The 121,896-nt window shown below is 37.8% G+C and overlaps 3 protein-coding genes and 1 non-coding gene across 9 annotated transcripts; 1 reads left to right on the top strand and 3 right to left on the bottom strand.

Annotated features, from left to right (window-relative positions):
• Positions 1-56,793: 56,793 nt before the first annotated feature.
• trnaa-agc (transfer RNA alanine (anticodon AGC)) lies at positions 56,794-56,866 on the bottom strand. Its single transcript has one exon. It is a non-coding gene; the product is annotated as a tRNA-Ala (tRNA).
• A 69-nt stretch (positions 56,867-56,935) lies between these two features.
• On the top strand, positions 56,936-85,397 carry brd8b (bromodomain containing 8b). 6 transcript variants are annotated; one of them, XM_067390660.1, is made up of 20 exons: positions 56,936-57,014; positions 57,444-57,540; positions 58,951-59,020; positions 59,104-59,153; positions 59,497-59,619; positions 59,697-59,777; positions 61,520-61,584; positions 61,846-61,988; positions 62,061-62,252; positions 69,779-69,881; positions 70,178-70,303; positions 72,363-72,547; positions 73,382-73,873; positions 76,172-76,374; positions 76,459-76,551; positions 76,656-76,724; positions 78,133-78,415; positions 80,371-80,463; positions 82,371-82,415; positions 84,564-85,396. In XM_067390660.1, exons 1-20 carry the CDS (start codon positions 56,996-56,998, stop codon positions 84,621-84,623), a joined length of 2,592 nt encoding a protein of 863 aa, XP_067246761.1. In that variant the 5' UTR covers positions 56,936-56,995; the 3' UTR covers positions 84,624-85,396. The 6 variants fall into 6 exon arrangements, 4 of the variants coding, with proteins under 4 accessions (XP_067246761.1, XP_067246730.1, XP_067246752.1 ...); XR_010895543.1 differs by lacking the exons at positions 80,371-80,463; positions 82,371-82,415 and adding an exon at positions 79,216-79,689 and having other exon boundaries at positions 84,564-85,395; XR_010895542.1 differs by lacking the exons at positions 82,371-82,415; positions 84,564-85,396 and adding an exon at positions 79,216-79,689 and having other exon boundaries at positions 80,371-80,464.
• Positions 85,398-85,434: 37 nt separating this feature from the next.
• On the bottom strand, positions 85,435-87,980 carry si:ch211-39i2.2 (DNA damage-inducible transcript 4-like protein-like). Its single transcript, XM_067390667.1, has 2 exons — positions 87,744-87,980; positions 85,435-86,574 (listed from the first exon to the last, which is right to left on the bottom strand). The coding sequence occupies exons 1-2, from the start codon at positions 87,898-87,900 to the stop codon at positions 86,123-86,125; spliced, it is 609 nt and encodes a 202-aa protein (XP_067246768.1). The 5' UTR covers positions 87,901-87,980; the 3' UTR covers positions 85,435-86,122.
• Positions 87,981-100,973: 12,993 nt separating this feature from the next.
• Positions 100,974-120,108, bottom strand: sting1 (stimulator of interferon response cGAMP interactor 1). The gene is made up of 7 exons (XM_067382234.1): positions 120,020-120,108; positions 112,819-113,045; positions 112,553-112,730; positions 104,852-104,960; positions 104,122-104,345; positions 101,695-101,881; positions 100,974-101,328 (listed from the first exon to the last, which is right to left on the bottom strand). The coding sequence occupies exons 2-7, from the start codon at positions 113,043-113,045 to the stop codon at positions 101,069-101,071; spliced, it is 1,185 nt and encodes a 394-aa protein (XP_067238335.1). The 5' UTR covers positions 120,020-120,108; the 3' UTR covers positions 100,974-101,068.
• Positions 120,109-121,896: the final 1,788 nt, after the last annotated feature.

Consider the following 121,896-nt stretch of genomic DNA (forward strand, 5'->3'; position numbering starts at 1 on the left):
AATGTTGAGTCTCTTTTTATTACTCACCGAGCATCATAACTCCTCCCTTCTTCATGCTCTCTCTTTCTCCAGCTCCTGAGGACAGACATCTTCATATCATTTCTCTGTGGGGCAAAATATTTAGACAGACCATAATCAGATTGAACTTGAACCAAAAGAGACGTATGTGTATGTGTGTGAAATGATGGGAGAGGGTATTTCATTACACTGGGGGAGAGATTGATACCACTCATTGGCTGGATGGAACGAGCGAGAGAGGGAAGGATGAAGCACTTTATTTATTCAACACATCAATCTGAAATAACAATTCTACTAAGAGCATCTCTCTATCAGCACATCTGCTCCTCCCTCCTCAACGTGTGATACACATCCTCTCTCTCTCTCTCTCTCTCTCTCTCTCAGGTCAGCAGTGTTCGTGTGTAAAGGTGTGTGTAACATGACGCTTTCATCCACCTATTACACACCTGTCTGAGCACAAAACACCTCCCTACTGCACACACCACACACACAAATAAAAACACCCTCCAACCTCTCACACACACTTACACACTATATCACAGGAACAAAACATCTCCCAATATCATAAAACAAATACACAGGCAAACGCACATTTACTTAGATTTCTTTATTTTTATATAAAGCTTTTGAACACTACCTCAAAACGAAAACAGAATAAAATTAAATTCTTTTATATAAACACTATACCATTTAAATGTTTGGGGTCAGTCTTTCATGCTCACAAGACATTACTCCGTTAATATTACAGAACCGTTTTATATTTTAATATATTTTAAAATGTAATTTATTCCTGTAACACAAATCTGAATTTATCATCATTACTCTGGTCTTCAGTGTCACATGATCCTTCACAAATAAATCTAAAATGCTGATTTGCTGCTCAAGACACATTTCTTATTATTATCAGTGTAATTGTCAGTGATTAATTTTTGTTGACACCATAATAAATTTTTTTATTTATTTCAGGACTTCGATGAATAGAAAGTTCAAAAGAACAGCATTTATTTGAAATAGAAATCTTTTGTAACATTGTAAATGCCCTTTTACTTCACTTTTGATAAATTTTCACTTTTGATCAATCCTTTCTGAATATAAATATGCATTTCTTTAAAAAGAAAAAAACAAAAACAAATTTTGAACGGTAATGTATATAATTGAAATATATAAACTTCATTTGCTTTACTAAATAGTTTTTTGACATTAGGATGGCCCCAGGACTGTATAATCTTTAGAAAGAATCAAACCATAATAATATCTAATTCAGTACATTTTAAATAATGATCATTGATATTAATAATCATTAATATTAATGTTACAACCACGCCTGTCCCGGACTCCGTTTCCCAGTATCCTCCCTGTTCCTTACCTGAACTCACTTCCCTCATCAGCTTTCCCACTCTCCCTGGATTCCCTGCACCTGTCCATTGTCATTAGCACACCCTTTATGTTGGACTCACTCCTTGCGCTCCCTGTCCGTTCTTGTTGTTATGTTGCTTGTAGTTTGGTTAAACGTGTTCGCTGTTCTGTTCCCTTGTTGAATAAAGTTCCTATTTGCGTAGAAATCCATTTATGACTCATCCCTGCTTCATCAACACGGATTGTAACAATTAATGTCAATATTCATATTTTTTTTATTGTTTTACATTTTTCAAGTTTTTATTTATTATAATTATTATTATTGTTTTATTTTTATGGCTCCCAATTTGAAAAGCCCTGATCTATAAGACACATTTTCATTCATAACTCAATTTATGAGTAGCACATGAAATGTGCAGTTATTGCCTTTGTAGAAAAGTACTGCACAACACAAAACACTTCACAAACCTCCCTACCTGGAACACACACAAGCAAACACACTAAACTAACTCACTCTACCTAACATATACAAAACATCCCTATCACACACATACAAACACACACAAGTAAATATAAACATCCCAATCACGCACCAATACATATCTCTGAAACCAACAACCCTGCTCCACTCACAAACACACACAGATATCTCATACATACACACACAGAACGCCTCTACCCCACACCCACCTCTCAATGGGAGTAACACAACCGAATGCTAACATCGCTGATGACATCACCGGAGGTACACAAGTGCAAAAGAAAACTAGTCTGTGTGTTTGTGTGTGTGTTTGGGACACGACATTTTCACTGTTTCACCCTCTGAAATCCCTTCAATGGCTGCATTCTGCTGTCATCCAGCAGAGAAGAGCTGTTGCATTCTGGGTATGTCTGGAGACAGAATAAAAGATGAAGACTGAGAGGGAGAGAGAGAGAGAGAAAGAGATGCTGTGTGGTCGATAAGGATGAATAGAGAGGAGAAAGAAAGAATAGTTTGTGCATTTGTGTTTTGTTCTGCAAAAGCATATTTTGACCAACGTCCCACTGTGAAGGAGTTTGTGTGTGTAGTGTGTAGGGCTGTATGTAGTAAGATAAAAGGTTAACATGAGAATGGGTGTGTGTGTGTGACAGAGAGATAGAGTGTGATAAAGAGGGGTCACATGGGTAAATAGGGAGCACTAGGGGCTCTAGAGGACTATAGAGGAAGAACTGAGGTCTCACAGGTCATAAAACACAATAGCTGCTTCTGTGTCACATTTTCTATCTCCCTACACTACCCCTACCCCTAAACCTACCCATCACAGATGTGTGCACATTTTTACTCTCTCAAAATAAAACTCATTCTGTATGATTTATAAGCTTTTGAAAAATGGGGACATGGGGCAATGTCCTCATAAGTCACCCTCTCCTTGTTATACCTATGTTATACCCAAGTCATTAAATTTGTGTCACAAATTTGTGTCCTGATCTGCCACAAAAATGCGTGTGCACACATGTTAGGTTTTTGTGAATTGTGGGGACTTTCCATAGGCCGCAATGCATTTTATACTGTACAAACAGTACTTTCTATCCCCCTACCCTACCCCTAACCCTAAACCTAACCATCACAGGAAACTGTGCACACCTTTATTTTCTCACAAAAACATAATTTAGTATTTTTATTAATTAATTTACATTGTGGGGACTAGGGGTGTCCTCGACTACAGATTTACATAGTCGAATCCGATTCGAATCAGATTGCCTATATTCGACCGATAGTCGAATCATATTTGTTGGGGGGGGGGGGGGGGTGTTTGGGCAGTCCACTAGAGAGTGCGCACGGACTTTGAAAGGGTCGCGCGCTGAACTGCGCACGAGATGGAGCAGGACACGGAAAATGAAGTAAGGCCTATAGCCTACCTGCGGCCGCGGCTTATGACAACTTTTATTTTCTTTCACACACAGCACAGAGAAACATCTCTCTAATAAACCGAACAAACTGCCTGTCAAGTGACAGACGAAACTGACAATGACTTTATCTTTTTTAAACAAATGAAAGGCAATGTGGATAAACATTCACAGCCACGATGTACAGAACACTCTCAAAGATATAGAAGAAAATGAATAAAACATTTTGGATCAATAAACCTTAATATATATATATATATATATATATATATATATATATATCAATAACTGCAGAAAGGCCACACTACAGATATACATTACATGTTGGCAAATCCAATTACATCGGCTAAATTGTCTGTGCAAGCAAGATTTAACTAATCTACAGCGCAACATTGATGCACCAAAACAATTAATTAATTTAATAAAACAATTATAATTTTTATCAAACATTAATGTACAGAATTGACTTAGAAAAGAAATATGATCAAGTCAAACTGCAAAATGCCTGAAGTGCAGGGGAACATATATTCAAAACACAAGCCACAAATGGTTAAATTAGATAACCCAGAGTGATCAATAAATAAATTAAAATTAAAGAAATTATTAAAATAACGAAAGTAGGCTATAGCCAGAATTGTCAACTGTCTTTTTAACTGCAGAGACAATAAATGCTGAACTGGAGTGGCAGTCTTTTTAGCTAAACATTCACAGCATCCAAAAATCATATTACATCTGTCTAAAGTAGTTTGAAATCATTTGTAGCTACCCTACCTGATTGAGAGACAGTCTTTCACGCGGTGCATAAATACCGGTGGCTGGTCCCCACGATGTAGGTGAACTCAGGTTTATATTACATTGTGGGGACCACAATGTAATATAAATCTATAAATAGATACTTTGGTGGTACCTTGGTATAAGTGAACCCATTTCCACATTCATGCACCATGGTATTTATATGGTTATCCAAGGTACAGTATACTACCTGTAACGATCACCGTCTGTTCCTGTCACTCCCCGGACTACACTTCCCACAATTCTCCCTGTCAGTCACATGTTCACTTCACACCAATCACCCGTTGCCACATCCACCCTAGCACACCACACTGATTACCACACCCAGCTGCGGCTCATTAACAGGACTTTAAAGGACTTCCAAACACACCACCTCACCGCGAAGTATTGTTTAACTGTTGTTGCAATTCCGAGCGTTTTCCTGTATTCCCTGTCTGCCTGTTCCTTGTTGCCGTTACTGCCTGTTCCCTGTTTTTTGACCCATTGCTGCCTGTCCTGATCTTTGCCTGTCCCTTGACTACGTTTCTGCCTGTTCCTCACTGTTCCTGTTTGTTCCTGTTTTGATCCTGCCTGTACGACCACTCTACTTTAATAAACGCTGCACTTGGATCTCCTGCCTGAGCCTCCCATTCACAACAGAATACTTCGCCGTACAAAGATCCAGCAGCTTCTCAGAGCATTACCAGCTTCAACATGGACCCAGCATGGTGCCTCATCAACCTGCAGCAAGGTAGCAGTACCCTCGAGGCACATATTCAAAAGTTTCTGGAGTTTGCTCATTTATCTGATCTGCCAGACTATGCCCTCATAGACTTCTTTATTTATGGATTAAATGAACCATTAAAGGACTATTTACTTGCCAATGGTCCCCGAGGATCGTTTATGGAATTCCTGGACTTTGCCCTGCTCACAGTTGGTTCAACCTTTACTGTGGGGGTCGCGGAGGAACGCGACGCCACGCTGAACCACATAATGGCAGCCGCTACAGACTGCGCACCCAAAATGGCGGATGCTACAACGCCTCATCACGCCTTCGCTGATCGCCCAGAGCAACGTCACGCCTTCGCTGATCGCCCAGAGCAACGTCACGCCTTCGCTGATCGCCCAGAGCAACGTTACGCCTTCGCTGACCGCCCAGAGCAACGTCATGCCTTCGCTGATCGCCCAGAGCAACGTCACGCCCTCGCTGATAGCCCAGAGCAAAGTCACGTCGCCGCTGATCGCCCAGAGTCACGTCACGTCTCTAGATCAGTCTGGGAGCGGAGAGGGTTGCATTCCAGTGTGACCGATCCACCGTTGATTTCAGTCCGAGCAGCTGGCATCCCCAAGTCTCCGTCGGCCGTTTCGCTCTCAAGCCAGTCTGCCGCTTCGCTCTCAAGCCAGTCTGCCGCTTCGCTCTCAAGCCAGTCTGTCGCTTCCCTCTCAAGCCCGCCGGTTGCTACGCCCTCAAGCTCGCCGGTTGCTACGCCCTCAAGCTCGCCTGTTGCAACGCTCTCAAGCTCGCCTGTTGCAACGCTCTCAAGCTCGCCTGTTGCAACACTCTCAAGCTCGCCTGTTGCAACGCTCTCAAGCGCCCTGAACGCGATGGACAAGATGGCTGCTTTGCCAGTGCCCACGGGCAAGATGGCCGCCCCTGCGGTGCTCAAGGATGCAGGGGTTGTTCCAGCCATTGAGTCCGCTCCAGCCAGTGAGTCCGCTCCAGCACAGCCTGCTCTCCTGGTCTGTCCTGTCTTGGCCCAGAGGGCTGTGCTCACTTTTTATGTCTTGGCTGTCCTACGTGCGTTGAGGAACTCGAGCTCTATTGACGTCCCGGAGCAGCCCGAGCCCGTTGCCGTCTCGGAGCTGTCTGCTCTCCCTGATACGGCCATGGAGGCCGTCACCGAACTGCCCGCTCTCCTTGATAAGGCCATGGAGGCCGTCACCGAACTGCCCGCTCTCCTTGATAAGGCCACAGAGCAGCCTTGGTCGGCCCTGCCACCACCGCCTGGACCATTTGCTCTACCGCTGCCGCTCAGGCCATCTGCCCTGCTGGCGCCACCCGAGCTCCTTGCCCATGAACCCGCCAATGCCTCCCTTGATTTCCCCAAGAACTTTTTGGGGGGGGCAGTATACCTAGGGGGTGGGGAGCTTGTGGGTGGGGACCCTGCTCAACCATGGCCTTTAAGGGCCTCTGAACTACTATGGCCATTCATGGACTGTAGGCCACTAGGGCCATGTATGGACTCTGTCCTGCCGTGGCCGTCCAAGCCACCTGACCTGCCGTGGCTGTCCGAACCACCTGACCTGCCGTGGCCGCCCGAGCCACCTGACCTGCCGTGGCTGTCCGAACCACCTGACCTGCCGTGGTTGCCTGAACCACCCGACCTGCCGTGGCCGCCCGAGCCACCTGACCCACCGTGGCTGCCTGAGTCCCTGGGGCTGCATTGGAGATCCCGTTCCCAGCTGCTGTTAGATCTCCAATGCACCCACCCCCCCCTCCCTAGCTGTTCCTTTACGTCGCGAGGACGCGCCTTCCGGGAGGGGGGCGTTATGTAACGATCACCGTCTGTTCCTGTCACTCCCCGGACTACACTTCCCACAATTCTCCCTGTCAGTCACATGTTCACTTCACACCAATCACCTGTTGCCACATCCACCCTAGCACACCACACTGATTACCACATCCAGCTGCGGCTCATTAACAGGACTTTAAAGGACTTCCAAACACACCACCTCACCGCGAAGTATTGTTTAACTGTTGTTGCAATTCCGAGCGTTTTCCTGTATTCCCTGTCTGCCTGTTCCTTGTTGCCGTTACTGCCTGTTCCCTGTTTTTTGACCCATTGCTGCCTGTCCTGATCTTTGCCTGTCCCTTGACTACGTTTCTGCCTGTTCCTCACTGTTCCTGTTTGTTCCTGTTTTGTTCCTGCCTGTACGACCACTCTACTTTAATACTCCTGCCTGAGCCTCCCATTCACAACACTACCATTCAAATGTATAGGGTTGGTAGGATTTTTTAAAATATCTAGTCCAGTCATATAAGGCACAGGCTGATAGGTCCTGTACAGGCAATCTACAAGCAATCAGATCATTACTGCATGGCACAAGCTGATTGGCCTCTGCTGATCCTGCAGTCAATGAGATTGCTTGCTCAACATTTAAATAGTCTGGTACATCGTTTGCTGTAAGCTAGTCCTGCAGCATTCTATCAGAGTTTCTCTGAAACCCTCCACCTTCCCACCTGCCTAGATCTGCTATTGGATTTATGTATGTCTATTTATGCAGCAGCAGCATGCCTTACATGCTCACAGCAGCACGTCTGTGTATCTTTTAGCAGTAGCAAGTCCAAGGAACTCGACCTTGAGTGAGATGAAAAGCCAATGCGCGGCAGGCTGGATGAGCCAGTGCTCCGCGCCCTTCTTCCCTGAAGTGCATGATGAGCTGACAAAATCGTGGCATGACCCTGTAGGAACTGTGGACGAACCAGACAAATGAATCATTCAGATGATTCTTTCAAAACATATTTCTAATTCAGAATCAAGGTTCCGGCTCCAGCTCGTCTACAGAGAGAACCAATGCTGATTATTACGACACCCTATGCTTCCTGATAGCAGGAGAAGTGACAAACCAAAGGGTCACCCAAGAAGATAAAGATTCTTTGATCACCAGATCAAAGAAACAGAGAGACAATGCAGACCCTTTTGTTTCCTTACTTCACAGAAAAACCAAAGAGACTGTTCTACAAATAAAACTGCATCAAAATTGTTCCAACAGTTTTAATGGACTTTAAACTACATACGTTTTGCATTATGTGTCCACAAGTACTACCTGTAACCAGTTATGCTTTAGAACACTCACAATTCATGTAAATGTGTTAACTCTTGACTGAATGACTGAAAGTATGCCTTATTTGGACTTGATTTTTTTTTTCATCTTTCTTAAATTATGGCTTGAATGAAATCTGTTTAAAATGTATCATATTCCAGTTAATAGAAATTATGTTAAAATGGCACTCTGCTAAAGCAGAGACAGACCGGGATGTAACAACTATGTTTTATTGGGGGCAGAGAAAAGCCCTTTTGAAACAGGACAATATCTGATTGGCCAAAACTCCTCTGACGTGTGACAAACAACTAAGTTTAAATATTCAAACTTAGGGCTGGACGATATGGCCAAAATTTATATCACGATATAATTCTTAATTTCGGTCGATACGATATAATTCCGATATCGATATGAACTATATAATAGCCTCAGAAAAACTGCCAAGAACGGCCACAATGGATGTCTGTACCTACAAACGTCTGAAAAATTTATTTGCCAAATCTATGAACTCTCTTCCTATAAAACTATATAATATTTTAGAAATAAAAACAGTACAAATAAATTTATGTTCAGCTTTTATTTGTATTTAGCCTTCATACAAACATAAAAAATAAACATAAGACGCACTCACTTTAGTAATAATATCTTTAACATTAAACTATAATGTAGGTGTTATAGTTCCCTCGTCTCCAAGACTCCATTTCCCATGATCCTCCTGTTTCTACACCTGCACTCACTTCCCTCGTCAGCTCCTCATCATCACCCATCACCATCACCTGGACTTCCTCGTTTGCACTCCCTATATATATGGACTCACTCCCTTCACTCCTTGTCTGTTCTTAAATGTTATATTGTAGTGTTTGGTTGTGTGTTATGCTCCTGCTTTCATTAAATACCCATTAATTGTGGATGTCTGTATACGACTCGTCTATTGCAACCAGCCCCCGTAACAGAAGAACAGACCAAACCGTTGGACCTCCACATCATAAGATGGGTATCTACCTGGTACCGGTTTCCACTACTGCTCATCATATCGAGGCTCCCACTCCGTCACCACCTCTCTCTGCGGCGGAACGGCTCGTAGGACTCTTCCAGGTTGGCCGTTCACTGGAGAGGTATGTGGAGGAGTTTGTAGAGCTGGCTTTCCTGACTAACTGGTCAGATGCACTTTTGAACGCCCTGTTTCTGGATGGACTGGACGAGGAAACTATCCGTTTTGATGAACCTGAAAATTCTTTTTCCTTGAGCGAAACCATTAATCTAATTTTGTATTTAAATGGATCTAATTTCTTTGTCGATGAGGTTCGGGATGTGTGTCAATCCAGTCCAGTCCTTCCAGAAACAGAGGTGGCCAGGCCAGTCGGTCAGACTGCTTCTTCCTCCACATATCCCTCCAGTGAACGGATTTCCTGGTCAACGCTGGACCCACAATCCTCCGTTGGGTCCAGAAAGCGGAGGAGGAGGAAGAAATCAGCTCCAGCCGCCGCCGCCGAGCCCTCAGCTCCAACTCTATGCAAGCCGCCAGATGCGATCTGGCTTATAGACTTTTTCTCTGAGCCTGCATCTCCAGTCTCCGCCGCCGAGCCTGCATCTCCAGTCTCCGCCGCCGATCAAGCAGCGCCAGTCTCCGCCGCCGAGCAAGCAGCGCCAGTCTCCGCCGCCGAGCCCTCCGCGCCAGTCTCCGCCGCCGAGCCCTCCGCGCCAGTCTCCGCCGCCGAGCCCTCCGCGCCAGTCTCCGCCGCCGAGCCCTCCGCTCCAGTCTCCGCCGCCGAGCCCTCCGCTCCAGTCTCCGCCGCCGAGCCCTCCGCTCCATGCTCCTCCACCCACATTTCCATGATGTCTCTGGGTCTCCTTGTTGCTATCCTAAACCTCCCCAAGTATTTTTTGGGGGGGGGGCCAAGTACCCGTGGGTGGGGACATGTGGGGAATACACATGGGGGTGGGCTCCGAACACTGCCGTGGCTGCCCACGTCTCCTGTCCCGCCGTGGCTGCCCACGTCTCCTGACCCGCCGTGGCTGCCCACTGCACCTGACCCGCCGTGGCTGCCCACGTCTCCTGACCCGCCGTGGCTGCCCCCTGCACCTGACCCGCCGTGGCAGCCCGCTGCACCTGACCCGCCGTGGCAGCCCGCTGCACCTGACCCGCCGTGGCAGCCCGCTGCACCTGACCCGCCGTGGCAGCCCGCTGCACCTGACCCGCCGTGGCAGCCCGCTGCACCTGACCCGCCGTGGCAGCCCGCTGCACCTGACCCGCCGTGGCAGCCCGCTGCACCTGACCCGCCGTGGCAGCCCGCTGCACCTGACCCGCCGTGGCTGCCCGCTGCACCTGACCCACCATGGCTCATTGACCCGCCCTGGAGACCTCCACTCCTACCCATGCCTCTCCCTGCACCGGCATGAGGTCTCCAGGGCGCCCACCCAGGGGAGGTACTGTTACAGTTCCCTCGTCTCCAAGACTCCATTTCCCATGATCCTCCTGTTTCAACACCTGCACTCACTTTCCTCGTCAGCTCCTCATCATCACCCATCACCATCACCTGGACTTCCTCGTTTGCACTCCCTATATATATGGACTCACTCCCTTCACTCCTTGTCTGTTCTTAAATGTTATATTGTAGTGTTTGGTTGTGTGTTATGCTCCTGCTTTCATTAAATACCCATTAATTGTGGATGTCCGTATACGACTCGTCTATTGCAACCAGCACCCATAACAGTAGGCTGATTTTATTATCCTTAATATAGATTAAAACAAAAGTGCTTCAGCCAAGATAAAGATTGTGAACAGTAAAAACAGAAAAAAACAATGAGAAACAAAAAAAAAAAAACACATTGCTGGGGCAGGGACGTTGTTGAGTGTTGATGCTCACGGTTCGGTTCGTATCACGGTTTTAGGGTCACGGTTTCAGTACCTGCTATTAGCACATACCCAACCCGTGACCATAAAAATAGGACTACTGTCAAATAAAAATAGAGAAAATAAGAACAAAGAATCAAACTACAAGCAACATCACAAGTTAGTACAATAAAGCAAATATTCAAATAAAATAAACAGTGCTTTTCAGGTTTTCCAGGTATCTAACAGTAGCTTTCAGGTACAGAAAATGGATAAAGTAATCAAATATAAAATAACACTGCATATTATCTTAACTGTATAAAATAAATAAAGATGAATCATTATTGAAGTTACAAAAACTATTCAGTCAAGAGCAGTGAGTGATTTCTTTGTTATTTGTTGTTTGATTTAACATTAAAGTCCCTTTAAGACATGCACAATCCAGTACATATTACACATGCGATGTCTTTCTCGACTAATATACGTTCATTTAAGACATAACCAACTATGTTTGCTAGGATACTCAACAAGACGGGCATGTTGAAATAATTTTTGTATGAATTTGTCCGCCAAAGCGCAAGACTTGAAAGAGAATTCAGTATTTGCGCGCTGACTGACGCGAGCTCTCTTTCGCGTCTTGTTCTGTTTAAATCAGCAAGGCTTAAATTAGTTTAGTTTAAACACAGTGTGCTGTTCAGCTCTCACCTGCACTCGCGCGCTATCAACACCCGGGTGATGACGGCATAAATGACTGGACATTAGAGCATACGGCACAGACAGTGAACAGTTTACAAAGAGTGACTGTTTTGTCCACGCTTTTTGATTATTGTTGTTGTAACGTTTTGCGCATCCATCGACTGAAACATACATTATCTGAACTCTGTCTGTTTTCCACGTTGCTATTTTAAACAAACCATATTAACCAATAGATGCGCTGAGCGCTGGCTGATGGCTGCGTGTCTCTGTGGTGTACGTCATCACGCAAATAGCCAATCTTGTTCTGCTCTTTCTAACCGCTGCGCCTCAAGTCAGTGAGAAATGCTGTAATGTATATATCAAAATACCGGAAATGTGTTTAAAAATCATATCACCGTTATCGAAAAAAATTATATCGCAATATATATTGATATTGAATTATTGTCCAGCCCTAGTCAAACTGCAAGAGAAGACCAGTTAAAATTCAAGTTAAAATTTGAAATGCATTGATAGGAATTCTGTTAATCATATCACACTCTCTCTCTCTCTCTTAAAACTATTTCTCTCATTTCCTTCTTACTGCAACGCGTATGAATGTATGTGTGTGTGTATGTGCGTGTGTTTGTGTTAGAATAAATAAAATCTCTTGTAGATTTTTTAAAAGAAAGTGTCTTGCATTATGTGCTTCTATAATTTAATGTCTTAAACTGCGATCTTAAGTTACCGTGCTTTAATCAGTGTTTTCACGATTGTTGGATATTTATATCTGCTAGAAGAGCTTATTACGGCTCGAACAAATGAACGCTGGACGAATCAGTTGCTCGGTCGTAAACTTACAACTCTTTATAATTCCCTAATAAATTATTCATTTGAGCTAATTTTACTTCCTAGGGTGTACTCCCTACACCCCCTACTCGGCCCGTCTACGCACTTCTTTACCTGCAGCTCTCACTTCAGTGGACGGCTCTCAAGAGAAGGGCTATGAACGAATGTCACTGCTGGACGAGGCCGTGGCCGCTCACCTCTGTCCCCCTGTGGCTGTGGCTTGAAGAACAAGAGGGCCCTTCCTTCTAAGCCCTGCAGAACGACCTCTGCCATAGCCGGTAGAGCTTATTCGTCTGCGGGCCAAGCTGCATTGGCACTACACACCATGGCCATTCTCCAGGTGTTCCAGGCGAAACTCCTCCGCTCACTGGATGAGTCTGGTATCGATGTACCTACCTTTCACAACCTCCACAGCGCCACAGACCTGGCCCTGCGCGCCACGAAAGCCATGGCCCAAGCCATTGGATGATCCATGCCAACCTGGTTGTTTTAGAGCGGCATCTCTGGCTCAACCTCACAGAAATCAAGGAGATCGACAAAGTGGCTTTCTTGGATGCCCCAGTCTCTCCGTCCGGTCTCTTTGGGCCAGAAACGCCGAAACGCACGTGCTCTTCCACTGCTGCAATTCACCCCAGGACTGCGCCGACTCAGCACCAGAGCAAGCCTGCCCCCTCTACCTCACAGGCAGTGCCCCCCAAGGAGCAGCGATAGCGAGCCCGTCCCGCTAAACACACCATGCTCCCGAGATGCCAGGGCCCCCGGCCAAGAATAGTGCTGGACCCGACGCCTCTAAAGTCTGATCAGCCTCCTGATCTAAAGGGAAGAAAGAGGATGGGGCAAAGTCCCGCTGCGGCTGGACCACCCCAAAAGCTCTCTCGCACAGTTCACCTGTGTTGCGAATTAACTCAAAGGGGAAATATTAATAATTATACATAACTCAATATGATTATTAATTATGATTAATTATGAATATGTAAATCTGTTAATCAGATTAACTGGATATAGCTACATTAAGCTTAATATTACAATCAATTAACCTGTTGTCCAGTGAACACTCAGTGTTGATTGTTTATTAATTCTAAGAAATGCTCATTTCCAGGTCATGGAAAAATAACACTCACAAACACATAACTAAACTAACAAACACATAACATAACATACACAAAGGTCACACACATACGTAGATCAGAATGAGTAATAACAGAGTTGAACCAGAAGAGGTACTGTTACTAGAGCTATATGAAAAATTCAAAGACAATCTGGAAAGGAATCATCAGTTTCCTCAGTAATAAAACACCTTTGCTGACAAAGGTAAGTTTTACGAATCAATACCAAATCGCTGTTTAGTGTTCAAATGTACGATACTTGCAAGATGCCTTTATGCTGAGGAGCATCGGATCTACCATCTGAGGAGAGATCTTGAGGATTCAGTCCGAAGTTGTTGCCAGTATCTTCTATGTTGGATGTTGAGCACATGACTGGTTTGTAGGCCGAGAGCTGCAGGCTTAGGCCTACAGGCCTTGGTCTTAAGAGGCCTGCAGCAAGGAGACATCTGTTCAGTGGTCCAGAAAAAGGAAAGAGAGGGAGTGGCATTGTTCTCTAGCTTTTAACCTCTGGTCAAAGTCCAACCTCTTAAAGTTGATGTAGCCAGTGTTGTATTTCCATGCGACAACACACCTCCTTCCAGGGCTTTTATGACCAAGAAAGATTAACAAGCTGAGTTTTTGAACAAGAACTATTAAAGATCCTTCTAATACTGATGTGTTGCACAGGTATGGACATATAACATAAATTACCAAATAGAAATCGAAAGTTGGAGTCCGTAGATACCAAAACATGCTACCCGTGTGATTTCAGATAACTATACATTGCAGCTCTGGAATATTAATACCAAAATAGTTCAAAAGAGAAAATGAATACATAGAATAAAGCCTATAAAAGGAAAGTCATGAGATGGGAAACTTGGATTCATGTTTATACATTTCCCAAGTGGTTATACAGAGAATACATAGGATTAAGAGAGTTTATTTGTCACTACAACATTCTTTCTGATCGTAAAAGTGCCATGTATCTGTAACAGGACACCTAGTTCTGCCTGTGTGTTTTAGCTACATTTGGGAGGTTGGTTGCAGTTTTAGGGGGATGGGTTCCCAGAACTTTGATAGAGTGAGTTTATGGGTAATTCATAAAATATAATGAATAATTGTGTGCCTGATTGGTCCAGACGCTACACACGCCACCTCGTTTAGTTCCAAGTGTTGGGGACAAAATAGCTGTAATGTGTCTTGGGTCCACAATGATTGCGCCCACGCAAAACGGCATTTTCAAGGCGAGCACAATTAATATTTTACATTGTCAAAAAGAGACAGCGGTCTATCACCAGACGCTATCCAGTCCCTTATCACACGGGCCGAGGCCTGGCAAGCCATCCCCGTTGTGTCAAAGTGGGTCTTGGGGATCATAAATCACAGCTACTCACTGCATTTCGCCCGAAGACCTCCGCGCTTCTGCGGTGTGGGTCCCTCTTCAGTAAATCCGGACGATGTTCATGTCCTCTGCTCCAAAGTGATAACTTTGTTCAGGAAAGGAGCCATAGAAATTGTTCCCCTTTCAGAGAGCTAATCGGGTTTCTACAGCTGTTACTTCCTCGTCTCCAAGAAAGATAGCGGTCTCAGACCCATCTTAGACCTCAGACTTCTGAACCACTCCCTCATGAGACGGAAGTCCAGAATGTTAACGTTGAAGCAGATCCTCGCCCAGATTTGTAACGAGGACTGGTTCTTCGTGCTGGATCTGAAAGATGCTTTCACATCCAGATAGCCCCCCATCACAGGTGATTCTTGAGATTCGCCTTCGAGGGAGTGGCTTATCAATACACGGTCCGTCCCTTCAGGCTGTCCCTAGCTCCTTGCACATTTACGAAGTGCATGAACGCGGCGCTTTCCCCTCTGAGACAGATGGGAATCCGGGTTTTGAATTATCTCGACGACTGGCTCATATTGGCCCAATCTCGAACTGAGCTAGAACATCACAGGTCCATGCTCCTCAGCCACTTACAGTGCCTAGGACTCAGGGTCAATTTTGCCAAGAGCTCACTGCTCCCCAGCCAACGCATCACATTTCCCTCTGAAGTTCTTCCAGAGGATGCTAGGGCTGATGGCGTCCGCCTCCCCAGTTCTGCAGTTCGGCCTTCTACAGATGCGGCCTCTGCAATACTGGTTGAATCCAACCTAGGTTGGGGCGCTGTATGCGAGGACAGACCAGCCTTCAGCTCGTGATCTCACGAGGAAAGCCATCATCAACTGCCTCGAGATGCTGGAAGTGGAACGAGCCCTTCACTCTTTTCAGGCGTTCCTGAAGAGGCGCCACGTCTTAGTCCAGTCGGACAGCATGACGGTGGTGTCCTACATAAATCACCAAGGAGGCCTCTCGTCCAGCCGCTTGTGCGCTCTGACGAAGCGCCTCCTGGAGTGGGCAGCACCCAGGCTGCGGTCACTCAAGGAGACGCATATACCTGGCAGAACGAACCTGGGAGCAATTATGCTATCTCGGAGCAATGTCCCCTGGGACGAGTGGATGCTCCACCCCCAGACAATTCACAGGATTTGGGAGATCTTTGGGAAGGCAGAGGTCGACCTCTTCGCCTCAGAAGACAACTCTCACTGCCCAACTTATTTTTCAAAGGACATGGATGCACTGGCTCACGACTGGCCCAGCCTCCTCCTTTACACTTTTCCACCAATCGCACTGATCCCCCAGGTCATCAGGCGAATCAGGGAAGACAAACACAGAGTCCTCCTGGTGGCCCCACTTTGGAGGAGCCAAATCTGGTCCTCTAAGATCATTCTGAAACCCAAGCATGGCTATGTCCCTAAGGTGCTCTCGACTCCATTCAGAGCACAGGTCATTTCCCTCTCAGCGCTACCTCCTTCTTCGGATGAGCGAGAGGTGGAATTACTCTGCCCTGTCAGGACATTGAGGACCTACATTGAGCGGTCAAAGCCGTTCCGGCAATCTGACCAACTCTTTGTCTGCTTTGGCGGCCGCACCAAAGGGTCTCCGGTCTCAAAGCAATGTCTCTGGTGTTGGATAGTCGACGCAATAGCTCTATGTTACTCCTCTGTGGGGCCTTAACTGCCCCATAAGAGTAAGAGTAAGAGCGCATTCCACTAGAGGGATGGCCTCTTCGTGGGCCTGGTCTAGTGGTATCTCTCTCAAAGACATCTGTGAGGCGGCCGGCTGGTCCTCGCCGTCCACTTTTGTCAGATTCTATAATTTGGACATCCTGACCTTGCATGCTCGGGTCCTCTCGATATACGAAGGCCTCTGTCGAGCTCCGTCATCATTCCGCTGTTAGGGAGTGTCTCTCTCTACCAGTGTAACTAGGGTTCGACGGCCCTTGGCCCTCTCACTTATCCTCTGGACCCCTAGGCGCCCATGATAAGTACAGTCGTTCCCTGCCGTGGCACGGCACGGTTGAATTCGTTCCCCATAAGCATAACGAGTGAAGTATCGAAAGGGATCGTACTCGGTTACAATGTAACCTCGGTTCCCTGAGATACGGAACAAGTACTGCGTTCTATGCCGTGCCACAGGGCTGCGTGCCAGTGTCGTCGCTTCAGTCAAATGACCAGAAATCCTATGGCGAAGTGCCCACTTATATAGCCATAAGCCCCGCCCATTTTGGCAGGCTTTGTGGCACACTGCATCGCCATAGGCTCGCACAGCTTCACCGCGCCGTCATTGGTTCAAAAAGTTTTCATGATTTTACCAATGGCCGTGCAGTTACACTGTGCTATTGAAAAAGGCTTTAGCACAGAGGAAAAAATGAGCTTTTCCCCATACGCAGTACTCGTTCCATATCTCAGGGAACTGAGGTTATGTTCGTAACCGAGTATGTTATTACCAGAGTACACTGAAATATTCCATGGTCTATTTTTGGTACTTTTTCTACATACATCATGGAAATACATATTATTTGTTATTAAAAATATTGGAATAATCATGGTAGCATATCCAAAACATGATAATACCTTGGTGAATGTAATAAAAATACCATGAAATAACCATAGAACATCTCTAAAAAACAACTCCTGGTATTACTATGGCAACATATCTGAAAAACCATGGTAATACTATGGTACTATGTCCAAAACAACAACAAATTACAATGATACATGTTCAGAAAAACATGGCATTATCAAAAAAAAAAAAAAAAAAAAACAATAGGATTACAATTATTCTAAAAATCATAGCATTATCATGGTACTTTCTCAGAAAAACCATGGTAATACTATGGTACTAATTTGTACACATACATTAAACACAATCACAGCTCAGACTGACACATTTATTTACACACTCTCACACATTCTCCTCCCCAAGGCTCAAGACATACACACACAGTGTTGTTTATCATTGTCATTCCCATCCATTTAGCTTTCACTGTACAATAACACCATTTTAATAAGTGTCATTGTATCATTTTATTGTCCAACAACAACAAAAAAGATATGACAACAAGATTGTATGCACATACTCACTCAAAAATCTCTTTCTCTCTCAAACACACTCACACACAGTTCCATTTTGGACTCCCCCGTTGGCTGCTCTCTGCTCCCTGATCAATATTTTAATAAGCAGAAAGGATGAGAGTTTAATCTTAATCAATAAGGGCCATATGCAGCATGGAAGGATGAGAAGAGAGCAAATCATCTTCCCTGACACTTCATACATTATCCATCTGACATTATCAAATGCACTCTTCACAATGCAGAACACTGCATTAACAGCCATTACCTTAACACGCATTACCAGATGCTGAACTTCACAACATTTCCCAAAAAGCGAGTCACATATTATTTTTAACCAACATTACCATTAAGGATGGGACCATGAGGAATTTAATGATTCTGACTCTGAATCCACTGAATGGTTACGGTTCCTTAATGATTCTATTAATGATTCTTTTAGTACTTGAAGGATAAGTGGTCCTAACTATACACTTAAATACACTAAACAAGAGCAATACTTCATTTCAGTCAATTAATGCACTAATACTATATATAAGTCTGTGTAAGGAGTCCAACTGTAAGCGAGTTGAAGTGCAGTTTATTAGAACAAAGTAACAAAACAATCCAAAACAGGCTTGGAACAGCAAAGTTCCTTGATTATTACGCCTGAATGAGAGTATAGTTCCTAGCCATATCAGCCTAGAAAATCGCAACTTTTCATTTTCTGTCAGTCTTAGTACACAATTTAACTACAGAAGAGTCAAGTTTTAAATAAGAAAAATATCAAAACTCTTTGGTCATTTTTAAGCGCAATGCTAACGGTCTAATCAGATTCAATGAACTATGCTAAGCTATGATAAAAGTGGTACCGCCAGAACCGGAGATAGGCTGAATGGATTCGAAAACGGTAAAACTCAACTCTTTAACTCTAGGGGAGTTGGAAAATGAGCCTATTTTCAAAAAAAGTGGAGTGTTCCTTTAAAGCAGGCTTGGGAGCAGACTCTTGGGCTGAAGCAGACTCTTGGGCTGATGAACAGTATGCAGCCCAAACGCACTTAACGGCCATAGCAGTTATGTGGAGTTCAGTCATCAGTGGGACCACCTCTGAGACCCTTTGACTTGGGCCAACCACCAGGATACCAGCAGCATGCCCCGGCACAAGTGGTGCATCTTCCAGACTTGACACCAGTCTTGTGTGCCTAGGAACAGCCTTAGAGGCTTCATAAGCAACTTTCATGAAGACTGGAAACCCTGACATGACGTCCATGAAGACTCTAGCGGCCATCTTGGCTGAGGGCTCAGGTGTGGCGGTCATCTTGGTTGAGGGCTCAGGCATCTTGTCTGAAGTCTGTGTAAGGAGTCCAACTGAAGGAGAGTTGAAAAACCCAAGTGCAGTTTATTAGAATAAAGTAGCAAAACATAATCCAAAACAGGCTTGACTTGAACATAAACTCACCAACAACAGGTTACTTATCAAAGCTAAAGAGACATTGGTGACATGAAGGCTACTTATACACAAGACTAGTGACTAAACAAGACACAACCTGTGAACATAATCAAGACAATTAACCAAAGACAACATACCACATGAAACTAGGGAAGCACATGACATGATCACATGACAAACAGGATCCATGGCTGTGAAAATTAGTTCAAAATAAAAAATGCGAACACAACCAAACCCAACCGTGACATATCCTTTCCTCTATGGATTGCACCAGACGCCCAATTAAACACCCACACAAACCCACATACACTAAATGTCCAGGAGGTGGAGGTGTTCCAGGGGGCAGGAAGGTGGGCCAGGCCCGTGAAAGGGAATAGGACCTAGCAGCCATCTTGTCTGAAGACACAGGCGTAGTGTCCATTTTGTCTAAAGACACAGGCATGACGTGAACAGTCTGTGGCTTAGCAGGCATGATGTGAACAGGCCCTGGTTTGGCAGGCATGACGTGAAGAGGCTCAGGCTTGGCAGGCATGACGTGAACGGTCTCTGGCTTAGCAGACATGACGTGAACAGGCTCAGGCTTGGCAGGCACGAAGTGAAGAGACTCAGGCTTGGCAGGCACGACATGAACAATCTGTGGCTTAGCAGACATGACGTAAACAGTCTCTGGCTTGGCAGACATGACATGAACGGCTCAAAAAAAAAATAGTCCTCTGCCTCCCCCACCGTGAAACTTGAACCACATAGAAACAAAATAAAGTCAATATACTGACATAGTGTACAAGAGTGTTCTACCAAGGGCAAGAGTTCAGCAAGATCATGGTCCAATACATAACGAAAACATCATAGAGAACATCATAGTACTGCAAGAGAAAAACGAGTCCAGCCGCCTAAGTCAGGTGCTGCAGTTGCTCAAAATTTGCTGTGAAAGCCTTGATGATGACACACTTTATTCTTATTGGTCAGATTCTGGTCTTGGTCTCCTCCGCCACCTGCAACCGGCAGATCTCACCAGCCGGTGCAGGCTAGTGCAGTTTATCTCAAACAAGCCTATTGACAACTGTAGGGTCTGCACAGCCTCAAGGATGAGCAGGTCCCACCATAAACTGTGTTTAAGCCTCAATTCACGGAACTTTGGTTTATAAATCTTACATCGATTCCGGCCCGGCAGACACTAATGGATCACGAGACCTTTTTTTTTATGACTATTTCGATAAGTCCCAAACCTCTCCTCTGTGACTTCAAAGGAGATGCGAACGCCACGGATCGGGTTTCGAAAGACAGGCCCGAATTCCAAACGGTCATAAAAAGAGAAAATACACGCACGCACCCACAGACACACACACTCATACAAAGACTGTATACACAAATATTATACCTGCAAATATGAATGTACCTGCCATTGTAGTGCTCGCTGCATGTATGTGTTACTAGTGTAGAATCGTAGAATTGACTGTAGTAGGTTAGTTTTCATGTTAAACGATAGTAATAGAGTGTAAAGTGTATCTTCTTTATATGACGAGAGACACCTGTCGAGTTTGATCTCTCCGTAAAGCTGTGAATCCGAGCTATTCACTCATGTACGTTACATTTCTGCCAAATGCATCGTTCAATGTTTAATAATACTATGAAGAAAATGCACTGATTCAACATACCATAAATTTATTCGGGAGACAGGACAAAGGAATGTGGAAACCCGCCAAATCGCAACGCTAGCATTGGAGGACGTTATCAAGAAGGCGTTCTGGTCTGTTGTCTTTAAAACACCATGACACGCGTCTTTTGGTGGCACAAGTTTTCTGCACGAGTTCCTGCCGTCAAGACGGCCTCTCTTCTTTATTTTCCGGTCATATTACAACAGTTAAACCTTCGTTTGAAACTTCGCCGAAACAACCTCCGGAAGAAGAAGCAGCTATCAAACCGAGCGCTCCGAAACTCCAAGCACCCTGACTAACCTATGCAAGTATAACGTTTTTACGATTTTAAATACTGAGTTTCCTTGCTGGCTCTTAAAGGTGAACTGTTACAATTTGACCTGCTTTGATCATCTCTTTCGTTTCTGCCTTTCCCTCTACTTTGTATGTATTTGTATTTACTTGTGTCCATTTAGCCGTATAACCTGTGTATTACCCGTTCGTATATTAAACTCATTATATCCATGCTTTTTGTTCACTTGCTCATTTTAGCAACAACCGAGTCACTTTAACGTTCTGATTCTAATATCCTTGCTCTATATTTGAAGGCTATGATAGAAAGTTAGTCTCCCGGCCCGAGAATAACATTTCTGTCGTGATAATCTGTGGATAATTTTCCGTTTCGGTGGACGAACTGATAGTTTTCCACATAATTATTCAACCAGAACTAATCATATATGTGATTGATTATAATTCGTTGTAGTTAATTCACCATATATGTTTAATTCCCCGTTGGGTCGATATATGAACGTCATAAAGCTTTCTGAATTATGATATTCATATTTCATCCATAAATTGATTAATAACTGTACATCGCTACACAACATACTAGGGAAGCACATGACATGATCACATGAGGACAAGGGAATCATATGACAAACTGGAACCATGGCTGTGAGAATTATTACGAAATAAAAGACATGAACACAACCAAAACCCAAAACAAATTGTGACAGTGTGTAAAGTAAATAACTGTAAATAACTGACAGTCTGTTTTGTAAATAATACATAACACAGTAATACTAATATATATATATATATATATATATATACAGCTATGGAAAAAATTAAGAGACCACTCAAAGTTCAGAAATCAATGTTAAGTGGTCTCTTAATTTTTTCCATAGCTGTATATATATCGTCGCTGCCCGATGAAAATCACGTATGTCCAAAACGGTTACTTTTCAGGAAGTGAAAAAAACACCGTATTTCAAAAGCAGTTGAATGTAGCGTCGTCATACTTGGTACGGCATCTTTACATGTAACCATATTCTTAGTCAGCCAATTCAATAACAAATGCGTCTAAAGTTGTTGTCGTCGTCGTAGAATGTCTGTGTATATAATTTAAACCTTGTTTGTATAGTGTGTATCTAACGTACTTAGCAAACGTTATCACAGTATTTGTGTTTGTAGTTTCAAAAAATTGCGCGAACGTTATCACAGTGTGTGTGTGTGTGTGTGTGTTGCACATCCATAATTGCAAAGGGGACGCGATTAAAACTCTATAAGTACATAAATGTATCTAATAACCATTCAGAGACATCCTGCTCAATTCTCAATTGTGTTTCTTCTGCCGGAGTCTCTTCATCATCTGGGTCTGATTCCGTTTCAAACATGTACGGCTGAATGCCTTACAAAACAGCGGGTCTCTCATTCTCAGCCATTCTGCTTCTACCCAGAGCCGGCTCTGCTTCTACCATATGCAAGTCATGCCCTCATCCAAAGGCAGGGCGGGGATATGCAGCTCATTTATATTTAAGGTGGTACACACCAAAACAGCTCTTTTTAAAACAGGCCCCAAAAATGACATTTTCAAATGGTTATAATAAATGAACTGTGGGGTATTTTGTGCTGAAACGTCACAAATACATTCTGGGAACACCCAAGACCAATATTACATCTTGTAAAAAGGGGCATAATAGGTGCCCTTTAAATGGACATACGTGCATATTTTACAATAACGGTGGTCGATACGTGTTCTTCCGATCATTAATTAGAAAGGCCAAGTCGCGTTTCATATTGACAGCTAAATACGCTTAGTTTATTAAATAGCCTACGTATTAGTTTATTAAATACGCTTATGTGGCGACCAGGGTGGGCGAGAGCCGTGAGGGAACGGCGCGAGGCCGGTGACGCGAGTGATAGCCTAATGAGCATCACCTGGGAGGCGAACCGGCCTTCAGTCCCTCACGGAGGAGCTCCGGGAGCATAAAAGGAGGAGCGACTACAGTGAAGGACGAGAGAGGACCAGGCCTGGACTTTATTTTATGTTTTATTATGTTTGTGTGGCCGGCAGACGTCCGTGAGGGTCTGCCGGCATTACTTTCCTTTTTTCTTTGTTTATTTTGAATTAAAGTTTTGTTTGAATGTTCGCCGGTTCCCGCCTCTTTCTTCCCGTATACGAACTATGTTACAGCTTAGTTTATTTAATATTAATTATAAATTTAAATGTCTCTTGCAAACTATGAAGGGACAATGAATCAATACACTGACATGGTAATGCTAGACAGATACTTTGTTTGCACAGTCCTACCGTAATTTTGTCACTCCTAGACGTACATCTGGTGTCAGGGGGGAAACGTTTACCTCGATAAAGGAAAGTCATTGTCTCACCAGGCTATGTTTATTTGGCAATGTAACCTCACAGTGTTATTCGACTATCCAGTGCTGAGCTTCGATGAAAACTTCAGGAGACCGGCGAGATGCTTCCACAGGGCGGGAGATACGCGGCGTGATTGACAGCTTTGACACCAAATGGATATACGCAAAAATCAGATGACATGATTTCACAACTTTTCATTGGCCATTTAGATATGTGAAGCATACTGTATACGGAAATGAACCTGGACATTCAATCCGTCGAAAAATCTCGAAATCGGCAAAATGGACATACGTGGTTTACATCGGACAGCGACAATATATATATATATATATATATATATAAATATAAATATATATATATATATATATATATATAGCCGCTGTCCGATGTAAACCACGTATGTCCATTTTGCCGAATAACACTGTGAGGTTGCATTGCCAAATAAACATAGCCTGGTGAGACAATGACTTTCCTTTATCGAGGTAAACGTTTCCCCCCTGATGCCAGACGTACGTCTAGGAGTGACTTACGGTAGGACTGTGCAAACAAAGTATCTGTCTAGCATTACAATGTCAGTGTATTGATTCATTGTCACTTCATAGTTTGCAAGAGACATTTAATACATTTATAATTAATATTAAATAAACTAAGCGTATTTAATAAACTAAGACGTTGGCTATTTAATAAACTGAGCGTATTCATCTGTCAATATGAAACGCGACTTGGCCATTCTAATTAATGATCGGAAGAACGCGTATCGACCACCGTTATTGTAAAATATGCACGTATGTCCATTTAAACTCAATTTTGGTCAAATGTGGATTATATCATTACACTGGCAAGAATATGGTTACATGTAAAGATGCCGTACCAAGTATGACAACGCTACATTCAACTGCTTTTGAAATACAGTGTTTTTTTCACTTCCTGAAAAGTAATCGTTTTGGACATACGTGAGTTTCATCGGGCAGCAACGATATATTGAATATATATCCCTGTAAAACCCAAATATAGAAAAAGAGCAAACATTTTTTTGACCTCTCAGATATTGTTTTAGGAGGCCTCTGATGTAGAAATTAAAGATTTTTCAAATGTTTTACTTTTTAGTAAGTTTTTAGGGAAATGTTGTAATATTGCAACATTGGGCCTAGATAGGAGCAGAATTTCTGTATTTGTACTCACTTTGTATGAACAGATATACAGACCATTTAAGCATTCATTTGCAGGGTTGATTGCTTACATAGCCCCATAATAGTATATATCATGAGTAGTAATCACACAACAATCATATTTTTTATGAATAAGCACTTATTAATAAAAATATTGAGAAAATTTGTATTTATAAAACTTTTTCTTCTATCACTTTCAATGTGGTTTGAATGAAGTCTGTGTTTTACAGTGATAGTCCCTAAGACTGTCCCTAAGTTCTTTTCATCTGAGAAGCACAGGTGAACATTGCACTTGCTACAGTGTATTTGTGTATCCATTATTGCAGTGTCTACAGCGTCCTCTCTTCGTTTTTACTGGGAAATGTGCAATCATGTCATTGCGTACATCCAGTTGGGGGTATTCCGATGACATCTTGGCATTCTGAAATGGAAAAAGTAAAAAAATTAATAAGTGAATAATACAAATGGGTCTTATATTGTAGTACATAAACTGAAAGAATACAGGGTGGTAGACCATGTGTCTAGGGTAGAGATCTAAGTATATTATCCATCAAAGTATTATAATTCCAATGCAGATGCTAATCAAAATTCCACTACTACAATTCAAACAATACTGTCTGGCTGGCCTATTATGCTCTCTACTTATCATACTAAAGGAACACATGCATCCCCCCAGAGCACTTACAGGTTCATGTTCAAGACCATTCACACCTGTCCCTGAAGAATGCAAAAGGCATCCTCCCAAAATCATTCAGAGCTACTAATGCTATAAACTGCTACGTGGCCAACACTCAAAAAAATCTCAGGATCATTTAGAAGTTAAAAATCAAATAAACTACATAGATACAGGGAGTTTCACTGCTCTGGATGATGGAGTTTTAAATCCCACATACAGTTTATTCCTGTGTTTAATTATGGTCTAAACTAAACTAAGTACAAATTTAACAGAAAAGCACATTTAGAACTTAGTTACAATGAATCTAATCTTTAAATTTCAATTTGTGACCATGTGAGAAGTGCAGTGTCCTTATCTAACATGTAGGAGCACAGGCTATTTTGACTACCACTCTGGCCCAACGTTGTAGAATTAGAACATGGACTTAACAAGCTCTAAATCAAATTTGATTAATGTTTTCCAAAAATAACTAAATATAGCTGTGTTCTAGACATTGTATAAACACACAAAAAAAATATGTAAGGAAATTTACTTACTTGAATCTTGACAAATCCAGTCATGTAAAAAAAGGAGATAAGCTTGACGCGAAATCTGCAGGTAGAGTAACTTCATGGCCAAATAACCGGACCTATAAACACTTATTCTATCCAATAGCATTTTGAGCATGACAAACAGTAGAACCCATTAACTATGTTAATGTGGTCTTGAGAGAAAAAAACATTTGCAAGCCTTTTTTAAAAATTGTTGAAAGTGATGTTGTAATTCTGCAACAGTGGGCTTTACAGGGAGATTATATATATATATATATATATATATATATATATATATATATATATATATATATATATATATATATATATATATTATATTATATATATATATATATTACTCATATGTATATGAGCAATATCACACGAGTAGCCATGCAATATGGCTGTTTATCAGCACAGCTGTGATTCGGCCATAGTTAATCACAGCGTGCTGATATACAGGCATATCACACAGCTACGAGTGTGATATTGTCATTAACAACAATTCATTGTTAATGAATTCTAAAATGTCACTTTAGAACTAGTAATGAAGGAATGTTGAGTCCCTCCAGTGAAACTCATTGTGTTTTGTACAGTATTCGAGAGAGAGAGAGAGAGAGAGAGAGATCGCCTAAGTGAGCATTACCTATGTCTGATATTCATTCTTCAGGTCACTGTCCATAATATTATGTCCATCATAAAAATCTGTTTGAATGTCTGCTGAGGAAAGCGATCTTTGTATTCGTCCTTTTTACAGCTAATGGAATTTTATTCATACTGTGCTAAAACAACGTCCTTTGTTTGCAAAAGTCCCTTTGAATTTAAAAGTCTCTTGCAACTGATTCATTGAATGAGTCTCATTCACTCATAAAGTTTGCCGCCATCTAAAGGTGTATTAATGCTAATACTAGTACTAATGGACACTTTCTCAATACCAAATACAACATATTACTTATATAAAATATTATTTATTGAACAACAATATTTAAATTAACAACAACAGCCATTATAAATGACAATAGGAAATAAACACAATTGTACAATTCTGTCAAACATACAAAAGCAGTGGTCTACAGCAGTGTTTCCTAACCACTGTTCCGCGGCACACTATTGTTCACAAGTATGTCGTGGATAATTAACAAATGCAAAAAATGAAATAAATAAAATAAAATAAAATAAATGCTACAGAGTTAAGAATATATAGTCGCTGTCAGGCACTCTAACACTCTAGTAACTACTATTAACTAACAAGAAACTCTGATTAATGAATTAGTAAGTAATAGTGCTCAGTTGAATGTGTTAGTTCACTATTAGCTAATCAGTAACTACTTTTTCTTTTTTTTTTATGCCTCCCAGAGAACTACTAAGAACTACTATATACAGGTTCATAATTAACATGAATGATGCATAATGTATAATTAATTCTAAAGTAAAGGTCATGTCAATATGGGGTGCTGTGTGTACATTAATGAGGAAAAAAAATTAACCTTTTTAGCAAATGGCTGCAATATAACAAAGAGTGAAAAATTTAAGGGGGTCTGAATACTTTCCGTACCCACTGTATATATATCTCCTTAATCCCTAAAATCTGGAAGGGAGATTATTTAAACAAGAATATTGTTCAAGTCCCTAAGTCTGACCCTAGCCCTAAAATCATCCATGTTCATCTAGTTTGAAGTGTTAGTTAATAACGATAAACTCACTAGACATATCAATGTTATGTTACCACATTAACCTTGTCATTAACATTAAACCTAACTTGAGGTGTAGCAGCCTGCAGTTCAAATGCACATTGTTACCAATCAACATATTGCAGCATGACAATATTCCTGACATTTGCATGACAGATGGTACTATTATATTTTCCCGTTAATTAGGCCCTCGTTAGCTAATCGACAATTAAAACACTCTCAGCAACTGACGGCGTTGCCGTCGACATGCTCAAACTGCGATATCGGTGTACAGATAATTAATGCTATTGTTTCTGTCATGTTTGTAACAGCGGACAACGGCAGTAATTGGTGATGTGGCTGGGCGTGTGCGTGCACACACGAAGCAGAACAAGCGCACACGTTGAAAATTCCATCCCGGAATGCTGCATTGGCAAGACGGGCTGAAGCGGTGCCAAAGCCATAATGAGATCTGTCACAGCCATACAAATGAACAGGTGACAGAAAGAGACATGAATATGAGATATGGCAGGCGTATAGAGCTCGGAAATCTCTCTCTTTTTTTCTCTTTCTCTCTTATGCACACACATTCACACACTCCCAATCTGTGAGTGCCCCCTTCGACAGATGTGACCACAGAATGCTGACATATGGCTGGCGCTGTACAGCGGGCATAAACACACATAGGCAGCATATCACAGCTCCATCTCTGTTTATTTGCCGTTTGCACTGTAAAACATCATTATCTTAATCAGTATTTTGTCTGGTTTTCCAGTAACACATCTAAACACCCTTTAAACAAAACACATTTACTTAAGAAGCAAAACAGTCAGATTATTTGTCACATATTTTTGAATTCAGTCTCATATTTAATGTCTTCTTGTTCAATATAAAAAAGGCACACTGCTTTATCTGCTCCCATAAAACTTTAAAGGTGCCCTCGAATGAAAAATTTAATTTATCTTGGCATAGTTAAATAACAAGACTTCAGTACATGGAAATGACATACAGTGAGTCTCAAACTCCATTGTTTCCTCCTCCTTATGTAAATCTCATTTGTTTAAAAGAATCTCAACATAACACCGACTGTTACGTAACATTATCATGTAATATGTAAATGTACGCCCCCAATATTTGCATATGCCAGCCCAAGTTTCCAACATTATAAAAGGCATTAGACAAAGGGCAGCCAGTATTAACGTCTGGATGTGCACAACCAAATCATCAGACTAGGTATAAGCAAGCAAGAACAACAGCGAAAAATGGCAGATGGAGCAATAATAACTGACATGATCCATGATATCATGAGATTTTTTGTGATATTTATAAACTGTCTTTCTAAATGTTTTGTTAGCATGTTAATGTACTGTTAAATGTGGTTAAAGTTACCATCGTTTCTTACTGTATTCACGGAGACAAGAGAGCCGTCGCTATTTTCATTTTTAAACACATGCAGTCTGTATAATGCATAAACACGACTTCATTCTTTATAAATCTCTCCAACAGTGTAGCATTACCCATTAGCCACGGAGCACTATCAAACTAATTCAAAATCAGAAGTAAACAATATAACAGTATACAATACTCACATAATCCGACGCATGCATGACGAACACTTTCTAAAGATCCATTTTGAGGGTTATATTAGCTGTGTAAACTTTGTTAAGGCACTGTTCAAGGCAAGCGCGAGCTCTGTGGGCGTGGACCACGGGATTTAAAGGGGCCGCAGCATAAAATCGGCGCGTTTATAATGATGCCCCAAAATTGGCAGTTAAAAAAATTAATTAAAAAAAATCTATGGGGTATTTTGAGCTGAAACTTCACAGACACATTCAGGGGACACCTTAGACTTATATTACATCTTTTAAAAACATAATCTAGGTCACCTTTAATATATTGCAACGTTTTGTACAAACAAGGTCGTATTGCCTTTGTACGCCAGGCAATACGATCAACAAATATCAAAGGATTTTAAAAGGGTATCACATATACACTCACACCTAATAAAAGACATGGACAATCAACATACTAACCAATTTGAAAAAAAAATAAAAAAATAAAATAAAATACAGATCAAAATCCAAATTAAATCCACTTTAGGAGAAAAAGTTATTCAATGTGTATTTGTATAAAATGCTTCGCTCTGTAAAGGAGTTTGTTGATGTTGCCAGACTTACCACGCCTTCTAGGTATTTTTACCTGTTCAATTCCTGAATAACGAAGTGTAGACAAATTGTTATACGTATATGTATTGACTGAAGTAGAGGGTTTTTCTGGTTACTTACCATACATTACTTCTGTGTGTTTTTTAACCCTAAAACAGGCAACGTGTACAATGAGATACATACTATTTAAGAAAGCTTTTTTCATCAAATCCTATTATCATTTATCATAGCCTGATCTGTCTTGAGTATGCTGGTCACATGATTTGTTTCAAGTTTTCTGTGATCAATTAGTCAGTCTGACCTAAACCCAACATAGGTGCCATTGGTGCAGGACATTCAGATTTTGTGATTATATATTAGTTTTTCAGAAAAAACAACTGCTAATATTAATTGTAAACATTGTCTTAAGACGTTGAAAAAGAAAATTAAGTTAAATGTTGCTCATGCTGTTATTTACCGCATTTTGAAAAGTATGTATCTCCCAATACACGTTGCCTGTTTTAGGTAAAAAAAAAAAAAAAAAAAGGGATTATCCACAGTATTGATAATGAATGGTGTTTCAAGGTAAAATGGGCTCCCTGTACTGGTCATTGCGAATTCTGGGGTGATGAGTGAGGGGTCGGTTGTGGGTAGTGGGAGGGCCAGTAGAAATATTGTTCCAGGACCGGGGCCCTTAGGGAAGATTTTTATAGGCCCTTCAGGCCTCTGGGCCCACTATACACAGTCCCCCTTCTCAATCTATGTATTTTCAGTTGCAAGAAAGAGACATGAATATGAGATATGGCAGGCGTATAGGGCTCGGAAATCTCTCTTTTTTTCTCTTTCTCTCTTATGCACACACATTCACACACTCCCAATCTGTGAGTGCCCCCTTCGACAAAAATGTGCAAATGTTAATATTCACTTAACTGACATTACTTTTTGTTGACTACATCTTTCCATTTTTAACTAGATATTTTCTTGCAGTGTCACACAGCTCATTTTATGGTAGAACAGGTGTGTCCAACATTGCTCCTGGAGGGCTACCATCCTGCAGAGTTGCAAGAAAATGAAAATAAAAATAAAATAAAAAAAGTCTCTGCAAGTAGTTAAAATGCAAAGATATAGTCAACCAAACTTAATAATATCAGTTTTACATGTGAATATTAACATTTGGACAGTTTTTTTAAAACTCAAAATACATAGATGAGAAGGGGGACTGTGTACAGTGGGCCCAGAGGCCTGGAGGGCCTATAAGGGTCTTCCTTAAGGGCCTCTGGTCCTTGAACGAGATTCCTACTGGCCCTCCCACCACCCACAACTGACCCCTCACTCATCACCCCAGAATTTGCAATAATGCATTGACCTGTACAGGGAGCCCATTTTACTTTGAAATGCTATTGTAAAAACCTGTTAATTGGTTTATGGTAAAAACTATAATAGAGCTGATATTTAGAATGGATATTTATTTTAATTTTACTGTAAAATACTGTTAAATTATAGTTTTTGGAAGTGAAAAAGAGCAATTCATCTTTTAATTAACAGTTAAAAACCATAAATTGGCATTCCCAGATTTCCCTGTGACACTTCACATTTGATGTTTTTTATTATTATTTAAATAATTGTTTCTTTTTAGTTTTTTTCTTATTAGTTACAGTATGTGCATTAGCAGGGGTGCACATAATTTTTTTGGTCTGGTTCTCAATGGAGCACCTGGAGATGCCACTCTTAACCTACAAGTTGTTATCACTTTCCTCCCATCTGCTCTCCTCACTATTTTCTTTGCTCTCGAACATGGTAGATGATGATGATATTGTTTTTATTTTATTAAAACTAATGACAGACAACAGCAGGAATGCTTTAAGACAGAATGCACGGACCAAATATACTGACACACATTCAGTTTCTTTCTAAACCGCTCACTTATGACATAACCGAGAGATTACTTACGAGACAGGTATTTTGACAAAATTTTGTGTGTATGTGTCCGTTCAAGCACAAGTAAACGTGAAAGAAGAATTAATTATGTGTTCGAGCACTGACTGAAAGCCTCTCTCTCTCTCTCTCTGTCTCAGCATGCGCGCGCTTCAGGTGTGCGAGGCACGTGAGTCCCAATGTTTGACTCTTCTTTCGCATTTAAAATCATTTGAATGTGTTAATTGGCAAGACAAAACATGCCTGTGCATTAGGATTTTATATACATCTTATGTTGTTAAATGAATGTTTATTGCATTATTGCATATGTGCTACCATGATGATGTTTTGTATTTGTGTGTATGACACTGTGCAATTTATAATGTTATAAAAGATTTCTATTTCATAGAATCACATATTACGGTTTCCACCTAAATGTTAAGCAGCATAACTGTTTTCATCATTGATAATAATAATAATGTTTCTTGAGCAACAAATCAGCATATTAGAATAGTTTCTGAAGGACCATGTGACACTGAAGACTGGAGTAACAATGCTGAAAATTCAGCTTTGCATCACAGGAATAAATTGCATAAATATGATAATATATTAAAACAAGTTATTTTAAACTGTAATAGTATTACTGTTTTTACTGTATTTTTGATCATATAAATGCAGCCTTATGACTTATTTTACCAACTTTGAACGATAATGTAAACCTTTAACTAGTGTAAATATTTTACCTAGAAAACAAGACAAAAGTACTGATCCACAAAGTAATTTTTGGCAGCAAGTGATCTGATATCTCCTGTATCTGATCCTCTAATTAGTGTCTTGTCGCACAAAAACCCATGTCAAGCAGAACTACTGTTCCCCAGGGGCGATTCTAGGATTTTGATTTTAGGGGGGCTCTGCCCCCAATAAGGGTATGATTAAAAAAATATTATTTGACTGACTGTTGCTCATTTGCAGACCTACTCCCGCATGACAAGAAAAAATGTCGTATATCCATCTACAATGAAATATAAATTATTTTAGTTTTTTTAGCTTTTTAGCTTTTATAATCAACAATACGGTTGGATATTCATAAAGTCACCCCATGAAAATTTATGTCATTTTAAGTATTTTAACTAACCAGCTAATATTCATTAAGAATATAGACAAACCATGTATTAATGTAATTGTCTATTGGCAATATGATTAATCTGTTCTATATTTATTTCTATTTATTAAAAATAACAACATGAATTATCAATTTGCCACTTCTATAAATCAAGTACAAATCTAGTATAAATGGTATAAATCAAGAAAATCAAAAATCCCTTTACTCCATGCTTACTCTAATTTATCATGACACTCCTCCTGATTCATTATTACTTAATACAAAACTATATTTAATAATACAAAACAAAATAACTCCACATTCTCTCTCTGGGCCATCTAGTGCTTTCAGACAATGATGCGTGTCATCTCTGTGTATGGCTGCATAATGTAATGTCAAAATACATTATAATATGTCTGTAATTGTAAAAAGTAAATTAAAATAAATCATGATCGTTTTCTGAATCTAAAGTATGTTTTCATGGGTGTTAATCACAATTACATTATGTAAACTGCAATGCATTTATGACAAAGAACTGCACCGATGCAGATATAATATCATAGCATTAGCAATCTATCAATAAATGCACGCACACACGACACACACCTTGTGCTCTCTGATGTTCGCTCTGCTCGGCGCCCCTGCAGATTGAAAAATGCGCTAAATCCAAGCAGACTCAGATAAGGGGAGGAGCCCAAACTTGACGCAGCTTGCCGCCGTTTCAAATGAGTTTTTTAAAGGGGACTGAAGCGATCAAACATTTAGTATCAAATATTTTTTTAGGGGGGCTGGGCAGAAGTTTAGGGGGGCTGAAGCCCCACTAAAAAGGGCCTAGTGACGCCCCTGCTGTTCCCTGTTGTTTTTTTGATTGATAGCTGCTGGCTGATGTTTCCTCTGGAGTCCACATCCATCATGCCGTGAGGTTTTTACCCAATCATGAATTAGATCTCTTTCATATCTCAATTGTTTCTCCTAGACCACAATATATGCATGTGTCCACAAAATAGACTTTTGCTTTGATTGTTCTCCTCTAGAGTTTCAGAAGAGATCTCAAGAACATCTCAAACTGTTCACAGAATTGGTAGATCTCAATATGATCTCAAACATTAATTTTAAATATTTTTTTTTTTTTTTTTTTTTTTTTTTCGTTTTGAAGTACAAATATCTACAAATTCTTAAAGTACCCCTATTATGATATTTTAAAGGTTTCTAATTTTCTACATGTATCTCCTACAATAGGTTTACAAGGTCAAAAAACACTATGATTTTCTCATAATATACTGTACACTGGATCACTTCACATTGTCTGAAATGGTTCGGTAAAGGATCCGGTCTCTCTAAACCCCTCCTTTCTGAGAGCTTACACTCTGCTGATTGGTCATATGGACTGTTGTATGTCTGTTGTGATTGGTCTACCGCTTACAGCACATGAACCAAACAGCCATTACAATGTCTATACACATATATGTATACACAGATATACGAACAGTAACACTGGGGTCGGTTTCACCATCTCAATTCCAGCACGAGTCCTCATTCTTTTGAAGTGCATGTAAAGTGGATTTGCTTTTGCCGAGCTGAAAACAGTCTTCTCGATATGTCAACAACATTAACCAAACTCTTCCAGTCTCAGCTACAACTACAGTGTTTGAGGGTGGGTCAAAGTATACTGTTTGCAGGCAGCCAATGAAGATCATAGGCTGGCATTATGCAGATTTGTTACAAACCTACAGGTTTGAGTAGGAAACAAGACTGGAATTACTGACAACTTGTTTCAAGCTGTTCATAATCGATTGTTTCTTTTGGGAGACAATAACTTTAGTTGTCATGCACCTTGATCTTTGAAACTTTGCAGACCTTTTACATTCACAAACAGCTATATTACACTGTATAAAAGGTATAATCCAAATAAAGCATAAAAAGGGTACTTTAATATCTATAAATATATCTTGATTCAAGAATATTTAGATATTTGTCTGGGAAAACAAGACAAAAATAAGAATTTTGTTTTTGCATTTACCGGTACTATAATTTTCCTAAGGATAAACATCAACAAAGTTGATATTTCAATGAGAAACAACTTTGGTCTCCGGATTTATTAAAGAGCAACTTCTGAGCATCCAGTGGGCTCACAATAAGACATATTTACAAAAATGTCCTTTTAAGTAATTCCCATTGCACACACACACACATACAGGGTGGCATTTATGAAGGTAAGTTTGCGGTGAGTAAGTTGTGAGTCAGTCGGCATGTGGGAATGAGGCGTAGTAAATTACGTCTGCAAGCATCAGCAAATACACTCCTGCAGAGATGGAGGGATGCTATGACAGAATGATAGAGCACAGATGAAAAGAGATCAAGTGTGTGTGTGTGTGTGTGTGTGTGTGTGTGTGTGTGTGTGTGTGTGTGTGTGAATGCGTGAGAGAGCGTATTAGCTGTGCCAAGACAGCATGTTTTCAATTGTTTATGCCATCATTTTTTTTCTTAAGTGCGCATGTGGCATGTGAAAAGGTTTCCCACGTTAAAAGCCTTTCCCGGTCAGTTCGGTAAGATTGGGCTCAGTTTTTCCCCTGGGAAACAGTGGTTTGCAGTACAGCAGAAATGGTTGAGGTTGAAAAGGTCTTACAAAAATTGTTAAATCGGCATGAAACAGAAATTGCGAACACCGTTGGTTCTCTATTGTGACGTACATTACTGGTCAAAAGTTTGGAGTAATTAAGATTTGTTATTATTTTTAAAAGAAGTTGCTTATGCTCACTAAGGCTGCATTTATTTAAACAAAAAAGAAGAAGAAAAAAAAGACAAATACATTTATCTATCAGCAATGTGCTAAATCATGTTAGCAACATGCCAACAATATGCTAAATCATGCTAGAAACATCCTAAAACATGTTAGTAATGTGCTAAATCATGCTGGAAATATGCTAGCAAATATGCTAAATCATGCCAGCAACATCCTAAAACATTAACACTGTGCTAAATCATGCTAGAAATATATAGCAGCAATAACTAGCAATGTATTAAATCTGGTTATAAATAATGCTAGCAATGTGTTAAATCATGCTAGAAATATGTTAGCAATGAGCTAAATTATGCAACATGATAACACATTAGCAATGTGCTAAATCATAGTAGAAACATGCTATAACAACATGTTAAAACATACTGGCAATAGTTGCGTCTCAAATGACGCACTATACACTATATACACTATGTACTTATGCACTCTTATGTACACACCCATGTAGTGCGTGAATTGTATAAGGTTATTTTGTCATTTAAAGGTGCTAAAGAGGATGTTTTGTTTTATACATTTGTGCAATATTACTTGAAACTGTCTTTACTAACTGATAAAAGACTAATTATTAGGTGCACTGAAAGGAATAATATTAATATACATCATCTGTGCACGAGGTAGGGCCTTAAAAACATCAGCCAATCGTTTACATGATCATCTGGCTTGTCAATCACTGCCGTGACGTTCCTTGTGAGAGACGAGCACGTCTGCGCGCTCCAGTAACTTTCCACACTCCACAGACACCGCATGCAATGTTTTTGTCTGGAGACAGGAGTAACAACTGCAGATTATGAGTTACCTGCGGTGAGTCCGACATAATGAATCCACTAACACAACACAGTGAATGTCGGTGGTAAACACTTGTGTTCCAATACGAGTGTTTACGAGTTTTGGGAGGCGTTCCTTCGAAGGAGGGGGGTTGTTCTTACGCTTGCGCTCATTTCAAAAACTCAGTAACAGTCTTTGGATTCTCAGTCGACGAAAAAATCCTCTCTATCACCTTTAACAATGGAGTCTGATACCCCTCCCCCGCTGTGACAGTTGAGTGCATGAAGTGTCTAACATTCCACACTTCATTTTTTCCATTAATTTAGTGCATCATCCAGGTATTTAAAGTGTACTATTTCTTTTTGGAATTTTCAGTGTGAACACACTACTTGCAGTAGCTATTTATACTTAAAAACATCATAGAATAGTGCAAGTAGGCTATGTGAATTGGGACGCACCTAGTGTGTTAAATAATGCTAGAAACATGCTAGCACTGTTCTAAATAATGTCAGCAATGTGCTAAATCATGTTAGTAAGCATGTTAGCAATTTGTTAAATTATGGTAGAAACAAGCTAACAATATGCTAAATCAGGGGTTCCCAAACACATTCCTGGAGCCTCCCCAACATTGCATGTTTTCCATGTCTCCTTAATCAAACACACCTGATTCAGATCATCAGCTCATTAGTCGAGACTCCAAGACCTGAAATGGGCGTGTCAGAAAAAGGAGACATCAGCTGCATTCCATTCGACAGGGTCCCTACGCAGTGTTCACTGCTCCCTACTCCCTGAGCACGGTATATCAGTTGAAGTGGACTACGCTGACAATAATCGTTCATTTGGAACGCCCTGCAAACGTCATCAAAGAAAGTCGACAGTGTCGCGGAGATTGATGACATAAATAAATAGATATTTTAATTTACTTTCGAATTTAAAATCGACTCTTAATAGATTTGAAGCTGTAACTGTCATGCCATGCTCACTTAAGATGGTGAAATACCGTGTGAAGTCCACTTCGCAGTCCACTTACGGTCGAATGGGACGCACCTATCCAGTACTGGGGAGCCTCCAGGAATATGTTAATGTTAGCACCTTATTAAACCATGCTAACAACATGCTAAAACATGTTAGCAATGTGTTAAATCATGCTAGAAAAATGCAAGTAACATGTTAAATTGTGTTAATAATGTGTTAAATCATGTTAAAACATCCTAGCAATGTGCTAATCATGCTAGCAACATCTAAAACATGCTAGCAATGTGTTCAATCATGGTAGAAATATGTTAGCAACATGCTTAAACATTTTAGCAATGTGTTAAATCATGCTAGAGACATGCTAGCAATGTGCTACATCATGTTAGGAACATCTTAAATCATGCTAGCAATGTGCTGATTCATGCTAGAAACATGCCTGCAATATGTTAAATCATGCTAAATCATGTTAGAAAATTGCTAAAACATGTTAACAATGTGTTAAAATATGCTAGCAACTTGGTAATGTGCTAGAACATGTTAATAACATTTTATTAACTAATCTGTGTAATCTGCAAACTTAAGCTTTTAAAAAATATTTTAAACTTACAGACAAGGCTTTATCAAGCCAACATCAAAGTCATTAAACTCTACTTATCTAGTTTCTTATTTTATTCTTTCAGTATCTCTGTGAAATATGATCCAGACATTTCTTGTGAGATTCACCTGAAAAGTCTGTTGAGGTGAATGCTGAGGAACTTTTCTGCTCTCTGGAGCTGCTCCCAGAGAGAGAAAACATGAGAATGAGGTGAGAAAACCTGAGAAATCTGCGAAAGGGAGGCAGACAGAGTGAGGCAAACATGGGACACCCTCTTAAAATAGAGAAAACAGGAAGACAAGAGCAAACGAGGGAGAAATTGGGTGAAAGATTAGAGGAGAGGAGCATGAAATGAAAGTATTGAGTGGGGAAGATAGGAGTGGATAATCGAAGAAAGTAATAAAGTGGAAAAAAATAGAGGGAGGGGAGAGAGGAGAGAATTAGAGAGAGGAGGGAGGTGGAGAAGACAAATACAAATTGAAAGGGAAAAGAAGGTGGAAACGGAGGCGGGCCAAAATCGCAGACACACACAGAGAAAATTAGCAGGAAGATCTCGTGAAAACATGTCCAGATTATATTTCAGCCCAAAAGCAAAATATTTTTTTTAAAGAAAAAATATATATCTTGCATAACGGAAATGGAGCCTATTTTAAGGACCATTAAGATTTTTGTATTCTGACATTATTTTGATGACAATTAAGCATTTTCCCACCAAAAACAAACCATCAGGGATCCGCCTCTCATTTCTAAGACAGATTAAAGCTCTCTGGCTTTTAATTGTCTGTAAGAGCTGCACAATTTGAGGAAAAAAACAAGGATTTTTCAGACAAACATTGTGATTGGTTGCGATTAAAAAAGCTTCGCTGTGCTTGTTTGTTTGGCTGCATGTTTTGGCCCAAATATTTATATCTCAGTATGACTGAACATAATAATAAATATAATCATTTCTGAGGTTGCTATTGTTATTGCTATTATTATTAATAATAATAATAATAATAATAATAGTATTAAACAAAAAAAAAATGAAACCAAATAAGAAATGTTACTACTGTAATATTTCACTGTAACATTAAAAATAAAAAAATATAAAATAATAATAATAATAATAATAATAATTATTATTATTATTATTATTAAATAAAAACAAAATAGGAAATATTACTAATGTAATATTTCACTGTAAAATAATAAAAAACAAGTATTTAGGAAAAATATAATACAAATATTATTATTATTATTTGTATTATATTTTTCCAAAATATTTTTTTTATTTTACAGTCAAACATTAGAATAGTAATGTTTACTATCTTGTTTTATTTTTATTTAATAATAATAATAAAAAATATAACAAAATAAGAAATATTACTATTGTAATATTTCACTATAAAATAAAGCCTAAAGTATCGTTCACTTTTTACACGTACACGATGGTCAGCGTACAGTGTACATGAATTTCGTCAACAGAAGATTATGCGCGTACTGTACGTGCACCGCCAGATATTTGTAACCCATGCGCATTTAATTTTTTTGTAGTAATTAGTTTATCCACAAGGTGGCAACCTGCCCTGGGGGCGTAGATTAACAAGGTAGTCAAAGAAAAACTGCATAAACAGAACAGACCGGAAACGTATGCAAGCTACAGCAACAATGGAGGCCTACATAGACGACAGATTGTGCCAAGAGGTACAACTCTAGCATGAAAGAATACAAAGATGTGTATATGTGTTGTAACTCGTGGCGAGAGATTGCTCAAAACTGCGCATGCGTCAAACACCTGTGTATGTGTACGAGTCAAATAAAGTATACTTTCCAAGGCTGTGCGTTCAATTGTTCGCATACACTAGCATACGCGTAAAAAAACGAAGTATACCCAGGGCTTAAAAAAATTAAGTATTTAAGGAAAATAATAATAATTATAATTTGCAGTACAACTGTAAAATTACTATTCAATTTTTTAAGGTTGTTTTAATTCCTTCATTTTCAAGCATCAAGCAACTTTTTTTTTTTTTACACTTTTGTTAACAATCACCGGTTAACAGTATAAGGTTTTATTTTGATAAATCATGCAGCTCTATTTTCTATGGCCCTATATTGTCAATTAGCTGGGTGGTTTGGTTTTGGAGTTTTGGAGGCTGTGTGGTTGCAATTCAATGGCCAAGTCTAGCAGAAGTTAGCAAAATGGTTTTAATTGCTTTGGTTTTTGGGGTGCAATATGACTCAGACTTGTTCTTAACAGGTTTTATGATATTCTCTTAGATATTGCAGATAGAATAAAGGATAGTTGAGCAGAGTAGGAGAAAATGTGGTGGTAAATGTATGAACAACCGAGAGAGAGAGAGTGAAAAAAGAGGAAGAAAGAGAGTAAAAGATGAAGTGATAAGCCAAAGGAGAGAATGAAAGGTGGAGGGTGAATAATGAAGGCCAGAGGACCAGGACAGGATGCTGAGCAAGAGAACCAGACATGAATGAGGGATGAGCGAGAGCAGAAAGGAAGGATATAGGTGAAGGAAATAAGGAGAATGTTGCCGAACTGAACCAGGCTGCAAATTAGGAATGAGGGGAATGCGAGGGAGAGAGAGACGGAGACGGAGAGAGAGGAGAAGAAAGCCCTCAGCGATGAGACCATTACATTGGGGATAATGAAGAGGTTCCACTCTGTCACACTGAGCATTAGGCCTCTGTCAAACTGACCCCAAAGTGTCAACAAGTTAATAGCCTGAATATCAGCTGTATTATGACATGCCACCATACATAGACGCTGACACACTCATCATTTACACACACCGACAACCACATACACGACTCAAACACATGTACACAAACAAACACTGGCACACTCGCCAAAATGCACAGGGAAAAGCAAACATAAATGAAGGTGGAAAGACAAGTGAACATCTCACTGTGAAAGAGATGAAGAATATTAGCTTCTGATGCTCTGAAGGCGTACATTATTTAAGAGGTGTTGTAGCTCTTTTGCACATTGTTAGGGTATTGGCTTTGTGATCCGCAGAAAACGCCAGAGCTTTGTTGAATAAATAAAGGCCAAATCTACTGGGGAATATGAACTAAAGAAAGGCACACAGCATTGAATGAACATTATTTAATTTTTTAGGCTGGAACAAATAAAGCTTTAAAGAAAATGTCTTCTGAAAAGACTCTCTCACACTCTCATTAGTCGTTACCTTGTTTCTCTGTGCCTCTTCTTTACACAGAGTTACTGCTGATTGGCTCTGAGTTCAGAGTAAACAGTAGTGTAAGTCTCAGAGTTACAATAGAAGTCCAGACTTAAAAGGCAGAATAACAGACAGCTCTAATGTGAAACTTGAAAATGAAAATCCGGTCATTACATGAATAGTTCACCCAAAAATGAAAATTTGATGTTTATCTGCTTACCCCCAGGACATCCAAGATGTAGGTGACTTTGTTTCTTCAGTAGAACACAAATGATGATTTTTAAAACCGCTGCAGTCTGTCAGTTGTATAATGCATGTCAATGGGAACACAATCTATAAGAGTCAAAAAAACATGCACAGACAAATCCACATTGATGTCCTAAGACACGAAACGATTGGTTTGTGTGAGAAACCAAAGAGTATTTATACCATTTTTTACCTCTGATACACCACTATGTCCAACTGCTTTGCGCACGGCATCCAGTGCGTGGGTGTGTACGCACTCTGGCGTAGTTTAAAGCATTAGTCCACTTTCAAATAAAATTTTCCTGATAATTTACTCACCCCCATGTCATCCAAGATGTTCATGTCTTTCTTTCTTTGGTCGAAAAGAAATTAAGGTTTTTGATGAAAAAATTTCAGGATTATTCTCCTTATAGTGGACTTCAATGGTCTCTCCAAACGGTTAAAGGTCAAAATTAGAGTTTCAGTGCAGCTTCAAAGGGCTTTAAACTATACCAGACGAGGAATAAGGGTCTTATCTAGCGAAACGATCGGTCATTTTCTACAAAAATACAAATGTTTATGCTTTATAAACACAAATGATCGTTGCACGTGCTTCTGCTTTCCGTATTCTTCAAAAAGCTTATGCTGTATGTCCTATGCCTTCCCTATTCAACTTACAGAACGAATGCGGCACCAGTTCCGTTTTACAACGACGTAACTTGCTGCTTCACTACCATAGTACAATGCATAGTTGAACAAGTCAACTAGCTAGTCATGACTGTTTCCCAAAACCTTATTATTGTAAACCTGTTGCTCAGCCACATTGTTGAATAATGTCACGCAGGTGGTGGAGTAATAACTTCTTTAAATGAATCCATTTGAGATTGAATTAATGATTTTTGCTATAAATTATGGACATGGCATCTGAGGACTATTTCTCATTTTTCTCAGTTATTTTGCTTTATTTCCAGATTCAATCATAGGCTTGTTCTTATGTACCAGAGCACATAAGTACATGCGCACTCTTCAAAAACGGTGCTTCAAATCTCTTGACAAACTAAAATGTAAATGACATTTGTATATATTCGAAATGAAAGATATACATTGTACTTGATGTCAGCTTGCTTGTTTTGTTCAAGATAACAATTTATTAAGTCCACATGTCATAAAAACAAGAAACTAGGTATGCTTCTTACCACAGCTCGAAAGCTGTCGTTTCAACCACACAAGTTTGCGATGTAGTTTGCGAATGTTCATTTGAACTATGGTTTCGGGAAACACCAAATCGTTGACCTATGTTAATAATGACGGAACTTGTGATGTTAGTTGGCTAACGATGCTTTTGGGAAATGCACCCCTGAGCAATTTCTACCACTTTAACACTTCAAAAAGTTCATAAAGAGATCGTAAAACTAATCCATATGAATTGAACGGTTTAGTCCAAATTTTCTGAAGAGACATGATCACTTTATATGATACAGATTTATACAGATTTAATTTAGGCTTATATTCACATATAAACATTCATCAACTCACATCAGTTGTGGTAAATGGAAGCTCAAGCATGTTTGCTTGACGTGCGAGAACCAATGAGGTTCGTTCTCGTGTGTTACGCAGCACATCTGAGCTTCTGCAAGATATTTGTTCTCTCGAGGTTCAGTTGAGCTTCTGTAGCTATACGTTCACTTATCAATGTTTATATGTGAATAAAAGCCAAAATTTAATTTGTTCATCATATAAAGTGACCACGTCTCTTCAGAAAACCGCTCAATTCATATGGATTCGTTTTAGTGCTTAAGCATTGATTAGTTTAGTTTAAGTGTCAAAGTGGTAGTTGCAGACTGTCAATGGAGAGTAGAGAACTGGTCAGATTTTTTCTTCATTTGTGTTCCAAAGATGAAGGTGTTACAGGCATATGGTGTTGGAGAGATGAAGTGTAGTCAGATATCCACAAACAACGTTCTTTAATCACAATAAGGAGAGTACACACTATACACACAGTAAACACAACAGAGAACGGACAGGGAGTGAAGGGAGTGAGTCCATTATATGGGGAGTGCTGACGAGGAGGTCCAGGTGAAGATGATCTGTGATGATGGGGAGAAGAGGAGGGAAGTGAGTGCAGGTGAGGAGAACAAGAGGACTATTGGAAATGGAGTTCAGGAGACGAGGGAACTGTGACAGAAGGAAAGTCTTTCAGGTTTGGAATGATACAAGGGTGAGTAAATGATGAGTAAATTTTCATTTTTGGGTGAACTATCCCTTATGGACTCTTTTCACAAACTGTGATGACATGTTTCCACTGTTATCAACATCAAAAATCTAATAAAGTAAAGTGTTTGTTTAAGTAATATTTTAATGGTCTATCAAATATACGTTTTGCTCTTGTTTATATATATTTTATTATTATAACAGTTTTTATAATCTCATTCTTTTCTATTTGTTCGGGAAAGAGTTTACGAGTTCAGTGAACTCCCAGCACTATCATAAAATTTCTTTTAAAACACTCCTGATTTGCACCAGGGGGCCATAAGCATACCGAATGTCCAGTTGTCCCCGGACTAATATTTCTCTAGGCTTATGTTTCGGCTTGGTCGTCTTGTGTTGCCCTTTGCATTTAATGTGCTGCATTGTTTTTCAGTTACTGGTCATTAAAAATTTAGAAACGACATATCAAAACTCTTAATCGAATCTAAAACCCCTCCCTCAGCGGCAACGGGCTCCTATCTGGACCAATTAGAGGCAGGCGAGGCTGACAGTAATGGGTGCTATCTGCAGGTCCCCCGGGGGCGGATGGAGGGAGATAGATAGCAGGAGGGCAGGTACCGTGTACAGTACCCCCGCAGCAGTACCTCCCCCCTTCCACCCCATCCCAAGAGAGCTAATGCTCCCTAATGCACAAGACGGACAGAGATAATACCTCCCGATTACAAACGCATCCCTCTCTAATCCAATCAACTGTCAGCGCACACACAAACACACACATACACTTGTCCCTCTCTGCTGGTCCCTTATACCTGACTCAGAATAGAGAAGGACTGAGCAAGAGAGACACGGAGAGTGGCAGAAAAAGGAACAGCAGGGAAAAGAGAGGCATAGCAACAGGAATGAGGAAAAACCATTGACACCTGGGATGAATAGAAGATTTCCAAATGCATTCGAAAGTGGATGGCTTTTGTCATTATGACATCGTTTTGAATGTCATGATGTCATTAAAGAATTATGAGGGAAAACAACTGCAGCGCTTTAACAATGGCTCAGTCAGGCCAACAGTTTCCGGTCTTATTTCAGAACAAAACCCCATTCATTTCTGTCTGTTTCCATCCCTGCCACTTAGCCACAAAAACCCCTGCACTCTCGCTCCCTACCATGATTCAATCAGCAAAGAGATCAATGTGGCAGAGGGCACAGAGGTCAAAGGTAATGCCACTCACTCCGTGGCATTCTGAGGTCAGACTTCAATGCTTCGTTTTATGCAGTGGGAAGGCCCACATTGAATCTGTATATCCAGAGAACTCACCACTGATGGAATTGGAATGCTGACTATTCCCAGAGTTCCCCTTGAGGGTTTGTTTATTAAATATTTGGGATAATTTGATAATGCTTTCAGTTGCCAATAAGAAGACTCTTTGCTTTGTTTAAAGAGATTCACTGGAAATCTTCACTTTCAATGTAGCTCTCAAATTAATGCGTATATTCAAATTTGGTACATAATGATGAGTTACATGAACAATGGAAAAACTAATGATGTTTGGCAGCATTGATACATCAAATGCACCATATTTGAATATACACTACCCTTCAAAAGTTTGGGGTCTGTAAGATTTTCTTTTTTTATTAATGAAATTAATGCTTTTATTCAGCAAGCATGCATTAAACTGATTAAAAGCGACAGTAAAGATATTTATAATACAAAAGATTTTTATTCCAAATAAACACTGTTCAGTTGAATTTTATTCATCAAAGAATCCTGAAAAAAAATGTTTTATCAGTTTCCATGAATATATTAAGCAGCAAAGCTGTTTTCAGCATTGATAATAATAAATATTTCTTGAGCATTAAGTCAGAATGATTAGAATGATTTCTGAAGGATCATTTGACTGAAGACTGGAGTAACGATGCTGATATTTCAACTTTGCATCACAAGAAAAAATTACATTGAATACATATTAAAACAGAAGTTATATTATATTGTAATAGTATTTCACAATATTACTATTTACTGTATTTTTGATCTGAACTTTTTAATGGTAGTGTACACAATGATCTTTGAAAGCTGTGACAGAGGAATAACTTAATGAATAACCCTTTTGCTATTTTTACCCCCTGATTTACTTAAAAAAAAAAAAAAAAAAAAAAAATGCAGCGTGAACATTCTGCGAATCATTCATTTGTTTCCCTTAGATTTTCCCTCAAAATCCTCAAGGTAATTTTTTTTAAAATCCACAGATTCCGCCTGGGCCTGCCCATAGGTAAAACTCTCACATAAAAACCACAAAAACCCATGGTTTTTTGTTCTTGTTGTGATGTGCTTCTTTTTCTTGAGCACTTTGCCTATCCACTTACACCATACATAACCCTATATTTATGTTGGGGGATTTTTCAAATAATACAGTGCTCCTGCAGAGCAGTGCAATGTGGGTATTTTCAGGAAACACTCGGCTGTAGAAAAGAATTCGATCTGGCTCAGCTTAAAAAAAAACAGCTTTCAATTATGACATTCACAAGATTGCACACCTGTCCTTGGAAAGAGCTGATGGAATGTCTCTCTAGCTCTTTCTGTTTTCCCCCTCACCATCTTTCTACCTTTGGTCTCTTTCACAAAAAGGTGATGGACTGCCCAGTGACATCTCTCCTTTTTTCTAGTTCTAGTCTCTCTCTCTCTGGTGTGATGGAGTGTGGAAGAGTAGTATGATTTATCACCAGCTGAAGGCTGAGGATGGCGTCACTCTAAGAAGTCTGTGTATGTGTGTGCGCGTCACTCCGCCAGGTCCATCTGTACAGTAAGTTAATACAGACAGTTTCTGCTTGTGTTTGTGTGAGCGCACATGTGTAAAACCAGGCGCACAAAACAGCTTATCATCTGAGAACAATTCTCAGATGGCGCAGTCCCTGCTGACTAAGGTTAAATCCATTTTACACCCCACACACATATGTGCTAACATTAGTCAGACTCACACATACTGCTAGCGCACCCATGTTCCATATATCAGAATTTTACACACACACTAGAACAAGCCAACACATCCAAACCCACACAACTCCCCCTGTTTTTTTGTTCACACATGCACACACACACATTGAAGGGCTGCGTTGGTGATTTGTAGCTGTTATGAGCACGTGTGGGCCCATTGCCTAAGCGAGGTGTCACGCTGTGGTGTCACACTGCACTGATAATGGCGAGGTCAAAGGTCGAGTGTGAGCAAGAGGGTGTTGGGGGGGAGGGGCACTCAGGCACTTTGGCAAATTGGCTAATGTCCCAAGAGAGAGGGGCGAGGCAGAGGAGGGTGACACAGAGACATGACATCATAGAATCCCCCTGGGAGGAGGCGGGAGGGGAAGGTGAGGACAGAGACATGCCACCTGGAATGCAGTCCGGAATGGTCAGCATACTGCTTACTGTGCACTATACACTACCTACTAGTATTTTTGTGATGCATGCTAAGGTGAGCATCACTATTACTCATATGTAGCGTTAAGGCCCATTCACACCAAGAACAATAACTATAAAGATAACTATAACGATAACTATATTTGTGTCCACACCAACGAACAATAACTGTCTCAGCTCACGCGCTGCGGTTTTAAAGTGTGTACAACATGTTTTTGCTGTTCTTGTTGCATTTACACAGCTTTAACCAGCAGATGTCCTCAGCATGCTATGTGAATAGCTAGTGTAATCAATCTAATCTAACAGAGAATTTAGCTGACGAAGTCAATATGGTGGAATAAAAACAATGCCTAGATTTTTTCACTGCAACTTCAAAGGAAGCAAGACAATGTTGTCGAAACTACTGCTGGATACCTGAGGTAATTTCATGTTACACTGTTTGCTAGCCTGACATAATCATTAATACTTCTCACCAATTATTCTGTAGGTATGACCAATTATTTTCCATATATCCATTTTATTTAATGTATCCTTGAAAAGGGGGGTTGACTTGTCAAACAGTGGTGGACTTTTTTTGGACTTCGGCAATCAACTTCTCTGCAATGTCCTCTGTCAATTTAAATGCATGAGCCCTTAAAGGATTAGTTCACTTTCATATTAAAATTTCCTGTTAATTTACTTACCCCCATGTCATCCAAGATGTCCATGTACTTCTTTCTTCAGTCAAAAAGAAATTAAGGTTTTTGATGAAAACATTATAGTGGACTTCAATTGACCCCAAATTTCAGTGCAGCTTTTAGTGAAACGATCGGTCATTTTCTAAAAAAAAAAAAAAATGTATATGCTTTATAAACACAAATGATCACCTCGCAAGTGCTTCCGCCAGACCACCTTCCGTATTCTTCAAAAAGCTTACGCTGTATGTCCTACACCATCCCTATTCAACTTATGAAAAAAAACGAAACTGGCGCCGCGTTCGTAATTTGAATAAGGAAAATGTAGGACATACATCGTAAACTTTTTTATCATTTGTGTTTATAAAGCATATACATTTTTCTTTTTCTTTTTTTAGAATATGACCGATCATTTTGCTAGATAGACCCTTATTCCTCGTCTGGTTTAAAGCCCTTTGAAGCTGCACTGAAACTGTAATTTTGACCATTCGGGGTCAATTGAAGTCCACTATATTAGAAGAATAATCCTGGAATGTTTTCATCAAAAACCTTCATTTCTTTTCGACTGAAGAAAGAAGGACATGGACATCTTGGATGACATGGGGTTGAGTAAATTATCAGGCAATTTTAGTATGAAAGTGAACTAATCCTTTAAATTTTAAAGGATTCTGATCAGCTGTCAGTGTTTTATCGTTCAACGGCTGGAAAAAAATTTGTTCTTAAAGTGATCCCAACAATATTTTTTCTTTATATCATTATCGTTATAGCTGTGGTGTGGACAGTGCTATTCTTTTATATTTATAATGATTTTTAGAACTATATCTTTATCGTTATCTTTATAGTTATCATTCTTGGTGTGAACGTTCCTTTAAGGTTAAAAATCATAAGTTCAATCGGTAATAGGGAAGTAATAGAGTGCAACAGTGCACACCCACTTTTTCAGTGGCCTTGGTTCTGGAAGTATTTTTCCCATTCATTTTTACCACAGGGATTTTAAAAAGTCTTAGCCTTAGGCAGTGTAGGTGATTTGCTTCAAAAACATTTTTTGTTATGCTGTTTGAAAGTCTCTTCATATTCCGACAGCAATCAATAAGTGGTCTAAATGTATGTATATGTATTCATATCATCTGTGGAAGGCGTCGGACCAAGGGATATGTTTGGACGAATATTTTACGGTCCTAACATAGGATCATAAAATGTGGTCCTATGGTAGGATGTCCTTCCTGCCTGTTTACATACCCTCGCGCACCCTGTTTGCGCAGACATATAGGTCATCAGCGTGTTTCATGCTATGCAGACTTGAGACAGACGCCAGCCAATAGTAGACACGTTTTACAGTTCCTACTAAACCAAAACAACAAGCTTATGCTGTGTTCACACAACAACTACTGTAAATTGGAAGAGACGGAAAAATGTGACGTTATACTCGGTGCGGTTTGTGACTTGAATTTCAATGGCAACACTATCAACACCGAAATTAATCTGCAGCAATCAAGTGGTACAGGTCAGTGCTCTTTAAGTTGTTTACGTTCAATATTATTATAATGCTATGTGCTTTGAGATATGAGGTAGTTTCACGCCTTCTCTCGTGATGCTTTTCTTTGCTCCCTGCTGTATGGGTTCATGTGTTTTGAAGGAGGCGTGGCTTTGGAGATGCTCTGAAGGAAGGGTGGGATCTTATGCTTTCAAAGCTAGCTCACTATTGCTAGCCTCTCCGAAAATTACCTACCCTACCTTTGAGAGTTATAAGCCACGAACCAAACCAACCAGCAATGAGGTAAATCACAACATTACAAACTTTGATTTGAAGCATTAAAACATTTGAAAATCTGACAAAAAGACAAGACTGCAAGGTACAAGACTGTGTATTTCAACCTTGTAGCTCATAGAAGCCCTGTTTTTTGAATGTTTAAAAGTTAACATTCAAAATCAATTCCCCTTTGGAGAAAATTAATGGGATACTTCTGGAACCCGACTGCTGCATTCTATAAAATGCCTCTGCTCAACAAACCATGTGATTTGAGGTATTGTTCATGTCTGTAGCACAAAGATCAGTGGTAAGGGTCTGTTTGAATCTCTAAACTCCATCTAATAGTTGTACATGCTTTAGCAAGTGCCACTAATGAAGATATCTTGCTTTAGTTAACTCAGTTTGTGTGTGTAATTCTGGGGCTCAGGTGGGTTCTGCCCTAATGAGCCAATTGAGGCCATCATGATGCATGCCCTGATTTCAGCCAGGAATACCAACACAATTTGGCCCAGAGGACACATGAAGAACACACACACATACACACACACACACAGACTTGTGAGGTTCATAACCTCAGCTAGCACAAAAAGGGGTCGAGTTTATGAAAGCGAAGACGGAAAATGTAGAAATAGAGAAAGAGAGAGGGGAACAGATAAAAAGAGAAAGAGGTTGATGGAGTGGAGAGGGCCAGAGGCTGAGAGAGAAACTATCATCAGCCTGTACACCGTTTCAGCTTTCTGTGCTTAATGGACTCAGTGGGCAGAATAGACAGTGGAGATGAACAGAGAGAGAGAGAGAGTTACAGAAAGTATGATGCATTAATGGCTTGTATTAATAACACAGTAGGGCCAAACAAAATAATTTTGGCTCATCTCTAACTAACCACTCTCTTACCCCAGTGACCAGGCATTCCTGTTTCCCTGGGGCAGTCCTTGTTTTTGGTCCCCGTCTGGAACTGAAAAGTGAAATTATATTTAATGAGTTAGATATTGCAAACAAAACATTAGGCCTTTAACACTGCATGCATACAATGTGTTATTCAATTTCAACTTTTCAATTGCACAATTTTAGTAAAAAAGAAAACAAAACTCACTGAGAACAGAAGACAACTAAAAACAAAATATTCTGTATACCATATATAGTGTAAATAATGGTCCCATAGTTATAACAGTTTTAGTTTCATTAATTCACTGTCTATAACTTACCCGTTTCCGTTTCATTCGTTCCAAAACAGGTTTTTTATTTTTATTTAAATGTTTGATTTTATACATTTAAATCAGCATCAATTGCTATTTTCATGGCAAGTTCAAGATTTAAAACAAAAATACAAAGAAGAAACAGCAGCATTACAGTACAATCTTTGTTTTGGATGTGTGCTGATGTCAGTCAAACGAATGAGTTGCACAAGAATGTTGAACAACTTGAACAGTTCATGATTAGAGATAGACAATTTGTGAAAGAATCATTCCTTTGAGTTGGATCTTTTCAATGAATTGGTTGAACCAGATTACAAAACTGAGGCTATACATCCAAAATCGCATAATTTCGATTAGAGTATGTCCGAATTCACAGTACTCATAAAAGTTAAACCTAATATTTGTGTTAGTACTGGTAAAAAGTACCCGGATGGCCTACTACGTCTGGCAAGATTTTGAGTGAAGCGACGTAACTGATGCTAGTAGGTCACATGATGATGACAGCATAGCGAATGTAGTACGCCCAGATTACATTTTTAGCTGTTGTGAATTATGACTTATTCAAAATAAGCACCTACTCAAGAGAGTATGCGATTACAGTAGTCTCAGACATCATGCCCATGGACAGTTGGCTGAATGTCTAAGACATATGGCACACAAAATTGAAAGCACTTCAAGAGTTTTGAAATCGTCATCTGGTTGGTTGAATTGTACAGGATTTCCGGGAGATGTGTGAATCACGTTCTTTAACTGTCCACTTGGAAACAAAGATGCTGTGACGCCAAACCCCCTTATGGAAGAAGCAAGCCGTTGTGTTTACAACTGTGACAATAAGTGCTTATCAGGATCAACTAGGCCTAAACGCTTAATTTTCAAAAGCTGTTCTGACTGGTTATGGAGTCAACGACTTACTGAACCAACTCATTGAACAAAAACCTGCCTCTTTTTGGGCTTGTCACAATGAACTGGTGACCGATGAATGACCTGATTGTAAGAGCATTTGAAGTGTACAGATCATTTTAATTTTCAGTCAAATCAAGTATTCATAGCCAACGAGTAGATTGGTAGAATGTAAAATAGGCTATATATTGATTGGTGAACTAGAAATGTACCTGGTTTTCATTTCAGAAATCTGGTCACCTTAGTATGTGAGAGAGTTTTAAAGTCCAATTCAATTGTATTGCTGCACCTGAGGAAAATGGGTCAATTTTCACCCGTAGTTTCATTAGCTACTGAAAACAGGTCTTGTGTTTACGCCTCTGAGCTGTCTCCAATGTCCCATTTCTTTATCTGTCACTCCTCTCTTTTGGTCTCTCTCCCTCTCTCTCTCTAGCAACAGCTGTTGTTGTGTAGCTCTTCCTCAAAGCCCCTGCGGGCAAGAGAAGTGAATGCAACAAACTTAACCCACACCACAAGGCTAGGTGCCCTGGTCCGCTGTGCGGTCCTGTCTGACCAACACATCAATGTGATTACAGCATATACATCAGTGAGGTTCTCCCCAACAAAACCCAGCCACTTATCCTCACACATTCACCTCACATTCTTCTTTCGCCCCGGGCGTTTCTCAGCCCTTCGCTGAATAAGATGAGCCCATCAATTAAATGCAACAGAGATATTGATTCAAGTGAATGGTGTTATAACCGTAGAGACGCCCGAGGACATCGTATTATGCCAATGCGTTCATTAATATTTGCTGTAGAACACAGACAGAGCAGGTTCAATGGTGGAGTGCTCAGAAATTCAGCATGGATCTGTTGGTCTGATACTGCTGACGAATAAACTTATAGCTTAGTAGTGCAAACTGTGAAAATGCAGCTATTCAGGAATCATATTAATTAGTCATAATTTGGCTAAATCTGAAATTCAGGTTTGTTTTGGACAATTACTGTGTCTGATTGGCATAGTTAGCAGGTGTCATGAATAAAAGAACCTTGCAGGATGTCATCCATGCTCTTTGCGCATACGCATACGAATTTTCAAGCCTATACGGGTTTATAGGCTTGAAAATTAAACACACTCTTATTAGAACTCAAAACTATTTTATGTTTTAGGGATTTTGTGACTAGGTTAGGTTTGGGGTGGACCTTCATGCTTGTTTTTATTAAAAATCACAAGTTACCAAATTTCTACCAAATCACTTATGTTTTCTCATGAGATCGAGCTGCCACAATAATAGAAAATGTAAGAAAAACAATGTTGTTCATTGAAAATATGATTTTCATTTCTTAAACAGTTGTTGTTGCCACATTAAAATATAATTGCCACTGCTATCATTGCTCTGCAGTGCTTGCCAGTTTAGGCCTACTATTAAGGTTACAGGTAATTTCTGCCTGACAAAGGCGCATATACTACGGCACATCCTGATAAGTATATTCTGCTGACAAAATGCTGATATTGTAATGTTAACTGTAGCTCATCCTGACAAATAAGCCTGCTTAAACTATTGGTAGATCATCCTGTGTGGCTGGATCATTACAGAACGATTGCTTTTTGATAGCGTTGCAGATTTAAGTGTAAATATTGCTAATGTTCACAAACGCTTGAGAAGAGTAACAGCTCTGATGGCCTCCCCATATTGCTATAATAATGATTGCTACCTTGGGATCCTAAATATAAAATAGGTTCCGTTACAGGTGGGAGGCGTGCTATATTTAAGTAGGTATAAGGTATAAGTGACTGTGAAATACTTATATAAGTATAATTCAATAAAAGATCTTTATAATAAAGTGCATATGAGTATCTCATAAATAGGGATTTTGCGTCAGGCATCTTCAGGGCCCTTGATAAGTGTTAATTATAAATGATCTGCCCATTGTAGTGTGCTGTTGTCACCTGGTGGCTGCAAAGGAAAGTACACTCTCACAATTTGTATAGGCCTACTAATGTTCAAAATTGTAACGTTATAGGTCTCTATGCATCATATCCATATTCTTCAAGTCAAAGAACATTTCCGCCATTATCCCAAATTATTGTGTGTGCATCATGCATGCATATTATTTTTGAAAATTTGTGAAATAAAATTTTATAGGTAGTGATTTATGTAGGCATATCCTACACTCGATTAAATATTTTTTATGGTTTGTATATTTTTGACAAACCCACTTGGTTTAAATAAAACAATAAAAATATACAGTTCATGTTTTTTTTTTTTTTTTTTTTTTTTTTACCTTGATTTTCCTTTGTTTTCTTCCACCACCACATAACTACGGAAGCCCTACTAGGCTATGTTTCATTTGTTTCAATGTTGTTCAAGATCTCGACTTAAAAGTTTTCTCTCTTTTTTTCCTTGTCTAGAGGTAACAAAATCAATATGTAATACGTGAATTTAATATAATGAATACATGTGTGCATTCGTTTTTATTCAGAATTCATAATCGGTTCTTTAAAAAATCGGATAAAAAAAAAAAAATTATCGAATGACGTTCGGTTCAGTTGATCGCTACTGGATCAACACTCCTCCGATTACAGAACGCATGGCTCTTATGAGTCGGTTCTTTTAGTGAATCAAATTAATACAGGCCCCCGCGGAGGTCTGTGGCTGTGCACGCCACTTCTCTGATCTATATAAATTTATATAGATCAGTGAATACAATCAGGGTATTCCAGAATGAACGATTTTAATGGTTTGGTTCCTTTTAGTGAATCACATACAACCTACTACAAAAGTTATGGTAAAATATACAACAGTGTAGTTAAAAACGCACATAATTACTTTGCCAGATCCCTTTATCTAATGCATTATTGAAATATCTGAATGGAACTGTAAACCAGTGGTTCTCAAACTTTTTAGCGTGGAGTACCCCCTGAAGGGATTCCCATCCTTCCGTGTACCCCCTCTCTTCCACTTTGACTGCAGTCACACCTTTTCCATTAAGGGACAATATTTGCCCCCTAAATTGATTTTCCAGTGCATATTTTTACGTTTATGAATAACTTTATAAAATAAATAATGTTTTAAATAAAAAATGTTTAATAGAGAAATATGCAATGATGGTAAAACGAAGTGATACTTTTAAATATTAAACTAAAACCGCCAGTAGGTGGCAGCAAGTCACTGTTTTTATGAGTGAGTCATCGAGTTATTCATTCAGTAATGAAGCAAGTGGCTGTGAATGAATCATTGAATCATTGACTCACGATTCATTCAAAGCCGCATTCGTGTGTTGTAGTTCTGTTCTGGTTTTCGTTAGAAATATTTTTTCGTTGCAAAAGAGAGTAAATACTGACAGTACTGTGTTTAAAATGTACGTTTTGTTTTTTGACCTGTTTTAGGCTATAATAATGCACGTTTGCAGCCATGTGGATATTTGGGTACAATTGCATTCTCCCTCGTTATCAACATTAAATACAAGAACTCACACAAGGTATGTTTTTGAATCGAAGAAAGTTTGAGTCTTAAATTGATATTAATCCACTGTGTCTATATTTGTTCTTCATGCAAGTGCTAAATCCCATGCCCGTAGGCAGGGGGGGGGGGTTCGGGTGGTTCGAACGAACCCCCCCTCTCACTGCCAAAGGTCCAGAATTTAAGTCGGGGTTTTTTTTTGTGTCATCATTGTTTTAATCAATGCTTGTGACAAATATTCTGGGTTGCTGTTTCAAATTAATGTGATACATTTGTAGCTGGACGTGTGTGTGTGTGTGCCGCGCGTGCAGTTCAGAGAGAGTTCTCGCAATACACTTTTCAAAGCAACGGTGAAGAAGCATCGCCTCTGAATGATGGGGGCGAGGGGTTATTTGTGTTTCCCATACATTGACTAGTATCATGTGGCGGCCTGCCACAGTCTCAAAATGAAACGGAAATTAGGTCGCAATATTTAAATTACCGTCTGATAATTTCGCTCTTTTATATGGCAAAAGTGAAAATCATAGAGTGTAATAAGTAGACTAGCAACAATTAAGTTTTCGTGCACTCTATTCAAAGTCATCTGAAGCCAATCCATAGCTTCATGTGAGGGACAGAAGGATATGTACATCGATAAGTTCACGGTCAGAAACTCGTCTTCCCTCCTCTACAGCTGTCAATCATTCTCTGTTCAGCACTCAAGCGCGTTTGGTAACGACAGTCAGCACGGTAAAACTCTCCAGTATGATATATTCCCATTATAATACTTGATATGTAGATAAAGGGCTATGGATTTGCATAAAATGACTTTATCTTGCTGGAGTTTATTGCCGTTTCTGAACGATGTCATCATACTGGCTACATGATGTCTGTTAGATCGCACAACACAAGGACTATGAATTGGCGTCACATGCACAATAACTGGAATTTAAAATTGAGAAGAAACATATGATTAATAAACTGTTAGATACAGTCAGATGTACACAGGGATTCTCTTTGTACCGTGAATTTTTCAATGCGCAGCGCAGCGCAACTGCGCTCTCTGACTCGATATTGCTTCAAGCGCATCATTCTGAATCCGGGATGCGCATTAGCGTTTTTTGTTTTTTTTTGCTGCTGTTTTGAAGCGTTTCATATCATCATGGTTTTGCACACTGAAAGATTATTAATAGCCTATTTTGTTCTGGCGTATCTATCATATCTTGTTGCCCCTTTTAAAAGCTGCACAATACATTTAAAATAAGCGTCTTTTAATCTTACATTAATATAAACATATATATAATTATTTACATATAAATCTAATATAAATCGTTTTTTCCATTTCATAAGAATACAAATAGTAGCCTATTTTTAAACTTTTTAATAACATTTGGATTTATATTTATTATTCATTTGTTATTTTTCTCAATAATTAAGTAGTGTGTTTGCATTCTGGATTGGTTAACAAATCAAAGAGTGACCATTAGTTGCACAAATACAGATGTAGTATGGATACAGGCTCCCACTAATAAATTAATTCAACAAAGGTAACTTCTTTTGCTACATATTTTTAATGGCTTAAATATATACTCTATATGTTTGACCACTTATGAACTATCATTTTGCCTACTATATGTTGTGTACGTGTGATGTGCCCTACCATCACCAATAAATAAAGTACTTTTAGAGCACAAAATATTTTACAAGAGAACAAATTTCTTCATCGATCTAGTCCCTTAATTTTGCTCTCAGAATGCACCAGATTTATGCATTTAAATTTAAAATATACAAAATTTTGGTTTTAATATTATTTTTTTTAATATTATTTTAAGGTTTGGTAGAGTTAAATTAACTACTCCGCATTTTGTTCGCTTACCCCCTTTTGTCACCTCACGTACCCCAGTTTGAGAGACGCTGCTGTAAACTATAGGGAACAACAACTATTAAGCTATTTTAGTAGTTACATTAATCACAAATAGCATCTGCGTGACTTTCATGTTAACTAATAGAATTTATTTAAATGAATAAACAATTGGAGGATGCGGGCATCGATCCCGCTACCTCTCGCATGCTAAGCGAGCGCTCTACCATTTGAGCTAATCCCCCGTCTGGTAAAACTGTTGTCGGAAAGATATTTGTGCGACACCTGATAGCGTTTATATGGGTGTCACACTACAACAGTACCGGCGGAAGTGAGTAGAAACGAGCTGCGCGGCCTGCTTCGCATATGCGAAAATGTCGAGCGGGGTGGGAAGTAAGTGTTATTTTATTTCATAAACAGATTAACATTACTATCTGAAATCAAAGAACGTTGTAAACCGAATACTAAAGTATTTTATCCTATGTGAGTAGAGCATCTAAAGCTCTTAATAACGCTGGGGTGTGCGATATAGTTGTTGCGCTAGCTAGCTAACAAAGACGATCTATGTTTACATTGTCAACACACATTTCTCTCTACTCTTGAACAACATGCTATTTTTTACGTGCTCTATATGTAATTAAAATAATTTTCTTTGAATAAATGGTTCATGTTGTTTTAAATATGACACAAAGGTCACACTACATGAGTGATTAGCCTTTTTAATTTCAACATACATTTTTCCCAGACACTTTTGTTCTAAATTGAACTAACGTTACAGCTTTAAATGAAACTCATATTTTGAACACCTAACTGTCCCTGTAGAACACAAAATGCTGTCTCTGGGTCCGACTGAACCCTGGTCTATTCGGGAGAAACTCTGTCTCGCCTCCTCAGTGATGAGAAGCGGAGATCAGAACTGGTAAGAATAAATAATTAACACTCATGATCATAGAACTGTAAGAATGGAAGCATGTTAAATAATTCAGAGCTTTACCCCTTAACAGTGTCTGTATTGTGGCATTTCTTAATAAATTCCATTCGGCTTTCTTAATATATAGGACATTGTTGATTAACCTTAATAAAAAAAAAAAAAATTACAATTGTCTTATACTTTTAGAAATAATTGTGACAGTTATGTTAATTCTTACAATTAAGACGTAAAACAACAATTGGAGGATGCGGGCATCGATCCCGCTAACGTTACCTCTCGCATGCTAATCCCCCGTTAGGGGAAAATGAGTTGATAGCTGATGTCATTGGGGATTATATATATATATATATATATATATATATATATATATATATATATATATATATATATATATATATATATATATAATTATATATATATATATAATTAATTAAATATTTCTGAATTGGAATCACTTTAAAATAAATTACTGAAATTTTATCCTAGTAATTTCTAATAGTAAATTGTATACGACCATTTAGAAGTTAGTTTGTTTTATTATATAATTGTAATGCTAATTATATAATTGATAATATTTATGCTAATAAATTAACGGTGCAACATATTGCTGATATATATTTTTAACATATTAGTTTAAAATATGCAGTGTAGCTTATTGCATATTTTAATACTAGGAAATCAACTTTTTTATTACTTTGGGTTAAATAGTGTTTATTTTGCATAATGATTAGCTGATAAAATCTCAAACACATTTTTATTTTAAAGGGCCTTATTAATATAATTATTGCAATAGTAGCATTTCTAATAATTTAATGTATATGATCATTTCTAATTGAATTGATAATTTTTAATAATTAATAAATATCTAATTTCTAATGTTACTTTATCACAGATCATTTGTGGTTTCTGTGCAGTGAAATTTGCATGATGTATGTATAATGTATACATTAATTAATATAACCACAATAATAATATGTATACACACACAATGTGAACCACTTGTGAAAATGATTCTATTTTTGCTTTTATAATTTTCTTGATCTCCCCCCCCCCCCCCCCCCCCCCATTACTTATATATTATGATCATAATTTAAAGAGATTGAGATTTAAAAAATGTTCCAAATAGAATTTTCTGCTTGGAAAAAAAAAGTTCACATTGTCAGTGTCAAAGATTAGCTTATTTGATTATTAACCTGTACATTAATGAAAAATGTTAAATATTTCATTTTCACTTAACATTGATGTTGTTTTTGTTTTTCAAAATATTATAATGTTGTTTAGATTTTAAATCCCAGATTATTTTCAGTGTGGTGTTACACTTTGGGTACTTATTATGTTATTATTTAATATAATGTGTTACTGTTGAACATGTCTGATACACTGTTAAATTTTTGTCAGGGTGTCTGTAAGCAGAGCCATCAAGCCCTTCTCAGAGTCTGGACGACCCCCTGACTGGTTCTCCCAGAAGGTAATACTGACCGTGAGTGATTATATCAGTTTTAGTGATCTGCTGATTGAATTATGTTTAACATGTCAATATGACCTCTGCAGCATTGTGCCTCCCAATATTCTGAGCTGCTGGAAACCACAGAGGCCCCAAAGTAAGTGATTCTCTCTCTCTTTCTCAAAATATCTATGCTGAGCACCTTTATTAAATCTTGCCTTTGTTCTCGCAAAACACATGTTAAATTTTCTAGTCCCCAATTCATCTGCTCTGTGTATATAATGAAAAATATCAATCCGCAAAGAAGATGTACTTTATATTTGTTCATGGAAGGCAGTAAATATGTGGAGAAGCAGTTTGTCTTTTCATAGACTTCAGGATATTATTTTAGCCAGTTAGCCTGTTAGCCTGTTGTAGTATTATTATTAGCATAGCAACTGAAACATCTCATACACATCATTCACAAGTTCATTGGCAAATTTGACGTGCTCTCCTTGTAGACGTAAGAGGGGTGAGAAAGGGGAGGTGGTCGAGACCATTGAGGACGTGATTGTCCGTAGATTGACAGCAGAGAGAATCGAGGAGCTCAAGAGGCTGATCAAAGACACACAGGAGAAGTACAGGTTCGTCAGCACCGCCTTCTACCTCCCACTGTCTATATCTGCCACTCACATGTGATAAATGTTTTCTGTACCTTCAGGAAACTGAAGAAAGAGGTGGATTTAATCCAGGCAGGTCATATGGACACTAAACTAGAGGAGCTGTGGGCAGAGATAGAGCTGTAAGACAGTTCTGTACAGTTTTTTTTTTTTTTTTTGCTGTCATTTCTTGCTCTTTATTCTAAGAATTAGTCTTTAATTTTCCGAAATGTCTTCCAATATGATCTAGTTTCAACCACTCTTGTAGAGATTTAATTTAACAAATGTTGTCACATAGTTAACCCTCAGAGATATTAAAAATGACCAGAGCCCCATAATTGTATAAGAATTATTTTTATGAAATGAATGCACTCTATTTCATTTCAACAATATTTTGCAAAAATATTTGTTTATTTAATATTTTGTATTTAGAGAATGGTATAAAACAATATTCACCTCTAAATTTTGTACCACGTATATATATTAAGATATAAATATTTGTATTAGGTTTTGTATATTATGTATTTATACTAGAGAGATTGCACCGATGTATCGGCCGCTAATATTTATCTGCCGATTTTTGATCAATTTACAACCATCAACATATCGGCTATAGCAGGAAAAAGGCCGATATAACAAACCGATGGTTTATTAATTAACTGCGTGAAGGCACTGAGCTGTGTACTGTCTGTTGCATAATCCCAGTGCTGCTGTATGCGCTTTAATGTTAATCAAATAACAAAAGATCGCACACTATTCTTGACAAAATAACTTTTGTAACTTTCATAAGTGTAGCAGACCCCATCTGAATGATGGCACTAAACATCAATTAGTGCCGTTAAGTTTTTAACTGATGTTTAATTTCGTTTGCGTCACTCCCCCCCCCAAAAAAAATCAAAACTAAACAAAAATTAAACGCACTCTCTCTCCGTTGCATTATCATCAATATACAGCTAATTACACAGAACACGTATTACAACTAATGGTAAACAAAAATATACAGACCTTATGCCTTAATAAGCTGACTAAATGCACAGAATAACTCTGAAGAACTGCGTGCTCTCCAAACCCGTATCGCTCCGTAGACGAGAAAACCCATCATAAAAAGAATCCCGCCTTAGTAAAGGAGATAGTGCAGATCTTATACATATTTAAACTTAAACTTAATTTATACAAAAAATATTAATGTATACAAAAACAAATTAGAAGATTAATCATGAAAGTCTGTTACAATAAGGAAGGATTCATATACATGTATTTAATTTATACAGTGAAGAAAATGCAGTGTTATTTTACATTTGTTGATTTTGTTTCTGTATCTGAAAACTGCTAAACCTACCTAAAAAGCACTGTTTATTTCATGTTTCTTTGTTCTGTTGTATTTATGTAGGCCTGCTGAATGTTAAATGGATCTAAGCCATGTTCATTAGAAATTATTTGATGCAGCAATAATAAACTAGCTAGTATAATTAAATGCAGGTGTTTTTGAACTTTGCTGATTTAAAAAATTATCAAAATACTATTTTGATGACAAAATTTCAAATAAGAGAGCAAGTGACAAATCGATATCAGAATCGGCCAATAATTATTTTTTATAGGCCCCAAAAAATCCTATTGGTGCATCCCTAATTTATACATTATTATATTATAGATTATACATACATTAAATACATACATATTTATTTATTTATTTGGACGTTGTCAATGACTACCTTCTGTCAAAGTTTAGATTTTGTTTTTTTAAATGTTGATTTGAAGTTATGTTGATTTGCATTATGAATACAGTCAAACCTGAACACAGAGAAAGTAATTTGAAACCATATTCTAAATCAAACATCAAACTTCAATACAAATCTTCCATTGTGTGTGTTCTCATGCTTGTCAGAAAGAAGAAGCAGGACGAGGAGGAGGCGGAGCAGAAGAAGAGGGCAACTGAGGCAGCCTATCAGGGTGAGATTTGCGTTCACTCAGCACATTTAAAAGTTAATGCATCCACAAAAAAAGTTATTTTGAATTATATTAGTTTAGCAGTTCAACATATTGCTAATGTATTTTCAAATAATATTAGTTTTACATGCAGCTTATTGCAGATATATTACATTTTTAATACTTAGAAATTTCTGTTTTTATTACTTTGGGCTTATTGCTGCCAGTGAAATATTGTTTATTTTGTATAATGATTAACTTATTTTTATTTCTCTTTCTCTCCAGTTCGACAGGCAGCTAAAAACACACCAAAGAGAGTTCCCAGCGTGACGGTACGTTCTCCACCAGGTGCTAGCTCTCCCAGCATGGACGTCTCGCAGCCAGACACATCGCAGCCAATGACAGATGAATCCTGTGCAAGTCCCATGGTGAGTTCCTGCTTCTTTTTTATTAACTTAAAGCTGATTTTAAGAGATCAAAATTATGATTTCTCTGTCTAGGCTCAAGGAGTGACCATCTTCATGCCTGTGTCAGAGGTCATGGGTTCAGGGCCTAAAGAGTCAGGGTTGGGCACTCTGGTGGATGACTCCCCACAGAAAAAACACCTTGCCCCAAAAGCCACACCACCACCCTCCCCACTGCTGTCGGAATTGCTGAAGAAGGGCAGCCTCATCGCTGCCAGCTCTAGACTGGTGAGTGGGGGATACTGTAAAGCAGTCAAAGTTTAAACCTTTGGATTTTAGGGGCATGTCACAGCAACAGGATTTTGCTTGTGCCATGTCCCAGGCCCATTTTATATTTCTCAACCTTACTTGTGTCTAATTTATATGGTCTAATAAAGTCAAAAAAGACCCCCAGAAAGATTCCATGGTACTCAGCATACTTTAATGTTCAAAAAGAAAAGCTTCCTCCTCAGTCCAACCAGCCCATTTATACTAATAAACTTCAAACATTACCAGCTTTACATTGAGTATTTGGCATTTTGACAAGGGCATGGTTTTTTAACATTAGCCAGTAAATTTTTATAAAGTCTTTGGGGCCATTCACACAGAACATGCTATTTTAAAGTTTGGAACCACCAAGGCTACATTTATTTAATTAAAAATACAGTAAAAAACAGTAATATTGTGAAATATTATTACAATTTAAAATAACTGTGTACTATTTAAATATATTTGACAAAGTAATTTATTTCTGTGATCAAAGCTGAATTTTCAGCATCATTACTCCAGTCTTCAGTGTCACATGAACCTTCAGAAATCATTCTAATATGCTGATTTGCTGCTCAATAAACATTTATGATTATTTTCAATGTTGAAAACAGTTGTGTACTTTTTTTTTCAGGATTCCTTGATGAATAGAAAGTTCAAAAGAACAGCATTTATCTGAAATACAAAGCTTCTGTAGCATTATACACTACCGTTCAAAAGTTTGGAGTCAGTAAGAATTTTTATTTTTATTTTTTTGAAAAGAAATTAAAGAAATGAATACTTTTATTCAGCAAGGATGCATTAAATCAATCAAAAGTGGCAGTAAAGACATTTATAATGTTACAAAAGATTAGATTTCAGATAAACACTGTTCTTTTGAACTTTCTATTCATCACATAATCCTGAAAAAAAATATTGTACACAAATATTTTGTACAATTGTACACATTACATGTTTCTTGAGCAGCAGATCAGCATATTAGAATGATTTCTGAAGGATCATGTGACACTGAAGACAGGAGTAATGATGCTGAAAATTCAGCTTTGCCATCACAGGAATAAATTACTTTGTGAAATATATTCAAATAGATAGTTATTTTAAATTGTAATAATATTTAACAATATTACTGTTTTTACTGTATTTTTAATTAAATAAATGTAGCCTTGGTGAGCAGATGAAACTTCTTTTAAAAACATTAAAAATCTTAGTGGTTCCAAACTTATATATATATATATATTATATACACACACAATATACACATATATATGTATATATATGTGTGTGTGTGTGTGTGTTTGTATATATATGTGTGTATATATATGTATATGTACATACATACATACAGAGCTGGGGAGTAACGAAATGCATATAACGATGTTACGTATTTAAAATACACAATTTGAGTAACTGTACTTCGTTACAGTTACATTTTATATGGATGGTAATCAAATTACAGTTACTTTCAAAAAGTATTTTAGATTACCAAAGGGATTACTTCGAATTTTTATGTCATTTATTTAATTTAATAGGCTATTAACGTAAGCAAAAAATGGACGGGAAAACGGGGCATAATGCATTTCTCTAGTGGAAATTCAAAGACAGTTTTACTTATATAAACATGGAGGACGTACAGTAACATCACAGTGCAATGCAAGCTTTGTCTACCTGCAACAAAACTTCTATCGGCTTCAAAGGATTCAACGTCTAATCTGAAAAAGCATCTTGAGGTAGGCCTAAGCTGTTATTGGTCTTTGAAAATGTTATTTTCCTATTTACTCGTATGTTGAGCTTTATATGGTTATCATTAGCCTACGTTTAATATTTTTAAGAATTTATTAGGTCTTTGAAAAATAACACGAAATCCTCATAGAATTAACATCCACTTAAAGGTACAATTTGTGATATTTTTTTCCGCTAGAGGTCGCTAGAAGCCTATTCAAAACAAAGGCGTAGTTTGATGACGTAAAGTTTTAGAGTGGAAACTTGGGACATGTGGTCTCCATCTCAACGGACGGTGCAAAAGAATAGGGATTGGAGTCTGGAAGAACTCATGTTCGTGGATGCGATTATTAACGTTACTGTAGTATGAAGCAGAGCAGGACCGAGTGTTGTGGGAGCTGAACGAGGAGCTGGAGCGATTGATCAACACACGCCTCACGAGCAGCGGGACTTTTATTATGACACAGTCGCCGGCGCCGCTTCCGCTTTTCCGGTCATGAGTTTACGGGAGCTGTCCTTGTCGACAGAACCAGCGGCAGATGGTAAACAGTAATTATGTTCCATAAATAATTAACACAATCCACCATAAAACGTGCAAGAAGTAAATAAGGAACTGCTTGAAGCAAGCTAGTGGTTTGCTGGACGCTAGACTCTACTTCCGCATTTGTCCACGGCACTGTTGTCATGTGGTTTCTACGTCAGTAAAGGTGGTAACAAAGGTAACTGCGTCATTGACAGGCGACTGCACTGCCCCGTGTCACTGTTTAGAATGGGAATTTTCTCATGATTTACAAGTACCGGTAGTTGAAAACATTAGAGATATTGTTAGTAATCAGCTGGACAAAATATATAACACTAGCCTAGTGGTTTTTGGATATTTTACTGCAAAAATTTTACAAATTGTACCTTTAATCGCATGCGTTAAGTAATGTTTTATAAAGCCAATTTCTTTTTGTACTTTACAGACAAACTTTAAATCTTAATAATTCATTCCATATGTTTAGTTATATGGTGCGTACTCGAGTTCATGATCAAAAATAGAGATGCAGTAGGCTAGTCCACTCGTCAAAAATCCAAAGGTTTTATAGTTTTATTTTGATTTTATTCCGGGCTTGCAAACAAACAGCTTTGTAATAATTTCCTAAAATTTCAGGAAATATTTACTAAGCCTGTCAGCAGGACGTTAACACAGGCCCACGCTGAAAACGGACACAAAGAGGATAACGCACCATGCACAAGCTCACTGTTCGCGAACTATAGGAAGAATAATATAAATATTAAATAGTGGTTGGTATGAATGTATCTCTGAAGGGAACTGTAGTCAGAAAAGTCTTGATGGCTTTTCCGCGCAGCGCTGCTTTGTATTGGTAACCATGGAAACGCTATAACACTGCTGTTCCATAAGCTCCACCTACTGTCAAAGAGAGTCATTTCATGCAGGTGTCTTATGTAGCATAATTCAGACCAAGCTGTTTTTGCATTACACAATAATTTAAATGAAAAACAACTGATCATGCTCATGTTCATAATATCTTTGTTGGGATTGTGATAAATCCAGTGTTTGCCTCTAATATCAAAGAGCTACACATTTTTTTTTTAACAAATAAACAACAAATAAATTTGCTTTAAAGAAAATCTGCAACCAGTATCAGAATCGGCCAATGTGCTTCTATTGGCCATGAAAAATCAAAATAGGTGCATCACTAATAATGATTAAAAAATTTAAAGGATTATTTAAAAAAAAAAAAAAAATGAATATTTTTTTTCTCTGCTGTTTGTTGTTCATATGGTTAATATTAATGCAGCTATCAGTGCACTAAGGTTAAATATATAAACATATTTAAATATAAACATATTTATATTAGGGATAGTTCACACAAAATTATCATATTTTTTTCCAGACCTGTAAAATGTGGTGGTGGAGAGATGCAAAAAACTGTAGGTGAGTCAGCTTTGAATATAGGCCTTCTCTGGAGATTATTGGGTAGTTCATTTAATTTTCTTTATAAACATTCTAAATGTTACAAATAAACTTTGTTAATAAAACAATTTAAACCACTGTGTCATCTTGACTCTATACACCTATAAAACAACCTATATTATTAACAATATTTTATTATTTAATATTTTGTAATCCCTCTGATGCACATCTTTACAAATATAAAAATATAATTAAATAATGATATATCAATAGTAATTATATATGGATGTGATGTTAAAAGAAACAAATATTTTCTTAATTTAAGATTTTGAAATTCTTTACCAACACATAGTTTGTCTAATAAATTGCAGATATACAACTGATGTTAAAAATAGAATTTAGTGGAAAATTTTTAATTACAGGTTGTAAACTTAAAACAGAACATCAAGTTAATATGGTTCTTTGTGTTAAGTATTTCAAAGTATTCCAAAGTATTTAGATTAAGTTACTAAACTTGAGTAATGTAACGAAATACGTTACAGATTACTTTTTAAAGCATGTATTTTGTAATCTGTAGTGAAATACATTCTAAAAGTAACCTTCCCAACCCTGTGTGTAATATATATATATATATATATATATATAATATAGCTATGGAAAAAATTAAGAGACCACTTAACATTGATTTCTGAACTTGGAGTGGTCTCTTAATTTTTTCCATAGCTGTATGTATGTATGTATGTATGTATGTATGTATATATATATATATATATATATATATATATATATATATATATATATATATATAATGCAGTCTAACATATGCTAGACTGACTTATTTGACCATTGCATCTTGCGTCTTTTGTTGTGGCACATGAGCATCATGTTTTTTGCAATGCTGTGTAAAGTTAAAGGTACAATGTGTCAATTTTAGGAGGATCTATTGACAGAAATGCTATATAATATACATAACTATGTTTTCAGTGGTATATAAAGACCTTACATAATGAACCGTTATGTTTTTATTACCTTAGAATGAGCCATTTCTATCTACATACACCGCAGGTCCCCTTACATTTTAAGTCACCATTTTGCGCCAGCATGTTTCTACAGTAGCCCTAAACAGACAAACTGCTCTACTACTTTGCTTGACTAGCTACTCTCTGCTATCTCAGACGATGATATTTTTGTCCTGTGTTGGCCACCGTAGATTCTCTATATTGCAATTCGCAAACTCACCACTAGATGCTACTAAAATTTACCTGAATTACCCCTTTAATACAGTGAGGGGGTGGAAACTGTCACGTACAACCAGTTTTATTTTAGCATTATTCATATACTATTGTAGTTTTTATTTTGAATTAGATGTTTTTCTTTAATCTCAGTTTTCATTTTAGTTTAATTTTTAGTAATTGTTACGTGCTTTCATAATTTTTATTAGGTTTTTGGGAAAAAAAAGACTGTTCTATTTAGTAGTCTACTTAGTTTTATCTAGTACAGTGCTTCCCAAACTGTGGGCCGCGGCCCCCCGGTGGGCCGTAGCGGTATTGCAGGGGGGCCGTGGATAGGCTAAATCAAGATATTAAAATAATTTAAAAAATTAAAATATTCTAATTGTTCTGAAATGTGATTTCTTCCCTCCTTATTACACAAACATAAAACATATAAAAACATTATTTTTTCACATTGTAGCGAGGTGAGATACATTACTTATTTTCAAACTGACGTCAGTTGCTTAGCAGGAATTCACAGTTGGTCAATTCAATAATGCCACGGTGGAGCAGAGGATGACAATAACCCAATAACAGACCTAACTGCACTTCAAGTAAATGTAAAACTAGTAAGTAGCTACAGCGAGGAGTACATGTATCCTGTATGAACCTGAAAAGTTCATTTGCAAAAACCGATAAACGCCATTTTAAAATAAATAAATAACTGACTGCTGTGCGTGTGCATTATTCTCCACATAGACTTATAGCACGTTCTGAACTCAAAATCCGTTTTGTCAAAAAGCCGGTATTTTAGTCAAAGCTGACTAAAAGTGATCGAGGATTTATAATTTCGACTCCTGCAAGTCCTTGTACACCTTACACGACTTTTACATGCTGAACCCTTGTTTGTCCTTTTGCGTTTGTGTATGTGTGCGCGCGCGTGTATGCAGAAGTGCGTGGGTGCGTGTGTGTATCATAGACAGTAAAAGAAATGGACACAGCGACCCCATTGGAACTCAATTGAGTCAAGTGAAGCCCATTTTTAGCGATTTTTAGCACTTCCCTTTCTGACGCGCAGACTCACACTAAGCTTGATGACGTCAGCAACCTGTCTGACAGATGTAAATCTTCTAGTAGCTGTGCGTGCAAACTGCCATCGTTAATCTTGCAGAGGCGGCGAGCTTGAGCGGGGAGTTCTTTGGCGTGAGTGAGCAGGAGTAAGTATTCTGATTAATTATTTTGTATAGTTTTTTAAAATGTAACGCCAGTACGCCATATTAAGATAATCTCCCCGATTGCCTGCGAGCTTCTCCTCCTGTCTGTACGGTAATTTCTCTACTGTGTGACAGAGAGTCGAGTGGTTATGACGCAATCGTTAGCTTATTTTTACAAAAACTGTTTCTACGGGGCCATAATGTAACATAGTAGGTAATGGAGCCCTTTATACATTGTCGTGTATCTTTGGAAATAAATAATGGACAAATGGAGTCTTTAAACGCCTCAGATGTAAAGTTATTCACTGTCAAAGTGTTGCCAAAATGAATGGGAGTCAATGGGGATGCTAACGCAAGTGAAGTTCTGCTACAAGATGGCGGCACCCGGCCGACTTCAACTTCCGGTCGACTTCCTTGGGCACTGGTGTGTATGTGTGCCGATGTTAGCGTGTTTGTGTGCACGTGTGTTTGAGTGCGTTTTAAATTACTTGGTTTTGTTTAACTCTGAAACATGAAATGTGGAGTTGCTTTTGCCAAAAAAAGACTGTTGGAGTTATCTGCTTTTGCTAAAACTTTTAATTTTTTTTTATTTTTTATACATACTTTTAATTTTGTAAGTTACCTGTATTTTTTGGAGTTATTACTTAATCAAAACAACCCAACTGCAGTTTGATTGATAAAAAACATGATTTGTGAGAATTCATAAAAAACGGAGTTATCTGTTTTTGCAAATGAACTCTTCAAATATATTTGTAAAGAATGTTTAAGTCATCTTTCACAGGAATATAAAAATATTACATTTTATGGTAGTTTCTTACAAACTGAAAAAGAAATTCTTACAAACTGGTTAATAAATGTTGATAATTTTGTGCAAAGAGACTTTATGAAATATATCTAATATATATATATATATATATATATATATATATATATATATATATATACACATACACATACACATATATATATATATATATATATATATATATATATATATATATATATATATATATATATATATATACACATACACATATATATATACACTACTGATCTATATATTTGTTTATAATGGGCGGGGCGGGGGGTTGGGGGGGTGGGGGGTCATGGAGCTTTTGCTATGTTTTGGGGGGGGCCTTACCACTCTGAAGTTTGGGAAGCTCTGATCTAGTAGTTTTATTGCTTCAAGCTTATTTCAGTTATTTGCCAAGACATAATTTCTAGCTTTTCATTTTATTTCATTTTTATTCATTTTATAGCTTTTTTTGTTTTGGCTTTATTTCAAGTAACTTTTTTTTATAGTTTTAGTTAATGTTTTTAATAATTTCATATTAACCCTTATGACAAACTGTGAAACCCTGACTGACATTAAAAGTGGAGAATGTGTCTGTAAATTTTGTTAATGGTTTGTCATATTGTTCTGTGTGTTGGTCTGTCGGGCAGGTGGTTGAAGGCGATGTGGCCACAGGTTTGAGTAACGGATCTCATGGAGTTGAGCTTCACACCTCTGCAACTGCTCTGCCTGTTAATCAAGACATCACAGCAGGTAAACACAAACACATACTTCTATCTGCTTGCCTTAAATGTGCATTTTAAATGTCTATCCTCAACGTTAAACATTTTTTGTGTCAGTGAACAAACTGAATTTTAAGTTATGGTGTTTGTTGTGGTTTTTATTTATTTTAGTGCTATTCATTCACACTGATTATGCATCCTGCATGCAACGTTTAGAGTTCACACCCGCTGTACTGCATTATTACCATGTAGTTTAAAGTAATGTGAAATTAGCTTTGGCTTTAGTGTGTGTGTTTGTAGCACTATATGTGTGTGTCTCTGTGTCAGATGCTCCTACATTATCTCGTCTGTTGGAGAGCTCCACCCCAGCGCAGCAACCTGTCAGTGCTGATCCCCCTAAGCCCCCCACAGTGGTCCCCCCAGCCCTGGACCACCTTTCTGTGCCCAGAACAGGTCTCTGATCTCTCTGATTTCCTCTCTTCAACACTCTCTCTTTAGGATGATCAGTCTGTTTTTGCTCAGGCAGTCGGTTTCCTGTTTGTGTCATGTAATTTCATCCTATCATCCTCATCCAATCACAGATCTCTCAGACTGCATTGACAGTACTGGAGTTTTCTGATTTATATTCTAGAATAACAAGAAATAAAGCAAATTTGTTCTAGAACTGCAGGTCTAATATAGAACTTCAGAAGTATTTTTATATAGAAGATTTTCATACATTTATTTTTGAACTCCAGGTGTACACTACCATTCAAAAGTTCACAAAATGTTCACCATAGCCCTATTGAGACGGGACTAGTTTTCATGGAAGATGTTAGAGAAATAACATCTTCTATGATGTACAGGCATACTTTGTGATTGTAATCCTGTCTGAATCTGTCTCATCTGTGTTTTTCTCCCACATCAGTAAACATTTCAGGGCAAATTACTGACTGTTTTTTCGGCAAAACTCCAAAATGCGAATGTCTGTGATTGCCGATAATGTATTATACTAACACTTCTCTTCGTTTTTTTTCACCTACCTGAGATACCATTTTTTGCACACCATTTTTTGGGGGTTTTTCACATGCTTTCATTTAATTTTAATATGAATGGTAAAGAATAAAAATTATAAAATTAATAAATGGAGCCAAATCGCAGAAACTGTGAAGACTGCCCATTTTAAAATCAGTGGCAGGTAAGATGTGTGTCAAGATGTCTCTGCTCACTAATGTGGGTTTATTATAAACAGCCACTTCTAATGCTTATATCAACAAGTTATTCATTAAAAAACATATACAGTATGTCATATGTGATGCACTCAAGCACAGCAGATGATCTTCTGTAACGCGCACTTTAGAGCTGCATGATTAATCGTTAAAAGATTGCAATCTCGATTCGAACACTCATGGGATCTTATTCCTAAATGACAGTCATTGGGGAAAATTCAGATCTGTGTTGCTGCTGCCACTGACCCAGAGAGAGCAGTAGTCATGTTAAGGTATGAAACAGCTTCACAAACTCAACCACACAGAACCATTATTTCTGTCTTGCAGTAATTCAAATATCGAAGTACTGAAATAAAAGTTTTTTGTTCGGATGTAAACACAGATATCAATGGAAGCGATCAAAATAGAGCAAATCACTTTTTGAATAATGATTGTATCAATTACAACGTGACACCACTAGGTGGCGACAAGTAACTTGTAACTAAAAACTTACTGTCATTGAATTATTCATTCAAGAGACTCGTTCAAAAACGTTGATTCATCCAGTAATGAAAAGTTTTAATGAGTGAGTGAATCATTGAATCATTCATTCAAACCCATTTTTTTGCATAATTCATTCAAATTAATTAAACATAATTAAAACATAGACTGCAGCAATTAACATTTTGTCAGAACATCTACTAAAATAAATTAATTTATTCAATTGTCTGTTAATAACCATGGGAGAATCGTGATCTCAACAAAAAAAAAATGTGATTCTCTGTTCATCCAGAATCTAGAAAACACAATTTTCCACCTCTGTAGTAAACACGGAGATGTTAGTCCCTACCCAAATTGGTGAAAATTAAATCACAGATGTGGAGTGATAAGAATTGTTACTCAAACATTGATTAGAAAGCTAGTCCTGTCCGAACAGGCATTAAGGCTGCATTTATTTGATCAAAAATACATTAAACAGTGACATTGGTAAATATTATTACAATTTAAAATAGCCATTTTTCTTTCTTTCTTATGTGTGTGGATTCTTTGATGAATAAAAAGTTCAAAAGAACAGCATTTATTTGAAATAAAAATCTTTTGTGATATTATAAATGACTTTTGATCCATTTAATGTGTCCTTGCTGAATAAAAATATTAATTTCTTTCAAAACAAAAAAAAAGTTTTTTGTCCCCAAAGGCCAAATTCAGCCTTTAAAAACATTGCTGTGGTTTTTCACTGAAGAGTAGTAATCACTTCTTCAGAACACTCCATGAACGAGATGAACCATAGTAAAAGTAAGCATTGTGTTTGTTGGCATGTGTAGGAGCTGCAGCTGTTGCTGAAGGTTCTGGAGCAGAGGCGGTAATGGCAGGTTCGTCCACACCAGCAGAGGTGAAGGGGAAAGAGGCAGAGCTGGTGGAGGAGGACACAGTGGTGTCAGTGTCATACATGGCCCATGAACTGGACCTGGAGACTGTGGGAGACATCATTGCAATCATAGAGGAGAAGGTATGCACACACAAAAACATACAACCATTTTCAGCAAATATATTATGTAGTTCTACTGGGAGAGCAAGAGCATGAGACTAGCAGTCTTATTTCTTATTTATACACTATTATAGTATTTTTTTTTTTAAATTATTACTAGCTTTTTATATATATATATATATATATATATATATATTTTTTTTTTTTTCAGTTTTAATTTTAGTTTAAAAATTTAGTAATTTTGTTTTGTGCTTTTGTCATTTTTATTAGTTTTTGGTGTTTCTTTTTTATATTTCTATTTTCTTTGAGTTATATTTATTTCAGTTTAGTCATTAGTACTTCATCTTATTTTATTTCAGTTAAGTTTTTTTTAAGTTAAAATTTAATCTAAAATGTATATATTATTTCAACTTTATTTCAATTAAGGACAATGATTTTTAATAGTTTAGTTTTAATTAACAGTAACAGCAATGGACGTAATCAATGCTAAGGTCATGGGTTCAATTCCCAGGGAACACAAACCATCTCCTTTATGGTTAACAATGTCAAATGCAGAATGTGTAGAAACAAAATGTGACTACTAATACTTACTATGTTTCATTAAAAACATAGTAAATGAGTGTAAATGTATCAGTGTAATGAGTAAAACAACAAAAACAATGCAAAAGTGACATGCTGTGTTTTAGAATGTTATTTTTAGTTTTTAAATTTATAAATGTAACACAAATTACAAGAGGTCTCCAACCCACCGAATGCTTTCATGGTTCCCTTCATTTTATTTTAATAAACTCTTCAAAAAGCTCTTCCTTTCTATTGACAAATCTGAAACAAAGTAATCAAATACCTCTGTCTCAGGTGGACGACCCTGTGGAGGCTCTGGACGCAGCTGCAGTGGAGGCAGCTCTCTCTCTCTGTGAGGACCCTGCGGTCGGAGGCCACCCCCTCACCAGCCCCTGGGAGTCACAGACTTTTAAGGAAGCTGAACCAGAGCCCATAGCCCAGCAGAGTGCCTCCTCAGCAGTCACGCAGAGTGACCCTGACCCTGCGAGTGTTCAGGAAGAAATGGACATTCTGGTAGAGGAGGCTACAGAAACTGAAGCGGTTGACGAAGTGACAGGGGAAGCTGTGGCACCCGTCGCCCCTGACGCTGGGCAGAGCCAGGACTCTGAGGTTAAGACTGAGGGGGAGAGGGAAGCAGAGGGAGAAGGTGGGATGGAGGAAACACAGCAGGAGAACAGAACCCCAATTCCAGCTGTGAAGTGTGAGGGAGAGGACTGGGTTCAGCCAGAGACCGTGTCGCCCTGTCTGGACTCTGAGGACAGCTCAGCATCGGCGAAAGACACAAAGGTATCAGCAAAGCAGCAGCAAATTTAATATTTTGTTTTCATTTACAGTTCCTTTCAAAAGTTTGGGATCAGCAAGATTTCTTGTTACTTTTATTCAGGAAGTACGCATAGATTTTTTTTTTTTTTTCAAACCCATATTTTTTCTTTTGTGGAACACAAAATAAGATGTTTTGAAAATTTAACAGTACATTAGCAACATGCTAACAAAACATTTAGAAAGACAATTCACAAATATCACTAAAAATATCATGTTATCATGTCAGTTATTATTGCTCCATCTGCCATTTTTCGCTATTGTTCTTGCTTGCTTACCTAGTCTGATGATTCAGCTGTGCACATCCAGACGTTCTGCCCTTGTCTAATGCCTTGAACATGGGCTGGCATATGCAAATATTGGGGGTGTACACCCCGTCTGTTATGTAACAGTTGGTGTTATGTTGAGATTCGCCTGTTCTTCCGAGGTCTTTTAAACAAATTAGATTTATATTAGAAGGAGGAAACAATGGAGTTTGAAACTCAGTGTATGTCTTTTCCATGTACTGAACTCTTGTTATTCAACTATGCCAATATAAATTCAATATTTAATTCTAGGGCACCTTTAAGAAAATAATTCTGGGGCAGAAAAACAAGAGTAGCTATATGGACTAATGTGATTGATTGTTAAACTTTAAAAAGGCTATGATTTAATTAAATGTGTGCACTGCATGTTTCAAAGTAAATACTCAGTGCTGCTGTGCATTCTACAGGCTCATGGTTTCAAAGCAGTTTGCAATCAAATCAAATACCACAGATTTATGCCAAGCAATTGCTAATGATCTACTGTTGATGAATTATAACATTATTTACTTTGTGGTGTTTATATCACTTGCAAACTCATTGCTTTTCAGAGAAATTTGACATTCTAATAAGCACAGGTGCTTTCCATACGGGGTTACTAGGGTAGCCATTATATTTCTGCTGTTCCATAAGCACCACCTAAGTCTACTGTAAATTACTTCAGATTTTAGCATCAGCTTAAAGCATAAACAACAGGAAGCATCTTTTCCTAAAAAGTAAATGGGCACAGACACTGTTGACATCAAAAATGACAAAACACACCATAAAATTGGTTTATACAAAACATGCATTATATTTCAAGTCTTATGAAGTCATTTGATAGCTTTATTTTACCATATCAACCCGAGTGCGAGTCTGATGATGAATCATTGGAAGAACTAGTTATTCAATCCTCCATCGCAAGGATGACTTAGCAGGACATTTTTCAGTGATACACTACTTAGTTTGTCGTAACGGTAATTCCTCACCATCCGCATTAACAAGTGTATGTCCAACAATGTGTACATTTCTAATTTATTGCGGTGCACATGTGGGAACTTTATCATTAACAATATCAATAACAGCGCATACGTTAGCTGAGCACTAATGTGAATGACTGATGTAACATTAAAGTTTGTAAAACAAATCTTCCTCCATCCTTTATCACAATTCAAAGTAAATACAACAGACAATCTGCATTAATGGACACAATTTTAAGTAATAGCGGTGGCCCACAGCTGATTAGCAGAAGTATTTCAGCAAGCCATTTGTAACGTGAGTTAGCTGGAGACCTACACAATATAAAACAAAACTATGTATTTTGATTATTAATTATACTTGCAGGTTGTGATTCTGAGGAGTAAGTTGGTCCAAATAAACCAACTTCCAAATAAAGTACTCTCCCATCTTTAATGGATAAGCATTTTGTAAATACCATTTAGACCTCATAGAAATTTGAGAAGAAGTTGTTAAAAGGTTATACTCCTGTTGTATCACTGTGGTAATTTTAACCACTGACTCTTCACATCCTCATCCTTTGGAAGTGTTTACAAAGAGAATTTACTTTTGCAGAGCAGAAAACCGCATCTTCTTGACATGTACACAACACGGACCAGCTGCAGTGTTTGAGAGCGAAGTCAAAGTAGACATTGTTCATGGGCTACCAATGAAGACCATAGGTGGGCATTATGCAAATGTGTTACCGCATTACGTATGCAGGTCACAGAAGTGAGACTTTCAACGACTCATTTAGGCAGTTCAGAGTCGATTCTTTTCTTTTTTGGGGAGACAGTAACTTTTATTTATCGTGCACTTTCGGCTTTACAACTTTGCAGATCGTTTACATTCACAGACAGCTATATTACACACTGCAATGAAACGTAATATTCAAAAAAGTATAATGGGGACACTTTAAAAGAAATGGTGAATCGCATTGTGCTGATGATTATGTCTGCAGTTGATTTTTCTCTTTCACATGCTGTAGGAGGTTAAGGAAGAAGATGGAGGCAGTGAGGTGGATGTGGATGAAGGGATGGAGATGAAAGAGTGTGGCGACGGGGACGGAGAGGGGCCATATCTCTCAGAGGTTGATCCTCCTGCCAGTGAGAGTGAGGATGGATACGGCAGTCACTCTCAGCGCTATACTACTGCAGACTCCACCGCCAGCAGCCCTGCCTCATCACAGTTGTGAGTACATGCTTGTGTGATAGCATACATTACATTTTTTTTTTTTTTATCCTTCATCTGTCTTTAACAATTTCTGTCTCTCAGCTCAATGTGTAGTGAAGATCAAGAGGCCTTGCAGGCTCAGAAGATCTGGAAGAAAGCCATCATGCTGGTGTGGCGGGCAGCAGCTAATCACAGGTAAGCTTGCAATTCATACTTATCACAGCTGCTGTTTTATTATGAGAACTGATAGAAATGTGTTTGTGTAGTATGTGTGTATCATTTATTGTTTTGTATTTCAGGTATGCAAGTGTGTTTCTGCAGCCTGTGTCTGATGACATCGCCCCTGGTTATCACAGCATTGTACACAGGTACCAAGCTTAGACTCCTTTAAATATAAGAATATCTTATCCTTTTAATTATGTAGAATTTTCATGATGCAGGGAATCGTGGAATCCAGTCATAAAATTGGAATTTACAGCATAACATTGAATGTCACAGAATGTGGCAAAATGTATATGAATTAATCAAAAGTATGTCTGTACAATTAATTAATTTGCACTATGGATGAGTGTCTGTGAATATTAATACATACTATATGTATTAAATCATAAATCCAGAAAAATTAAAAACATTTCATAGAGCCCCATCATTGTAAAAATGTTAAGAAATTATTAAATTGTAATTTTTTTTATGAATTAACTTGATTAGACATGCTTTTGATTATTTAAATTTATTTAAACCATTAAAATGGAATCCAGAAAAAAATAAAATGGAAAACATGGAAATTGAGAAAAATAAAATGGAATTTGGGAAATAATTAAATAAAACAGATTTCATAATGGAATCCAGAATAATTAAAAATGCAGTCTGTAACTTTTTTTTGGGTTAAAAATGATCCAAAATCAGTTTTTGAGCAAGTACATAACCAGCCAGTGTTCAAAACTATCTCCTTACTAGGAGAGTCCCTAGAGTCCCAGCTAGTAAGGCATGTATATGGCATGCAAGGATGCTACAGGCGGCAGATCATTTATAGCCTTTTCTCACAGCAGCTGCAATAATTAAACTTTTTATTTTGATGGCAGATTGTAATCCAGAAAGGGCCAAAATGACAATCATGAGTGAAAACTGGAGATTCACCCGTAGTCTTCGGACTGCGGTCAGAGTGGCTACTGAAATTGAAATCTACAAGTAACGCTAATATACACTAAATACACATAGTCACGCAATGCTGATGTTGTTAACAATAATTTGCATGGTTTGACATAATCCGAGCTAAGCGATTGTTAGATTTAATCACCATTAGCAGTGCGATTTATTGTTATTCTTTTTTTTTTATGTTTGTCAGAACAAAAATGGCAGCTTGTTCAGATTTTTCAGATTCAGACATTTTCTGGTAAAAATTCTTATTTTGGTCATACTTCTAAGACGTAGAATCTGTGATTCTGAAGTACAGTATCCTCACCGATGTGGTGACTGACAGCAAACATTACATTTATCTGCACTGAGGAGCCGTGCCAAAGCACAACCCACATAAAGATGATAATTCCGCAAATAACTGCAATTGCAGGTTTTAAACAGAGATGGCGACAAAGAGGCAAAACTCGGACAGCAGCTTTAAAATGGATAAAAATGCAGTCAGGAAAAATAAAGCAGAAAATTTGGGAGAAATTGGGGAATTTGGGGGAAAAATAACATGCATTTCTTAGGGCCCTAAGTTAGGAGTTTCTCTAGTGGTTAATAATGTTTCTGTCTTTCCTGAAAACTCTGCCTCCTCAGACCAATGGACCTGTCAGCCATCAAGAAGAACATTGAGTCTGGGCAGATCCGTACAACAGCAGAGTTCCAGCGTGACATCATGCTGATGTTCCAGAACGCGGTGATGTATAACAGCTCAGATCATGATGTCTACCACATGGCCCTGGAGATGCAGAGGGATGTTCTGGAGCAGATCCAGCAGTTCTTGGCCACTCAGCTAATCATGCAAACGTCAGAATCGGGCATCAGCACCAAGAGTCTGCGTGGAAGGGAAGCCAACCGCAAACAAGACCCCAATGAGAAGGTTAGAGACACACATGGATAGTCATACACACACACACACACGCAAACACACACACACATGCAAACCATGAGTGGAAACAAGATGCTGTGGAGAAGGTTTGAAGAATATCAACACACAAACACACAGTGAGCACTATGTGGAGACGCATCAATCACACAATGCTTTCAGCACTAATTATTTGGCCAGTGACATTTAATCGTTTTTCAACAGCTTGACAAACTCTTATTGATGTATTTTCTATTTCGTTTGTCATTGGTTCGTTAGTACATGAAAGGAACAGGTCCGTGTCAGTATAGCTGGTCATTTCATGATATAAAAAATTAGAGCAGATCTCTCCAAAAGAGAGCTCAATGAAGCAGGAAGACCATTAGAGGATCTTTAAGACTGTTATTTCAGTATGATTTATATATACTATATACTTATTAATATTATAAATAGGCTTTTATTTTTATATTTTCAGTTTTTATTTTAATTTTAGTTTGTTTTAGTTATTTTGTTATGTGCTTTTGTCATTTTCATATGTTTTACTTTTATTAAACATTTTTATTTAGCTTTATTTTTATTTCACTTATTTTTTAAGTTGCCATGTTTATCTAATATTTATATTTATATTTTATTCAAGCTTTATTTCAATTCTTGAAAGTTATTTTTAATCATTTTTGTTTTAGTATCACTAGACTACTAAGTAAAAAGCATGTGCAGTTATGAAGTAAAATAGCATCTCTTGAACAAATCAAGATCCTTGATCCTTTTCCAGGATATAGACTGGGATTTTTTTTTTTTTTTTTTTTTTTTTTTAGAGAGCAAGGCTAGAAGCTTCAAACGTCTCAAGGACAGGACATCAAAGTACATCAAAGAGTCTGTGGACATCTGAAGTGAAGTGTTGTGGACAGTGAAACGGTTTAGGAAGAGCGACAGTCAAAGAAAGGAAAGGGAAAAACAGCTTCCTGTGCACCACAGCATGGAACTTTATCTGTGGGATTGGCTCTTATTTCTGTATCTGTTGAAGCAGCATGAATTCAACAGTTTCCTGAAAACATCATTTTGGATAAAACCATATGCCTCCAACTATCGGCTGACAATTGGCACTTAGCAGCCAGTTCCTGCAACTTGACCTGATTTCAGTCCAGCTGAGAAAGAATGAGGAAACACAAACTGAAGCATCATCAGGAAATATAACTCATAATGTCTTTAGGCTGCAGACTTAATGGCCGTCAGTACACTCAAAATGGATTTGCGACCACAAACTGCACATGACGTTGTAATACTCACAGGTAATCTGCACAAATTGATTTTCTGACTCTTGCGCTCAAATTGTCGTTTCAGCACTTCCCTGAGCTAAGTTTTAAAATCCCAAATGCTGAAATGCAGGAAAAAGTGTCACTGTCCAAATAGTTTCTGTGTAAACTTGAAACCTTGTATGGTGAATCTCACAAAACCTGTCAAAAACTTGTTCGGTTTATATTTTACCCCAAAATGAGAAGAATGAAATTAGAACCAGATGTTTAATTGTCATGAAAATGACTTTTTCCAGTTTCTTTGTCAAATATAGTTCAGAAAGACATTTTTTTTTACATTTTGTTTAATGGTTGACATTTTTGTTTGTTTTTTGTTTTTCACATTTACACTCCATACCACATAATGACAGTGTAAGAACCAGATCTGTGATAAGAAAAAAACTGAAAAGTTGTAAAATTAAGTCTGAATACTTTCTGAATGTGCTGTACCTTTGATTTTGGGCTGAAATGTAGCCGGATATGTTTTTGTGAGATTTATCCAGAAGCAATTTGGTTTCCACACACTCCACATAGATGAAACCCTTTTTGGTAGGACCCAAAAAACAGACTTTTTGTCCCTTACACTCACTCACACACTCACACACACGCACACGAACTGCTGAAGCCCCTGACAGTAAGGTTAGCGTTACTTGCACTAACACACAGTCTCGTATGTAGACCCTGAGTCCTGCACACAAAGACCCTCATTTAGAGCCAGAACCACCAGCCAGAAGAAAAAGGAACAACTCCAGACAAGACACTAATGAGAAGGTCAGTGATGTACACACACACAAGCACGCACTCACAGGTGAGAATTAAGGGCACTGCAGGTGAGATGACTACTGCACTACTAACCCATGCAAAAACACACAATGAGTCGATGACACATGAGTTTCTCTTCCAGGTTTTTCACACAGCACTGTATTTGTGGCTTTTCTGTTGTTCTGTAAAAGACTGAATCTATGGTTCTATTTGTCCGTCTGTCTGTCTATCTATCTGTATATACACTACCGGTCTAAAGTTTGTAATAATTAAACATGCTTTTGAAAGAACAAGGCTGCATTTATTTATCAAAAATACAGTAAAACAGTAATATTATTACAATTTAAAATAACTGCTTTCTATTGTAATAAATATTATTTTTTATCAATGCTGAAAACAGTTGTGCTGCTTTATATTTTTTTGGATCCTTTGGATTCTTTGATGAACATAAAGTTTGAAATAGAACATAAAGTTTGGAGCATTATTATAAATGTCTTTACTTTTGTTAATTTCTTTAAAAAAAAAAATCTTACTGACCCCAAACTTTTGAACGATAGTGTATATTATCATTTTGTGTGTGATTATTGTGAAAATGTAAACAATTTATTTGTGTATGTTGTGTAAGGGTTGGGTTAAACAGCCTTTTGGTGTCTTCTGTTGTTGAATCTTCTCCATTTTTATTTTTCAACACACACCAGACCAAAGTTAAGTGAAAGTTTTTTTTGTTTTGTTTTTTTGCATGGTTTTGTTCAGTGATGCTTTCACACTGAGCTGTGTGATTGAGATCATTCAAATGACTGGACACTCATTTCATCACCATCTTTTTGAGTTTATGTTGGAGAGCTGCAGTCGTCATGGAAACAGTTACAACACATACATGACTTCATCTGACTAACACACCTATATACACATCTCTGTTACTCATCAACCCCACAAATCCTCCCTTTAGTATCTACAGTCTTTGGATTCTCTTTTTTCCATTTTTATTCCATTTAATCCTTCTTTTCTTTCTCTTATGTGTGTTACTGTATGTAGAGAAGCTTTCTAGGGTGACCAGATGATTATGTTAGGAAACTGCTCCATTGTCTGACATGTTTTATAAGGGAGAGATTCAAGGTCAACCATCCCAGTGTGAAAGTCTGTGTTTTTGTTTGAATTCACAACCATCTGAAAACAAAATCCAACAGTAAGCAACTTTTTTTGTTGACCTGAATTCATCATAAGATGTTTTTAAGATGACTGGCAATGTAAAAGATTTGTCAGATTTCGTCAAATATGAGACAAATTCAAATTCTGCAGTAAAGCAGCTCTGGATGTCATTATTCCGCTCTATTCAGTTCAATGTTGATTCAGTTCTGTTCTGTAAAGTGTCTGTGTTGCAAAAATAATCAATTATGATCCAAAGTCAAAGCAGCTCTGCAGAAAACTGCGTAAATGAATAATTAATAGGAGTAGGTTTGTTTTTATAAGCAATCAGATGTAGATTAAATAATTTGTCAGATTGTATTGTTAGAACAATAAAATGAGAGTGTCTATTTCAACTTAAAACTTTTGTCATTTTGCACAAGCAGATGCACTGATTGATTTACTCAAAGATAGCTTATCTCTTCATATTATGAGCAATTTAATGTTACATTGAATCACTGCAATGTCAGTATAAACATGTTCATTTATCGCAATCAAACTAAAGGTAAAACTAATTATTGGGTCAAATGACATCCCAATTAGAAGTCCATCAAGACAATGCTTGTAAAACATCTGGTCATTCTGGTTCTGCACATGTCTTCCGTCTCATGATCAGTGTTTTAGATTAGTATACCTGCTGTATGCACCCATAACACCTGCTTTTGTCTCTGTCTTGGGTAGGTTTTAAATAGTGAACTCTTTTTCTCACTGTGCTGTTTGTCCTTCTACAGGACAGCCTCTCCATGGCCTCTCCTGCTTTCCTTCTCTCTCTCTTTGTAAGTATCCAGGCTGAAGATCACGAAGATATTTCCCATCCCCTTTTACCAAACACAAACACACACATACATTTATATACCCTGACTGGTATATAACTCTGATTGGTTAGAACTGATTTCTTCGCTCGCTCCATGATTGTTGAGCAGCATTTGGTCCCTGTTGTTATGAACACATCCAGGTCTGTATGCTGAAAGGTTGTGAGCTCCGTGATATATTTAGCCGAATAATCCATTAAAAATGAATATTGTCATTATATATTCACCCCAATGTCGTTTCCCGTAAGATTTTTTTTTAAAGAATTATATTAATAATAATATTATTAAAATATTAATATTTTATTAATCAAGGATGTATATATGAGTGTATTATATATTATATATATAAAATATACACACATCGATCAGGCATAACATTATGACCACCTTCCAGATATTGTGTTGGTTCCCCCTTTTGCTGCCAAAACAGCCCTGACCCATTGAGGCATGGACTTCAATACACCCCTGAGGGTGTGCTATGGTATCTGGCACCAAGATTTAGCTGAAGATCCTTTAAGTCCTGTACGTTGCGAGGTGGGCCCTCCATGGATCGGACTTGTTTGTTCAGCACATCCCACAGATGCTCGATTGGATGTCAACACCTCAAACTCGTTGTTGTGCTCCTCAAACCATTCCTGAACCATTTTTGCTTTGTGGCAGTGCGCATTATCCTACTGAAAGAGACCACAGCCACCAGGGAATACCGTTTTCATGAAAAGGGTGTATATGGTCTGCTACAATGCATAGGTAGGTGGTACGTGTCAAAGTAACATCCACATGGATGGCGGGACCCAAGGTTTCCCAGCAGAACATTACTCAAAGCATCATACTGCTTCTGCCAGCTTGCCTTCTTCCCATAGTGCATCCTGGTGCCATGTATTCCCCAGGTAAGAGACACACACGCACCCGACCATCAACATGATGTAAAAGAAAACGTGATTCATCAGACCAGGCCACCTTCTTCCATTGCTCCATTGCTTTCGGCGGTCAGCATGGGCACCCTGATTGGTCTGTGGCTATGCAGCCCTATACGCAACAAACTGCGATGCACTGTTTATTCTGACACCTTTCTATCAGAACCAGCATTAACTTCTTGAACAATTTGAGCTACAATAGCTTGTCTGTTGGATCGGACCACAAGGGACAGCCTTCGCTCCCCATGTGCATCGATGAACCTTGGCTGCCCATGACCCTGTAGCTGGTTCACCACTGTTTTCTTCCTTGGTCCACTTTTCATAGATACTGACCACTGCAGACCGGGAACACCCCACAAGAGCTGCAGTTTTGGAGATGCTCTGACCCAGTCGTCTAGCCATCACAATTTGGCCCTTGTCAAACTCACTCAAATCCTTACGCTCGCCCATTTTTCCTGCTTCTAACACATCAGCTTTGAGGACAAAATGTTCACTTGCTGTGTAATATATCCCACCCACTAACAGGTGCCGTGATGAAGAGATAATCAGTGTTATTCACTTCACCTGTCAGTGGTAATAATGTTATGCCTGATTTGTGTGTGTGCGTGTGCGTGCGTGCGCGCGTGTATTAGAATGATTTCTGAAGGATCATGTGACACTGAAGACTGAAAATTCAGCTATGCAATCACAGGAATAAATTAAATTTTAAAAAATATTACTGATTTTTTTTCTGTATTTTTGATCAAATAATTGCCTAGGTGAGCATAATGGCAAGACGGTAGATGGAACGGTAGTGTAATATATAAGTGTGTGTGTATCCGTATCCGTGTATTGATTTGGAATGATATGAGGGTGAATAAATAATGCAACATTTTTATTTTGGGTTGAACTTTCCCTTTAAATGTTTTGGATTGGTTTTTCCTTTTTTATTTCTCCAAGAAACATTCAAAGATGCTCTTCAACTCTTCAGTAAGCAACTGACTTTTACTATTAACACATTCACTCTTGAACAGCATTTCTTTTGCTGTTTCACTGTTGTTTCAGCTCGTACTCTCGTACTTTACTCTCTCGTGTTCTAGAAACACATACTTCCTGTTCTCAGGTAATAGCTAGTTAGTTTGGCTCTGATGGTCTGGTGTGTTAGGCCAGTGGATTAAAGGCATTGGCTCATGTCTTCTCTGCTTCTCTGCTCTTCCAGGACGGAGGCACCAGAGGGCGCCGCAGTGCTATCGAGGCTGACATGAAGATGAAAAAGTGAACTGAGATGTTTCACTGCAGCTGTCATGGAAGTTCAATAGGCTTTATTTCCCTGTTTCTTTAAGAAGTTCTGGCTAAGTTTAGTTACTCAATGCCTTGGTGGTTTGATTCAGCAGTTCTACACAGTCTGATTACAGTTGGACACAAAAAGAAGAGACTTTTTAAGGGCTCGACCCCCTTTCACAGAAACTCTTCAGTTCAAGGCCTGAAAAACTGGTCCAGCAGACCTCACCAGACAGTTCAAACTGACCTCATGTTTATTTGGGGTTAGAGGAGCTGGGTAAATATTTTTGACTTGATGTCACAAAGTTAGCCGTCAACAATGGCCTCTTAAATAAGCTGAATGTACCACCATCATGACCACTAGATGGTTAGAAAGCAGAATGTCACTTTCTAAAGACAAGTATGAAACCTTACAAGCCATTGTACAAGACAAAGATTACCATCGCCTTATCACTTTGGGATGATGTGAAACTCTGATCGACTGAGGAAAGAGCAATAAAAATAAGCTTTTTTTCTTCTATAGGAATGAATATGGATCCTCAGATTCTTTGAACTTGATTTTTCCCTAGTCAGGATCCTAGATGCTTTGGATTACAGTTTAAAGGCCTACTGTACTATGTTCAGTTTGTTTTTGTTCTTAAAATAAGTGAGACTTAATTTGACATCTGTATGTTTAGAAAGAACATATAGTTTTGTACAGAGCCTTTGTGTACAGTGTTTTTGTATAGTGTCGTGAAATGTTTTAATAAAACATGAGAGTCTGCAACTAAACAAGATTTTCATGGTTTTTTTTTTTTTTAAGAATAATTTATTCCACCTGTTCTTTCAAACAAAAATACTATTACAAATGCTTCACTGGGAGACAATACCAGCTTGTCCCATTCGTTTCAGTCACAAGACAAAAATACACTGATAACTTAATGGCGTCAAACATTTTTCAGCAGAGGGATTCATATACAATCTGAACCCTCCTATTTCCCTGAACCTCAGTAAACAGTAGTGAAGAATCAAAACTGAACATTCTGCAGTTGCAACACAAGTCATACAAACATGCCACTGTGATCTTATCACACATGCAGTGTCACCTGACTAACACAAATAGTAACGTGTTTATTCTTTGATGATCTTTTACATTATATAATCCCAGATTATACATAATTGGTCAGTAAGAAATTAATATCTTTAAAAATCTTACTGACTTAAAACTTTTGAACTGTGTTTATGCATCGGGTTCCATGTTATTATTTGTATGTATATTAATGATCTTTTAAGTATCATATAAAGCAATATTATAACAACATAGCTGCTCATATTGTGATAGAAATGTCACCTGCACAATATCAACTTATTTTAAGTTTTAAACATTATTCGAAGAACTCTGAAATATATTGATGTGACAGTGAAAAACAATGTGCAAAATGAACATTTCCTAAAGTTGCCCTCATCCTTCTGAGACCTCAGGCATTGTCTTCTTATTTTACTCTTAATGCCACAATTTTAATAAAACTCAAGTACAGTAGGTGTGGCGGATGAGTAGAGCTTCCGTTTGATCAGCCGGTATTCCCGTCGGAGACACAAGACCTTCCCGCTCCCGAACAGGATCTTCAGCGGAGGCCATCCACCCATGTCAGGCTGCAGGACCACCGAGACTTCGAAGGTCGGCGTGAGACTCTGATCGGGAATGACGGTGCCCAGCTTCAGTAGTGTGCCTTTGCTTTCCATGAACATGTGGATCAGCGCGCCCCGTATCCCACACGGCTCATCTGTGGATGAGCGCAGGATGCCTCCGGCCACACGTGTGGTCATGTGCCTGGGCAGACGCAGCTCCTGGCAGCGCAGACTCGCTCCTTTGGCATCATAGAGGCACTTCTCTATGCGTTTGGACAGGTCGAGCTGAAGACGCACGTCTTCTCCTTCTTCCTCTTCCAAACTGCACTCAGATCCCAGACCTGTGAATGAGTAAATGGGAAGAATGTGTCAGGCTCAGATGATCAGACAGAAACTTTACGCCTCAGCAGTTTGAGAGTGACCGATGGATCATTAGATTAGGATCAGGAAACTAACACCGTCAGCCTGTAATACAGTGTCATCAGCTGATCAAAGCTGTTGGACTTTAGTGAGCAGAATTAATATGTTGCAAGTTTTTTAAAACTGGAACAATGTACATCCCTGCTCATAGTGTTATCAATAAAATAATCACTTGTTCTTTAAAATTGACCTTAATGAAAAATATTAGGGCAGACTGGGGAAGTTGTCACAATTCGTAAAGTCTTGATACAGAAAAGCTTTTGAACATTAAAAGATAAAGTTTGATACATTTTGATGTACACTATATACAAGTTATCAATGTGAATATTCTATTAATTGTATATTAGTTAAAAATTATGAAACAACCAAAATGAAAAGGGTAACAAAAATGTCAACTAATAATTTATATGTTTAAAACTGAATGTCATGTTGGAGCAAATTGTCACATGTCTTATATGTTTTAATTTTATACAATAAAACATATGATTTAATATAATAAATATAGAATTTATTAATTGCAATAATTGTTGAAAAGTGTGAAAAATACATTCCATTATTTAAATATATAACAACTTAAAATGATTTTTAAAAGTTGATGTGAATTATAACTTTTAAAAAAATCACAATGATATACATTAGGGCAAAGGTCAACTAATAATGTATATATTTTTTTTATTATTATTAAATGTCAGATTGTAGCAAGATGTCACGTTTTTTGTAGTTTTATGCAATAAAATAATTATTATATTACGTAATAATGCAAATGTTTTAATATAATAAATATATAGCCTAATGTATTAATGGCAATAATTGTTGGTCAATATATTGTTATAACTTTAAAAATAGGATAAAATATATAAAAATAAATAAATTAAATATAAAAATGTACACGTGACAATTTGCCTCAACCGTTTTTCATTCAAAAGCATCCCAATTTAGCATTATTGAAATAGATTATTTAAAACCAACATACAAAACCAAAACTTTTGACATAGCCTAGTTACTGAGACAGAGCGCCTGTGACAACTTATCCCCTTTCCCCAACAATATATCGTTATGTATAATGTATCGTTAGGTATAAGATTCTTACTTGATAAGCTCTGTGCTTTCATGAGCCTGCCGCAGTCTTTTACTTTCTCTCTGTCTGATCTAAAGCACTGTAGAAAGCTCAGGTTCTCCGCTAGGTTTTCCTGCACGCTCCTGGCGGACATCCCGTTACCGAAAACGAGAGCTTGTGTATAGACCATTTTAACTTGATTTCCTCCGAGTGTTTCCCCGAGAGCTCGCCCAACTCTTCCGCTGAGTGTTTCTTTGTTCCTTCCATGTATGCGAGAGGTTGAAATGTGAGGCTCTGTCACGGCAGCCTGTATTTATACTGAGCTCTGTTGTTGCATCAGCTGAAGTTTGTGGGATGGGCGACCTTACGCAAACCAGTGAGAGGTTAAATCAGATCATGCAACCTCACCGGCTTCTTGCGTTTATATTATATTATATTATATTATATTATATTATATTATATTATATTATATTATATTATATTATATTATATTATATTATATTATATTATATTATATTATATTATATTATATTATATTATATTATATTATATTATATTATTTCTTTTAAGGATTTTGGATTTAAATGTTATATATTTATATTATGTAGTAACATAGCCTAATGTTTATATTTTTAGATGCTGTGACTGATCACTATTTCCTTTAACAAAATTTTGATTCACCTTTTAGCTTTTTTTAAATTATTCATGGGGTATTTTTTTCTATTTTATTAGTTTAATTAATTTAATTCACTTAAATTACATACTGCTTTATTTATTTATTTTACATGTCGTTTCTCAATTTGAATTCAGACAGTGATATTAGACATGTTTATTCACAGGTGAGACTCACATGACCAGAAAGACAAACACTGCATTCAGTAAAATCCAGTTGAGCAGCCTGTCAACAAAGCACTCTTAAATGGATAGTTCACCCAAAAAGAAAATTCTGTCATCATTTACTCACTTTCAAATTCCAAACCTGTATGAATTTCTTTCTTCTGCTGAACACAAAAGAAGATATTTTGAAGAATATCGGTAACCAAACAGTTGGCTGACTTCCACAGTATGGGGAAAAATAAATAAATAAATAAATACTATGAAAGTCAATGAGGTGAACTATCTTTCACTATCAAACTAACTTTTGTGAACTATCCCTTTAAGAGCAAAATGCTCCTCATGACCCAGAAAATATTTCCACACTCTTACAATCACTCTTTGAAATCTACATATTTATAAGGCTTAAATTTTGATTTAATAAATAAACTGTGATCTATTGTACCTGCTTTTTAAAACAGTATTCACTACATTTAAATCTCATTCTAGTTTCTTTTTCTGGCAATCAGTTTTACTCTAAAATGATGTGCTGAGTTTGATTCTATTTTTTAATGAAGGATAATATAAACCCGAAATGAGAACATATCTGTGACTAAAGTCTGTCTGATTTGCTGATCTGAAGAGCTTTTACAGTCTTACTGGCATTTCTTAGATCATCAACTGTCTGTTTGCTGTCTGTCAGTCTCTGAGTCATGATGAGGGACTTTTCCTCGTGACCTCACCTTTGTTCTCTGTCATTAACCAACCAGTTGCCGCTATGATGTCATATTGCACCACTGAATGGAGAACCATCTTACGATGAGGAAGTAGATGAGACTTCTTTAGAACCACCTTCGAGAAGTTGCAGGTTATGTAAATGAGGAAAGAACAAAAGTGAACCACAGATCTCTTATATGTATTCCTGAGTGGGTGAACAAGGAAGGAAGAATAAACTAATGTAAACCTTTGACCATGAAGTGTTTTAATAATGTGATTACATGTGCAGAATGTGATTGTGTGTCTTCACTGAATCAGCTGTTAAGAAAAAAACATTCATGTGACCTCAAACTAGACTTAAGTCGAGATATTTCTTTCCAGTTCACAGCTCCTCACCAAAGAGGAACGTCATATCAGTCTTCGTTGATTTTGATCACAAAACTTGTGATGGTTCATCCATTAATGTCAAAGTAAAACCAGATGAACATGTTGTCTCAATCAGCTGCTTAGATGGATGACTGAGATTATTGATTCATGGGAAGCCCCTCAGTCAACAGACTGAGATACACTGTAAATATCACAATAATAAATAACTACACCCTTAATAAAATCTAATAAAAGTGATTTTTGAGATGGATATCTCACAATAATTGCTTAAAAATCCATGGTTTCATTTTGTTTAAAATTTACATTTGTTATTTAAGTTTTTTTATTTATTATTTGTATTAATTATTACTCACTCCATAACAAAAACTTAAGAAACTGAATAAGTTACACATAATAAAGTATTGCAAGCAAATTGAGGAACATCTCAAGCAAAGAGAGTAAACAGTAAGATTAATACTTGTGTTTTTATACAAAATTAATATAGGAGGAAATCTGTTGGTGTTTAATGTTTTATTAGGTTTGAATTTATATGGTTTATGCTACTGTAGAAAGTAGAAAACCTTTTACTCAGTTAAATTAAAATATTTTGTTAATTAAAATGTATTTTGTAATAATAATACTTTATTAGTTTAGTATTTATTAATAATGTATTTTATATAAAATTTTAAATACATTTTCACACACAATTCATTGGAAATAGATAGCAGTCTGAGTGTGATAAAAATGAATCAGTTTGTCAATCCACCAATGAAATTACATCAGCTCAGCTGTAGAAACCTGATGGACTAGTTTGCTAAATTGCTCCGCTGCATTCACTTTAGTGTAATGGGCTTTATAGATTATAATTCAAAAATATTAAAATTAGCTATCAGCTGATCTGTGGATAAATGTTTGATTAAAATATATTAGTTATAGACAAGCAGTGATTCAGTTTGAATCTTCCCAGTGTTACGAATCACCTTCGTCATCACAACTTGTTTAACATGTTTCTCTCATTCAGTGTAATTGTGCCAAGGGACATGTAAAATAATACAACTAAGAGGAGAGCTGTTCACTGGAAGAAGGAGTCTTTCAAAAACATTTTTTGAGAGGAAGTTCTTCAGTAAGGAAACAGCCTCCAAGGTTACCATTTCTGCTACAGGCAAAAATGAATTTTATTTCTTGTCAAATATTTTAGAGCCGCAAGAAAAGCTTTGTTAAGAAGTAATTCCTTTCAGTCCTTTTGGAACATCTTTAAGTAAAAGTCCTATGCTTTGTAGGTGCTACCAATGCATTATCTTTCAAAATATTCAAAGCCTAGTAGTACTGTATTGCCTCTGAAGATAGCATTGACAGTAGCCTCAAGTATAATGTGGAGACTTAAGACACATGTATTAATGGCATTATATTTGACAAAATATCATGTAATATCAAACTTTATTTGCATTTGCAGATAAATTTAGCTAATTTGTACACTTTTATGTGCGGCATAGGTGTCCAAATTCATTTTGAGGCCACTGTTCTTCCGTATGTTACAAGTGTCACCTATGAATATCCTTATATCGGCCACCGGAGGTCACCCTCCACTGAGTTTTGAATCATGAACCCCAGAATCCTCACCTGGCCTGATTGCGCAACACCTTTTAGCCACTTCAAAGACTATTAGCTAGTGTATGGTTCAGCATCACCATCAAAAATGACCTTTTTTATTTCCAAGAAATGAATGTATTGATAATGTTTTTTTATTTAATATTTTGTATTGTATATTTTTGGATTGTATTTTTAGGGGATTTTTATGGTACTAAATTATATTTATAGAATAATTATGATCCATTTATTACCTGTTAACCACTTTTTGAGCATGATAATACAATTTCCAGCTTAAACTGACAAATCTCAAATGCTTTAGAACAGACTTAAAGCTGCAATATGTAGATTTTTGCCGCTGGGTTGCCTGTTCAAAACAAAGGCGTAGCTTGATAACACCGAGTTTGAGGGCGGAATTTTGGGAGACATCGTCTTCACCTCACAGCCAGGGGAAAAGAATCTGATGGTACTCGGGCAGAAATCATGTTCATGGATAATATTATTAACGTTACTGTAGTATGAAGCAGTGCAGGGCCGAGTGATGTTGGAGCTGAACAAGGCCGCTGGAGCGATTGATAATGAAAGACGAACATGACACATGCCTCGCGAGCAGCTGCACTTTTATTAAGCCGCAGTTGCCGTTTCCGATCACGCATACGAGGTAACAACAGAGATTGTATATTATAGGGAGATGAGAGGGTCTTTATTAGTGATGGGTCGTTCGCGAACGAGCCGACTCTAAGAGTCGGCTCTTTTATGTGAACGTCGGGAGCCGGCTCACATATCTGAAGAGCCGACTCTATTTTTCAAAATATAGCCTATAGAAATTAAATCATTATGTAATGAATGGTTTTAATTTTATTTAAAACAATAGACTAATAATTCAAAGAACAACACAAAAAATTATAATTAGGCTATATAAGCACACACACTCTTTCGTTTCGACTGTCTGATCAGCCTCACGGTCTGTAGTCGAAACTCGGAGGAGAGGAAAAACAGCATTTCTGAATGCAAACTCTCATAAAATAAAAAATATGGCCAGCAGTGTGTGTGTGTGTGTTCATTATGAATAATATATCCTAACTAGTGAGAGCTCATATGGCAATAAAAAAAGAGAAAAAGAGGGACCAGTTTAATCCTTTCAGTTATTTATTTTTCTTTAATATTTAATATGGGTTCTATTATGTTGTTCAGATTTTATTTGTTTTGAATGTTGGTTCTATACATTAAAAAGTTGTAATTTAAATACAAATGTTTAATAGTATTTTTTTTTTATAACAAATCAATGCATTTTTAAAGAAATTGTGAGTATGAGTTAATTTAATAATTTAATTAGAACTGTTTTCACACCTATCATAATCAAAGTCATAGTTAAAACATGTATTATTTAAAGAGCCGTTTGTGAGCCAAAAGAGCCGGCTCTTTTCAGGGAGCTGAGTCAAACGAGCCGGCTCACGAAAAAGAGCCGGAATGCCCATCACTAGTCTTTATCTCTTACCATTGGAGAAAGTGTAACGGCTAACTTAATCACGTGCGGCACCTCTCAGCCTATTGTGCAATGGCAGTGACATCAATGCCCGCCGTTCAAAACTGGTTCAGAACTATGGTTCAGAACTCCTTCCCTGCGGGTTGCAAACCAACTGGAGAGGTGCGTACCGCCATCTGCTGTGCTGGAGTGTGATGACGATGTAACACAAGGTAGATTCCCTGTTTTTCAGGCCACTATTTTTCAAGAATGTCATTAAAGCTGTAATTGTTCTCCCATATTTTATTCCTGTCTTTGAAATATTGTATATGGTTATTTCTGTAATACCCAAGGCTTGAATATCTCTTATAAGATCAATTCTTTCCTGTTCATATTTTTAGAGTTGTGTTTGCCCATGATATGGAGTGTTGCATTAAGATTAGTGTGACCTATTCTTAATCTTGTAAATATAATAAATTCCATTCTATTATGACTAATTTTACCTTCTTTTATGTTACTTTGTTTTCTATAGAAATGTCTTCCTTTCTTACATGAGTACTGGTATTTCTGCCATTTCCCCCCACAAGCTTGTTGAATCAAATTTCCTTCTGCCCTGCTTAAAGGTGCCCTAGATTCAAAAATTGAATTTTCCTCAGCATAGTTAAATAACAAGAGTTCAGTACATGGAAATGACATACAGTGAGTCTCAAACTCCATTGTTTCCTCCTTCTTATATAAATCTCATTTGTTTAAAAGACCTCAGAAGAACAGGCGAATCTCAGCATAACACCGACTGTTACGTAACAGTCGGGGTGTATGCCGCCAATTTTTGCATATGCCAGCCCATGTTCCCAACATTATGAAAGGCATTAGACAAGGGCAGCCAGTATTAACGTCTGGATCTGTGCAGAGCTGAATCAACAGACTAGGTAAGCAAGCAAGGACATTAGCAAAAAATGGAAGATGGAGCAATAATAACTGACATTATCCATGATAACATGATATTTTTTAGTGATATTTGTAAACTGTCTTTCTAAATGTTTTGTTAGCATTTTGCTAATGTACTGTTAAAAGTGGTTAAAGTTACCATCGTTTCTTACTGTATTCACGGAGACAAGAGCCATCGCTATTTTCATTTTTAAACACTTGCAGTCTGTATAATGTAGCATTAGCCGTTAGCCACGGAGCATAGCCTCAAACTCATTCAGAATCAATGTAAACTTCCAAATAAACACTGTACTTACGCGATTAGACATTCTGCATGACAAACACTTTGTAAAGATCCATTTTGAGGGTTATATTAGCTGTTTGAACTTAGTAATAGTTAATGTTGGACTGCAGTGCACATAATGGCCACAAGAGGGGACTATGTTTATGTATATGGCTGTTTTCCGTATGAGGTACTCTTCTGAGTGAGTGATAACGTTGTACATTTTCTGTCGCTGCTTGTGGAGATTAAAGAGTTCAGTCTCTCGGGAATTATTGTCTTTTGTGTTCATTCGGCACAACACCACAATAATCCACATGTAAAACTATGTGCAGCACACGTTATGGTAAGAGGCGTGACCTTTCCGGGCAAGGTGCGCTCTCTATGGCTCTGGGTGCGCTAAGCTGCTGTTGAATCACAACACAGGAACCGCTGGCACAATCAGAACTTGTAACGTATTTCTGAAGGAGGGACTTCATAGAACAAGGAAGTCATCAGCCCGTTTTTATGACAGTGGAAACAGCGGTATACAGACAAGTAAATTATGTGAAAAATACTGTGTTTTTTTACACGCGAAACATGAACACATGTTATATTGCACACTATAAACACAATCAAAGCTTCAAAAAAACACGAAAAACGGGACCTTTAATGCAGGTCCCCTTCGAGAGAATTGGCATGGACCTCATCGGGCCATTAGAGCGATCAGCACGAGGACATCGTTTTGCATTAGTCATTGTGGATTATGCAACACGATATCCAGAAGCAGTGCCGCTCCGCAACATTTCCACTAAGAGTGTTGCTGACGCACTGTTTTCTTTAATCTCCCGAGTGGGGATTCCCAAGGAAATCCTCACTGATCAGGGCACGGCGTTTATGTCACGGACGTAACGTGAACTTTACAAATTATTGGGCATTAAATCGATTCGGACCAGCATCTTTCACCCAAAAACGGATGGGCTGGTCGAACGGTTTAATCGCACGCTTAAAACAATGATTCATAAATTCGTTCAGGAAGACGCCAAAAATTGGGACAGATGGTTGGAACCCCTGTTGTTCGCTGTGCGAGAGGTCCCACAAGCCTCCACAGGGTTTTCCCCCTTCGAGTTGCTCTATGGTCGCCAGCCCAGGGGGGTGCTGGACGTCATAAGAGAGACTTGGGAGGACGGATCTTCTCAATCTAAAAATGAAATTCAGTTTGTGATGGACCTGAGAACAAAACTCCACACTTTGGGGCAGCTCTCTGTGGAGAATTTGTTACAGGCCCAGGACAAACAGAGCCGGCTGTATAATAGGGGAACCAATTTGTGTAAATTTGCACCGGGAGATAAAGTGCTTGTATTACTCCCAACGTCAAGTTCAAAATTACTTGCAAAGTGGCAAGGACCATTTGAGGTCACACGGCAAGTTGGAGAGCTCGATTATGAGGTAATACGCTCAGATAGGAGAGGAGCACATCAAATTTATCACCTCAGTCTCAAAAAATGTAATGAGGGAGAATCAGTGATGCTGGTGACGGTGATTAGCGGAGAGGATGATCTTGGACCAGAAGTAAATATAAAAAAACAATCTCTTGCTCTGGCCCCAGGGGGAGATCACCTCTCGCCCTCCCAACTCATTGATTCGTACAAACCTCATTCAGCACCATATCGAGACATCGCACCTAATTGTTCCTGAACTACTTTTTTCTTGTGTTCAGGCAAGCGATAAGGCCGGCTGCGAACCACCAGCCAGCCTTATCGTTTGCCTGAACACAAGAAAAAAGTAGCTCAGGAACAATTAGGTGCGATGCTTGAAATGGGGGTAATAGAAGAATCCAACAGTAACTGGGCAAGCCCGATAGTTTTGGTTCCTAAGACGGACAGCTCAGTGCGGTTCTGTGTGGATTTTCGCAAGGTGAATGCTGTGTCGAAATTCGACGCATATCCAATGCCACAGGTTCCCCTTGTCTCCATTATCCCGAGATAAAACAGCTTTCACAACGCCATTTGGATTACACCAATTTGTTACACTTCCTTTCGGGCTGTTCGGGGCACCGGCTAACTTTCAGTGGCTGATGGATAGGGTGTTGCGGCCCCATGGTGCATATGCGGCTGCCTACTTAGATGATGTCATTATATTTAGTAATGATTGGCAGCGGCATATGCAGCATGTGAGGGCGGTATTGAGGTCGCTGAGAGGAGCTGGGCTCACGGCCAACCCGAAGAAGTGTGCGATTGGGTGCGTGGAGGTAAAGTATCTGGCTTTTTTTATACTTGGGACATGGACAGGTGCGTCCCCAAATTGATAAGACTGCAGCAGTTGCGAACTGTCCACTTCCCAGGACCAAAAAGGAGGTGAGACAGTTCTTGGGGCTGGCGGGATATTATAGAAGGTTTGTGCCTAATTATTCGGACCTCACCAGCCCCTTGACTGATCTTACTAAAAAGGAAGCACCAGATACAGTCCAGTGGACGGAGCCATGCCAGCAGGCGTGTAAAGGCTGCTCTGTGTGGCGGGCCCTTGCTTTATTCTCCTGATTTCTCTCTCCCTTTTTTGTTGCAGACGGACACATCGGACAGGGGGCTGGGTCCTGTCCTGTCCCAGGAGATAGAGGGGGAGGAACGGCTGGTGCTGTACATTAGTCGTAAGCTCTCTAAAAGAGACTAAGTACAGCACCGTGGAGAAGGATTGTTTGGCCATCAGGTGGGCTGTCCTCACCCTCCGCTATTATCTCCTGGGATGGGAATTCACCCTCTGTTCGGACCACGCTCCCCTGCAGTGGCTCCACCGCATGAAGGATACCAACGCGCTAGGGCTGTAACGATATGCGATATGAAACCGAAATCGCGATACGCAGGTCCACGAACCTGTATCGCGATGTGAGAAGGCAGAATCGCGACACACCCCTTCCAACTCCCAGAGTTATCCTCCCTGTCCAGATCCAATGCTACCACATTTTTAAATTACTATAAGTATTAGGGGTGTAACGATTTATCGTAGATGGTGTGTCTCAATCAGCTCTCTAGTTCAGTAAGTGTTTCGGGCACACATTGAATCTTGCAAGCAGGTTTAAACGTTTCTCATGTCAGTCTCTTGCATGGTCGCGTGAGAAAAGTCGTGGCTTTCGCTTGCGATGTTTTGTGGGGCCGTTCACATATTGCGTCTTTTCTGCGTGCAAGTCAGTTATTATTTTCAAATGTAGCCGCGCGGCAGGCACACTCATAATGGGATCGACGCGCATGCAATTCTCAACTACATACATCTTTTAAAAAAAAGTTCTAGGGCACCTTTAAGGTGACTGCTACTTTGAGTGCTTCCTTAGCCATTTTATCTGCCATTATATTCCCATGTATCCCAATCAGAGTTTCCGCTAGAAAAAAATGGTGCCGGTCAAAGTGACAGAGGTTTCGTTTTCCAGACATTTTGATGATATGCCGGTCAAATATCGCCTCTTAATTAGTCAAGTTGAGGAAAACTGAAAGCAGTTTATGTAACTTAAAAAATGACATAATCAGGCCGTATATGCAACATGTTTATTAGCCTAACTTTCAAATAGACGAAAAAGAAAAATTCAAGTTTCGGGCTTCGATGAGCATAGATGCTCCCTGGTTTTCACGGTGCATTGTGGGACTTTTCAGGGAGCGAACGTTTCAGTGCCCTGGAAGGATTCTGCGATTGAGACAGCCCTTAAAATGGCCGACTCCCTGGTCAGTGCCCTGACTACTGAACTAGGGAGCTGATCATAGACAGTAAAAGAAATGGACACAGCGACCCCATTGGAACTCAATTGAGACAAGTGAAGCCCATTTTTAGCGATTTCTAGCACTTCCGTTTCTGACGCGCAGAGTCATACTCAAACTAAGCTTGATGACTTCAGCAACCTGTCTGACAGATGTAAATCTTCTAGTAGCTGTGCGTGCAAACTGCCATCGTTAATCTTGCAGAGACGGCGAGCTTGCTACAAGATGGCGGCACGCGGCCGACTTCAACTTCCGGTCGACTTCCTTGGGCACTGGAGCTGATGAGACTTGTGCTGCGTTCCAATTCGCCTACTTATACTACGCCCTAAAAGTATGTACTCTTTCTGTGAACAAAAAGTACTTACTTTTGAGTGTGTAGTAAAAGAGTAGACAAGCTTTGGGACATATTAACACGTCATACAATCGCGTCTTTTCTCTCTGTCGCATCCTGTCACCGTAAACTGGCCTGTCAATCATCTTACATCCTCCACATTTCATTTAGTTAATTTCCTACCGTATCGGAGAGAAATACAGCACGTTGATCTGCAGTCGCGGGTCTTTCATGTGGAGAACTCTCCTCATATTAATGCATAATGATGCATTTAAAAGTTAATGGCCATTCGGATCTTTATAAAAGTCCACATTGGTATTTGCAGATGAAAAATAACACGGGTAACATTAAATATATATTTTCTATCAAGTTAAACTGATTATTAGTCACTCAAATCTCTCAGCGTCGATCGCGTATATCCGCCATGTTTTGTAGTTTTTTTTAACACTTTTTACTCGTGTTTGTAGTTCTGAACTGAATCCTCGTCCAATGCGCAATGGGTTGTGGGCAATATTAGCCTCTATAGTGTGCACGGATCCACACTTCGAAAATCTAACGGAAATAGTAGACCAGGGCGCTAGCGATACTCTTTTCAACACACTATGCTTTGGGACGCACTTATTTTAATCTCACATATTATTTAGGATGGATAGTATGGACATTGGAACGCAGGGACAGGGATCGGTTTGTTGGCAAAAGCCTCTAGACGCCACTTCCCTTTGGCAGCAAAAGCCGCTATATTCCGAGAACCAATCAGAAGGCGCAAATCGAATCAATATAGCGGCGCGTTGAGGAGTTTTTTTTAGAGACAGATTAAGATTGTGATTTTTAAAATAAAAGATGGAGTACGATGAAATGGATCAGCCTGTCCTACTAATATTGAATGGCAGAAGAAAAGGTTATTTAGGGTAGACCAGGTACAGTTGGTACACTTTTTGCTTTCACCGTTACCACACCAAAATTATGGGACTGAAAAGAAGTGAAAAGTGTTTTTTTATATGACATTTCTTTTACTTGTCTACAAAAATATTATTAATTAACATCCATATGTAGGTCACATTTTTCACAATTAGCTAATAAACACAAGAAGCTTTTTTGTTCCAACTGTACCCATGTCGAAAACAGTCAGGTACAGTTGAAACAGTACCCTAGTACAGTTGAGACACCCATCCGGAATGCTGCAAAGCTGCCTGACCAATTCACTACAAATGTAAAATACATTTAAAAATGAGAATTTAACAGTTTTTATTTCCATTTAGTATTTTATTTTATTATTTTGTTTAGTTAAAAGTAGTCCATTTGTAAAACATTGTGCAGTAATGTCAAACAGTGATACAATATTTAATTTTAGTCCAGTTGAAAAGTTGAGTAACAGTAAAAAAAAAAACAGCAATAATAAAACAGATGAAATCTATTAATTTTAATAGATTAATAGATCTTAATAGAACTTACATCGTGCAACTAATTAGGTGTGTCCCCGGCTTAAACTGCATGGGCCGCAATAGGATTCTATGGTGCGGGTACATTTGATACACTGTGTCTCAACTGTACCCCGCTGACCACCTCGAACATTTCTCTAGATTTTACGATGACCTTGTATGACACAAAGTCATGCAATATGTCAGTGTTTAGAGCACAAAATAAGGTTTACGAAAATGTAAGTTAACTTTAACAGTCATGTAAGGATGAGATGCTATTCAATGTGGAAGCGACATGGTGAAGTGAAAAAATTACCTTAGAAAAAAAACTTTCGCCGATATCTTCGGACTGGAGAAGCGCATGTAGGCTTCTTCAAATTTCACACGATTGAAGAGGGCGCTAATATACATGTGCTAAGAAAATTTCGCAGATCAGACTTGTTGCGAACGCAAGTTATTTAAGGTGTTTCAACTGTACCCTATAACCAACTGTACCTGGTCTACCCTACCTCAAAACTCCGCCTGTCATATGGCAAAAATACAGCATGTGGACGCAATTGTATCATGCACTCATAACAGTTCTTCGTGCAGTGCCGTTACTTTGAAGGAATCGGATTTATTATACATCAAACAGCTCTATTTCGCCAAAGACAAAGTCAAACAAGATTCTATTTTTCTGTCTCATATGGAAGCTGTGCCATATAAACGGAGGAGGCAATAAGTGGAGGCTGAATAGAAGAGACGTGTTAGATCCCTGTGTAAAGAGGTTTGTCTGCTGTTTAGTTTTTAAGTGATAAGTGCTCTCATCTTTTTCAGGGTTTTTAGTTGCATCTTTAGTGATTTTTCAACTATTTACCATGTCTTGTCCCAAGATTTAGAGGTTTTTGCGAAAAAAAGCACAAGTGGATTTAGCTGGTTTTGACGCAAAAGAAAATCTAACTTGTTAAAAACCAATAAATTGTCTAGAGTGACATTAAAAAAATATATATTTTATTCACTAGCTATAACCTTATCATTACCTTTAAGATGAAACTCTTGAACGTGATCGCAAAAACCTGGTAAAAATGCTCATTTTAAAGAAAAGAAGTCTGATGGATTTAGAGGGTTTTGCATCTGAACTCTTCAAATAGACATTGCACCTCAGTCACCATTTGTCCCCTTCAATTGTTCTCAGCGTCTGCCAATGAAACTGATACTCCTGTAATCACTCCCTTAGCGCTTTCCATTTTTCCCGGTATATGAACTTTGATAGCTTCTCCACCCCATTCCTTCATTTTCAGTGCTTTATCTTGTTGTTTTATAACACACAATACAGCACATTATTTGACATATATTTTGCAGCTTTAATATTACCAAGAGCCTTTTTAAATAAACTAATACTAATAACAAATATGAATAAAAAGATATATTTAAATAAGCACTAAAACTTCAAACTAATTCAAAATATTAACAAAAACTATAATAGTATCAATGAAAATCAGATGTGTGATTCTAGAGCAATATATTAGCAATCCTTGACCTGTAAATGTGGCATGAGCACTTTTGGGTCTGTTGGCAGATATTCGTCGCATAAAATGTAAGAGTATTACAAGAACCGAGAGGAAATACACAGAGAAAATTATGAATAGCAGCTGGTTTAATGGATTCTTTATTATTACATCAAAATCTATAAAATAATGACTGAACAACCAAGAAATCATGCAGAGCACACATCTCCGGTTAATAGCTACTGCTAGTAATCAGTAGACTCCACTGGCTCAGATCTTAATGACTGGGGTGGGCTGAACATGAGGGTGGGTTCACTGCTCATTTGGTCTTCTGGGAAAGTGGCATACAGCGCACCCTTAAAATTCCTAATCTGACCCTCTTCTGGAACTGGATGGATTTTATTTGGTGTCTCTTGGATGGGATCCATGTGAATCTCTCCATCCTGCTGTTTCAGGTGCTGGATGATCACTCTGGAGAGGTAATGAGGGTCACCTGTGTGCTCATCTGAAAAACAGCTCTATCAAATCACTATTACGGACACTAAACTGAACTATTGTAGGAGAATGCTGCAAGAATAACATCCAAATAATCTTTTTCAATTCTAAAAGACTGTATTTTGATAATTTCCAGGACAAGACTCTTTGGCCTGGTTTCACAGATAGGGTTTAGATTAAGCCAGGATTAGGCCTTAGTACAATTAGGACATATAACCAGCTTTTACAAAAATGTGCCTTAGAAAAAAAACATTACTGGTGTGCAAGGTGCTTTCAATTAAGACAGCTCAAACATTTTAGTCTGGACCTAGCCTTGTCTGTGAAACTGGGCGTTAAAAGCCTTGCTCATTTTAGTAATCTGAATGGAATTTCTCACCGTTGAGCAGGACAAGCCTGTAACGGTTCCGGCACTCTAGAGAATTTTCCAGAATTTGGCTGAGGGTTCTGTAGAACACCAAGACCTGTTGTTTTCGTTCTCTTTCTCCAAACCCTGCGCTGCTCTCCTGGGACATCTGATACAGCGTCCGCAGAGGTGTGGCATATTCCAGAACACAGCTAAAAGTCTAGGATCAGACACACAAAGAGGAGGTAAGACCTTGCATTTATTTTCAGTGCCAGTATAGTTTTTAGCCAAAAGGAGATTTTTTTTGACAGCTAAATGTTGTGTTGTGCTGCATCCTAATTTGCATATTATCTATCAGACTATCATGCTATTTCATTGCAGTTCATTGAAAAGAGTGTGCCAGTAATGCATGGATATTTATGGTAGATCTTCTTAGTATAATTCTGTGCATACTACACTCTTGGAAGAAAATGGTCTAAATAGAACCTTAAACGGTTTTGTCAGGTGTTTCATATATAGACCGAGGTGGGAAAAAATGTACACCTCTATAATGTACTTAAAGCGTTAGTTCACCCAAAAATGAAAATTCTGTCATTTATTACTTACCCTCATGCCGTTCCACACCCGTAAGACCTTCGTTAATCACCAAAAAATAAAAATAAAAATAACGACTTATTTAGTGATGGCCGATTTCAAAACACTGCTTCAGGAAGCATTGGAGCATAAATTAATCAGTGTGTCTAATCATGATTCAGATCGCGTGTCAAACTGCCAACGGCTGAAATCACGTGACTTTGGTGCTCCGAACAGCAGATTCGATTCATTTGTGCTCTGATGCTTCATGAAGCAGAGTTTTGAAATCGTCCATCACTAAATAAGTCATATATTTTTGTTATATTATTATTATATTATTCTCGTCGCTTTATAATATTAATATTGAACCACTGTACTCACACGAACCAATTTAAATATGTTTTTAGTACCTTTATGGATCTCGAGAGAGGAAATGTCATTGCTCCCTATGTAGGCCTCACGGAGCCATCGGATTTCAACTAAAATATCTTAATTTGTGTTCCGAAGATTAACGAAGATCTAACGGGTGTGGAAAGGAATGAGGGTAAGAAATAAATGACACAATTTTCATTATTGGGTGAACTATCACTTTAAAGTGCTCTATCACACACTATTTTAAAATTCTTCTTTAACACTTCTTAAGATAATCTTAATGTATTTAGTTACCACTTATAGTGTACTACAAATGGTAACTAAAAATTTTTTTTTAATACAGAGAGAAAAGCACATTTTAGTTCATATTTCATGGTGTCTTAAAATAGCACAGTTGAGTACACTTAGATGTTCTTAAGATTATCTTAAGAAGTACTAAAGAAGAATTTTTTTGTATATTAAGTACAAAATTAGTGCATGAAAATAGAGCACTTTAAGTACATTATAGAAATGTTTTTTTTTTTGTTTTTTTTTTACTTGGGGAACCTTTTAGAGGTTCCAATTAAGAACATTTTAATTAAATTGTATGAATAAAGAAACTTGTAAACATACTTTATCTCTGAACAAAATTGAAATAACCCATGAAATATGCAGGTATAATGCAATTATTTAAGACTTTTCTCCTTATATACCTTTTTGGGATAGAACCCCACTAAACCTTTTTTCTTGCTTTAGATGTTTTCCACTAGTGAGGAATGCAAGATTAAAGTTGCTACTGCTGTCTTTAAATTTATGAAAAGGTAAGTAATAGTACTTTTTAAAGCAATTATTTTTTATTTTTAATGTAGGAAAAGTTCAACTTTAAAAGAAACTTCAAGCTTAAATGTTTAAAAGTTAATTCAAGTATTTAAGCATAAAACTTTACATTTAAAAAGTTTTCTTAAGAAGAAAATCAGAAACAAATTCAGTTAAGTGTGTGCAAACTTCTGTCTTAATGGTACAGTAGTCATTTCTCAGAAACACTGTTGATATTTGAAATGAACTCCAACAAACATCATTGCTCTGGCCCCAAAATGCACAAACAGGCAGTGTGGGCGTCTCTTTATCATATAAAGCAAAGAAAAATAATGCTTTGTGAAAAATATAGCAAAGGTGACAAAGAATAAGGAAGAGCAAAAAATTAACATACAGTACACAAGAGAATACACAAGTGAGAGTTTATTATCAATTGCCAGCAGCACACCAGCTCCAGTGACATGGTGCTCTGTCGGATCCACTTTCATCAATGTTTCTCAGAAATTACTTATTATATTGCAACTTTAATACTGGCATTCTACCTTACCACATCATTTAAAGAATGTAATTTCTCAACAACAGAGAAATATGGACAAAAAGCACATGCATTGGCATGCAACATAGTCATACTTGTATCATATTTTTGCTTTTTCTAAAAAAATGTTCATGATGAACTCCAGTATCAAAGAACTAAATTAACAGTAATAAGCATTTGCCCACCTTATTGTTCTGGGTAATCTTGTAGACGCAATTCTTGTAGCTACGATTCCGTACCCCTGCTATGTCCAACTCCAGTTCTGGAAGGTTCTCGTGGAAGACCACATTAGTGTCCTCCTCTTCAGGTTTGGTTGGGACCACAGCGTTGAGGGGCAGAAGGATATGTAGACATGGAGAGCTCAGTTTCACCCTCGTGGAGGAATATTGGCTAATCTTGTTCTGTAAATCTGCAGGTGAAAAAAAATTAAAAGAGAAAATGAAAAAGGAAAGTGAGCAGAATCTCTTAAAAGATCAGTGGTTTTATAGGTTGAAGCTCAGTGTCATCATTTATGCATTTTCAAGTCATTTCAAACTAGAAACAAGAAATTATGAAGAATATTCACACTGCCCATTTCAATGTGAAAGCATTAAGAGATCAGGGGCTGCCATGCTCCACAACACCAACAACCCAATAATTCTCTCACATTCACTAATATCACATCCATGTATGCACATACTAAACTTGCCTTATGACCAAACGCAACACACCATGTTTGAATATGTGGATGTGTGAAAAATATTTGAGAGCTAGCAATCTGAAAGATTTTCAATGTAAAAATGAGGTCCAGTAACATGAAGGCCTATATTTACATGACAACGTCCAGATATTTAGTTTAAGTAAGTGATGCATCATTACTGCCCTCTAGAGGCGTCAACAAGTAATGGCTCACATGTGGACTGCAAATGAATGTACCTGGAAGGACAAATTTGAGGTAGCCAATATAGAAAGACCAGGCCAAACCATGAGCCACATTCATCTTCTTCACTTCACAAATTTCTGAGATCTCCACCGGAGCAGGGCCCTGCAAACACAGACATATATAGATAAAGAGAAACGAAAGTTAAACAGAGAGATGTTACTTAATTTTTTAAATTACTTTAAATTACTTTTTATTATTTTAGTTGACTTGCACTACTTTTAACCATCCACAGCAAAGTTGCAGTACAACCACATAGTTGTTTGTAATGGCAATACATTATCATTGAAATTGAGTGAGATGTTTGTGGGACAGAACCTTCAGAGTGATTTTTCTGTGGAAGCTAAATTTCCCATATGGACTAAACAGACATTTAGACATTTATTCTAAGGTGCAAATTATTGTAGATCTGTAAAAACTTGAATTTTGTTGTAAGTGTGTGTCCCATGGTTCTACACACACTTGATGACTGTCTTCACTACAATTATAATCACGATTATTAATCATGTCTATTCTATCAAAAGAGTAATGAAACTATGGCTATTTTGCAAGTTCTTTACCAACCTACACTTCACCCAAAAGGCCTGTAGGTGGCACAAAGACTTAAATTTAACCAACTATGATAACTTCGTTAGATGGTAAATCAATACAAAACATGGTTTTGGTGAGCGCTTTGTAATATGTATTCACATTAGATTTTAAAGCAACACAATTCGTTTGCAATAAGACAAACCAGATTCAAATTGCCCGGTAAATTCGTAAAGCAAAGAAAAATCATTTCTAGCTGATCAACATTATGAAAACTGGTAAAACCTTTAGGAACTTCAAAAGATAAAACAGTGAAATTTGATATTCAACAGTATCCTTGACATTTATTCAACAGTGCTTTTGATCTGCTTGCATTGACACTAAGGAAAAATTCTATACCAATTATCAATGTAAAGCTGCTTTGATACAATCTGCATTGTAAAAAGCGCTATATAAATAAGGGTGACACCCACTTGAGCACTTGGGCAAAATACCAGCCAAATACAGGAAATGAAAGTGCAAATGCAAAGACTGTGAGCCTGGGTATTGAGACATGTGAGATTTGGTGATAGGATGGATAGTGTCTTTATATGACAAATGGCAGTGAGTGTAGAACGCTGGTATGCTATTTGCAATTCAGTCATAGCTGTGTTCGAAATCACCCCTATACCCTCATTCACTATTCCCTATATTAGTCCACTAACACAGTCCACTTGAAGGAGTGAATGAATGAACGAGTGAGTGAATTTGGACACTGCATGCACTGGAAGGGCTGCCGCTTTGCATAGTTTGTGCTTGCCGTTTAATAATCGTTTGAAACTGGCAGCTCCAGTACCAATATAATGAAAGGATGTATCTTGAATTCTGTCATGGAAACTAGCATGCATAAACCTTAATTAAACAATTTAATAATCACTTAAAAAGGAATATATACCTGTATGATATTACACTGTACCCACATTGGACCAGCGGTTAGGAAAATGGATGGATGATTCATCTGCAGGCGCCATATTCTTGTGAGACGTGGATTCGTTCGGCACAACCCTCACAGTTCATTATGGGTATTCTCTAGGCATTGAGTGTACATCAGTTGTACACTCGTTATTGCGGTGCATTGTGGGATTGAATGAGTGCACTCGATAATGTCCATTATGATCAAACGACTCAAATAGTGCCCTATTTAAGGGTAGGATATAGGGGGCAATTTCGGACACAGCCCTTGTGTGGTTGCAAAATTAGCAAGCTGGTGGAAGTGAAGCAGAAGAAATGATTTACAGCACCTTTTGTTGACCGTTATGTAATCCAAATAGTGTGTGTGCTTGAAATGAGTGCTGAGTGTATTTTATGTTTCCTGTGTTACAAGTCAATGATGACAAAGACTATATTTTTGGAGATAATAGACTCGGCCATGTGATTACTTGCAAACCATTGTAAGTTAGAATTGGCTTTGCCACATTGCGTACTGTTCCTTTCGCAAGAAAGTAACTGTACCAGTTAAACAAATATTGAATATAGAAAGGTCTGCAAAGTTACAAAGCATTAAGTCACCCCAAAGGGAGTTTTTCTCTATATCAGTAAGCACCGTTTCTAAAATTCCTGCCCTAGGCATATGCACTACAACACCCTGGTCCAGCCAACCAATCAAAGCACAATGGCCCTCATTTATCAAACAATCGTACGCCAGAAAACACGCAAAATTTGGCATTTATCAATATGAGCGTGAGCGTTGGCTATACGATCAAATCTCAGGTCAGGTCTCAGCTCGTGTATGCATGTTTTTGAGTCAGCAAGAACTTGCATGCAGCATAGTAAATCTGGTGGAGAATTGTTATGAGAACATTTAGATTATTTTCCTGACCGACAATCACTCACTAACATTAACCATTAAACAACACGATTAAAATGTCAAATTAAAATTAGAATAGATGCGTGTCTTAAAATATCACTAATGTTTTTTTGTTTTTGTTTTTTTTTCCCCCAGGGATTTAGCTTTTGATGCGCAAATGGCAACATCAAAAGAACATTAGGATTCACACATCATACACTGCAGAGAACAGAAAATATAGCCTTCAAGGAATAAAACAATAGAACTACACGAAATATCACTAAAATAATTAACAGATTAACAAAACAAAAGATAAAAACTGTGCAGCAAGTATAGGTCTAGTACAGGCTAAGCTCATTGGACGTGTTGTATTTGTTTTCTTTATTTTATTAAAATATTTATCTTTATTTTATTAAATTCAATCGATCGCGCGGGTGCCTCACAGTTCTAGCATTGCTAACTTTACATTTCAGCCATTTATCAGCAAATTAAAATGCATACAAAGTTGGGTCATATGGCAAATGGTGTCCCTCTACTTTACAACAGTTGAAATAAACTTTAAATACCAATAAATTCCATTTTTTTTTTTTTCATGTTTGTATTCTGTAGAATAAATACAATTTGTGCACTATTAATAGTTAAAGTTTTGTTTTAAATTACATATTTATTTAAGTTTGGAAGATTTCATTTGTAACAAAATATGCATGTTCCCGCCATACCTCAGAGAGGTATCATGGAATGTAATTGCAACAATATTACATTTTTAACACAAATAAAGTGGTACAATTGGGAATATAGATTTTATTTAACATGTACAATTGTATTAAATTGTTTTAAAAAATACATATTTTGTATTATTTAAGAAAAAAGTAGTGTCCCCCAAATTCATGTCTGTGGTATTACAACAATGCATGTCGCCCCTTTAAGAAAAGGGGGAACTCTACTTGGACTACTTCCTGTGTATAATGGTCATTGCAGGTGCTGATTGATATGATGGGTGCATCATGAGTACATTCTTTCTTATTAATGTTCTTAAAGTTAGCTACATTTCTGACAATTTCATGTGTCGCACTTTATTAGTGTCTGTGGTGTTATGTTGATAACTTGCAGATTTTACATATTTTAATCCAAATTTTGATAAATACATACTTACTAATATTTACAAAATGGCCCCTGATCTTGAAATCCTCATGATGGCAGCCTCCATTTTAGAAAAGTCTGGATTTAGACTAATTGCTGTCTGTGGTGTTACTGTCTTTCCTGGTAACACCACAGACTCTATAGTAACTCCACAGACAATATACAACCAGAAATGTTGTATTTTTAATAAAACACATAGGACATTCATAGTCATATAATTGTATCCCTCTTGTCAGGTATAGCAAGATTAACTGCTGCTGAAAAGCAGTGACTTTATAGACAGCGAAAGATGCAGAGTACCTCATCAGACCCATTTTAAAAACATTCTGTGCAAAAACAAAACAAACAAAAAAACTGAGAAAAGGAGATCTCTCAGGGGAAAGTAAGTTAATAAGTTAAATAAGTTTGTGGATTCATGTTTTATTCACATAAAATTTTCTGGATTTTTTATTCTCTATTGAAAAAGATCACACATTATGATTGCATCACAATCCATTGTGCAGTCTATTTTTTGTTAAAGGGATACAATTTTTTGTTCACCCAAAAATGAAAATCCTATCATCATTTACTCATCCACAGGTTGCTCCAAACCTGTATAAATTTCGGATAACACTTTATTTTAGGGTCTTTTAGTTGTTTATTATCATGCATATTACTAGAATGGCTGTTTATTGGTATTTATTAAGCACATATGAATGCCTTATTTTGCATGACCATATTCTACATTATTAATCCTACCAAATCTAAATTTAACAACGACTTTACTAACTAACTATATGTGTTTCCTATACTAAAGTGTTACCAAATTTCTTTGTTCTGCTGTACACAAAGGAAGATACTTAGAAGAATGTAACCAAACACATCTTGCCCCCCACTGACTGCCATATTTTTTCGCTACTATGGTAGTCAATGGGGGTGAGATCTGCTGGGTTACAAACATTCTTCCAAATATCTTCCTTTGTGTTCAGCAGAACAAAGAAATTTATACAGGTTTGGAACAATGTGAGGGGGAGTATGATGACAGAATTTTCATTTTTGGTTGAACTATCCCTTTAAGGAGTGAGAAACAGTTTGCAAATTGTTTTAATTATACATATTTTTTAATACAGTTTTTCTCTAAATGTTCTTTTATCAGAGTAGATACTTCTTGTAATCCTACTTATGATGAAATTCATTATTTTGCTCAACAAACTTTTAATTGTTAAACCTTTTATATATAAAGTCTGTGGAGTTATACGTCTGTGGTGTTACTTCAAAAGTTACTTATTCTAAAAATGAAATTTAAATAATCAATGAAACTGAGTCCTTAAAGTAATTTATTTATTTATTAATTATATTACCTAAAGTTGCATATCCCTGTTTATTTTAGAACAAACCAAAATTTGACTTCAAATTGGTAACAGCAGACATAAGTGGTTGTTTTACCAGTGTTTGATTAAAATTATTTAAAAATCAAAATATTATTAAGCTTCAATATTAATGGATATAGCATATTAAACTAATCTTAAATGCATAGCAATGCATATTATTAAAAGAAAACAAACAAGATTTTTTACAATTTCTGCCTCTAATTTGCCACCCCAATTGAAGAATGACCAGTTTAATGGTCCGAGTATTTTTTATGTGATTAATTCCTCTTCATGGCAAGGTCACACTTCTCTGTGTCGTAAATTATAGGGCGAGGCTTCTAAAATTTGGGGCGTTATATTTAAATGATGACAGTTTTCAGCCGCCACATTTATCAACACCCGTTCATCTGTGCGACGGAATTGGCCGCATACGAAAGTTTAATGAATCGCACGTGAGCGTTGCCATAAGCTGATCTTCCGTTCTAATATACGCTGGTTTCTACGTTAGTTTGATAAATGAGGGCCATTGTACGATGGCCCAGTAGTGCACAACACAACGAAATTAAAAAAGCAAACATAAGAACACAACGGAATAAAGCCACAACACAAAGAAATAAAGCCACAACACAATGGAATAAAGCCACAACACAACGGAAATGCTCCCGACCACTAGGGGGCTCTCAGAGCTCGGTATTGTTAGTATTCCTTGCCAATGTTTTATAGAGTCGGCAGTGATATGAATACCACGGTTAGTTTCAACAGTATATAACCACTGTATATCGACATTAAATATTAATTCAAAATCATTTGAGTGCACAATAGCTTCATATTTATAACTGTGAATGATTTGACGTGCTACCATGGCGAATGATGAAGGGAACATCTGACAATTCCACCAAGTGGTTAAAACATATAATTTGTTTTCGTTAAAATTACTTTTAACATTTAAAAACAGACATGTTCAAATTACAAATTGTCTTACCAACAGGAAGTAACAAGCTTTGGAAACATGTCTGTTTTTAAATGTTAAACAAAGTCACTGTAATGAATACAAATTATACATTTTAACCACTTGGTGGAATTGTCAGACGTTCCCTTCATCCAGGGGCGTAGTTTGCGGGGGGATGGGGGGGTTTGGTAACCCCCCCCCAATATTCAAATCCATCAGTTACAACCCCAACCCCCCCCCCCATATTTCAACATGAAAATCACAGTAGATCTATACTAACATATGTATAATTCATTTATTTTGTAACAATAATTTTGTTTCTAATCAAATGAGTTTGTCATAATAAATTAGTCAAAAAAAGTGCCTCCCTTCCATTGAACCGATTGGTTACGCCCAACCAATGCGCATTGCACTTTCACCAAAACAACACGAGTGGAGCTCTAATGTTTGAATGGAGAGCAAGGGTGGCACTAAAAAATGAAGAGAACCGTTGCCCAGCCGACTATTTTAAATTTCTGTTCAAAGAGGGATGTTAAAAAGAATAAAACATGTACTGAGAAGGAGGTATAAAAACATTGTAATAGCTAAGTAACGTTACACTCCACATATATTTTAGCTAGCTAATCCATTGCAATTTAGCCATAACTATCAGTGTAACTGTAACCACTTATTAAAACAGCTGTCTGTTTTGTTACTTCATTTTTCAATAGTGTCTTATCAATGACAAAAGTATTCACATCGGTGTTTGTTTTCATCCTTAATTAATCTGATTTTGAACGAATTTGCTTGAATGAACGATTTAAGTAGCTCACTCATTAAAACATCGAATCGCTGCCACCTACTGGCGGTTTCAATATTTAACATAATTTCTTTCTTTTTAGAATCACTCCGTTATGTTAGAATTTGATGAATGGTTATAGATAAATTCCATAAAGTTAGGATAGATAGATAGATAGATAGATAAGAAATAAATTATCCAATAACACTACACATAAAACAGATTTTTTTTTAATTAAAAAAATAACAGGCAGCATACCAACGCTCAACCCCCCCCAATGTTGAAGCCAAATCTACGCCCTGCCTTCATCCGTGGTAGCGCATCAAATCATTCACAGGTATAAATATGAAGTTATTGTGCACTCAAGTATATTTGAATTAATATTTCATGTCGTTATACAACGTTTACATACTTAAAACTAATCATGGTATTGATATCTTTGTAAGACTGTCGACTTTATAGAACATTGGCAAGGAATACTAATATTAACGAGCGCTGAGAGCCCCCTAGTGGTTGGGAGAATTTCCGTTGTGTTGTGGCTTTATTTCGTTGTGTTGTGGCTTTATTCCGTTGTGTTGTGGCTTTATTCCGTTGTGTTGTGGCTTTATTCCGTTGTGTTGTGGCTTTATTCCATTGTGTTGTGGCTCGATTTTGTTGTGTTGTGAACTTATGTTTGCTTTTTTAATTTCGTTGTGTTGTGCACTACTGGGCCACCGTACCATTGTGCTTTTCAAAAGGGGGGGCTTATAGAGACAGGAACTAAACAGAGCGTTACTGACAGCCTGGGAAGAGAGGTGCTGCAACAATGTCAAATATCTGAAAAATAATGCATTTTTTAAACATTCATGCATGAAAACCTGTTCTAATAGACCAAAGGGCCTAATAGGTCTTTTTTAAGTGAATATTTTCTGTTTTATATTTTTGCTAGTATTATGGAAATATTGTTTCTGAAAGTTCTGAACAAAGTGGCAAGCAGTAACGTCATTAGACAAATCTCCAAATATGTTTCAGAAAAACATTCCATGAATGATGTATAAATAGCATTTTTTTGCTCATAAATTGCTCATTCTCATAAATATTTTTTATTTGGACATGGATATTGTTCTCCTGGCATGGGATAAATCTTACCAGCACCCCCAGGCTGTTGAGCAACAGGTAACCGGCACACGTGATGGTCATGGTGCTCCACTGCTCATGAGTAAAGGAAATGCCACCAAACATTAGCATCAGGAATATTGCACACATTCCCAGAATGACATGTCCTTTGAAGCAAGCCTGAAAGATCTCATTTATTCTGCCATGATACCTGGAAAAGAGCATAATATACTGAAACAATACAAAAACGATTTTATCCCAGGGAAAATTTTATTCAACTGTTTAATTTGTTTTCTAACCTTTGCCTTGAATGGACGAGCCACTCCTCTGCAAACAAACACATACTGTGAATAAACCTTTGCGCTATGAGGCAAAAAAGGAACATTCCTGCTCTCTCCTTGAAGCTGTCAGAGTCCAGCATCCATGCAAAAACCAGCATAAGAAAGCCAAGTCCAGCAGCACACACCACCGGAAGACTGCTGCGCGCACTGGGGACGAGTCTGTCCTCTCTGATCTCACCACACATCTGAACACATCACATTTACAGTTTAGATATATGTATGGTTTTCCCACAGTTGTGACTTAATGTCCAAAACACCCAGTAATTTTGCCCAAAAAAGCACTTGTTTGCCAAGGAGACAATGTCAGCTAGAGCTTGAGGTAAATATGAGACCATTAACCCTCTACTGCACACATGTTGATGGCACATGAAAAAAAAAAAAAATATTCCACATCATTTTTTGGTTAATTTGGAAACATTTTATTGATACAAAAAAAAAATTTGACCCTCCGCCCTCCCCCCACTCCAAAATATTTTTCCGTTGCCTCAGGACAACGTTGTGCAACAATGGTATAGAATCATAGAGAAATTTATCATAAGACAATGCTCAGAGAACAATACAAAATCACAATTTCTTTTTAAAAATGTCCAGAAATCAAGTGAAAAGGGAAAAACACTTGAAAGACATTGATATATTGAATTTGATCCATGCATAGGTTTGTATCATGTAGTGTGCCATGACATATAATGTACTTCTTGTTATAACATTTCACTCCGTACGAAACTTCAAAAAGCAGTTCTTCTCTGCTGTGAAATAGTGGAGTATGTTGTAATTGTAAGACTGATATTGGACTATCTGGACCGAGAAAGGGCTACTCTTTGAGAAAACAAAGGAAATTAACATGTGAACGCTCTCTTGCAATCTTAGCATCCCCATCCGAGACGCAATCACACCTCAGCATTGCCTTAATCTACATTTCCCTTCCTTCACCCCCCTCTTCCCCCATCTCTTCTCTCTACATGCAGAGATGACCTGAAATTCACCCAAAATCTATATGGTTTAATGTGAACAGTTATCATGCAACATTATACAGGTTTGGTATCATTTGAAATGTCTCAGTGTGACTGGTGCAAAGGTCTCATTCCCACAGAAGTAAACCAGAAGGTAATAAAGGTTTAAAGATTTTAGAGATATTTTGCTCTCTGTAATGGGTGTGTCCACCTTCACCAGGTCTTTCATGCAAATGGACTTCTGTCCCTAAAAGGTGTAAACTACTCAGTCTAGGACCCTGATTAATGCAAATTACATTTGTAAACTCATGTTTCCATTTGAAAGAAGTTTCTCTCTTGGTCTAAGTATTTAAAGAGATGTTGCAGGAGGCTCGGGGCTCGAGCCTGTAATCAGATCAGATCAGCCCATATTGCTTGGGTGTCCTTCAGACACTCAGCAATGTGTATTTTTCTAATGTCAGGTATGCATCTTTTTAGTCTTTTTCTGAGCATTTGATGTTTTGTATTGATCATCTTTAAATTGATTATGTAATTAGCATGATACATTTACTTGACTAATACATTTTTACATTTGGCTTTATTCTGACTTACTCTGAAATTATTGACTTCAGTAGATTATGATGTATCCGTTGTTACCGCAAATCTATGACCAGGGTTAAGTACATAATAGATCTCGGATTGTATGGAGCATGGGGCACATCTGGCGAGATACTAGGTTTCTGACTAACTGCTTGAAGTTGTTATGCAATTGCATTCACAATATGGGGTTAGACAAAGGTGTACTGGTCATAACCTCCGGTCATTGCCTCTGCTTTAATTAAGTTGTTATATAGTTATTTTACTAACTATATGGGACCAGATAGGCGACATTACCTCATAGTACTGGTCATAACCCCTGATTATTGTCAGAGCTTTAACTAAGTTGTTATATAGGCGATTGTATGGGGCTACATGGGTACCTTTTAACAATAGCAAGCATTGGCAGCATTGTTAAATTGCTTTAGCCATAACCTCTGGTTATTGATCAGACTGGCGAGTTTGTGATCGTGGGCCCGCATAACAGCTGGTGCGAGGACCCTGTGCGACTCTGAGAACCGAATGAACAAGTACAATAAGAGTAAAGAGTTAAATAGAATAATCAAATGTCTAGATCAATTATCGTATAAATTGTCAATTATCAATTGGCATTCAAACCTAAATTCGAGGTCATAATATAAATGTTTAATTGGAATTAAACTATTTTGCCACACTGAAAAGACCGAACGCACAAGAAACCTTCCCCGCCCAGTGGGAAACTGCCGTTGGGCCGGCACACCCAGGAACCCTGCATCTTCCCTTATATAACACATTGTTGCCAATGTGAGATATTGTCCAAAACCTCCTCGGAAAGTACCCCTTATCTCACAACGTTGCCCTGAGGCAACAAAAAGAAAAACTGAATTTCTGAACATGTTAAAATTAATAAAACCTGACAAAAGGTTTCTCTTTTTGTACAGTTCATGTCATTTTAAATAACATTACTAAAGCAAATAATCTTGCCTTCTTCTCACACCATGTGCTCCTGTGACCATGTGTCAAAACAGGATGTCCCTTAAAGGGTGCTTGGTAGTGACTCCCAAAACTTACTGGACTATTCTTTGGTACTTTTTTGAGCTTTCTAATTGGTTGTAATAATTTAAAGATAAAATTTATTAAACCCAGGGCTTAAGAAAACCTTCCATTGCCTGGGGGCAACACTGTGCTGTACAGGGTTAATAATTTTTATTTTATGTAATTTCCAACAAGCTGCAATTTTGTCAAATTATGTTTTTATTATTATTATTATTATTATTTAGAACATCTAAAATGTAATTAGCCTTAGCAAGACAAAGGAGTAAGGCTTTTTATTCCAAACATTGTTCAAAATGTCATTTCATCATTCAACACATCCACCACATAATTCTTTTAAAAACAATGCATAATTTGAGTTGTGGTGGAAATGTTCAGGGTTGGGCAAATATACATCAAAATGTATTTTAAAGTAAAATACCAAATAACTTAATTTTAAGTGTATTTAAGTGTATTTAAGTGTCAGCCACACCATGTATCAAATTAAACTATTTTAAAAATACTAAAAAATACTTTTAAATGGGAGCATGAAATTTCTTTGCAAACCTTCCATCAATTGGCCTATTTGATCTATCCCTTCACCATTACACTGACTCAGTTGATTAAGTGAACAATGTTTGATAGCAACAACTTTTCTCTGCCCAAGTCATGCAATAAATCTGACATATGCAATCAGTTAAAGGCACACTATGTACAGTAGGATTTTTTAGATTAAAATATCCAAAAACCACTAGAACAATGTTATATATTTTGTTGATTTGTGTACTTACATTATCCCAAATGTTTCCAAAAATGTTTAAATCCAGAGAAATATGCCATTTTAAACAGGACACGGGCCGTGTCCGTGCGCCGCCTATCAATGACATCATACCCGCATTATACACGATTTCCGGTTTTATTTTGTAGAAACCATGGAAACACCAAAGATGCATTATATTACTCATCTAATTTTCAGTCGATGAATGAATCCAATCATGTTATATAGCTTCTTGTTTAAATCTTGTTTTCTTGATTTACCGCGAGATGTTTTACCATGACTAATATTGATCTAACTTTCTGCAGTGTGCAACAAGTGTCTCATAGCAGCTGCCAAGCGAAAGCACAGAGTAGCACTATAACAACTTTCAACACACAAATCTAATATGATAAACAGCACCGCATTACCCCACATACGCTAGATCAAAAAAAGGCGGAAGCGGAGACTGTGGCATAATAAAAGTTCCGCTGCTCTCGAGACGTGTCGCGCTCGTCTCTCATTAGCAATCTCTCTAGTGGTCTCGTTCAGCTCCAACATCACTCGCCTTGCTCTGCTTCATACTACAGTAACGTTAATAATCTCATCCATGAACATGATTTCTCCCCCATCCCGATTCTTTTCCACTGGCTGTAGATGAGAAAATAACACATCCCATTAGGGATGCTCATTTCGGTTAAATTTCTCGACCGACAACCGACGCTCGTTATCCGATTATTAACCGTTAACTGATAAGATTATAATATTGTATAGCCTATATAATATGACATTAAATAAAAAATACAATTGACGAGTGTCTGTGTCTTCCACGGGTTTATTTTAACATGCAAACAGCAGCATAGAACAGATAAACAACAGAACCTGGATTCACATTATCAAATTGTCACGCACCTGCAGCGTTTCTGACAGCAGAAAAAAATAATTTAAATAAAAGGCATAAAATAAATAGGCCTACACTAAATATTTTTCACTTAAATGTTTAACAAATTAAGATGACAAAACAAAAACACGGTGAATCCATTGAAGCTTTTAACAACCGGTATTTTAGACATTTTTTCCGTCAAATAAAAATAGCAGGCCTACCTCAAGGATTGTTATTGTTATGACCACGGACGGTGCACGTGTGCACACCGAACGCGTCTTTCCGCGCTCATGGGCAAAGGAGTTTCTTTGAAAGGCTCGCGCACGAGACTAAGCGGAATGCGGGAAATGAAGTATACCATGGCCCTGAATTGTAATGGACTGGAGCTCACGGTTCACATCGAGAGAAATGGGAACGCGGGGGCACCGCTATGCGACCGCAAAAGGCACTTTCACTTTCGTGATCAAAGTGCATGCCACTGATAAGCTTTGTATTATGCAGTATTACAGTAGCATACACATACCAATTAAACGCGCAGGTCTCCTCTCGTGCGTCCTCCCCACTGTGTCGCCGGTCGAGGCAAAAATTTTCGTTTCGCTTTTAGATATCTCTTTTATTGATGCCATCAATGCTTTTAACTCAAAACAGTCCATAAACTACAAATCCTTCAGTCAAGCCAGCTCGCGCGTCAATCTGAGAGATCAGCCTCTTACCTTAAAGTGTCAAATTTCTCGGTTTCTGAATGGACGGTTTTGCTTGATTGACAAACGCTAACGTTCGGCCACGATTTATATACCATCGACCTGTCCTAAAACGTTAGCACGCTGTGATTGCTTGGTTGGAAATGGTCAGTACTTCTTTTCGCTCGCTTCATTTTGCTTGTTGCTTAGCGAAATATGTCTGGCACGTGTGAAACGCCCGGTGAGTTAACAAATAAGCATATATGTATATATATAGCATATTTTTCTTTAACCATGCAGCAAAAACAACAAAAAAATCGTTTAACTGATAGTATTAATCGGTTAAAATTCTTACTTTCGGTTAACGGTTAAACGGTCAATGCGAGCATCCCTACATCCCATGATTCCACAAAATCAAGGATAAGTGACTAAATAAGCGACCTTTAGCAGCGAAAATCTACATATTGTGGATTTCACAGATCAAATATTCACATATCCCTGTGATTGCCCAGATGAAGGGCATTTTTAAAGTAACCAACACTTTCATTTTTAAACAGTTAGCGAATGACTCAATAATTGTTACCTAATTTAGTTACTTGATGTTTGGTAATGAAGGGCCTACTTTGCATCAGCAACACTGACTCAATGACAAACAAGTCAATCATAAGAAGACAACTGATAGCTCCTCTATTCATAGCAACTAGTTTATAACTAATTTATCAATTGATTGTTAATCATAAATATAGGGGGCTGCTGCTCGGTATAACAGTTTTCAAGAACATTATGTAATTTGGTAAACTATTTAGCCTAGGCGAATAAAAGGAACACCAAAACTTAACATCTATTCTGAACTCAACAAGTCTGGGCAAACTACTAAGTATGCACCAATCAGAGGTTGTAAGAAGTCTACATGATGACATCATAAAAATGCAAAGTATTTTACAGTATTTTAAAACTACAAAAATACAAAACACTAAAGTATTTTGATACAAAGCCATTTTCATCAACCCTATCAAATACAAATTACAAAATACTATTTTGTATTTGAAATACATGTATCATAAATACTGCCCATCCTTGGAAATGTTCATTATTTTCATAAAAATGACATGCATAACAGAATTCCCCTGTGATATGTGCAGGGCTGTCGCTAGCGGGAGCAAAAGTGACGTTTCTAGGGGCCCCCAGCCTTGGGGTGGACCAGGAACGCAATTTAATCGGAGTCAAAGAAACACGATTTCAAGGGGGGCATCAGAAACAACCTGCACCACTTTTTAGGAGTGTGAAAAGCATGCTTTAAGAGTTAATTTTCCTCTGTGGGCTTTTTCCTCCAAAAGTGCCCATAGATAAATAAACACCCATCTGTATCTTCATCTATATCTATTGTGCTTTTACACTCCTAAATTCCAGAAAAGTTTTAATATATAATTTATTTTCAGCTCCGAATTGGTTCCTGTTTTGACTATTTTTTCTCTCATGTGCTTTTTACAGCTGTGCATGAGATCATACTTATTCAATGGGTTTACAGGAATCGCAGGTTTTATGATAATGAATGCCACTCCTTATTCCACCACTAACGTCTCTAGCTTCATTTGGATACAGGTATATATGTTAGTGGAGCTCTTTGCATTTCTCCTAGCCCACGTACGGAAGATGAAACCACAAGCTGGTGAGATTCACAGCACCTGCTGATTTATTTCTATATCCAAATGTAACCACAGACATTACTGTGACGCATATAAAACATCTTAAAGATGAAACATTACAGCAACATGACAGCTTTAACAGTGTTAACAGTACCAATAATGCTCGGGTCATTGTGTGTTCGATTAATAATATTTTAAGCATGCATTTATAAATACTTCCAAGAAAAGGAAGAAATGCATACTGCACCAAGTAACGTGAAACACATTAAATAGCACAGAAACGTACATACTTGGAATACAACTAAAGTTTTTACATTTTTATGTATTTGATTTCTTTTATCCCTTTTTAGGAAGTTTTGTTATCATACCACCAGTGACCAGAGAGATCAGTCAGCTGACATATAAATGCATTGTTAAAAGTAAAACAATATGGGGAATTTAAACATATACAGTGGTCCCCAAAAATGGACTCTTAAGCCATATAATGTATAATTGCCATTCCATCAAATAAAATGCTTTAAAAGTATGCTTATGCCATCTTAGACCTATTATATATTACCTATGCTTGCTTTGATATTCTGCCATGTCATACAATTGTTGTACATTCAAAATTATAAGAAGGTTGATTATAAGAAGTTATAATACATGTTCAAGCTTACCTTGCATTAGCTTTGATTGTGACCGAGTGATCTTTATTCTCTTTCTTCTGCGCTCACTCTAAATTTCTCTCTCTCTCTCTCTCTCTCTCTCTCTCTCTCTCTCTCGCTCTTTGTTCTGTCTTTACTTTTCTACCACACCTAGTTTCTTTTTCTGGCAATATTCAGTTTCACTTTCAGTAAATGAATAATGCCCTTCTCCAATCAGTCTTTGAGTTTTCTATAGGTTCCATTTCTATGTTATCCTCAGAAGAATAATCGTAGAGTTTAAAATAGTAGCCTACATAATATAGAACATACTTATAAGAGTATATGTGCTCTATAAGTATAGGCTACTTAGACATTTGGACCCCACTGTACGTATAGGCTGAGACCACATTGAAAATCTAGGACAGATCTTCAAACTTTCAAATGTAATAGCATAGTCATTAAACAAATCATATAAACTTTCTAATGTGAAATGCTTTGTATAGACAGTCAGATGTTTTTCCCCTGAGGACAGACTGAATGAGGATTTGTTCATGCAGCTCTAAAGGTTGTTTATGGACTCTTTCAGGTTACATTGTTACGCCAGTAGGTTTGAAGTGACTGTCTTTATGACAGGGTCATTTTTTCAACGGATTCATTCTCGTTAATTCAGAAGCTAAACAAGCCAAGGAATGAAACATGTTACTGCCCTTATTAATGGCTGCGTCCAAAAGCTTAAAAATGTTGCAAGGTAGGACGGCACCAAGGCACTTCCGAAGCCAATATACTGTAGTTTCAATGTCCGAAATCAGTTTTGTGCGCAAATGCTGCCTGCAAAGTCATTGTCTGATAAGGCAGGGAGGTAACACGTCAGCTGTCCAAGCTTTCGATAGGTTCAAATCACTGGTTCATTCAGTAACAAAAATGACTGTCCATTAGTCTGAATCATTCAACTGATTCCTTCAAAAAGTTTATTCATTCATGAATGGAACAAGACTATCATCTGCAGTCCATGTATGCCCTGCTGTCTTCTAGCCCCTGGTTGCAAATGTAGAAGCTGTGTCACAGCCAGTGAAGGCATGGGACACAGGAAGGGCCTTGGATTTGTCAGGACCCAGAGACTTGGCAGTCTCATGGGCAGGTATGTATCTGAAGTTCTTGCCTGTCCCAAATGCCACCCACATTTCCTCAATGTCCAGCTCTGACACATGTGTAATGGCTAGGACCATGAGATCTGTGTACCAAGTGTACCAAGGGGAACACTGTTGAGGACAAGCACTTGAGGTGGCAACAGACTGAGGTTGGATGAACCCAAGCATTTGGAGAACATTGTGGTCTTGTCCAAAGCCAAGGCAGACCATCCTTGAACTCTTAAGCTGTGGCTACAAGAAAGCCTCCTTAAAGTTCACAGCTTTGTGTCAATGTGGAGGAGACTGTGAAGGAGACTGAAAAAAAGATTCAACAACAACAAAACAATCAAACAAACATGTTTCTGAAATAGATTTTTTAGTAAATCAAACAAAGTAAATCTTTGTTTGACATTCTTTTTAAGCTATGTTGCTAAGGATATATAGAATAAATATTATATTCTTTAAACAGTCACTGTACTGTCAGGGTTAATGAACAAAAGGATTAAGCTTTTAAAACTCTAAACAACATGCATGCAACAGACATGATATTATAAAGTCTAGCTAGGTTCTCAGATACTGTGATTTCCTTCTCACTGAATTCACCATTAACTATTCACCTGAACAGTTTTTGATTTATATGGCATCATTGTAATCCCTTGACCATCAAAACATTGGGGTAGACATAACCTTTTCTGTGATATGATGTTTGATTCAGGAGATATGATTCAAAATACATAATTTGGTTATTGCGGTTAATTAGTAAAATGACCGCCATGGCAACCA

This window comes from Chanodichthys erythropterus, chromosome 1, assembly GCF_024489055.1.
Source record: "Chanodichthys erythropterus isolate Z2021 chromosome 1, ASM2448905v1, whole genome shotgun sequence".
Taxonomy (NCBI): domain Eukaryota; kingdom Metazoa; phylum Chordata; class Actinopteri; order Cypriniformes; family Xenocyprididae; genus Chanodichthys; species Chanodichthys erythropterus.

Bases quoted from the DNA above. Each gene is read 5' to 3' on its own strand.
- si:ch211-39i2.2 (XM_067390667.1), bottom strand. From the start codon at position 87,900: ATGGTCTATACACAAGCTCTCGTTTTCGGTAACGGGATGTCCGCCAGG. The intron at 86,575-87,743 runs GTAAGAATCTTA...ACTCATTCACAG, and splicing joins GAAAGCACAGAGCTTATCAA to GTCTGGGATCTGAGTGCAGT.
- sting1 (XM_067382234.1), bottom strand. From the start codon at position 113,045: ATGTGTGGTGAGATCAGAGAGGACAGACTCGTCCCCAGTGCGCGCAGC. The intron at 104,961-112,552 runs GTAAGATTTATC...CTGTGTTTGCAG, and splicing joins TCAACAGCCTGGGGGTGCTG to GGCCCTGCTCCGGTGGAGAT. The intron at 101,882-104,121 runs GTGGGCAAATGC...GTCTGATCCTAG, and splicing joins AGATTACCCAGAACAATAAG to ACTTTTAGCTGTGTTCTGGA.
- brd8b (XM_067390660.1), top strand. The intron at 59,154-59,496 runs GTAAGTGATTCT...CTCTCCTTGTAG, and splicing joins GAAACCACAGAGGCCCCAAA to ACGTAAGAGGGGTGAGAAAG. The intron at 59,778-61,519 runs GTAAGACAGTTC...CATGCTTGTCAG, and splicing joins CTGTGGGCAGAGATAGAGCT to AAAGAAGAAGCAGGACGAGG.